The 121,896-nt window shown below is 42.2% G+C and overlaps 3 protein-coding genes across 11 annotated transcripts in view; all 3 read right to left on the reverse strand.

Moving 5' to 3' along the window:
- Positions 1-13,531, reverse strand: part of LOC118110071 (hepatocyte growth factor) — an 18,387-nt gene extending 4,856 nt beyond the window's left edge. The window contains exons 1-12 of the mRNA XM_035157652.2: positions 13,379-13,531; positions 11,488-11,647; positions 11,112-11,224; positions 10,409-10,523; positions 8,545-8,693; positions 6,965-7,085; positions 5,818-5,936; positions 3,310-3,475; positions 3,080-3,213; positions 2,180-2,273; positions 876-1,006; positions 146-175 (exon numbers count right to left, since the gene is read on the reverse strand). Of these exons, the coding sequence (XP_035013543.1) occupies positions 146-175; positions 876-1,006; positions 2,180-2,273; positions 3,080-3,213; positions 3,310-3,475; positions 5,818-5,936; positions 6,965-7,085; positions 8,545-8,693; positions 10,409-10,523; positions 11,112-11,224; positions 11,488-11,647; positions 13,379-13,427 (1,381 nt within the window). The 5' untranslated portion in view covers positions 13,428-13,531. The remainder of the gene's footprint in view (positions 1-145; positions 176-875; positions 1,007-2,179; positions 2,274-3,079; positions 3,214-3,309; positions 3,476-5,817; positions 5,937-6,964; positions 7,086-8,544; positions 8,694-10,408; positions 10,524-11,111; positions 11,225-11,487; positions 11,648-13,378) is intronic.
- Positions 13,532-22,831: 9,300 nt separating this feature from the next.
- Positions 22,832-85,193, reverse strand: LOC118109924 (voltage-dependent calcium channel subunit alpha-2/delta-1). Of its 3 annotated transcripts, XM_047339957.1 has the most exons (41): positions 85,021-85,193; positions 78,885-78,966; positions 78,562-78,678; positions 61,923-61,982; positions 61,197-61,232; positions 60,149-60,278; positions 55,272-55,403; positions 53,714-53,783; positions 53,279-53,329; positions 52,970-53,069; positions 48,821-48,979; positions 47,700-47,804; positions 46,954-47,032; positions 46,666-46,715; positions 46,464-46,553; positions 46,058-46,132; positions 45,661-45,741; positions 44,910-44,984; positions 43,689-43,748; positions 41,162-41,218; positions 40,810-40,881; positions 40,074-40,135; positions 39,607-39,683; positions 37,330-37,338; positions 36,868-36,928; positions 36,305-36,396; positions 35,309-35,390; positions 34,809-34,871; positions 34,117-34,220; positions 33,486-33,575; positions 33,313-33,380; positions 32,872-32,910; positions 31,643-31,714; positions 29,760-29,912; positions 29,342-29,394; positions 28,906-28,961; positions 28,637-28,766; positions 27,766-27,878; positions 26,908-26,990; positions 26,503-26,582; positions 22,832-24,901 (listed from the first exon to the last, which is right to left on the reverse strand). In XM_047339957.1, exons 1-41 carry the CDS (start codon positions 85,107-85,109, stop codon positions 24,865-24,867), a joined length of 3,294 nt encoding a protein of 1,097 aa, XP_047195913.1. In that variant the 5' UTR covers positions 85,110-85,193; the 3' UTR covers positions 22,832-24,864. The 3 variants fall into 3 exon arrangements, with proteins under 3 accessions (XP_047195913.1, XP_047195915.1, XP_047195914.1); XM_047339958.1 differs by lacking the exon at positions 43,689-43,748 and having other exon boundaries at positions 24,767-24,901; positions 26,432-26,582; positions 41,162-41,233; positions 85,021-85,192; XM_047339959.1 differs by lacking the exons at positions 26,503-26,582; positions 43,689-43,748 and having other exon boundaries at positions 41,162-41,233; positions 85,021-85,192.
- Positions 85,194-88,404: 3,211 nt separating this feature from the next.
- pclob (piccolo presynaptic cytomatrix protein b) lies at positions 88,405-121,632 on the reverse strand. Of its 7 annotated transcripts, XM_047339963.1 has the most exons (26): positions 120,761-121,621; positions 113,667-120,408; positions 111,640-113,207; positions 111,184-111,449; positions 109,978-110,806; positions 108,667-109,717; positions 106,768-106,836; positions 106,426-106,452; positions 104,739-104,827; positions 104,550-104,625; positions 104,316-104,441; positions 102,760-102,868; positions 102,479-102,546; positions 102,138-102,376; positions 101,292-101,339; positions 101,067-101,197; positions 100,092-100,118; positions 99,553-99,646; positions 98,536-98,607; positions 98,022-98,310; positions 97,458-97,652; positions 95,182-95,323; positions 95,037-95,095; positions 93,414-93,551; positions 93,146-93,291; positions 88,405-91,724 (listed from the first exon to the last, which is right to left on the reverse strand). In XM_047339963.1, exons 1-26 carry the CDS (start codon positions 121,586-121,588, stop codon positions 91,581-91,583), a joined length of 13,572 nt encoding a protein of 4,523 aa, XP_047195919.1. In that variant the 5' UTR covers positions 121,589-121,621; the 3' UTR covers positions 88,405-91,580. The 7 variants fall into 7 exon arrangements, with proteins under 7 accessions (XP_047195919.1, XP_035012529.2, XP_047195920.1 ...); XM_035156638.2 differs by lacking the exon at positions 106,768-106,836; XM_047339964.1 differs by lacking the exon at positions 100,092-100,118.
- Between the last annotated feature and the right edge of the window lie 264 nt (positions 121,633-121,896).

Below are 121,896 nucleotides of genomic sequence, written 5' to 3' on the forward strand. Positions count from 1 at the left end.
CCGCATCATGTATCATAATAGCTGCACATAAAAAGGACTTCATCAGGTTCTGAAAATACGACTCTTCTTGCCTCGGAGGCGATCGAATAGCAGCTGAGCAGACACAGACAGACGGAGACGGACAGAGACAGACGGAGACACTCACCCAGTGGAATGGTGTTCTGTGAACCAACACCTGCAGGGAAAGGAGACGAGACAAACAAGGTAGTATTAAGTGATACAAGATAAGAGGCGACCCCACACACAGGTGTACAGTTCACAGTAGAAGTAGCCGCAGCCACAAGGGCCAGGGTCATGTCACTGTCTTTTTCCAAAATCCGAGGACTTTGATTGAATGTAACACACAAAAAGTATTTCACACATTTCAAATTCAAGATCAACAGGTTTTTCAAATTGATTTTCAAATGGATGGAGGCTAATACATTTATTGTCATGTAAAGTATCAGTCACTATTCATAAACACTGTTTTTAAAAGATTTGATAGATTTTTATTAGCCAAATGCACCGTGCTTACCTGCATAATTTTATCTAAACACAATACCACAAATACATTAACAAAGACATGGTCATGTTGCTTTTGAGTCCATGTGGGAATGGTTAGAAGAAGAACCCTCCCCTGTCCTCCTGATGAGTTGTGAATCTCCTCTGACGCACACTGACCTGCAAGTGTAGACAGATCTACACACTGCGAACAAAGCACGTGTGTGTGTAAGTGAGGCAGACAACCAGACAGAGCAAGCAAATCTCCTGTAGCTCAGTCGGAGATCCGGGAGTGTGGCAAATTTTCAATTTTGCACGGACTTACAGATTGTTTCCCCTTACAGTGTGTATGCAATTGTGTGCGCCTGCACGAAGACACATGCACATCCACTTACATGGGTTTACAGTGCAGTAGTCCCAGGGTATGGCAGAGTTGTTGGTATAACACCAGGGGCCGTGTTTGTCTTTATCAGGATTTCTGCAGTGGTTTCCCTCCAGGCCAGACATCAGCATGTCCCTCTCACCGCTGGACAAACACAAAAGATCCAATAAGTAATCTTTCATCAACATTCATTAGGCCCTAAGGACGATTTCAAAACAAAAGGAAGTTTTTTTTATCATTCAGCTGTGGATGAAAGTAATAAGAATTTACCAGTGATTTACAACCATAGCTGCGCAGAGTTAGCCAGATAGGATCTGGACAGTCAGACTACACAGCTGTGTAGGCTCTGCAAAGGGATTACTCACTGAGACAGAATGCACCCACCTACACTCACATACCTAATGCATGCTTGTGTAGACATATCCCACACATGAGTTTTATTCTCCGAAGAATTTTGAAACCACAAACAGAATTCTTTCCCACGCTAAATTCCTGAGCTGATAAGGTGGAGAATTGTAAGAGAAAAGGGAGACACAGGAGAGGGGATGCTGGGTATCAAATCAAAGCAATGCAGAGTTTCAAATCTGTGTTTATACATGCTGTATTTCTAGCAGCTAGCATAACAGCCGGCTCTCAGTCTGACTCCCGAACCCTGACTTCTGACCCTGGGTAGGAGCCAAGCGGCGGAGATGATTGGCTTTGAGGTGTTCTTACGAAGAAGGGGGTTTCGGGTCGAAGGTGAGGAGTGAAGAGAGTATCCCCCAGCCAAGTTATCACTGGGAGTCATTCCTGCGGAGTTAGGTCATCTTCAGGGAAACACTTCTCTGGCCATTAGGAGATGCTGGAGAGGCTACTCACTGCACCCGCAGGAGCTGTTTTGTCCTCGGAGAAAGAAGAGGCCCAACTTGATCTGCTAACAACACTACGACTTAACTGGAGGTCAATAACAGGTCACCTCCCCGCACTAACCACCACATATCATGTTCGCACACATGGTTCTTGAAAACATAAATGCATTCTCCTGCACACTGAGGCTTTCATGGACGAGCCTCTATCACTGAGAGCTAATTTCTCAAGTACTCTTTCTCCTTTTGAAACCCATAAAATTTGCATTTTATGATAATTCTGCTCATTATCAGTGGTTTTCTTTGATGCCACTGATCTCTTTAAAAATCACGATGTTTGCTAGACTCCAGCGGGTCGGTATAATAACTGTGGGGAGTTTTGATCTCTATTTTTAGCAACTTGTTCTTGTCTGCAGTTTATCGATTGTGTAGATCTGTTTTGTACATTGTGGTTTGGGAAAGTTGCCTGTACCTGTTGCTGTGGTCGGTCCAAGGAGCACAGGGCAGGTTTGATCTAGTCCTCGACAGCTCTCCCTGGTAAGTCTCTCCAAAACCTTCGTAGCAGACTAGATTTGGACGAAAGAGAGGAAATAAAACTAGACATACAAACAACTTTAAACAGGAAACAAGAGGCAAGAGTCAGAATTGCCAAGCTTATGTAAAACTGCAAAACCCTAACCCAAATCTGCAAACAGTTATTGTGCATTTTTCCTACGTTGTGCAAAAAATCTGTTAAAATCGGACGAATCAAAACAACTCCTAAATTCTTAGCTACTTTGGTTTTCTTTGGATCTAAAGCTGGGAAAGCAAAGTCATCCACAATGATATCTTAGAAAAACATGGGCCATAAATAAGGTTTTGAAGCTGTCTGTCACCCTACATCTCATACGGGAATGCATTCAACCCTCAAGGGTAGACCACAATACAGCCTCAGAGAGGGTTTAAAATCCCAATGCAAGGCCACGCCATGTCAAAGAAATACCCCATAGATCCCTTGGGAAATTTGAATTTGCGTACACGGCCATACATCTACATCTTTTACTTTCAAATCTCTTGCTACAATCCTGTCCAGCACAAATTCTTCCACTCCATCTTTCACTGTCCAGTGAGACCTGATGATCCTGAGCTGCTGTCAGGGTTCGTTTATGTGAGGCGCGGTGGTCCGTCCTTCCCACAGTACTATAGGGCAACAGTTTTCCCCAGGGACGGAGTAAACGGGGCTACTAAATAATATGTGTGGTTACAGGGTCTCATGTGAACTCAATGGTCCACAAACTTTGAAAATGCAGAATATTGTTTGGCTTCTGACGTAGAGCAAACCAACTCTCCCCTCGCTGTTCTGAGTGTTGGATAAAACTGTTGAGTCACTCACCACTGACACGGTTTGTCTGGGTGCCACACTGAGGGATGTTGGTGCAGGACATTGTGCGGACTCTTGGGTCCGTAGTGAAGCACCAGGGGGATTCTTGGCCATCTGGATTGCGACAGTAGTTTTCTCTCAAGTCCCTGGAAAACACAGAGAAAGTCTAGGTTATTAACTGAAGATTTAAGTGCATGCAGGTGGGTGAGTTGGCGGTTGTCTTGTGTGAGTGTCTGACTCACTTGCAGGGGTAGGCTTGAGGAAAGAATGTGTGGTTATGGGGATGCTGGGAGTCCCAGCGTTGGCAGGTTAGTCCGGTGGGTGTCATGTCCACTGTCCCCTTATAACCCCGCCCTCTGCCCTGGTAACACTCGGTTGTGTCCACCCTATTACTTTCAGGGGGGGTTTCTGTGATAGAGAAAAAACACATTAAGGGGTTAGTTAGGTTGGTCAAGGGAGCGCGCAACACGTGGGACACAGTCAATCATCTTTTTCCAACAACCCAAGCTTACATAGTTTTATCGGGTAATATAAAACAATAAAGTATATAATAGTAGTTAAGACTTCTGTGGTGTTATAGTTGCAGCATGAAATACTAAGACACATTTTATAATGTCAAAAGACAATTAATGCTGCAGCCAACTGAGAGAATATTTTACGATTATTGAAACCTGCTATTATTGAAATAGCCAAGCTATCTAATGACTTATTTCCTACAGCACACTCAAATCTCGATCAGCCTAATAAATACTGGGGAACACACTGAACAAGTGGTATCCTATAATTACAGTCAACTGTTTCAGGCAACCCCAAATTTTCACATCAGGATACAATTTCACATGTGACCGAACCAAAGTAGAAAGTCAGGCCTCCTAATTTATCCGGTGATTTTCACAGAAGAGGCAAAGCAATGCTGAAAAAATAAAAAATTTAGAGTTGAGTCAACTCCAACTTGAACTTTATAAGAGTGAGGCGAACTTGGGTGAACTGTGGCATTGCACTGAAAGCTTGATGCACTACATTGCAGCTTATAAATCAGCACTCGTGGTCTTATTTCTCCGCCCCTATCAAGATTGTTTAAAATGATTGTTCTCACTCACACATGTGATGCCGCAGCCCTGATTCCAGTCATAGCAACCGCACAATGCAGGATTTTATCTGTCAGCACCAAATGTTTCACAGTGTAACAAGTTGCTCGGAGCAGGAGTGACAGCGAAATCAATTGGGGTCAAAACTTCCGGTGTGTGTGTGTTTAATCAGATTGTTGCACATGCACACAGTTATATAGAATAATAAATAGTAAATGATTTAGCGCTCAGGAAATATTCAGTGCCTTTGACGTGAGGAATGGCTGAAAAGCCTCGATGTCTTGGCCACCTGCTTTCCCCCAGAACAGCGTCCTTTATGAGTTTGGATTAGAACGACCTACAGTATGATGCAGCTGGAAATATTATCTGCTTGACTTTTCACTGCTCATTATACAGAAGTTACGTAAGTCCATTAATCTGAACATTGTGCATGATTGCATCAGACAATGTGTAAAGATGCACATCCTCGAAACTATAAAACAGATGTTTTCAGACTATGCAGTGAATCTAAACATAGATATGCACTGTTTGTGACAGTAAACAGTAAACAGGAGGCCTTGACAAAAAAACACTTTGTCTCTCTGTCTCTTGCCCTCTCCCACCCGCCTTGTTTTGATTAAGGCGAACTGGGTCGTAAACATAGACTGTTCCCAACAAACTCCGATATCAGACAGTGAGAGATGGAGGGAGAGACAGAGAGAGATGGAGAGAGAGCAGAGGGAGAGACAGAGAGAGACGGAGAGAGAGCAGAGGGAGAGACAGAGAGAGACGGAGAGAGAGCAGAGGGAGAGACAGAGAGAGAGCAGAGGGAGAGACAGAGAGAGCAGAGGTTGGAGATGGTTTTTAGAGAGGGGGAAAAAAGCAGGGTTTGGGGAGGGCCGTGAATCACTGGGTCCACATGGAGGAGTGCCATCTAGTAAACATGCTGCCAGGGCTGCTGATGATTCTAGCAGGCAAACAGGCAACTCGCAGACTCAGGAGAAAGAAGCTGATCCCTGCAATAACACCACTGCTCCCCCCCCCCTCTCTCTCTCTCTTGCTGTTTTATGTTCTTCAGAACCACAGTGGCTGTCTCAGCAACTTGTTCCTGATGACATGGTCAACAAAGAGCATGCACTGATCTGTTGGTTTACTGCGAGAGCAGGGACACGACAAAACTCAGGCACACATGCCCAGCTCCAACACATCAATCACACGCGAGTGTAGGAGGTGTAATGAAAGCAATCTGCTTGTAGTGTGTATGACCCCCGCGTGGTGTCGGTGGGTGTAATAGGAAGTTAATGTGGAGCCGTAACTGAGCCCTGCGCCGTTTGACCACCACACGTAAGAGCTGGCATAGAACAATAAACAGCAGGTCAGTGGTGCAGCGGTAAAATAAACAATCTGTCTGTTAGAGAAGACATAACAGAGAGCCAGCGCTAAGAGGGGGAACTACGTTTGTCTGAGTGTGTGTGTGAGTGTGTATTTGTGTGCATTCAATGGTATCGGCCAATGAGAGGAAGAGGAGTGGTAAAATGAAAGGTACAGGAAGTTGTAAATTTTGGTGCGGTCAATCATGCTTCATGGGCCCGTACCGAAACCCGAACACACCCACACAGACAAGCGCTTATCGTGCGTGAGAAATGCTAATGCGTTCAACCACACACAAACAAACATGCTTACCACAAACTTTGATGTCGCAGTACTCCCAGGGTGTGTTAGGGTCTGTGGTAAAGCACCAGGGTCTGTGGCGTCCGTCTGGGTTCCTGCAGTAGTTATCATCCAGGCCCTCGTTGGGGTGCCTAACACAAAACATACAGTATAATATAACCTCAGGGTAAATATGAAAAAAAAGCTATATAAAAGTAAGAGGATTGCAGAAAATGGTATTTTTGCAGCCCATAGCACGGCTCTTTACAAAACAGTGGTACAAAATAGTAATTGTTACATCATTCTTAAGGCCCAGAGGTAGCTGAAAAAGATGTTTCCATCTGAATCCGTATGAGAAGCGAGTACAAGCGGAGAGACAATTCCCCATTGTACGCAAACTGAAGCATTAATAAGACTCCTATCTGTGAATCTGCGCAGAGATTGGGGGAAGCGAGGAGGAAAATGAGCTACACCGCTGCAGGTGTTCTTCGACAGTAAGTCATCCCCGAGTCCCACATCCCTCCAGGCCTGCAGCCTCCAGGTATGCGCAGTATCAGGCTGAGGGACACTCTCATTACATTAGCGCTATGAGCAGTCAGGGACCTCGTTTACACAAACACTGGGATGATTAAGGATGTGTTAACGAGTCCCCCACTAATCCAGACCACCTGCCATCCCACAAGCTGGAACAGTCACGCCACAGATGCACACAGCCGGCGCACCACACACACGGAAAGAGTACGTAAGGAATACGAATACAGCCGATAATATATGGCCTCCCTAAAATAGGTACGGGCTTATCTCATGGCTGGACACGAGTCAGTTCTATAATCTACTGAGAGCTTAAAGGAATTTGGGCCAATTAATACAGAGTGAAGATTTTTCCCAGCATAACACGGCTAAAAAGACCAAATTACACACTGGATTCTGATGGCAATCTCTCAGGGAAACACACACTGTCTGACTCCAAATCACTTAATCTCCAGACTTAGTGCACCACAACCACATGAAAATATTACATCAAGTACTCTCGTAGTGTTTCAGTGTTCCGTTACATGAATCCATGTGTGTGGGCTTAAGTGTGATTGAGCCGGCACAACTCACGGTGATGCAGAGTGATTCTATGCTGGTGTGTGTGTGTGTGTGTGTGTGTGTGTGTGTGTGTGTTAGAGTGTGTCACCTCTTGGGGTGGTACAGGTGTTGGTGTGGTTCCTCCAGGTCCCAGCGCTGGCATTCCCTTCCACTCTCTGTGTGGTCCATGGGCCCTCTGTAATCTTCCCCATTACAGCTCATGCACTCCACTGTGGAGCAATGACACACACACACACACACACACACACACACACACACACACACACACACACACACACACACACACACACAGAGAGAGAGAGAGAGAGAGAGAGAGAGAAACAAACAGTTTAGAGAAACACTATCAACAGTAAGGGGTTTGCTTTCCCCAGGCAATACTCTGAGCACAGAATAAAAATAAATGTAGCTTTTAATTTAATACATTTTACTTCACGATTTTCTGCCCCCAAATAGTTTTGAAACATGTTGCAATAAAAGCCTCCATATGTAAATGATAGATCTCCAGGTTCAGACTTTATAGACACATACACTTGTGTATATAACTTATAGAGGTACATGTTATATGTCGCACTAATGAAGGCAAGGCTTTCTTTGATGTAAAAGCACCATTTGTTCCATGGTGAGTAGTACACACCGTCTAGTTTAAACAACGGAGAGCACGCAGATTAGAAACAGATGTCTATGAGTCCACTGCTGTCATGACAGAGCACATTTAGTTCCACTGGCCTGTGTGTGTGTGTGTGTGTTTGCGCAGCACGCCATGTTTTCATGTCTTTGTGTGTGTTTCCCATTAGGACCAGCTAATTTTTGGAGAAACCCTTCCAGTAATTTTCTCCTGAATGAAAGCAGGCACTCTATCAAAATCAAAAGTCATTATCTGTGCTGTACAACTTGCGATAACCCTGGTGGGACACCATATGTGAGCCGGAGAGCAAGAAGGATTCCCTCCCTGTCTTATCGAACTGCAGCCCGGTTCCTCATTAACGTGATACAGTGTCATACATGCGGAGGAAACAGCCCCTCTGACAGGATGAATCCCCAGGGATTAGATAACAGAGGTCATTATCATCCCTTATTCAGGAAGACATCAGTGCCTGACAGAGGTATTTTGTGCTTTAACATATACGCTGAAACACTGATGAGACCTTTTCCTTTTCTATCATCACAACCGGATGAATATCTAAGTTTTATTTATAAAAACTCATAACTTGAACTCAGCTGCTTTCCTTCTGTGTGCACCACAGGGACATGAAACCGCTCACAATTTATATATTGGATGTGACGGAGGGATTAATATCATTTTACATTCCAACACCAGCCTATAGGTTCAAACCATTTAAAAAAAACCTGGACATGATGGAATGAGAGAGGACAGGGTAAACTGAACCACACACCTGGAAATGGCTGCAGCTGGCCTCCTGTGCACCCTCACACACACACACACACACACACACACACACACACACAGCTGTAGAGCGGAGCACTGTTAGGGCCAGCGTTGCTCAGTCCAAGGTATTACGTGATTGCCTAATTTGCTGCAGCTCATTTCAAACTATCAAGCCTCAATTGGTGAGGCAATTTGCAACCAAATGCGATATCTTAAGATGAATGTGGGCTCACATGTATACAGACATGCTTTGCATGTGTGTGTCTGTGTGTGGAGCCTACCCTGTGAGCACTGTGGTATGCCACACTCCTGGTATCTGAGGTGTCGTCGGGGGTCCGTGGTGAAGCACCATGGGCCGACGCTGGAGTTGTCTGGGTTGCGGCAGTAGTTTTCTCTGAGGTCCTTCTTCCTGAACCTCTTGGACATGAATCTGTCAGGAGCAGAGGGGCAGTCACACAAACAGACACATGTACCAAAACCAGTTGCCAGATATTTTCTTTTCTCTTTTTCAAACAGCCATGGGCACTTTTTTGTTTTTATGAAAGAATGACAAAACCTTTCTTCAATTATGAAGGAGTTTGAACCTGAAGGCTGAAGCCTGCCTGTTGATATTACTGGTGGGAAATTAACAAGTGGAAAAGTAATGGATGGCAATGTTAAAAGATCAAACCTTCAACGACATGAGGTTGTGAGTGAAAGAAAACACGTGTAATATGTAGAAGCAATGTTAGTTCTTCACGTGACGGGTTCTGAATACAATGTAAACACACTGACAAATGACTCACTTCTACATCAGGCAAGCATATGGCTGTGGTCAGCAGTCGTGATGATTTATATAATGTCATCTTTGAGTCAGCAGTGTTTTCCACATGATGATGAAAAGATAAAAAATTGATGTGAGCTTTTCAGTGGATTTAGTAATGACAGGGACAGAAATGAAAAAACCTTAGCAGGGCAATCAAAAAGAGGAGAAACCCTTCACTGATAAAAATGCAATTTGTCCTGTGTGTGTGTGTGTGTGTGTGTGTGTGTGTGTGTGTGTGTGTGTGTGTGTGTGTGTGTCAGTCAAAGTTTCCCATGACTGGGAGTTGACTGATAAGACATACAAAGTGCCTGGGTTTAATTACCTGAACTACAGAGACGTTAATAGCGGTCTGACAAAGCAGGTTCACTGGAGGTACAACCGTACCCTGCCCTCTTTGAATCATCTGCTGCAGCGACAACTCACTACAAAGCTTTGCAAAGTCATTTAATACCTCTGAGGGGAGTGGAGAATGAAGGAGGTAGCATGTGTGTGTGTGTGTGTGTGTGTGTGTGTACAAGGTTTTCTAATAGTTATAAATATGTGTAACATGATAAACTTTACTTTAGTTCTGTTTTCTCCAACATTTTCCTACATTGACACAACTTAAGGACTGCAAACATAGCAACAAGTCCCCCTAAAAGATGCATGTAAAAGAAAAAAATCCCTTCAATTTAATTAAATGTGTGTTATTAATCATTTGTGTCATATTCACGTTTCAGAAACCATGATGAGAATATTTTCACTTACTACAACAAGTAGTAGTAGACTGAATATAAAGTACTGCTTTGGACATTTCTGCAAGGGTAATACAGTTATTTAGTCACTTACCAGGCTGTTCCTAAAGATCAGTAATAATTTCACTATCATAATAATTTAGAAGGCATTGCTTTACTTATGGTTTTAAACTCCAGCTCATTGGTTCTTGTCTGTTAGGAGCAGCACCGTATCAGAGAGTCTAAATGTGTATTGAAAAATGAGCTTAATCTGGGGTGTGCACCTACAGAGTTTAACCACAGGCTGCAAATTAGATATGATTCTAATCCCAGTAACACACATACACATACACACGCACACAATTGTGCACGCACACGCCTTGAAAAACAGTAGGGACGCGGCAGGAAATGATCTGTGACTCTGTAAAGTGTTACAATGAGGTCAGTTCTGATGAACGACCGTTCTCAGGAGCCTAATCAACCCTTAATATATCATACTCATTTACACATACAAACACGTACAGACTAGCCTCCGGCTACTATAGCTAATTGCATCTCTCACAGTCCAACACTAACAGTGAGGAGTAGCTTTGACACGATTTTGTTTGACGTTGTCGAGAGTCTTACTTGTGTTCATGAGGAACAGGAGAGGCCCAGGCCTGGCACAGGATCCCACTCACTGTCACTGACCTCGGACCCCTGTAGTTCTGACCTGTACCCACAACGCAATCTCTGACATAGTCTGGAAGAGAGACAGAAAGAGAGAGGATGAGGAGCGGACTGACAGACTGAAGTAAACTACAAGAAAGACATGAGGAGCCAACAACCAGAGAGCGAGGTCGTGCACACAGAGCCAGTGTGGCCAGTGATGAGGAAAACAGACCGACAGAGATGTTCACACTGAGCTGAACAAGGACAGGACAATGCCAAAAGCCAAATCTGTTTTCTTAATCTTCTGCAAAACATTTGGATCAAGCAAACTAGGCTGCACAGCTTGCATGTTCTGTGCTGTGGTCAGTCCTGAGTCAAGTGGGGCGGGGGGGTTTCCATCATTTACACAAACAGCTTAATGACAGAAAATGAACCATAATGTGCTGGGACACAATAAACACGACAATGGTCCTTCCCTTCCTCGTGTTCCTCTGGAGGAATGCAAACTATACAAAGCTAAATCCCTCTAAAGAAAATAGTTATAAAACTCGATGACCTTCTGGATTTTAAAGCCACATTGAGTACTTATACTGAAACAGTGTTGCTGATTAGAAGTGAACGGTTCGACATTGCATTGGTATCAGGTGGTAGAGAGTCAAGGTGGAACAGTGGAGGGCACCTTTCTTTTGATAGAGTTGGTAGTTGAAGTCCTGTTGGCTCTGAGCTCCTGGTGCGTTCCTATCAAATGACAGCCACTGGCATTTCCTGTTTTTATGATCATAGAGGAATGCTCTGGAGAATAAGGAGGCAGAGAGAAAGGGGAAGGGTGAAATACTTAATGGTTACTTTCCTTAACTACGAAGCAAAAACTAAGACAAGGCAATTAAAACTGTCGCATGTGTATGCAAAGCACTTTGGGAGCCTGCTAGACAGGACAGACAGCAATGAATTACACCTTTAATGAGCATAATTAGGCAAACATGAGGAGCCACCACTTTGCTCACATTGCACTACAGTAAGCAGATGAAAGGGCGATGTCATGAGGGCAGACGTACCTGCAGGTGAAGGGCAGTCTTTTGTTGCGGCTGCAGGATCGAGCACACCTGGCCATGCTCAGCTTCCTGCTTTTGGTCAAGTGGGAGGCATCAGGAGACACCAGGCCCAACCGGATACCCTCAGTCTTCTGATAGTCCTGGAGCGCATTTCGCCTGCCCTCTGATACACAGTTACATAACATGTCCTCTCAGCAGTGTTTATTTAACAATTATGCATTTAGCTGACACTTATCTGCACAGAGCATGAAGCAGAGCCCGCCCAATTTATTGGTTGACTGACAATAGTGTTCGGCGATGTGAGCCTGTAAAACTTTTTTTTTTTACAGAATAAACAATGCATTTCGGTCCATATTTTCTCAAGTCAAGTTCTATAAATGTGCATGTGTTTGTGCTTTCTTTTTACTTTTAGTTATTTAGAAGATTATTTTTGATTTAACTGTAAAATTGTATGCCTCTATTATAATTTCTTTGTCATAAGGGTTTGATAACGACATCTTAGGAATTATTAGCATATTTCTATTGGAAGATGTAGTGGTATCGACATTTTTTTGCCCCCAATTGACCCCGGACCCTTAAAAATATTGACCATACTCTGGTATAGATTATAAATATGCATTATTCAAAAGCCCATTAGACAGAAGACAAGCTGGAAACTATGACAGTGTAATAACTCACTGTGACGTCAAGGTTCATGTTTCTGGCACCAACAATACACACATACGCCTCATCATGGCAACAAGCATGTCTGCCAACTTGATGGTTTTGTTTATTTAATTAGTTTTATCATTGTTTTATTCGATATTAAAGACTCACTGTAGCAAACCGGTCCCTGTGGACTGGGAGACACTGAGGATGATCAGCTAATGAGGCCACACTGAGAACACCGGGCAACAGCACTACAATGTGTGAATTAGTCTGATTTAACTGCTATTACTGTAGAGGACCTAATGGGACACACAGTCATTTATCACTGCTCCTCATGAAGCCAAGGTGGGCACACACACACACACACACACACACACACACACACACACACACACACACACACACACACACACTGGCACACAATCACTGGTGGCTTTGCCTCAGTCGTTGGTGCACTCCAGTCAATTGAAGAGCTCTCATCCAAACAGAACAACTCAAGCTGTCGATGGTCAGAAGTTGCCGTCGTGCACGTGCATCTCAGAGTCGATGTGTCAGATTCAGTGTCTGGGTGTTTTGGTGGATGTGGTGAGCACCGTGAGAGTCACCGAGGACCACATGCCGGCATCAGAGTATGTGACCCATCCTCAACTTGACTTCACCGGCTCATCAGTTTCTCTGCCTCAGTGCCTGTGGTGCGCAATGAGCCGGGGAATCGCACCGGGTGACTGGCGCACTAATCTGATAGTAAAGTGGGTCATTCTGTGGAGCAGCGGGTTAGATGTAGTCACTTTATCGAACTGGTTCATCTGAAGGTCCAGCGGGGTGACCCACAGTAGTAATGCGTCCATCTGCGGTGAACTGCGCGGAGTTGCGATTACGCGCTCTGGATCATCAGCGATGGCAACCGCGTCGTTTTCATATCTGATTATTTTATCTTGTAGCAATGATCAGTCTGAGCTCTTCTGGCTGTTGTTTGAATATACGAATCTTAAATTGGATCCTGTCAGAAATATAAATAGTCACAAACTGTAAAGACTTAACAGTGCAGAGTTGTTGTAAAGTATCACACGCAACAGAGGATGATTTAGTTAGAACACAGTAGAATAGAAGTAGCTTTTATTTCTATGAAACCCTCAGTTTGACAGTCTGCTGAGCGCACGGTGCGTTCAGACGTCAGTTCCAGTCCGCGGTGACGCACGCCAGGCAGCGAATCTCGCGGTTGTAAAATAGTTTTGTCCAAACTTACCAGAACAAGAAACGAGGACGAGCCCGAGAACGATCTTGTAAATCCACATCCCCGCGTCACACCTCAAACAGCTTCGGGAACAAACTGGGAAATGTTGCTTCTCACTGCGCAGCGCTGTCGGACCGCAACCAGGAGATGTTGCTTCCACCACTGCACAGATGATGCGTCTCCTCTCTAAGTACTTCCTCGCCTCCCTCCCTCCCTCCCTCCCTGTCTCTGCGGGTGTATGACTTTATCTCTCTCTCTCTCTCTCTCTCTCTCTCTCTCTTTCTTTTATCTGAGTGTATGTTTCTCTCCTTCAGCCTCACTCCTCCTCAGTTTCCAGTGTTTTGTTTTTTTTGCTTGTAAAGTTGCAAACACAATATCACCAAAGCTTCAATAGCAATGCTGAATATATCTATATTGTATTTGTATTAATTCATTGTATTCCTATTCATTCACACCCCATAGACAAAACTTATATTGTGAGAATATTATTGTGGAACTTGTGGTTCTTTATTCCTCTTTTTTAAATATCATTCCCTCTGATACAGCTTCTAGATGACATATAATCACAAAATTGTGTTATTATTGCCTATGACTGTTATTATGGCAATAGGTAAAAACATTGCGTGCAAGATGAAGGCCTGCTACTTAAGCGGAGATTTATTGCATAAAGATGTTCAAAGCATTCCCATCTTGTGCAACATATTCTGTCGGGAACTTACAGGAAAGTTCGTCTTGATTAAAAACAATGACTGTTAGATTAAAAAAATATCTCAAAACACAATAAGGACAATACACATACACTTCAAATCACATCTGACTGACATTCATATAGGTTATATGTCCCTGTGGGGAAATTATAGATGAATACTAATGTTTATAGATTCATCAGATTCTGTGTCCTCTCTTCATCCATCAGCTTCCCACTCACTCATCTACTGGCAGCCACTTGTCAGTGATGGGAAACTCAGTAGAGATGTGAAAGAAGGGGGGGGGGGTGTTGTTTATGATACTTTCCTTCTTCCCCCTGTGTTAGATAAGGACTGGAGTTACTGGTGTGTGTTTGTGTGTGTGTGTCCCAGTCCGTCTCCTGAGTGCCATCCCTATTTGCAGCGATGACAGCATGAGATAGGAGACATGACACTGGAGCTGACCGTAGCTTTTTCCCCTAAACATCACCTCTGATGTGTCGGCCACACGGCAGCACTCCTGTCCTCCAGTGACCGGTGATGGGCGCACGTTAAATACCAATCAGAGTGCAGATTGAGATTCACTGCGAGGAGTGGATTCACATTTTTTTCCTTAAACTAAATACCATGTGCACAAAACAAAACAGAGATGTGATGGATGAACATGTAGGAGGAGGCAGTCACCATCTTCTCTCTGCCTCAATGAGTAATGCTCCTGCAGCTTCCTGACAGGACCACAGAGTCATACACAATTATAAACAATCAGCCATGAGTCAGATACTTTCACTGGAGCGCAGCACTAATCTCCTCGTCTCTTCTTCTTTCCCTACCTTGCATGCAACAAATCCACATATACAGTCTCCTGAAGGCACTCACACTTCTTTTCTGTCTTTTCCACACGCACGCTCACAAACCCGCATGCTCGCACATAATGAGCAGCAGATGACTGGGTGACCTTCACCAGTTTGAGCGCGCCACAAAAAGCCCTCATCGCCACAATCTCATTACTGACTCTCCGAGCAAGAATCCAGTGGGTGTTTCTGAGAGCGACGGCTTCTGCCTAGACGACAGAAATGAGAGAGAGAGACGCAGTTGCCCACTGGCTCGCTCACATGAGGGCTGTCACCATTCGAGAGTCCTCACATCTGTGCCTGGTTATACCAGAAACTTCATATCTTCATACGGCTGGTAATAGAGGCAGGAAGTCCAGCAAGCGATGGAGATGATATGGAGGATGAATGAGTTGATACACAGAGCGAGGGCAGATGAAGAGCAAAAGTGAGAAAAGGGGGGGATTTACTGTAGCAGGGATGTACAATACAGACCAGTGTATTCAAGGCTGCTCTGTTTGGGTGTATTAATAGACTTCCTGCAGATTTGTTTGGAAGTTGCAATGTGTGAGTCCTGTGTTGTATACCGTTATCCCTCCGTGCATGTGCGTGTACATGCGCGCATACATGCATAATATGTGCAAATCTTCAGCTGCAAGATATTAGTTGAGCTTCATTGTGACCTCTGCTGTTCCAGCCTCTCGTCCAGATTTCGTCCAATGACCTTATGCACCAGAGATGGAGTGAAAGGGAAAATGGAAAGAAGAGGTGATGGGAACAGGGGACATGATGAGAGGGATGAGGAAAATGGATTATGACTCAGCGTGGGACTACAGGGCAGAGGTGGCTCAGGTATTTCCCAGTGATGAGAATAGAAAACATCTTTCAGACCAATTTTCAGGAAACTTCCAAACAGAAACGTTACATGATTGAGGTTTTTTTGTAGTGATAAAATCTCCTGAATAGACCTGACATCCACTGAGGCAACCCAGACACACCACTGATACCCCCCACTGAGTGTGTTGGGTTCAGTGATGACAGTGGCGTGGATAGATGCTGTAAACACAGATACTGTGTCAAAAGATCCTGCTTTAAACAAACACACACTTCCTGTTGTCGGTACATGCGGTTGCACTCGTAATTGAGATCTGGTGACAGTTACAAGTTACACAAATAAACCGCACATACGCACAATCTGTCCGCGCAAACAATAAAAAAATTGGCTTCTCGGATAAACGTTGTGTAAAACCGGACTTTGTGTTCGTCATTGCAGTCCTGCATGTGTTCTGCCATGGAGTCATTTCAGATTCACACTAAAAGAAAGCAGGAGAGTTGGCAGGAGACAGAAATGCAAGAGAGGAGATTTAACACATTGTTTCATTATCATGCACGTTAGCAGACCGAGACACCAACACATCACCGAAATAACTTCAAAGAGGATCAAAGGATCTTAACAGACAGAAGCCGCTCAATGTACTTTTGATTTTCCTCTCAGATAATTCCATTCCTAATAGCCAACAACTGGTTTTGACATTGCCAATAACATAATGACTTAATGGCACTTACGCACTCACAGAAAGTACAGAACAAAGTTTTATGGATGAGTCATACGCCTATTTGAAGGGTGGATTTAATTATATGTTTAATAAATGCAAAGTAGTGCAGTCATTACCACTATTTATTTAATCAAATCACTCTTGATTAATTTGATTTATTACAACTAACTCAGTATGAAAGAAAACAAATTATTTAATGTGACCCTATATATTGAACTTATGTAATAAAACTACATTGGAATTTAATCTGTAACTGAAATACAGAGTCACTGTTTTAGTAATTTTTTTAGTGTGATTTGACTGTTTTGTCAACGGCGGCCTTGATAAATCAAAAAATAGCACAACAACAAATCACAACATACAATGGCATTAACTTCTGATGGATGGACCCACTGTCAGTCTTCTTAACTAAAAGGAAATGCTAACAAAACCAGATTTTGTGATTGGATGTTGTGCTTTTTATTCAACATTGGGTTTTTTTCAGGGTCACTATGTATCAGCAACCTTTTTAAAACTCAACTATAAATATAAAAATGATCTTATAGTATATGTTGAGAGATACCGAACCTCAAAAATCACCTCACGTTTACAGAACAGGTCCAGTTCAGTGCACGGTCCTCAATCAGCCTTTTGTCTGTCCCTCCTCCTGTGTTTATGGGTGTTGATGTGAACATTTGAGACAGAGCGTTGGAACAATTCATGGCCTGGTTAGTTTGTATATCCACACAAACCATAACTGTTTAAATGACATATCCTTCTGCAAACACATCTTTGACGGTGGATGTCAGTCACTCAGAAGTGCACAACACTCAAACCAGCTGGATAATACACACAAATAGGTCATGTTTACATACCCAACCTTTATTGTAACTGGGGACTATTATGTGCTATTGTCTTGCTTTTAGATACAATTCTCTATTTCTGAAGCAGCCTTCCTGAACCCCATGGTATACAGTCATGCTTATAGTTTCCTCTGAGACCTGTTAATTACAGGTTAAGATTTATGACTCAAAATAAAATGTGTCATTAATCACTCACAACCTGCAATTTGGCCTCAGCTGAAACATTTTGTAACTACAAAAGAAAACTTACATGGCCACAAAAACCAAACAGTGCTCCAGGACAAGGGGAAAGGGGAAAGCAGGTCTTAGAATAGTGCCTCAACCTGTGTTTCCTCATTTCTCACACATCTGCTAACAGTCAACTCATGTTGTCTGCTGCTCACTGCTAATTTAACCCCGCATGACTCACAAAGAAGTGGAGACGCACAGGGGAGGGAGGGGAGTCGGCAAAATTAAAGAACGGAGGGAGTGAGAAAAAAGCTGCTCTGGGGCGGCAGGTACATTTCATCCCACATGTGTCTGTGTCAGACCTCATACGTGTAATTAACGCGTTGATGGTGAACATAGCGCAGGGCAGGCTTGACTGCATGCCGCCCCGGTCTTCTGAGCCCACCTGAGCGATTCTCCAGACGTGCGTGCAGGTAATTTGAAGCATGAACACACACAAAGCCATGCATGCAAACAGCAGACACACAGACACACACACACAGACGTGCTCTGTGAGGTCTTTAGGAGACAGCTGCAAAAGTTTTACCACGCCCCTCTTAGAAAAGTTGCGAGTGGAACAACAGTCACCAAAGTCTTTACAACCAGGTGACCTTACTTTACTTTTCACCCTCTCTCGTCCAATTGTCTTGTATCACTAGGAGGTTTTATCACTTATTACTTCTACCAAGGAAGTATTAATAGATACATACATTTTCACACAAAATATACTGAACAGATTTCCACGAAACTTGGTTGAAGGTTGGGACATCATGGGCTGAAAAAGAACCCTGTCAAATTTGGAAATTTTCACCAATATCCAAGGGAAACATCATTCATGTTTAGGGGACTGACATCTATGAGAGTGTGCAAATAAAAATACAGATCTAGGGAATTTTAATGTGGTTTCATCACAGGACTGTTGGGGGTTGGCGGAGGTTTATGTGCTCTACTGAGGGCCATTTACGATTCCCCAGTTTTGTAAAAAGATACTTGTTTCTAGCCTGGTTATCGCCTTTAAAAAAAAACAATATATATAGTTGCCTCTATTAATATTGAAAAATAATGTATTAATATTCTATAAATCAGTATTAAACCATAAGAAACCACAGCATTTGAGTCACCAGGGCACCAAACCTCTTTTTAGCTGGTGTGTATCCTCCTCCAGCACAACTCTATCTTTTTAGCCAGCAATTTAATTTACCAGATTGATTATTGTAGATGAAAAACCTTGTATTTATAATGTAATAATAATTGGTGCTGCAGCTGTATATCAGGTTCATTATGAAACTACTTTATGAGCAATTAAACCTGTGATCATTAATGGATGATATACTTGTTTCCCTTTTCCAGAATTTAAGTGGACAATATAACTGTACTTTGGCAGTGGGAGGAATTCTTGAGTAAATACAAATACAAAAAGTGACTTCGCAATTTATTTTTAAATACTTTTTACAATAAAGTGATTCTAGCAACTGATCGTAAATGTTCTATAATTTAATAACCAACAATTTATCAAACATCAGTCATCTATTATTTACAGAATCTAAACCCTCTATAAGGTATCAAACTAGAAGTTTGCACCCTGACGTCTCTGATGCAGTATGTTTAATGTTCCCATGTGAAGTTTTTAATGCAATGTACAATTTAAATAGATTTATTTACCAAATTTTCTTATATTTATTTCATCTAAATGTTAAACTCACATTCCCTGAAGTGTACTTCTTCCTCACCACTGGCAGGACTATGTTTCTTACCAACTCCAACGATTAATCAATAGACAAACTAGAAACCAGAGGCTGGAACGTCCTTGTGCACAATACAAACAAAAGGGATTCAGTCATAAAACACTGCTCCACTCCACAGAGTATCATTAAAACAACTTAGTTCCAATGTAATTCACAGGTATGTGAGATATTTTATAAAGAGACTGAACAAAAATACCCGACTCTATGAGAATGACAGGGACTTTTTAACCTTGGCGAATTTGAATACCACCCACAAATCCTCATGTTACCAGTTGATGTATGTTAGGCCTCACTCCAGTGATGGAGAAAATCCACAAATCAACCGCAGTGTGGGCTGGAATAACGTGTGTCCCGTTGAGACTGTTCACCTGGACCCAGTTTTCCAGCATCATGCCTGCCAATGACACTAAACGCACATGCACACACACACACACACACACACATACACACAGACACACTTACCAACTGCGTGAAGAGGAGAGACAAAAACCAAGGTAGTGAGAACAGACAAGTGTGTGGTCATGTTTATAGGTTTGGAGAAGCCTGTGGCATTTCCTGATAACCCGTGCCAAATGTGTATTCCTTCCAACCCCCAGTTTGTGTCACACACCCACCCCTCCCCTCCCCTCTCTCTCTCTTACTCTCTAACCATTTAGCAAATCCATGTGAAGGTTTTCTTTGGCACTCTTTGGTGCCAGATTGGGTGTGAGATTGTAAGAAAAGGTGCCAGGAAGTGAGAACAATAACAGAGGAACTATTTGAAGCCTATTTAGAAACCTCTTCTGTGAGTAATAGCTCAATTGACACTATCAGTGTTTTCCTTTTGTGGCCATCCAAGCTTGGGGTAAAATAGTTTGCCACATATACAGGCAAACACACAGTAGATGTACCCAAACAGTCAGTACACAGTCAATGCAGAGAAGGGGGTCGGTTTATCTTTTTTTACTGGATGTCAGAGCTCCAATACTGAACCTCAGTGACCCAGTGCCTCCCCCCCACGGCCTGCTGCATTTTATGGTGACGGAAAACGGTGACCTCGCTGTCGCAACTTACGGTAACTTTTTTGTTTTCTTATTGATAGAAAAAAGACAAATGGTGCCAATTATAAATGCTGCTGCTAATGTAAACCACATTCTAGTTTCCAGATTCAGGGAAGTTTACTCAGACTTGGGTTGATTGCCCTGAGAGTGTCATGAACCCAGAGGCTGCTGAGAGTGTTGGGGCTAATTTTAGAGCTAATGGTAGAATCAAAGTGTCATTGAGATCCAATACCGCTCTGAAAATAGCTTTCACTGGAGAAATTTGACGTAAATGGACGTCATAGCACTATCAAATAGATGTCAGTGAACTTCAGAGGGGTTTACTAACGCTGATCCCTGCAGATTCAGTCACGGGTCAAGTTGTTGATGCAGCATCAATCCCATGTGTCACTTCCTGCAATTAGTGGAACAAGACCAAAAAAGCCACACTCAGACATTAACTTTACCACCAATGAGTCATATACAGTTCCAGCATGAGGGTTAAGGACTGGGTGAAATGCTCGCCCTTGGGGAACATAACACTAATGGTGTTTTGCAGAAATAGCTGTATAGGTCCAGCAGTTCAATAGAAAAGCTACTGGTGAAGAAAAACATCTGCGTTTAAAAGAGGCTCTTTGGCAATGATGTTTAATAAAAAAATACCTGTCATTCAAATTACAAAGCTTCATTTGTGTCTGTCATCGTTGTGTTTGACATCAAAACAATACCAGAACAGCTGCATCAGCATCTGGAGAAAAAAGAACCAATCTGAAGTCTTTATCTGAGAAAAGTTTTACACAAATCCCCAATTCAACCCAATTATTTAAACCATAGATTTGGATGCAGAAACAATGCTGACATGCCCAAAAGATTTATATAAGATTACATTCCTACTTTCAGTACATCTGTGTGTGCACGCATCTGCTGCCCTGCCAATTTGGCAAGTCAAAGTTAAACAATAAGAAAATTACAGGAAAAATATGGATGTTGAACCAACAGATTAGGTAATAGTTTCAATGTTCAATTAAATTTCTCTGTCCAAATGAAAGTGGTTTAAATACCATGATAAAATATAGATTTTCAGCCAGTGCTCAGAGACACATGCTTTTACTGCAAACCCACGGTTTGATTCTGGCCTTTATTTCCATGTCTTCCCCTCTAACTGTTGACTGTCAACTGTCTGATATAGGAACAATAAGAGCAGAGAATAGAAAATGGAAGTAGTTGCATGTGCTGAATTGACTCAGTTAAGCCGTAATTAGCACCGTCACCGAGATGTCAGAAATGAACTTGTAAGTTGTCATAATGACTGATGCTTAGAGCAACAGAAATAGGGAAGAGTGGAGTTCTTTCTCTTATTGTGGTTTCTTCAAGTATTCCAAGTAAATTAAAAAGAGCTGTAGAACTTGTCCCTGCGTTTTCCTGCGTCTGTAACTTCTTAAGCCAGGCATGCTAAAGGCTATGACCTCGTCCCCATTTACAAGAGTCTCCTGTTACAACCTCCCCTCTAGATTATCGCCATATAGCACTCATACAAAGACCTCCCAGTCCGACACATCTCCAAGAAAAACAAACGTCTTTATGCTCTCCACCCCAAACTGTGGCCATATTGTTTCTTAGATTACCATCAGATAAACACAAATACTACCAAGTCAAGCGCACATTATGTACAACCACTCTGAAAATCTGGCGTTAGCATCTGGCTTTCCAATGGCTGCTCTGGGCATGAGATGGCAGAGCTGTCTGTGTCGATCAGGCCTCCAGAGGCGTCAACAGATTAGAAACATAGGGATCCTCAGGTCCTGGGTCTGAACTCACAGGGACACACTGTGCCGCGCCGTCATGTCGTCATTCATGCAGTTAATTGCAGTTCATTCGGAGGGAGCTTCAGTTGTCTTTCTGAATCATGTGAAAAATGCACGTGTTTGTGTGTAACAGTTCGAACTCCACCATGGAGGACGAGGAAGTCCGCAAACAGGAAATAACTCGGTCATGGATTTGTTTTTATAGAGAGCAATTAAGTATTCTACTGGGAGCCCGTTTCTGCTGTACATTAATGTTTGTGTGTACTGAATGCACTCATGTCAGTCCAGTGGGTTTAAGACTGCAATAAATTGTTTAGAATAACATCATTAGAAATATGAATTTGACATTATATAAAGTAGGCAATAGATAATAAAAAAATAGCAATTTCAGTTCAAAGGTCCATCTTTGGAGTTCAGGCAAAATAATATAAAATCACATTGCATTAAAATATACTAAGACATAATGTAAGAATAGAATAAGAGGCATAAACCTTTGTTATACCTTCTTAATAATGGTGGTGCACTGGCGGCACCAGCAGCTACACCCCATAGTACTACTACTCATAGCAGATTTAGCCTGATTGAATTTAAGGGGACTGTGAGGCCTTGGTCTATTGAGTGCAATTTGCAGATATATTTGAGAATCACCCCCGGTTCTACTTTTTATAAACACAATGAGTTTTTATATCTCTCTGCAGGAGCGATGATGTGTTTGTTCTGCTCCCTCTGGAGTCACCTGGTCCAACGTGTGATAAAAATGAAGCACCTCAGGTCATAACAATACAACACTTTTATTGTGAATATATTGTATTTGCACAATAATCAACACCGTATTATAAACATTTTTCTTTTCTTTCCATTTTATCTTTTATACAGTAAATAGTATTAGTGTACAAATGTATACAAAATTCAGGCTAGTCAAGTTCCACAAAAGAGTAATTCATGTACAGTATTAAAGCACAATCAGATATCGGAGGGACACGCACATGCCTGCACATAGACACGGGATCCCCGGGGTAAAACACAAGTCAACACGCGACTTTGATAGACAGGCATAACCTGACCACTCCATGCCAGCAGGTCGCCGTGGAGGCGAGGTGGAGAGAACTCAACTTTAACGTGTAAAATTGCAAAAAGAAACGGAAAAAAGTAGAACACTTGTGTGTGATCTTTGTGACTCGTGGTGAGGTAAGGCTATATGCAGAATTACTACTGGCAGTAGTGTTTTGTTAAAAGTTCTCTCCAGCACGCCCTGATGCTGACGGGGGCATGGACGGCGTTCAAACACAGAACAAGCTCATCCCATGACATTGCAGCGTTTCGACACTGAGCACTTCAGCATCTGCTTCACAGCACTTATAGAGCAACACAAAGAAGAAACAAGCATACGGGGGGGGGAGTGAGGAGAGGAGAAGAAAGAAACAGTCGTTTTGATATGCTGATCTCATTCACAAGTCATCTTGGCTCCTGAGTCTGGTGATCCGGAAAGGGAACAGAAACAGGACTAATAAAGAAGAAGTGAGGGAACGCGAGCTCAGGTCTGGTTTAGGTTTGTTTTGAGCGAGGAGAGAAAATGACCTTCTTCTTACATAATCACTATCACTGGTTGTTTCTACTGTTGTCATACATTGGAATAACTGAAGCAGATTGGACCCATTTCACCATGTCTAACTCCAAGAGCTACACTCTGCTATAGTGCAGCAAGCATCAGCATAGAAGCATATCATGATAAGAATACATCTCTGGTGCGTTGCTTCATTCAAACAACAACACTTCTTGAGTTACTGTTTAGGCACTGGGAATCTGATGCATCAAATTGGAGACAACCAAAGCTGTCAGACCAAGAACGAACACACGTGAAATTGTGATTTCCTAATAGATTTCAATTCACGTGGGCGATCTATCTATCTATCTATCTATCTATCTGTCTATTCAGCTAACATTCAGACTTGAATACTGGCATACACCCACATCTGAGTAATCCCTTAAAATAGACTGGCCTGCAGATTCTCTGTAGTATGTTTGTGTTTATCTGTGGTCCTTGTGGAGCTTTGGTGTCAGAGTACCGGTGTTGTCTTTAGCTCTGTACTGAGCACATGCTGCTACAATACAACACCTAGCTATAGTCACAAAATGCTTGTTGATTTGGAAAACAAAAGAAAATTAAATACATAAATACTTCGGTACAGTACATTTCAAAATCACTCGAACGAAAAGGGATATTCTTCATACTGTCATTGCACGGGTTTGTCGAAATAAACAATCATTACAGCATAAGGATTCGTACGCAGTAGATATAATAAGCAACGAACAATACTGACAACTACACAAATCAATGCTGTCAGTGAACATACAGTCTTTGAATGGTATTTAGTTGGCATAGTGGGACAACGCTTCACCCTCCACCAAATAAATCAAGAGAAACTAATGAGGCAGAATTAAAGGGTTTGGTTAGCTCTTACTCTTGCACCATAGGAGAGTATTAAGGAATATATCATGGACATGAGTGCAGCTGAGCACAGTAGATGTGTCTCTGTTTTTGAAACTCATGAGGAAATGAATGAGCACCCTTTGGCATTGTCAAATGAAAAATGCTGTTATTGGTCGTCAGAAAAAAAAGAAAGTATTCTGCATATATCCTGGATGGCTTGAATGGAGTGTCCTCTTGTGACATGAGATTTTGATCAATGTGTGCGTAGATTAATGTGTGTGTGTGTGTGCATGTGTGTAGGGGTCATGAGTGTCGTAAAGACGTGAAGAGCCACAGAAGCAGCAGTTGGAGCCCGAGCATTGGCCAGTGACACGGGCTTAGGCAGGTCCCTCCTCCGCACTCAGAATCATCCTCCTGTTGGACAAATCAGTTGTCAATCAGTCGATTGATCGATGAATCAGATGAATCAGATAAATAACTTCTCCTACAAACAGTAGCTCTACCCCAACACCATCACCCCTTCTGCTGCTAACATAAATAAGGGGTTCAAGATAATTTTATATTGTAGAGTCCTATATTATATAAATAATAACCGGATATAGTTTGACATTTTAGGCAATAGAGCTTAACACAAAGACTGAAAGCTCTCTGGAGTAAAAAAAGCATATTTTCCACATTGAGGAATTAATTTTAAATGCTCTTGTAGTTTAAAAGGTGTTCCAGACCACATTCTGCTTTCTGTGCATATCCGTGTCTGTGTGTGTCTGTGTGTGTGTGTGTGTTTGTCCTCATACACCTGGCTATGACAGTGAGGGACTCGTGTCTGATGGGAGTATTCAGGATATCCATGCTTGACAAAGGCCGAGGAGAAACGAGCTGGGAGTCGTCTGTACGAAAAAGGAAAGCCATTTGAAGCTTCCTCTGTTTACTCCAGTGACAGAATGGACTGGCCTGGACACGAAGAGCTGAGCTCAAAGTAATCGGACGCATGGAAAGAGAAAAAAGAGACACTGCCTTCTTTTTCTCTGTTCATCTACTTCCTCTGCCATTCCTACCCTTCCTTTAGCTTCCCACCGCAGCGTAAACACGCAGGCACATGACCTAGTGGCATGTTATGTATGTGATCTACGCCTTCACAGCACAATCAAAGGCTGAGTCCACGGAGATATGGGAAATATTTGTTCTAAATATTTAGACGGTGTAAATCGTTCAAAGTTGGGTAGTAATTTGAATTTAATCTCATTAATGATTCATGCACTGTGCTCCTTAACTGATTTATCTATTTAAAATTCCCATTAGATCTTCTTTGATGCTGTATATTAAGTGTTAATGTTGCATTGCGATCCCTAAAACACTCAAAGGTAACTCGGAATGTGCTTTCCTATTTCTGCACTGTGTTTATTAGGGCTAAATATAATGGGAGTTTATATATATATTTAGTTTTGTGCTGGTATTATTTGAGTGGTTCTGGAGATGGTGCTATTATTGAAATACTTTAACACATTTAACTGCCAAGATTCAATCTGCTCTCCATCTGTTGGGGTGTAAAAACAGACAAAGAAAAAATAAATAGATAAATAAAAATAAATAAATAAAACATGCCAATAGAATAAAAGATGTAGCATTCTGTTAGGAGCATGAGCATGCAACAAAGAAATACATCCAAGTATTTGTTTTACTTATTATAGTGGGTCGTTAATGGTCAATGCTACAGAAAATATACTGTAATATATATGTAATGAGTAAATGTCACTAAATATCAATGTGATTTTGAGAGTTATTTAAGTTTTACGTGAATGCAGGAAGCTTGAATGGTTATGAAATAGTTGAAATGGATAAAGATCCAACTATTAAATGTTACATACTTCTATAATAGATATATATAAGTATATAAGTTGACATGATATCAAACCAACTGTAAGCATTGACTTATCACTGATTCACCTTTGCCAACAGCTCAGGTTAGAGGTTAGAGTCAGGGCAGAATAAGCGGTGAAGCTCCTACAGACACCAACCCTGAACTGAGCAGCAGAAACAAGACGGGCGGTGCGGAGCTCAAGGCAGAACCTCTGCTGATTGGACACAAGGGCTCATCCTACCAGACCAGAGCCGCAGCCATTGGGATGCAGAACAAGAGTGACAGATCATGAGCAAAAGGATCATAAAAATCAATTGAACAAAACAAACAATGCATGCAGGAAACAAAACAGTAGATACAATTAAACGAATAAATCAAATCATCAGATATGGATCAGGGTGGAAGAGCAGGCAGTGGAACAAAGCTCTGAATCAACGACAGAAAGCCTCAGTGCTGATTAAATCCAGGCCGAAAGGGACAGAGGCCAACTGGGAAACCTCAGGAAAAGAGATGTTTCCAACAATATTCTCCATGAGAAGGCACATGTGTGGTTGTTCCTTACATTTTCATTGTTGTCAAAACACGCATCTGGCCCTTTGCGGTATCTCGGGTTCTGAGCCAGCTCGCATGGATCTGGACCTTCGGCTGAACCCACATTCTCAGGAAAATGGGATTTACCATCAGCAGTGCATATTTCACACATTTCACAACAACAGTCAAATGACACACAGACTTTGAATCAGTTCCCACTCCTCCACCTCGGCTAAATGTATGCAGATTTATAGTTTTCCAGATATTATACGGTGTTGTATAAACATAAGAGAGACAGTCATAGAAACACTTAATAAACACTTACTGCTATGCATGTTGCATTATGTGGTCAATCGGCATATATCTTTATACCTTTAAGCCATGTCAAATGTCTTTATATATATCCCGCGTGCTACAGCAGCATATGGACGTAGTGGTGTATTACTAACTGGAGTCCCCCTGCTGTGACCCCATGTCGACCTCCGATGATGACACCTTTACTGTTACACCAGCAGGAAGCTTCACTCAATCCACATCTGTCAAACAGATATCCTGAATATATATACACACATTGTACATACACACAAACACACGCCTGCTCTTAACCTTAATTCAACCTGATGGCAGCACGCAGCCCGGATGAATTTAAACAAAGAAATTTAATCTGGGAGTAACCTGAGCCCGGCTTTCATATGCCGTGCATCTGGTTTACTGTTCACCCGTGAACATTCAGGAGGGACCTACTGCAAAGTAGTTGACCGTAGGTGTGTGTCCTTGTATTGAGAGTTTAAAGCTCTGCTGTCATATGGGGTGATGGATGGAGGGGCTGGAGAGAAGAAGAGAAGTGTAACTCTGTGTTGTTTTTTTTACGAGCTGAGTGAAAGGATACAAGGTTGTTCAGCCTGTCGTAGCGGCCTGGGGTCACATGACAAACATGTCGCCTTGGCATCAGTGATCAGGAACACCAGGTTGGTGTTTGGCAACTTCTCACCACGATACATCCTGGAGAGCCACACACACACAGATATACATATGACAAATATATAGTCTGTATTCATAAAGTAATATACCTGTACATGCAGCTCCAGTTGACATCCAATATATATATTCCCCACAGAAGATTACATTTACATACAGAGTAAACACTACCCAGTGTACATGTGCAGGTGTGCGGTGGGGCACAGTTGTATACACATTCGTACCTCTTCCCTGCTCCTAGGATTGTTTTTTTATGGTAGCCATGAAAGTTTCTGTGTCTGCGGTCGTTAACATTGGGGAGTAAAGCACCGGACACGTGGGACTCATAATACCTGGTAATTACAGCCATATTTAACCCCCTCAGACAGCACAAATTGACACAAGAAAGGAGGTCAGAGCAAAGTAAATGTGCAGTGGTCCGTGAACGTGTGTATTTGTGAGTTTGAAGTGCAGCCAGAGAGAGAGAGAGAAACGGAAGAAAAGCAGATAAAAGAGCTTTGGTGCCTCCCTCTGCAATTCCGGTCACTGACAGATCAAGGTAATCTGTGGCTGATCAGAACCCATCAGAAAACAGCTGCCAGAAAACAGGCTGGAAAACAAGAGGAGAGGCCAGGAAACTAACACTGCTGGGGCCATCCCCACAGACCATTAAACAGGAGGATGTTCAGGAAGAAGAGACAGTAAGAGATGGAAACTCTTTAAACAATGCATTCACCACCCGAGTGGACAGCACCACTGAGATGAAGCACACACTGTACACACGTGCAGAAACATGCACTTACCTGGAGCAGTTTCCACAGTCCAGGACACCTGAGTAGGATCGTTCATCGTTGTCAAAAAAGTACTGAGTCTGCTCCGTGATACAGCTTTCCTTAAACATGGCGTCTGATATTTCTTCCTCTGCTGACTCCACTGAAAATGAGAGACAGATTCAATACAGACAAGGAAGGGAAGGATTACTAACAATGTGTGAGGGGATTACGAACACTGTTTTCTTCTCAAAATGAGGCTGATGGTTGTGTTTTACTCAGTCACAGCTTTTATTGCTCACCTGCTTCCAGAAGGTTGGGGAAAATCAGCCCATAGATGAGCTGCTGGAGTATCGACCTGGACCCAGCAAATGAAAAAACTAAAATGAGTCATGCATGAGTCAACACACCATCTTTAACTTATTTGAGTTTAGCAACCAAACACTTTATAATAATAGCCTCACATCTGTCTAAGGCTGGAATCTCTTCTTGGGAATAATTGATCATTAGATTCCGAAAGTTATATTGCAGTTGGACAGACACACAGGTGGTGATGCATGTTGAATGTTGTGTAACTGCCCTTGTGCGACTCTAACCGGGCGGCCAACTTCATCCCTCAACAACATACAAGCAAATGCAAACTCCTACTCTAATGCACTAACGCACTCCCACCCACAAACACAAAAAAAATGAAAGAACCAAAAGGCAGCAGGAGACAGGCAGAACGTGAGCGCTCACCAGGCAGCGGTGGAGGCCCACCACCCGACACTGAGCAGGTCTGCAATGGTAGGCTGGCGAGGCACAGGAGAAGAAAGTCATGGAGAGTAAATTCCAAGATAAAACCGACAGGAAAGGTACAAAAATCATGAAACTTTTGTTTATTTTATGTATAAAATCATCAGCAGATCATAAATAAATCACGATCTCTCTTTCGGGTCATATCCCATCCCTTGACAAAATTTTATGGAAATCAGTAGTTAGTTTTTGCGTAATCCTTCTAACTAACAAACGAGACAAGAACATAACCTCGTTGGCGGAGGTATTTACAATATTACAAACTTCAAGAGGTAATAGTTTTCTATCAACGTTTTTTTGTCCCCGCCAAAGTAAAAGCTGGGTTATTCTATGCATAAATGTGTAAATGTGAGTGTCTAACCACATAGACGGAGCGGGGTCCTGCTGCAGCCTTGCTGTCCTTCTCTGGGTCGCAGACCGACTGGTAGTCATAGGTCTTGTTAAAGGAGTAAAGGGACGTGTTGACCAGGTTGATCATCAGCACCGGGTCCACCTCGCCAAAGAACTGACCTATCTACATGAGTTAATGCACAAATCAGAAAACCAGTCAATAAAGGCAATGTAAGAGTCTGCTTGTACAAAATAAATGCATCTTTGTCTTAGCCACCACCATCACCATAGCACGTAGGAAATTTGCATGTACACGTCAATCGGGACGAGCCCAGGGAGTTGTTTTTCGACAGCCTGCCATGCTTATGTCATAGCGTGTGCCGCTGCCTTGACCTTTCACCCTTAGATCAATTAGATTAGGTGGCGCGTGGGTTCAACAGTGTCCCCGTGTGTTGATGTGATGTTGCTGTCAGTGTGACAGCCGGGTTTTCAGCTCACTGAACCGTGACGCCAGGTTAAAGGTGAAGCAGCGTAAGATAGAAGGAAGATTGCAAATAAAAGTCTTATGATGACAATCAGATCAGGTCACTTCTCAGTTTCAGAAGCAGCTTCGGACCAGGATGAGCAATCTGGTGTTTGTGGAAGCAGTTTTTGACAGGATTAACTAATTTACAAAATATATAAGATGGAATTAATCACTTTTTAATCACTTTTTCAAACTGCAACAAGACAAGCTTTTGAAAAGATGCGTTGGATTGGATATATTACAACTGTGCGACCATTGTTTTGTATAATGCAACATTCTGTCTTTTGCTTTACTTGTTTTATTTTACATCCATTTTCTCTTTGTAAAGTAGTTTGTAATGAGTGACATGAGGCACACCGCCTTTCTTAAGTTCTATTTGGTAAGTACCGCTTTCTGTTTTTGTATGTTATATTTAAGTTTTATTTTTTGGTATCCATAATTTATGTATCTTACTGGTCCTTATGTGCGCTGTACTTTTTGTTTTGTTTCTATATTAATATTTCTTGCAACAACCGAGTCTGACTAAAGCCTCAGATGTATTTAGTTTTCACCGTGAGTCCTATAAGATTGTTGTTTATATTCACTGTGAAAAACTCAACAAAAAGGTTTCGTGACTTGATGACCTGATAAAAGCACAGGGCTGTGATCTTTTAGCTGTAGGTAAAATATAATAATATATAACTGTTGTTATACAATGGCATAAAGGCAGCCAAATATTTTGCATGATCCCCATTGGACACAAAACGTATAACAGGATGTGAAAACGCGATAGGACGGGGCTTATTCTAAAGTTTGAAGAGCATAAACTCTATGCCAGACAATGGGACTGTTGGAATGGATCAAAGGGAACAGATGTCCTTTCTTCACTGACATGAAATGTTGCAAAACCCTCCGTATATCCTACCTCTGACACACAGGGGCCTCCAGCAGCCTGAAAAAGTGGAGGCAACACAGCCTCGCTGACTTCTCGGATACACAGGGGACTCAGCTCACTACAGCTTCCATGACTGACTAAAACCCATCAGAACCTTCCCTTTGATCGTCCTCCAGTGGCTAGCGCTTTACTTTACTGGGGAAATGGATGTTCTGTCGTCCTACAGGAGCTTTCAAACCGTTCTGCGCTAACAGGCCATTCTCATAATTTAGCCGAGCCATGAGCCCTTTATTTGACCTGTATATAAGATTGATGGATTCCTGTGACAAAGGTAAGACGATCCAGAGGTGGAGAAATGCGAGAAATATGAATGTTGGCAAAGTCTTGATTTTGACTTAATGTTTTATTGACTGATGATTTACCCATTACTGCTATCAGTGATGGTTCAGAGAAAAAGATAAGTGGTGCGTACATGGCTATGATGAGATAAAGAGAGGGGCTGATGGTTGCTCACCAGAGAGATGTACTCATCCTGATTGGACATGAGAAGAAATCCTCCATCGTCCAGGATCACACAGTCCACATGCTGCAGGGGAAAAAGATGAAGACTTTAAAAATCCTACGGATGCAAGTGGTCATGACGAAGTGGAAACTGAAAATCAGATTTTTTTAGAGGAATGTATCAGTCTCATTATCTAAAAGTCATAAATTGTAGACTCATACAGGTCATAAGTTTATTCCATTGGCAGAGACTTATTTTATGTGTCACAGTAGGCAGAGGGGATTTTCCACAAACCAGCAGATTGGTTGTTGATCCCCGGTTCACCCAGTCTGCAAGGGTAAGCCCAAGTCCTTGTACAGGACACTGGACTCTAAACTGCCCCTGAGAGCTGCTCTGTCGCAGTGTGAGGGATGTGTCACAAAAAAGTGCTGCTGTGTGAATGTGACTTGCAGTGTAAGAGCACGGTCACACATACACGAATGAAGCAGTGATGAACCTTCCCCCCCGTTCACTTCTACTCTGTGCAAGCCAGGGGGCCAATAAAACGATCGCTTACTGTGGTGAAGCAAATCTGCAGCTTGGCTTTGCGTGGAGTTCAATTTTGGTGAACTTGACTAGTCACAGCCTTAAACAACAGCAGCGACGTGGTTTGTGGTTGACCCCACTTGGCCGTCATTGGTTGTAATTTTCATTGTGAGCAAATGAGACCCTGAAATTAGCTGTGTGGGACCAGTTGCTGCTGGTACTTAATGACAAACTGCTCCACTAAAGATATGCTCCCTGACTGGTAGTGAGTCAGGAGACTGGCAGTGAACATACGTAAACTGAAAATGTATCAATAACGAACTACAGAACAACACAACTGATTTCTGTGTGCATCACATCCTGCACCGCACACATTCAGAAAGCAACAATTTGTATTTCACTTTGCAAGGCGATTATAAATTGTAATTGCATTCGTGTATTTGTGATGGTGATCCTTAAGTGCTTTGAGTGGCCATTAAGACTAGATAAGTGTATACAAAAACAGTCCATTTAGCAATATTGTAAAAAGAGATAATAATCAAACTTAAATAAGAATTACACTGCAGGCAAAAAACTTATCACAACTTTTCTTATCCTTTAATGCAATATGAAAGTCCTAATCAAAGCTGTTAGCGTAGCATAGCGAATGGGGATGATAAACATGTTCAAAGCAAAAGATGAAAATGGATTAGTTCCAATGAGCTGTATTTCTGTACCTTGTCATTCTTCAGACAGCCACAGATTTCATCCTTGCACTAGGAGGTAGAAAATAAAAAGTTAACCATTGGTGGAGCGAGATTTTTCTCAATCATTGGCCGTCAAGGAGCCACAACTTACACAGAGGAGCCAATTATACGTCCAAAACCCATCTCCTGATTCCACGTTTCTATTCTTGTTAACTTTGAGTAAAGCTACACATCATTGAACATACTTTGAAAATTGTTGCTTGTTCAAGCACATTGTGTTTTTCAAAGATGCTTGGAAATTAAAAAGAAAAACTTAATATATTGTCATATATATTGTTAGTAGTGTAAGTGAGTGAAAAAAAACACTACTGACAGGACAGACCAATGTCATGTAGCCAAGACTAATACTCTACGTGGCTAAAGGTGTCAGAGATTATACAACACAAATAACCTTTATTAAAACAAACTTACATTCAGTTTCAGAGTAGCATTCATGAAAGAGTTCATCCAGAAGGAGATATTGAGTTTCACTCCGACCACTGCAGAACCAAGCACAAAACAGACAGAGGGATGAATGAGCCGTTGGATCTTTTCATTTGTGTCGCACCACAAGAGACACTCGGTCTGGTATCAGCCAAACGGACCTGCTGGTTTGAGTGTGACTTTGTCGATGGTGAGGTCCACTGCTTTGCTCACGAGAATACATGGCTCAGAAACAGGCTCTCTTCCCTCCGCTGCAGTTCAGACAGGACACACAAAGGAAGAGAAACAGCAATCATGGCAATTTGTCTGAAGTTATGTTGAAAAGGACATGAAGAGAACGAGCAGCACAGTTGGAATTCAGCCAAATTGGTCTCATCTATTTCGGGAAATTCTGCACATTTTTAGCTGCTTGTAAGTTATGCCCGTGGAGTGGAGAGTCTGTCAGGCCGATACATGTGTTAATCCAGTCAAGTGTGGCTATGGCTGCGCTACACTGACATTTGCCTGTCCTGGTGTGTTAGAGAGATCAGTGCAGATAGCAGGAAGAATACGGGGCGGGAGGGGAGGGGTGGGCAGGGATGAGTGCTGAAAGACACAGCGGGAAGAGATGAAGGATTAAAGAGAGTGATATCAGAGGCCTGAGAGTGTGATCTCTGCCAGCAGGGTTGGGATGACGTCCAAAGGCAGGAGAGAGCAGGATAGGCTCGGTGCCAGACCACACTGAGGATCATCGTGCACGGAAACGTGTGCACACATACACATCCTTTGACCCCTTTCAAAAAAAAAACTTACTGTTGAAAGCTGGAGCTGTGAAAATATAAATTTCATTGTCCAGGGTCCTTTTGTAGAAACTGGACTCGTAGGTCTCATGATTCTCGCTCCACTCTTCCGCAGCACTGGAAACATTAATATAGACACATAATGTTATATATGGACAGTTATATGCATTAAACACAAGAGTGAATGTGTTTGATCTATCTGAACCTTTTATATTTTAATCTGCAGCCAAATGTCAGTCATCGAAGACAGTGCAGCTGATATATGACAAGGGCATGATCCATTAAAAGCAATAACTATTTCATTTTTTTTTTATTGTCAGGAGGAATACACATTCATCTTCTGCTGGAATGTTATATTCTGGCAAAGCGGAGGCCCCCAAATATAGTTCAGACTCAAGCAGCTGAGAGGAAATTGAGGAAAATGAGCTGCGTTTGGCTGCTGGATTTGTGGATTTGACCCACGTTCCGTCGGGGCCTGGCAAGCTCCGGGATTTCAGCTGAAAGTGTCTAATCCTCCTTGTTCTGGAAAGTAACCCAGTGGAGCAGGTGAGTAAATGAGCCAAAAGTGCTAAACCTAAGAGTATTACAGTCGGTGTCCGTTTTCATCTCGCATCACGGAGACATTTGGACAAAAGTGGCTGTGCTATTTCAAAACGCGGGAGCTAATTCGAGAAGCGAAAGCTGAGAGGCGGGAGAGGAGAGTACCTTCGTGGGTAGACCCGCGTGATTCCTCCATCTGTGGCTACAAACCTGGCGACAATCCCATCCCTGAGCGCGAGGGAAAAACAACAGCCAATCAAACATCAAAGTGAATCACGCAGATGCAAAATTCGCCCCAAAGAGTCGCCCATCTCTACATCCCCTAATGTTTAACAGATACCCTGTGTGCATTGTGTGCAAAGAGGCAAACCATGAGCGGGAAGACAGATGTAATAATTGTACTTTCTTTGCATGTCTTGGCAGAGCTCAGTGTGTTTGGGTGTGATATGCATTTTGTGCTTTTGCTTTCATCGCGTTTCACTCGTTAGACGTGATCGAATCACCCAGAGCAGAAACGAATGAAAGAAAACTGGCTCAGTTATGAAATAAGCATCGGCTCTGGTCGTATAGGTAAAGTACAATGCTACAGAGTGAAACAATGTGTTAATGAAGTCTGAGAACTACTCTTTGCATTGCAGAGATGAGCAGAAAGGATTCACACTTACACACTCTGCTCATTCCAAAGTTGAACCAGTTCAGCCGTCAGACCTGCGTCCAGGATCAGTCGACTCACGAGGGACACGTTACCTGAAAGACAAATTTTACAACACCACAATGACGGTGCTTGATAGAGAAATATGGTAATGGGAGCAATGGTAGCCTGTTGTTTAAAATATGGACAGGGCCAAAATGAAAAAACCAAATGATGTGCTTTTGGCTTGCAGAGGGATTTCTGCAGTAAATCTGTTCAATGGCCAACAGTGAGAATAATGGGAAGACTAGTGATTAAGTGAATGAAGGTGAAAGTCCGGCTCTGAGAAAGAGCAGGTGTGTTTAACCAAATCCTCTCCTCAGACACATGAGGGGGGAAAATGATATTGTCAAGAAATCATAAAGTGGGGAGAGGTGTCTTTGTCGGTTCTCGACTTTGTGAAGAACTGGCTGTTGTAGATTTAGAAGAGAGGTGATAACAGCGTATTGAATTAAATAGAAAAGTACTTTGAGGAGAATGATATGTGCGTGTTAAGTTCAAAGTAGTTCCAACACATCGTCTATATTGAGCACTGTTTTAAATCATCTCCATAACTCCATAACTTTTCATGAAGACTCAACATACTGCACAGGCTGTAGCAAGAAAAGCATTAACGCCTGAGTATAAGACTTGACCTTGGGTTAAAACGGATCAAGGATACCTCAATCCATTAGCTTGATGACGGTGGTGAGCCATACTAGGCGTGGGATCCATTAGATGATGATGAATCAGACATTGTGAGTCACTGTGTAGCATGACAGCCTCAGGCTTCTTGGAAACCCAGTCGATGTGGCTGATGTCACTGTGCTTATAGACAACACTAATCTAATAAGCAGAGTCACGCTTTGACCTTCAGCTGTTGACCATTGTGAGATCAGGGTGGAATTCTACCAAGACGGTCAATAAAACGTATCAGGCACGAGTACATACTCAAAAACTTCCACTCTTATTTCTGCACAACATGACTCACATGCTTCTGGAGGGGTTCTTTCGATGAACTGGTTGAAGTCGAGGAGAAACTGGGTGTTGTTGAGTGACAACTTCAGCTCTTTGCAGTACTCCCTGAAAAAAACATTATCGATCGGTTTCAATCCATGCCCCCAGATAGCATCTGGACTTCTTGTGGGCTGGAAAAAATGCAATGTGAACCTAAAACAGCTAATGTGGCCCACGTTTGTTGTGGGTGTGTTAGTTTTTTGGCAAACTTGCGGTGCTCTGAGGCAAAGTGTAATCCTGATGTTAACCCTGAAGTGGCCCATGTGGTAAATGGTGAATACGGCCCAAATAGCACAAAACTAATTTGGGCCACCTTTGGCACCTTTGGTTGACATGTGGTATTGCTATAGCTTACTAGTGGCCCAGATCTGACAGTGGGCTGCCCAAGTGCCATTGCTCCTGGCAGTAAATGGGTCAGATGGCAGTGTGACTGTATGACTGTGTGGCCCAGAACTATGTTGCTGTGTGGGATCTTATTCATTCTCAGCGTTAGGTCATAATGAAAGGGGGTTGTACAGTAGAGTAAGGGTCACTCACCTCGGAGCGATGTAGGTGTGACCAAATTCATCAAACCTATCCAGCTGCATCGTCTCCATAGCTTTTGGAAACACAGAAACATCTGGTTCAGGCTTATAATTGACAGAACTGTGAAGTATCCCATATTTATATCACCACAGTAGGTAGATCACAGTGAGTGCAATAAAGATTATTCTCGATTTATGAACTGATACAAGAAATCCCACTGGTATTCATGCTGTGAGATTTTTTTAGTCCAGACTCACTTGACAATTCAATGGTCATATCAAATTTTAAAGAAAATGCAGCGTGATACATGTAGTGCACATACTCTATCTTAATGCCCCCCCCCCATACATGCATACACATGCACGGACACATACAATATTGGCCAGATATGAGGTGATGGATGAATGTAGAGAGAGTGGATGGAGGTGCAGCGGGGGGGGGGCATGAGAGAATAACTGACTGAGAAATACTTGCCTCCTTGCCCTGTTGTGACCCCAGGGAGAGCGAGATGAGGGGAGGAGAAAAGTGGAGGGGGGGGGGAGACAAAGGATGATAAAAATCCATTCATCATGTTAGAAGTGATGTCATACCTCGGAAAATCTGCTGAAACTCATGAATACTTCTCACAACTTGTAATAAGATACTAATCTGCAGTGGAAACTCAATATATCTAAAAGACAAACTTTAAATACAAAGAAAGATGGAGTGCACTTTCTAGGAACATGGAAAATGAAATGATAAGTAGGGGGCTATATTAAGACAACAACATGTAAACATAGAGTAGTAATAAAAGGAAATTACTTCAGTCAATGCGTTGTCTGCCCTGGCTCTGGATTTCATTTAAAATACTGTCTGGTAATTCTTATCTCGTAAATGACATGACAGGCACCAATGGCCATCATTCACTGCTCTCTTAAACTGAAGACAGTTTGGACTTGGCCTTTAAAATATATGAAGTCGTGCGGCGCAGTCTGCAAAAACAATTACTGAGCACTGAGCTTCCTCGGGGTCATGGAAATCTGGTGCAGGATGAAACAATGTCCTCCACATAAAACATAACAGGCAGATTCATTGTCCTTCTGACACTAAAGACTAAGCGGGGTGTCGATAAGTCCAATTGCTTTCCACACCATACTCTTGCTCTCTATTTTTTGCTCTTTAATTCTCTGTCACCGTCTCTCGACAACCCCCAGTATCAGGTCATTTATTCAACAAGTGCTGTACTTTAACTGTATGGGTGAGAAAAAAAAACAACCTCTAAGTTCATCCATCACACCTTTGGCTGAGGAACCTCCCTCATGTATTAGCAGGACAGGTGGCTGCAGGAAGCACCTACTGCAGGGAAGTGGTAAGATGGATCGAGGTAGAGGTGGTCTGGCTCCAGCCTGAAACTCTACACGGCTGTACAGAGAACTTTAGAGTCCCCAAATCCCTATCGGAGCGGTCTGTGGCAGCAAGGCATGGTGTGTTACTTTCTTTAACAGGCCTGTAAACGTTCTGACAGCCTTTATGGCACAGTGACAGACTCGTTATGGCAGAGAGGGAGTGATGCACGGGCCGGAGCGCTCAGTCACAATCTCATCTGCTGGAATAACTCCGCCATTAGGAGTTTATGCTTTGTGGCGTCACATCAAAGTTATGAAAAATTCACTAAAGCCAGATGGCTCTGTGCTGAATCCTGTGTTTTTCTACTAATTACAGCCCTTGATCAAAGCATCCATCCGGACTTCTATAAAGGGATCATTAGCATTCATGCTCCACTGTCGTCCATCACTAAATACTTTGTGAAATACAACCATGCAAGCAAGTAAAGTAAGTAAAGTAAAAAATATGCTTATGCAGGAGAACAATTAGTACTTGCCCCAAGTAGAAGCTGTAAAATCCCGCGTAGAGGCAGCAGAGAAAGGAAAATGTGGCATCAGACAATGCAAAAAAAGATAGAAATTGTGACAGTTGCATGCACAGCTCAGTGTGGGTGTATATCATTGAGTTTTATCCTTGTGATTTATGAGAAAATATTAGTTGTGTTTTGAGCTGTTAGGAGAAGCACCCACGGTGAATCATTCAGCGAGACAGCCTTGAGAGCGCAAAAAAATAAAGTAAGCTGAAGTAAAAGAGAAAAACGGAGGGAGGGGAGAGAGATGTTCGGAGAAATAAAGAGAACGAGGTGAGGACAGATTTACAGATTAGATAAAGAGACAGAGAAAAGCAAAGACCCTGACACAGAGAGAAAAAAAAATCCAAAAGTTAAGTCTGTCTGTTTCCCCTGAAGATGAGCCTGAGGACAAGGAATTATAGAGACAGAATTACTGGAATTTACTGAAAAAGAGTGGAGGAGAAGATAAGAGACGTTTGGTACTGTAGGCGAGGCGATAACGAGCGGGGAGAGGAGGTGAGGGAGGTTTCGTCTTGTCCTGAGCCAGGAGGAGGGCCAGTCGACGGGAGTGAAGAAGAAGAGGAGAGCGAAATGTGGACAAGATCAAAAGAGCCAGTGCTTTGGGCTGGGTGGAGGGGCATGTGGATGAGTTTGTGTGGGAGTGAGGGGCCGACTGACCAGCGGGTTACACTACAAAAGACAAGCACAGTGGGGATCCGCTGATCTGAGCAGCGAACACAAAGGAGTGGCTCCAGCGAGGAGCAAGAAATACAAAGCAAGTGGAGACACTCAAGTGCACAACCCAAAGACTGTAGCTGAGATACTGTAGCTGCACGTGTAGGAAAAATAAAATCTGATTGATGTGTTATACTCACACATAGCTTCTTTCATGTCTTCCCCTAGTTTAGCTTGAATGAAGTGTTCACTGTATTTAGGCAGGGCGAGAGCCAGGCTGCAGAAGAGACAAACAGTCAGAGTGATGATGATGATGCTGATGATGATGATGCTGAAGATGATGATGGCATTTTATGGAAGTTATTATTTGCAGGACATTCAATATCTTCCAAAATGTTGTGTGAAGCACTTTTAAAAAGTGATTATATTGTATTTCTAGAAAAGATGCACATCCAAAGTCCATGATTGAAATGCAAAAACAAGTTCTTACTGTTAATGTTTTTCCTGTTAACCAAACACAGTCTGATGTTAGAAACAAGAGAGCGACCCCTGTTGGTTCAAACTGTGTCCTCCATCAGCAGCAGTGCTCTAGCTAGTGACAGTGGGTCGTCCTCAGTCAAACAGCCGAGTGAAGTATTACAACATATTACAGACTTGGCTCACTCACCTGTAATCTGTTCCATTGACTGGTGCCCATGTGTAGGTCCGGATTCCTCTATCTATGTATCTCTGCCAGAGATAATAAATCACACAAGAACTGGCATTCAGAACTGATTTGTATTTCTAATGCCATGTCATTTTTTTGTATCATTTATTTTTAAAAGCCCAAACATGATCAGTATTTATTAACATGTTTAGATTTTTATTTTCGATTGAACAAAAACAACCCAAAACATGATCCATATATATATTTTTTATTTTAATTTTATTTCTATTCATTTTTTATTCATTTTCAAAAGTAGAAAATATGTGAAAATCTGAAAAGTTTCATGTGTGTTTTCGTTAGTGGATGGTATTCTATTGTCAAGGCAAAAGGAGCTTAATTACAAACAGCAGTGACCCGTTCTTCTTGTAGCAGGGATCAAGGTAACTTTAAATGTGCACAAACACATAATGCTGGTGGAAAGAATAAGGTTTACATGTTTTAGATGTAGGTTTATTGATGTAATTTTGGTTAAGTAAAAAAAAACAATAACCTTAATCTGATAATTAACATAGGTTGACAAATTGGCAAAAACATTCCATTGTAGTTACAACACTATCTTTATAGTGTCCCCTTTACCTTATATAATTAATAAAATGTTGCATTAAACATACATATTGATGTCAGCCACAGTTTGTGATAGGAAACCAATAAAAGATGAAACACTTATAAAGTTCCCCAGCAGCGTATTTTCTCTTACCTCATCCTGAGTTTTAACCAGAGTATCAATGGTGCGTTCGCCTATCTCCCCGTCGATCATCATTTTCCTGATCTACAGGGAGAGTCGGAGACAAAGACAGTTTACTTTCAGTCACACTGGATCTGATTCACAGAGTATCAGCTGATTTGACAACATTCTGTGTCATCACTTCATCCTAACAAGTTAGGGACACTGAGTAAATCAATAGCAGAGACTGGACATGAAGGCTTTATTGGGAGACATGAGACATCTGGTACCTGTATACCTGCCTGATGTGTATCTTGTGTGTGTGTATGTGTGTGTGTGTGTGTGTGTGCTGGTATGAAGAATTCCATATATTTGCATGCTCTACCTCCACTTTGATGTCATTTTCAAGCTCGGCATCCAGAAGGTCAAGAGTTACAGGTTCCTGGAATTTAGGATTCTGTAGAAAGGGAAACACATGACACGACTTAATACGACTACACGCAAACAAATCAAATGACACATGATAGGATTGATGCCAAAGAAAGAACCCTTTGCTTAAGGCTTATCACGAGCCAAGTTTGACTGGAGGCAAAGTTTATGATGTAATAATAACCCACATTCAGATCACTCCATCGAAAGCGTGCTGAGCTGATACAGTAAAATATAAAATGCAGTGGACCATTTTACTCTTGTTATTCAGCGATGGGTTTTTATCATGGCAATCAGCCACAGAGAGCAATTTCCCTCTACGACTTACTAATGCCATTGCATAAAATAACGTATCGTGGACATCCATTATTTGAGCAACAGTGTTCTTTTGTGTTCAATACCTGGAGCAGTGCCAGTTATTTTCCTCTACATGTGAATCTAATCAAATCCCAGGTGTACAGAATACAGCGGGTACCACATGGCAGCTTTTTGACAACATATCTGTGACACCAGACACAGCCGATTTGGATTTGATACAAAGTGACACTGCACCCTATTAATGTCCCCTCTTAAAAACCCTATACGTCTGAGTGGCTTTATGGTGGTATAAAAGGGTAGCAGTAATCTAGTGCCTCTCTATAAAACAGCAGTACATGGAATCTGATACCGGTCTGTCCTCGAAATGTGGGGTGATGCGATGAGAACATAGTGTGGGTTACTTTCAAGAATGTATTTTGTTGCAGGTTTACGGAATACATGCCCTTAAACGTTGTTTTTATTCCGTTAGATTACTGAAAGTGAGTATTTTAAACACTTAAATGTTTAAATTGTGACTCTGGATGTGCTAAGTAGACTGAAGTGAGGAGTCACTCTCATCGTGATGTGTAGTCTGGCAAAGAGGATGAAGAGACTTTTTCTTTTCCTTTACCCTTCATTTCCACAGCATTATGTTACAGTAAAAAAACAGTAAACAAGAAAGAAATATGTGAATTTAGAGTTCCAAAGAACATTTGCACTTTGTTGGCTTGCCAATAATCCTCCTGAACTAAAAATAGCACCAGAGAAGTTTACACCCTCTGATTTCCTAAAGCTCGCAAGGAAGCCGGCACACAAACTAAAAGGTTGCACTTCTCAAAGTTTCCAGACATGTTGGTACAGTGTGACGTTATGTATATACATTATTATCAGTAATTGGCCAAACCTCCCATGTGTAGTAAATTAGTTTGCCCCCCCGGCTAAACTAACAGGCAGATCTGCAGTCAGCTAGCAATTTGACTGAAAAGGTAGCTATACGTATCCGACTCTAACAGCACAAGTACTTCTACATTTCAGAATTAGTTAAGAAAGAAAATACTCCTTTTATATGATCTACTGATTTTGGAAATTACTGTCAATTAAAAGTGTAACTACTTACAATTATTAATATTTTCTATTCTAAATATTATGTTACAAAATTACTTGTATTCTGCTGCTCCCCAACACTGCTAGTATTTTATCACAGTATCTCTAGACTTTTGATTTCATTTTAAAAGGAAGCTAGAGCGTTAACTAGATGAAGTGTGAATCATTACAGTGCACGAGTGGAGTTCCTTACATTTGGTGGTAAGTGAAATGAAATGGAGCAGCAAAGGAAGACGATGAAGATGATGCATGTCAACAAGAAAATGAGAAGAGAAAGAATGAGAGATCAAGCGATGCGGGGCTGACACAGAATGAAACATCAAACACACACAGGCAACACGGCAGGAAACGGGAACACTGGATGGTGTGAATGGAAAAGTGAAAGAGATCAAATAAGAAATATGGAGTGAGAAAAGAAGAGCAACAAGACTGAGAAGACAGGATGAGAGGGTAAAAAGAGAGACTTGTCAACAAGAGATCCGATGAGGTGAGCTGAAGTGTGAGATCAAAATAAAAACAATACTGCAACAGGGGTGTGTGTGTGTGTGTGTGTGTGTGTGTGTGTGTGTGAGAGAGAAATGAAAGGGAAATGTTCAAATTGCTCAAGGTCACCATCAGCATTCACAAATTCTGATTCACTAAGACAGCGAGTGATTGACTCTTACACACAACAGCTGGTGGTGGTGGGTGAGTGTTTTTGTGCGTGTGTGTGTGTGTGTGTGTGTGTGTGATTGCATAAAAGTGCCAAATACTATCCTCAAATGTTTAAGACCATTAGGAATGACATCCAGGTAAAACCTATGGAGGTGTCTATAGGTGACAAACAAATCACCAGTGTATCTCCCTTAATTTATTTTAGTATGAAACTTGCCACAATATTTTCCAACACAAACACAAATACAAAATTCACACACATGAGAAGTTCATCCACAGCCGCTGCAAAAAGTGCTGCTGCTGCTGCTCTACTGCTTCTATATCTACAATGATAAGAAAAGCTATGGGGAGACGATACAGAAAATTCCACACTGCTACGTTTAGGGACCACTAATTCAATGCACAGCACTATACCTCTACTATCTCACCTCATGAAAAGTGACAGCATACTTATCATTGAGCCTGAGCTTCCTGTTTCCAATCCTTTTCTGGGAAAAGATTCATAGTGATGCATTTTAAAGTCTACAAATGTTTCACACTGCTGTGGGAAATTATCAAAGCCTATTATCACAAACACAGCACTTATCACTTGTCTACTATCTCTAGAGTAATTTTTGTTTTTTTCTCCAGAGAGAGAACTAGTAGCATATTTTCATACACTACTAGTTCTGAACCAAGATCTGAACCTAAACTTGATTAACTGCGCTTTGAGAAGAGTGGTGGATTCTCTTGATTGATCACATCGTGGAGGGTTGTGAAATGATGGATGGCATGTGAGTGTGTGTGTCTCCAGGGATCCAGTGTTTCAGATTGAGGGAGGTGCCCGCCTCTGAAAATCATGACCCCCTCAGTCCTGGCCAGCACATGGCCACGGAGCGGCCTGTCAGAGCTTGCATTGCCTCGGGCTGAAGGCAGTGAGAGGGATTTACTGAGGGGTGAGTTGGAAAAGCTCTCATGGGGGTCATGGCTAATTTCTTACATCTTAATACCTGCCCGTGGCTAGTTGTCCCGCTGCATTCATATGAGGAGTTAGATGACTCAGGGGGCTTGTGGTAGTTCAACACAGGCGATACGAAGTCAGTAAAGTGGCAATTTCTATATTTCAAACTTTAATGTTGCTATTAATACTGTTGAAATCATTTAATTGCTTGAAGGTGAGCCAGACGTCTCGTACAAGTTACCCTGAATAAGTGAGAAAATACCAACAGCAGTGCCATGATATATTCTCATAGTGGAGTCAATGAATTTAGATGGGGTGTACTATTTTCACTTTAAAACACATTATCTCCACTATATGCCACAGTGGCTCTTTTCATCCTTCATTCTTAAACATATATGCCTTTCTGTTGCCAAGTCTGCATATCCTTCATATCTATTTTACCCTGCATGGTAATGAGTGACCTTCTAGCTGACGTCTGAGGACTGATGATATCAGGTCCTGCTCGAACTTGGTAATGGTTTCCCTTTATGAAGACTGATAAGGTGACAGCACATAGAAAAGTTTGAAAGGAGCCCGCACCATCTGCTGGCCTGCGTGCTATTCATTAAGTCCAAGCAGTTGTTGTGTAACCATGTGGAATAGTCAGAATATTATATAATGTTTCGAGACATTGCCACACAAAGTGATGCATCGGGCCGGCTGCCATTACCTTCGGCTGGAGGTTGGGGTGCAGCAGGACGTATCCATTGGGGTCAATGGCAAAGTAGTATCCATTTGGACCAATCTGATAACAACAGATGAACAGAGGAGAGGGAAATTCAAACTTTGTGTCCAAATAAACCACATGATGCTTGTTCATGAACTGTGCTGTACTGACAGCTGGAATAACAGACAATAAAGTGGCTGTAATACATCACAAGGACATTTTCAAGGTTGATTTAAAAAAAGGTGTTATAAAAAAAGAACAACACATTGCACGGCATCGCATCGAGATTGAAAAGTTCTATCTCATGTGATCATCTGGCTCTTCTCTTTGAGCTGTTCCATAAAGCAGAACCAGAAACATACAGTGACACTGCTGCTTTCAGCCGTTGCTCTTGGAGTCACTGTAGCAGCCCTTCAGAGGATCTGAGAGGAGCAGGAACATGTGGATACTTTTAAACTAAAATTAGAAACCCAGCTGTTTAGTCAGGATTTTATGTGGTGTTTCATATCTGTGTGGTTTTATTATTTATATTTATTTGTTTATCACTATTATCTACTTTTATCTGCTTTGTGTTCCTAACATTTCTAAATCTCTAAATCTGAATTAGTTTTTAACATTCCTATGTTTTGTCGGTCGCTTATATATCATTGCATCGGATTTGTTTGAAAGGTGCTATATTAGTTAAGTTCGATGTTGTCACAAGACAAGTGTTGTTTTTTGCGTGCTTGTTCTCACACATGGATGTAAAACTCACAGTGAAGCGTGGCGTGAGTTTCTTGATGTCATCCAGAGACACGTCGATCCCCATCACACCGAGAATCAATTGGTTCTGGTGCTAAGAGAATGGGAGAAAAAGACTGATGAAAAACTTGTTATCAGGTCGGCTGACTCCACCCACAATGTGTGTGTCTCAGAAGGTAGAGTGGGTTGTCCACTGAACAGAAATAAGGAGATTCTCCCCCGTTCTCCCACGTTCCGTGTGTCCTTGGGCAAGATACTGAACCCCAACTTAATCCTGACAGCTGTGCCGGCCGTGTGGGAGTAGTGTGAGATAGAGAAAGTGCTGCACACGGATGAAATGAGTGTGTGTGTGAATGGACGAGTGTTCATCAAGATTAGAAGAGCGCTGTGTAAAAAACAGACCACTGTACCTCGCCATGCCTTTCATCTACGGTCATGGTTCTATTGAAGACAGGGAGTGTTCCCGTGATGACCAGACCCAGTTCCTGATGGAGATAAAAGCAAACACACGACTCCTCAACTCGGGAAAGTTATCACGTTAAAACAAAAAACAATATTTCCGCGTCATTCAGCTGTGAAATATATACGAGGGGTGATTGATAAGTTTGCGGCCAAAGGAGATGAGTACTACAGCTCTGGTTACGTGTTCAGCACTTCAACTCTTTGAGAGACATTGCAAAAAAGTTTCAAGTTAATCATATTTAAATTTAATATTCATGGTGTTTCTGTTTCGCCCAATTGAAAATGATGGGGTCAGCCTTTGTGTAGATCGTGAATTTACAATCACCCCTCGGGACTTAAACAGTGATGTCATACCAGGGCATCAAGGTACACATTGGTCCACTGGATCTGTTTGGCCTGCTTGTCTGCCAGAACCATGGGTCGCCCCAGGACATCCAGGTACTCCTACATTTGACAAACAGCAGCATTGTATTTCCCAGATTAAGGTTTCTGTGCAGACAGAATGAAACCGTTAAATTATGAATGAGGAAATGAATAAATCATCTGCTAAACGCACCTGCGTGTTTATTCTGATGGCTCCGATGGACGGAATCTCATAGAAGTAACCTGGAAAAATGATGAGACAAAAAGCTTCTAGAACGCAACGGATAACCAGTACGCATCGAGGAAATGGGAAGAAACGATGCAGGATATATATTTGTAGTGTCGACCGCTGCATCACGAGTGTCAGGTGTATCATTAGACACATATTAAACTCATTTGAAATAATTAACGGAACATAATCTAATTCTCAGGCTGTCACTAATTGACAATAACACTCACTGATGTGTAGTGTGAACTGTACCTTTGTTGGAACAAGCCATCCACTGAATGGGTCCTTTGTCATAGTTGTGTTGTCCGACTGAGAAGGTGAAGATCCTCACCTGGAGCACGAGATTCAATTCAACAACATTACCTCTTACTACAGTAAAATATATACAGAGAGAAAATAGAATAACTGATGTGTGATTTTCTAAACATTTTTCCTCATTTACCTTAAATTTTAGTTGTTTGATGATTATTTTATCCTTATACAATTTCTAATACCATATTCAACAGACAAATTATGATATAATCACAGTCTTATGCATCATTCACTTCTGATTAACAATAATTCATATTGAATCAGTCACAAATAAAATGTCTCAGATATTTTAAGTCGGAAATGAATGCTTACATTTTCCTTAATGTGGACTTTTAATATTCTGTCATTGTTTTCTGAAGTGTGTGTGACATTATCATATTGTCTACCTGGTGCATGTGCACATTTGAGTGTGCTCATGTGCATCTGTGTATGTGTGTGTGTGTGTGTGTGTGTGTGTGTCAGCAGGTCTTTGTTTTACACAATATGCAGAAAGCCTCGTCTGCCTCTTGCATAAAGTTTTGGGTACAGAGGATGTGCGCACGGATGTTTCAACCCAATGGGAGCTCAAAAAGGCTGAGTCTCATAAAAACTACAATGGAGCGCATCCACATAGATAAAAGCAAACAATTCACACTGCAGTTTATGTCCGTTGTGTGTGTGTGTCTGTGTGTGTGTGATCTTCATACCTTTTTGTCAGCATTGTATTTCTCCAGTATGGCCTGAGCTCTCTCCTCTCCTCCATCAGTAAACAGCATGATGATCTTGTTGCAGTTTGCTCTGCTCACATTTTTCTAGTCGGAGGAAATACACATTGATATTATGACCACTGTGCCATTCATTATTGCCCAGTAACCACATGGCACAAGGCGCATACTTTCAGTCTTTTTACACACTGGCTTATGTACTGTTTTGATTTTCTCCTTTAACTTTTATTGATACTTTACTTGATGGGTATATAATGAGGTATCTCAAAAAGCGAAATGCAATATTCCCTTAAAAAGAGCATATGCATAATCCCCAGTGGATGAATCCTGGTTGTTTTGTTGAGCTCCACAACTTTCCTCTCTGGTGGAGGCAGATGTTCCACTCGCCCTGAGTCGAAATCTGCTCGAGATTTGTTCCTGTTGAAAGGAATTGTTTTTCATCTGCTGCCAGATGCTACTTAGGAACTGTTGGGTTCTAATTGTAAGGTCTCAACCGTACTTTATGAAGTGCCTTGAGATAATGCATGTTTTGATTTTGGTGTATACAAATCAAATTGAATATAATTATTCCATTGGCAGTTGAAAATTAAAGTAAACAATAGAGACAGTCATTCAGCTTCTTGAATACATTTACTCTCGCAAAGATAAAATCTTTTATTTTCGAAGATCCTTTCATATCATGCCACTCTTGTTTGTTCAAAAAGAATGTGAACATTGCAGCATCATGGAAACATTAGCAGGGCTTCAGACCAGACAGTTTCTATGCAACATATCTAACCTACTGTGTCACTTATATCATCTAAAAGATCAGGTTTTGAGTTGATTACACATTTATATATCGGCAGTTTGGGTTATATTACTCAATTTTATGATAATTCTTATTCAGACTGGTCATTCATCTGTAACATCTTATATCTTTTTCAATGTGTGGACTGTTGAGTCGAGATAACGCATTCAACCAGCAGATGGCAGTGAAAGACAATACTCCGAAAATATGGAGGCATCACAAGTGACATGCGTTCAAAAAGCTCCTGCTGCACGTTCACACTTCCACAAAACAATGTGTTCTCTCATTTGAAAAACAGGAAACTTTAAAATCTCACCACAGACAGCTGCTCAAAAGCAAACTCGAAGCCTTTGGTGTAGTTGGTTATTCCTTTAGCTGTGATGTTCTGCACGGCGTCCTTCAGCAGCTTCTTGTTCCTCACGTTGGCCTGAACCAGGTGATCGAAACACGCCGTCTTCTTCACCCTGGTGTTGAACTGGGAGCAGAGGCGAAAGACATTTAATCAGACGACTACAACATGTATACATATCTAACAAATGATATAAATGCGGCACATGCACAAGCACACACACACGAAGCACTCCCACCTGGCCTCGGCTGTTATTAGGCAGTGGTAAACAGACACATTCATCAAACCCCACTAATTGCTTCACATCCTTGGAGCTCAACGATTTGGTACCCATGGAAACAAGATTCCGCTAAATAAGAACGAGGTTAGGCAGCAACACCATCTTTTTTTTTTTTTAAAGGTGAGACCTCCTCATTTCCCCCACAGCACACATATGCACACTCACACACACACACAACCGACACACACTCCACCAAGCATTGATCAGCAACACTGAGCTGTGCTCCAAGTCAAACTGACGGTCCATATTTTCCCTGTTGTTAAGTATCTGAACTGAAAGTTTAAATTTGGCCTGAAATGAACAGAAAGCACATTGTTTAAAGTGCTCACAATGACAATAAGTGCAAATGACAGAATACATAATATTACAGACAATGTTATATAATAAGAGTGTGTGAAGGACACTGGACAGCAGTGTAGTAAAGAAGCACATCTATTGCGGTGCAGAACTCTTCTAAAACAATGCTGCACCTCATCGATCTCAGCTAATCAATGTGTCTCTGTGAGACGGCCAGTGGGGAGGCTGGAAACACTGATGTGCACAGACAAGCGGCGAGGCAAAAAGAGCCCTCGCCATTTGTGAGCGTGGGTGCGTATGTGTGTTTTCAATGAGCCCGGCAGCCTTGAAGTTCCTTTTAGATTGACGGTAATAGACAAACACATCTCTATTGAACTGAAAGGCATTATCAGGACGGCTGCGGTTGGACAAAAAAGACTGAATCGAGGCGGCTGCCAAGGCACAACCAAACAAACACATATGTGCACCACATGCACACGCGCAGATTTAATGGAAGCTCACACAATTGCCCGTGTAGACCAGACGGGGTCTTTTAACACATATTCTATTAAAAGGAGAAGAGAGGAAGGTGAGGTGGAGATGTGGGAGGGTGAGGAGCAGAAAGTGCGAGGAGAGGACAGAAAAAGAGAGGTGGGGGGGGGGGTGTGAAGACTTGATTTATAAGCAGGACAATGAGAAGGTGTATCTCATAAAGGAAATAATGAGCTCTCAGGCATGTGACACAACATTACTATTTTTGTAGATAAGCCCCTTATGACAACAAAGTGAAAAGAAAAACATACTGTAATTACTTAAAAAAACACATGATTGCTTTGTAAGATAGAGTCATTGGCCTCGCACACAAATCTACTCCAAATTCCACTGTTCCCCTGTGATCCTATTACAACAGCTTTTATATCTGTGTGTGTGTGTGATGGTCCAGGCCTTGGGAATGGATTAGCGATGACACAAGAGAGAAGGCTAATCTTCAAGCCCTAATCCCACTGGACTCTCTGCCACTCTTGTTTGGTGCTCAGGCCTCGCCAACCACACCGACGCCGGCTAACAGGGCCGACACCGGCTAACGGGGCTGAACAGGCTGGATAACAGTGACGGCAGCTCAGCGAGGTGCCAGGTCGAGGAAGAAGCAAGAACACGAGTGAGAAAAAAAAAAGAAAAAGGATGAGGATAGAGCGGGAAAGCACGAGCAGACAGGAACAGACATCAGCATTCTTCAGAACCGCCACAGCTGTTGAGGAAGTTTGCGTGAGCATCTTCCGTGACCAAATGCCAACTAAGTCCCAGGGCTACTGTTAATGAGGAGGGATTTATGGGTAATATCAGAGATTAATGATTTAGTGTCAGGTTGCAACACCCTCAGGGCCAGACATAGGGCGCTGTGTGTGTGTGTGTGTGTGTGTGTGTGTGTGTGAGAGAGTCAATGACAGAAGAAGGAAACAGATAGGGATAGACGGTGAGAGAGAGAAAGAATAATGAGTTTTGGTGGAGGAGGAACAAATTGACTGCCACTGATTTATAGTTTGCTGACTGATAGATTGAGTGGTGGAATGAAGGTAATTAAAGCTTCAATCCCATTTAATATAACGTGTTATTGTTTTTCTTATTTTTTATAGGTAGGTGATTATTACACTGTCTTCATCAGGTTACTTTGCTGACATCTGACAATGAGGAAATGTCAAGATGGAGAAAGAAATATCAGCGATCACAGGATCATACAGACTGTAAACAAACCACCAGGTTAACCAAATATAAATGAAGTCAAGAGTGAATATTAAAAGTACGACTCTAACAATATCTATTATAAACATGCATCACATTTTATGGACTTTTCTGATAAATTCTGCACCTCTGTTTACACACAGCTGTACGAGCACATTGGTTCCTCGGGTTATTATTTTTACTTCCACAAAGGAGGTTTTCATCTGCGTTTGTTTGTTTGTTCGTTTGTTGTTTGTTTGTTGTTTGTTTGTACCAATTTCAAATAAATTTTGTGGAGGGGTGGGCGCATGACCCGAGGAAGAACATGTTCAATTTCGTTGTGAGGGTGCGGATCCACGAATGTGTTTTGTAATTGATTTCTCCAAGAATAATTTATAGATCTTCATGAAAAATAATATGCCCATTTGGGGGTTTTCTACACTGCTGAACATCATTGATGTCTCTTTGTTCACAGACTTTAGAAAAGACTTTTGTTGAAACCAATCCAGACTAAAACTGTAACAAAACTCCTTAGTTTTAACACTGAAATCCAGTGATTCTCTGCATCCTTCTCACAACACTACACATTACAAGCATCACACTGTGTCAGATGAGGAGGAGGAAAACAATTCGAACAAACCAAAATGGTCAAAATTTTGTTAAACTTCATTCTTTTAACTAATCCCTCTCAGTCTGTCTGGCGCGCACACACACACACACACACACACACACACACAATGAGCTCCCAGATAATTGCACATCTTTGCAGAATCCCAAGTCCACCGTGAAACAGAGTAAATTGCGTCCAAGACAAAAGGGTCCCCGGGGACAGGAAACGGAGTCCGGATGACAGGCTTTGTGCAGAGAGAACGAAGACAGCTCCAGACTCTCTATAAAGACCCATCTCAATAAACACCTCCACAGGCAACCAGCCACGCATCACACCATCCTCCTGATTGGTTCTCTCTCTGAGCTCTTTCTGTAATCACACGTGCGCACGGCCTGGAATAGATGGTCAGAAAATGAAAAAGTGGAGAAATGGTGGGGGTGATGGAAGTGATTGGTGGGTGAGAAAAGTCAAAATGAAGGGGAAAGAAAGTGGGAGCGGTGAAAAGAGGAAAGTTGCAGCGTTGTGTATAGATGAGTAGAGGCACACAATGTACAGGGAGATCTTTCATTGACACTAAGAGACGAATGGAGGTGTGTGGTGAAACACTGAGAGGAATTGCACGACTGGGTGATGAAAGTACAAAGTGATGGAAAGATCAAGAGGGTGATGAATGAGTCACACACTTTAATTCCTTTAGGAGCAGTGGGAGTGTACACACACACACACACACACACACACACACACACACACACACACACACACACACACACACACACACACACACACACACACACACACACACACACACACACACACACACACACACACACCAACATGGGTTAGGGGGTGAGGTGGGGACATGTTGTGTTTTAATCTTGAACACCAAATAGAGCAGTGGGTATTTCATTAAAAGGTCTGTTTCAGGGTGGCCAGACCTGAGAGAAATCCATATTTCATTACTTGTCATCCATCTCTCTGTCTCTCTCTAGTGTGTGTGTGTGTTTGTGTGTGGGCACGTGTGCAGCATCTTAGTGTGTGTGTGTGTACGTGCCCTAATTTAAATTAATCTTGATATACATGAATGGGCATATAAAGGCACAAGCCCATTCATGCGCACATTGTGAATCTGTCAATCACGCTGTCCCATTTCTCAGTGTGCATCAGGCTCCCCGCCGCCTCACACACACAGATCAGCCGGAGCTCAGCAAGCGGACGGTTTATTAATACTCACATAAACTACGTTGACGTAGTCGTCGTCAGACAGGGTCTCCAGCATCTCGCTGACCGAGGTCCTGATCAGTTTGAGAGTCAAGCCAGACACACTACCGCTCCTGCGAGAAAAAAAATAAAACACACAACAGTTCCTCACTGCAATCTGTCTCCTCTGCTCCTCTCCTGTGAGAATTAACTTGGTGTAATTAGAAATGCGTCCGCCTTGGGAAATACATCACATTATCTGGCAAATCCAGAAAGGCACGCATTATAATCATGGAAATCATTACTGAAGGTTATGGATCAATGAGGTTAGAAATGAACTCACGCATCGACGAGGATTAGCATATCTTTGGGGGAAGCGGCTCCTTGGATGTACCTGGATGGACGTTAATGAATGAATAGACAAGCTGAACTGAGACTCCCACTCAACAACACGGCGCAACATAAATATGCTGGAGGCCAATGATTTACACACTGAGATCTCCAAATATGATTTATACACTTTGAAACAGGTTTATTACAGCTGTAGGACTGGGAGAAATCTTTGAATGTTAAGTCCTCATTAAACATCAGAATAATGTGTATAATTTAAATCATATAGTCATAATGCAATTCCAAAACAGTATTGGATTATTGACCAGCTACACAAAACTAAATAATTATATTTATTCACCTGAATACATAGGCTTTGTAATCTTAGGACTACATACGGACACTCAGGATATATCTATAGGATCTGTATGTGTGGCAGTTTTCTTACCATGGCCTCCTGCGGACGTCATACAGGTCAATTTTACTGGGGGTTTTACGAGCATCCATCCACGGAGAAGCTTTAGCAGGATATAAAAATGTGTGTTTATTATGATGGCTTAATAATTAAAGGTAATAAAACATTAATCTGGATTTCCCACACATCTGCCTGTCAGACCAAGGTTGAATATTAGTGTCATATTCCGCTCAGCAGCAGGGACTCGCTGTCAGTCACTGTGCGGATAACAAACTGACACATTCTGGGATGGAATAAAAAAAACACATCCTCACATTTCTGCCATATTAACGGTTCACTTGTTGGATAAAAATCACCATTTACTTCACAACATGTTTTATGCCAGCTGATATTGTTTGTGGAGAGATAAACTCAGATACTTCCATAATGTATTCATCGAGATGCAAAGCACAGAGCAGTGGTTTCACGTGCTTTGACAATGATCAGTTGCTTTCTATCAGCAGGCAGTCAGCGAGGGGAACCATGAAAACAAACCAGTAGGAAGCTGTGTGACTGCCTGTCATGCATGCTAACAGTTAAAAAAAGGAAACAAAGAGGGATAAATTCAGGGCTAATGATAGTTCATGAATATTAGACATAAACTTTTACCATAAAGCTATAGAGTCAATGATGAAAGGAATCTCATGAATAGAAATGGCTCAGAAGTGAAAACGCTTACAATAGAGAGCAGCACTACACTGATGCAGTTAAAGATAATGTGATGGTATCTATACGGCACCAAATATAACATCTGAGTAAATTGAGCAATAGAGATAATTGATTGAGCTTATTTGTCCAGTGATGTCTGGACAAAGAAAACTGAATATAGTCCCCTAGCTGCTTTATCTTATTCACCAAATAATAATGAGCCCTAATTTGATAATGACGAACACAAACAATATGACGTGATCAGACAGGACTTAGCCCTGGTGGATTCTAATGGATATTCAACTATTAATCGATTTTAAAAACTTGGGAGACAACAGACATGATCACAGATTTAACAGTTTTTAACATTCTAATCGTCAGAACGCACACACCGGACAATTTGACCCCACACGTAAGATTTGAGATCTCAAACATGACTTCAGAAGAAAAGCAAACATGGAGGAGGATTGACGTTGTCAGAAAGCTGTACTTGCATGTGATGTGTTTTGCAGCGAAAAACAAAAAAAGATTAAAAAAAATGTTGATGAATTAATGGCTGAAACAGCAGAATAAGCCTGGTTTACACATTTTATTGTGCAAGCTGGAGGTTTAAATATGCTGAAGGCCAATGCTTTACACACTGAGATCTCAAAATATGATTCATACACTTTGAAACAGATTTATTACAGAGTTAGGACTGGGAGAAATCTTTGAAATTACTAGTAAAATGTGTTTGATATTAAAATTCGAGATCCGGGAGGCACCAACACAATTGGTAGCATTTGGATTCTCAGCCGATTTTTGGAAGAAGCAAATCGGGTCAAAAATCCACCCATTTACCCTCTATGTGCAAAAAGCCCTTAGAAAGTGAAATATGAATGTTTTTTTTGGTTGTCTTTTTTACCTGGGAAGTAGCGAGCCAGGCCTGTAGCGCTACCAAACACCTGCCAGAGGAGTGTTGGGTCATCCTCTCTGTTCTTTCTAAACACGTCCTCCAGGGCCTCCGTCCAGTTCAGCTCATTCAGCACAATGGTGGCTGGAAATCCGCACGGATACAAACACAAGAAAAACACATGTGTGAAGTGACGACACACTAGAAAGACTGAACTGGGACAGACTCGCACAAAGTGTTATGTTAATCAAATCTGTACAAGTCTCCAATGTGTAATTATGAGTGCATGGCAGTTCGGGTAAACAGGGCATTGTACACTGTCAAAGGCATGTGGACATCCCAGATTAACACAATCATTAAGATTCACACAAGCGCCCACTCAGTGTCGGCCCGCTCGCTCAGCAGGACACATGAGCAAATATTAGAGCAGCCAGTGTCGATATTTAGCAACAAATACTCAGAAGCAGTATTCTGGCAAGTACCTGGTTTGACAAAAATGAGATAAAAAAAAAAAAAAACTTGAAACCCCACAAACCGCTGTGTGTGTGTGTGTTTGTGTTTGTGTGTGTATGAGTGCATGTGTGTGATTGATAGTGTGTTGGGAGAGGCATTGGACATTATGGATGTAATGACACAGCACCCAGACAGCTCAGAGCCACTTAACGCTCACTGTGATGGATGAAGATACAGCTGCCCCAACTCTATCTTTGCAGTCTGCTCTTCCTTTACACTTAGTTTCATTTCATCTTTTCCCATTCTGTATACTAATCTACTGAGCATATGCTTTCATTAGACTGCGTGTGTGTGTGTGTGTGTGTGTGTCTTCATAATGTGCATGTAGCAGCGCGTGTGTGAGATAGATTGGTATCCTGTATTGAGTGTGACGTGGCTCATTGATGTGCAAAGCAAACACCGTTCATTTGCATGCATCCCTCCAGAGGGGAAAGTTAATGAAGCTTCAGTTGCCAGGAGTGCATGTGTTTTTATTAGAGAAAGTGAGAACATGCACTATGTGTGTGTGTGTGTGTGTGTGTGTGTGTGTGTGTGCACAGTAATGTATTTGCCTCATTAAGTGTACAATTTTAACGGGAAAGAGGGAAAAAAAACACCAAAGGCCTTGTTAACCAACGGAAAAATTACAAACTGATTTCTGAGTGAAGACCGATGAAGTGTGTAGATAGATGGCGGCCTACACACAGCTACATATTTAGATACACACACAACGTCTACACATCATGTGTACAACATAGAGCGGTAAACAAACATGCCAAAAACATCTAACCCTGTAGGAATATGGTTTTTTGTGCCCCTGAGTTAGTCATAATATTTTATAAGCTAAACTCCAGTGCTGCTTCATAAGAGATACAGCATCCTCCAGTCGACCATATTGCCACTGACACTAATGAATTCCCAGGCTGCACTCAGCATAGCTTTGATGCCACAATATATATCTACACCCAGTGATGACTTCATCTCGTTGCGATATCACGGGTGCAAATTCACTAACATATAAGACACACATAATTCTGAACATTAAAAAGGAAATGATTTAGGCTGCCCTGAAAAATGGACCTTCTATCTTCTTCTAACAATTATCTTTGATTTTTTTATCTTACAAGCTCCTTAAAGGTGCTAATGTAGCAAAAGGACTCATCCATAGTTCCACAGAAGTTCCAGATCAAAATTTGTGAGACATGGTTTGGTTCGTACCTCCGTTTTTTTTATTTTTTGTGCTCTTTTTTGTGTCATGATATACTGTAGATAATATTTTGTGAATGTTACATATTATTTACAGCTGTCCCTAACTTTAACCAGAGTAATAATTTCATCATTTACATGTCATACAATGAAAATTGTGAAATAAAAATGTTGACAACCCAACAGGCTTCAGGTACAGTGTGGTATAGGGAGCTAGCACTTCTGAATTGAACCATTTTCTATCTCTCTCCCTGTATCTCATGGACCGTGTCCTTCACTGGACCAACAGATGTGGCTTTTGTTGTGATCCCTCTGTCCTCTGATTCCTTTCCTATGCTCCTCTCACACACATGCGACGTGCTGCTGCGTATAGACGCTGATTTCATAAACTTGCCTTCCACTTCACCTAGAAAACCCAATTTTCTCCAGCTGAGCAAAGGCTATTCCTGGAACATTTATAGGGTGGAGATCAAATTGAAGAGCTGAAACCTCAATAACGTATGAATCCCTCGTCTCTATTTTCACCAGACATATAAAATTCATACTCCTGCATGTGTGTCCATATGCGACAAAATGCACATATGAGCTTGTGCACACTCAAACACCCCACGCACATGTTCTTGCTATTCATGTTGGCAGCACATTCATTTTACACCAGCACTATATGGACACTCTTAACCTCTACTCCAATGCTATGGCCCAGGGGTCTCCAATATGTCACTTACCCTGTTTTAGAGTAACTCACCCATAGGTGCAGAGAATATGTTTTGTACAGACCATGGGTGCATAGCAAAACACCACATGCAGCAAATCATGTAACTGTTGTCAGTCCAACAAGTTGCACTGCTGTCAATTTCATTTGAGATCAGGTTTGCTGTGTGTGATTGTACTTTAAGCAGCTATTTGGATAATGTAATAAAAATGTCACATATGAAAAATATTCCCTCTGGGCTACAACATGAGCCTCCTTTTTCATATGGAAAATTAAGAAGCCCAGTTGTTTGTACCACTGAATGAACGGACAACCACCAGTGGATTATGTGGATACTGAAGAAAAAACAAACCTTTGAGCCAGAGTTAGCTATAGAGCTCATTTGCATCAGGATAATATAAAAGCCAATAATTTGCAATACAACAATACAATCTACAGCAAATACATGACCTAATTTACAAACAATCACATATAAAATATAAAACAACATATACATGACATAGTCTTCATGTTAGAAAATAGCTCCAACGTTCAGTGATCACATGACTCATTTGAATCACAAATCCTGGAGTTATAAGCAGATTTATAAACTATTTATTTGTTAACAAAACCCGAAATAATTATATAATTGGATATCTTGAGACAGACTGAATCAACAATATGTGACTCATGTCTGTTTGTTCAGGTTCGACTAAATTGTGATTCAGATTTTTTAGTTGACAGTGATGATGTTTTGGTATAAATAAGGAGATTTGGATATTGATATTTGTGGTTAAACACAAAAAAACCTGTCTTATTAAAATGTTTTGGTTTCAGTTTGAGTGTTTTTTCACAATATGAGAACAAGAGTAACCAGTAATATAAGAAAGTAGTAACTTTAACTCACTTTTGTTTTGTGTAAAAAGTATACAAATGTTTGGAGACCCCTGCTCTAGCCAAACTAGTTTTAACCTAAGTCTTTAAACCTTTAGGACCCTCAGACTGGGTCTCCATTATGGCCATTCATCACAACATGAGTGTGTAGTTTTGGGTTCTCACACACATACACACACACATAGTTCCTGTCGACTTGCTTACATCAGACTTCAGCCCTGGATAGTTTCTAGCAGCTCAGTATAAATGCATCCTCCAATAAACAGCATCCTTGAAAGAAAGGGAGTGTGAGGACTCATGGCACGCAGCCCAGATGATGGCCAGAGAGAAAAAATGACAGAGTTAGGAGTTCAAAAGCATGCTAATAAACCAGGCTTGCACTTGTGCGGATAAAAAACCCGAAAATAGCATGTGCCCGGCCCAGTCCCTCACTCCTGGCCCTGTGTGTGGGGTCAATGGAGATGTGAGGTGCGTAACCTTGGGGCCAGACGGTTCCCCAGCAGGCTGAGAGCCGTGCTGAGGGGCTCACTCAATTCTGCTGTCCCTCCTAGCCACTGCTGACTCATCACCTCCCACTGCCCGCTAATTAAGGGATATTTAAACACATGTACACAGACGTACAGAAAGCCAGTCTCACACAGACACAGGAAAATAAAGACACAAACGCAAGCTAAGCCGTGGCAGTGCAGCCTGGTGGTTGAACAAACCATCCTGCAACTGGTCTCCTGTTCATACTCGTTCATTTTGATCTGTCCATGTAAGTCACACTGTGATAAGAGCATCACCTGAGTGCTTACAATGTAAAGAGAAAAAAAGAAAAAGGAGACTGTTCGTATATAATGTATAATTCAAACCACAGTTGAGATATTCACCAGACCATCCTTAAGTCATTGACATTCAACTGCCGCTGTGCGAATGTCAGAGGGACTCGGGAGAATCAAATTATGCTGAACCACTCAAGGTAAATGTCACCACATGATGATGACATGGTCAGAAATGTACTTTTATAAAAACAGGGCAAATGTTTTATTATATTCAAACATATAATGTCACACATTCTGCTTCATAACAGTGAGGGAGTTCTACATTTAGCTAACAGAGGCAAAGGAAAACAGCACAGCCATCTTGTCTGATGCTGTATAAAGTGCTACACATAAGTACAAATCTGTGTGTGTTCACTATTATGTGAAGAAATGTCTACTATTGTGCTCTTGGAAGAAGTAGAATACACGACTATGAATATATATATAGTTAAGTAAAGTGTATTTTATGTGAGATGAACATTCACGAACATAAACTCATTATCAAGGAGGGTGGAGGTTTGAGACTCACTGTATATCAGTCCATTTCATTATGTGACCCTCTGTTCATCTAGGACACACGGCTTTGCCAGGATACAGGAGAGGACGGGAAAAAGACCTTATTATCCTCTTTCCCTTTTTCTTTTAAACCCACATTTAGCTGTGAGCACATTTGCTAAAGGCTCAATCCGTAAACAACATTTTGTCATGTCTTGGTGTGTCAGTTGTATCCATGGTTACCACCAGGGTTGGTGTGCATGCATGAGTGTGTGTGTGTGTGTGTGTGCATGAGTGTGTGTACTCACATCCATCATAGATGTCAGTGGGGATGTGGACAGCCGTGTGGTTGTGATCAGTCAAACGCCTAAATGACGCGTCCTCTTTAAAGTCTGGTCGAAGCCGGTATTTTTTTCCCTCCGTCTCATTTGCATCCAGCTGAGGGAGGAAAAAGAAAACATCAAGACGCAGACACTAATGCTGACGGTAGTTTTAAGATATCAGACGGAGCATCTTTCTTCTATCTGCTGAAGCATCATGGCACTCATGACAGGCCTGACTCAGTCCTTCATCAACTCCAGTCTGACGTAATAATGTCTTCGCTGCAAGTTTTCACGCCCTCCCAACTTGTTTTTGAAAATATAGCATCATCAACAATACATCCTGCTTTTTTTCCCCTCTTTTTTTGTCATGTTCATTTGGGAGGAGGCAGCCACATTGTCCGTGCACCTTGTAGAAATTTATAACTCCTACTGTCGACGCACCAATTTACATCAGAAACAGCAGTACAGATGTAGGAGATGGATGAAGAAAAGCATGATGAGATATGGAGGAAAGAATGCACGGTAGGGAGGGGGGTGCAGGAGTGGAGATGGAGCGAGGGAGGAAAAAAGCACGAGGGGGGGAGGGAGAGAGAGAGTGTGAACAGTTACTTCCTAATAAAGCAGCGGTGTAGCCAGCTCATACATCTCATCTGTCAATTAGAGCAGAACATGGCGGAAACCTCTTCACCTGAGAGAGGCTGGGAAGAGGGATGACGAAGAGGAGGCTGCATGGGAAGAAAAGCCTGGAGAAGAGGCAGAAAAAAGCGGGAGGGGCTGCAGTAAAAGGCCGGAGCAATGATAGAAACCGAGAGTGAGAAAAAATAAATAAAAAAGACATGAATGTGGTGAATAGAAGGAGAAAAAAGGGAGGACGTGATGAGGAAGGATGACGAGGTGAAATCGAGGACAAGGGGGACAAGGGTTCGCGGCGCAAACATATTACTGGACCATGTCCGAGTGTGACCTATGTGTTTGCGGCGGCTTAAATGGAAGGAGAGCAAATAGGCAAAAGGAGGAAGGGAAGCACACTCACATTGTCCTTTGAGTTGTAGTAGGAGATTTCATCATCCTGCAAAGGAAGTCGCACACAAGCACAAACATGACTTTGTGGCTGCTCCAGGGCGTCGCACACGTAATCACGAGAATGCTTAATCCATTTCTAAACACTTCTTAATTTTGTTGGCAGGCAACTCCATTAGTTAATTCTCCAGTTTTATGTTAATGAGGACACTGGTCTGTGCTGCCAGTGGAATGAATACTGTATGAGTTAAATTGAATGTGTGGAGTGTTCCTCTTTTAAAGTCGGTGCCTGTGCGCCTCCAGCCATTTGCAATGCTCCGGGGTAGAATTTCCCTGCCATTGAGGAAGCAATATAGTAATTGACTGCTTGGATGCATATATAACTGTCTCTGCGACTGCGAGTATTCTTTTTCCTGACCACCCCTTTCCTCCCCTTTTCAATTGTCTGCCACTGTGGTTCTTAGAAAGCAGCGCATGTGTCATCTGTAATGAGAAGCCTGATGTGGTGGATTAACCGATGGAGCTATAAGCACTGCAATAACACACCGATGCAAAGATATTAAAGCGACACAGGCAATAATTTATGATCAGTAAATCTAGAATACGTGCGATGTTTCTGTGTCTGTGCATCTCCCTGTGTTTTACCAACATACAGTAAATAAAACACACAAATACAACTTATACATATAGGTATTCAAGTGCAGAAGCATGTGTCTGTGTTTCTGTGTCCTTCCGTTACCTCGAACTCGTCTTTCCACGTATGATCCACCTGGAATTGCTCAGCAGCCGCGGCCAATTTCTGTGGAGTGAAATATGACAGGGATTTGGATTTGAAACTCCACAAGGTATGTGTCCTTCACTGCATCGGTCTATTTATAGAAAACCCGAGCAAACGAAAAGTATGTTAAAAGGCACGATGGAGACTTTCCCAATGATGGTGATGTCACCCGCAGAGCTCAAACTACAGCGCTACCGTGGTCTTACAGCACTGCCCGCTGAAGGCCACGCCACTGAGCCACTGTGTCAAAATGAAAAGGTTGGAGAGTGTGTGTGAGTGAGAGAGAGAGAGAGAGAGAGAGAGAGAGAGAGAGAGAGAGAGAGAGAGAGAGAGAGTGAGAGTGAAAGTGAGTGAGAGAGGAATTAAGAGGAAAAGGAGGGTCAACAGTGTAAGAAATGGAAGATCATTGAATAAAGAGCAAATGGATTACCAACTGAGAGGCTGTCAATCAAATTGGATCCTACTAAATAACAAGAGGATATACGCGTAATTAACTTCACCTCACACACACACACACACACACACAACACACAGGAAACTGTATGAAAAAGAGACTAGAGTTAAGAATAGTTACTGCAATAGAAAATATCTTACCCAGTACAGGCAATAAAAAGAGCAAAGAACAAAGTAAACTGCACATATTCACCAGAACAAATGTCACCTCTGTATATTTATAATACTGAAACATTATTTGAGAATGAACTAGAATGGCACTAGAGCGTTTTCTAAGACCCAACAGTCTTCCTATGAAACCACATGTAAATTCACCAGATATGGATTTTTATTTGCACCAATATGCGCACGCACACACACACACACACACACACACACACACACACCTCCTAAACATGCCTGATCTTCTTCATCAAGATCCATGAAAAGCGCCCAAGCTCAAAATATTAAAGAAAGTAAAAAAAAATATCCTGGATCTGCTCCCTGATCCAGATCTTAATTCAAAACATATATCCCAATTTAATGGCTTCAGTCTTGAGTCAGGGTTAGGGTACTTACTTCCTGCTCGGCCTATCACGATATTTACGTTATCGTTCGATATATGGACATGACCACGATCATATTTGCCGACATTGATATTGCTTGTTTGTTTAGCAAAAAAGTGTAGGATCACGTCACCGCCCAATTATCAGAGAGTTAATTCATCCATCTTTTCTACAGCCGCACCCACAATCAGTCAATAATCCAATCACAATCCCAGACCACAGTCCTGCGTATTCTGAACCGCCACACGGAAGTGACTAGCAGGCTGCAGAGCAATGAGTCTAGGGGTTGGAGAGGATCGGCTAAGTCACCTCATCTTTGAATTCAGTCAGGGGGAAATCATCTGATGGATTGTTTATTCCCTGTGGAGTTCTCTTGGAGCTGCCAGCCTTGGCGGAATTAGAGGCAGACGCTGTTTACCGGAGTGACTGATGTTTATTTTCCTGAATTATTTCAGAAGATCCACAGTAAAACCTGGAGCGGACTTGTTTTTATTGTGTTTATTTTTGCCTTCATTTAACTGGATTGAACTGAATTGTGTTTTTTTTCTTGTGAGGTAGACTTAAAACATTCTACATACAGGGATTGAACCCTGGACGCTGAGTCTGGGGCACAAAAAGGTCTTAAAATGACAATATATCGTCCAAGATAAGTTGTTATCGTGAGAGGCCTACTTCCTGCTCAAAGTTTCACCTCTATTGGCAGGTGCATTAGATGGAAACTGTGAACAGCGTAGAGAAGCAAAAACAAAACAAACACGCCTGCACAACTGTGTATCTGTTCACTGAGGTGGATCCACACTGATGGAACTTTAGCCTGGCCCTGGCCTCCCCCTGCTCACACTCTACTGGGTAATGACAACCCAGAGGAGGAGCGGATCGCCCTTAAACACACTCACCTGTCTCACACACCGACTTTCCACACAGCAGCAAAGTTACCACAGCTTCAGAGGAACTCCACCGCAGTGAGTTATTATGGAGGCAGTTAGAAATCACGAAGATAAAGTGTATTTATAGCTAAATGTCATTCTCACATCCATCTGTTGGACAGTGAGACGAGAGAAGCACGACATCAGGCGTTCTGTGAGCAATAACTGGATTAGATGCTTACAGTATAAAGTTTGTAATCGTGCGCCCTCACTGAGTGTGGGTGTGAATGTGGATGTGCGCGACCATGTGTCCGCTGTCGGCAATGGTTCCCTCCCTGTTCCACAGTCCCGTCCCTTTGGCCTCCAGCTCTGGGCTCGGTTCCAGACCCGTCTCCACCTCCTCTGCACTGGCTGTCAGCAGCTAAATATACACCCCCACTCCAGCCATAAACACACACTCACACACAGCATAGCGACCAGGAGATTATTACGCACCACGTTTACTGTGAGCAAAAATAATATGTACTTACACGTCATCAGAATCATTTCCATTTACAAACAGAAAAAAGGGCTTGACGCTGATTTTGGCTTTCAAAGACACCGACTGTGTTGAATGTATTTCAATGATTTTATCCGGAGATTTACATCTATTACCATAATTTACATAGTTGGTCTTTTATGTGTAAACATTTAATTACCGCCATCAAGGAGGTTATGTTTTCAAGCAATTTACACCTAAGACATGACGCATGGAATCAGGAAGAGCCCATCGAATTTGGGGCACATCCACTTGGTTCAGTTTTAGGACGAGGCTCTGAGCGCCCTTCTAGATTTACGGGCAATCCGAAAGAAGGCCCGATCAGAGTCTCGACATATTTGCAACAAAACCTTGCAAGACTGCTTCACCAATGTTTTACGGTGTTTTCAGACATTTTTAACCAAAGAATACGTAAGAAAAAACCCAGGTTGAACTGGGTGGCTGTGTAAAATCCCATTAGATTCTTATTAATAATTAAATCCAGTGACACCTCGATGCACCCACCACGCTGTGAGAGCTTTCCAAACAGAACCTTGGTGCTTCGTTGGTATTTTCATTCCATAGTGGTTACACGGAGAAAAAGAATAGATAAGATTTAAGACTGTAATAATGCGACACTCAAGGGAGAGTGGGGGCAACAGTTCATATCCATGCTGCAAAGGCCAACTGCGCGAGGTCTTGTCATTAAGCTCATGTCAAATGTCTCAAGAACATCACAAGACATTAACGTCACACGTTGAGATAAGTAAGTTATAAATCCTGACGATCTCTCGTGAAATATCTTTAATATGTTAAGTGCATATATAGGCTATAAACATGTATAGTATAATATGAACACAAATGCATGCAGAGGTACACACATAAACAGCAGCGATGGAACATATGGATATCTATTACAATTAGCTCCTCTCCTCTCATCCGGGATCACTCTCTCGGCCTGATGTTGTATTTGATGTGATGCACGCGTGTTAGCAACAGCTGCTCCATACTTTATACCTCATACGTCATCGTTTGTGTGACACAAATGGAGAATGGGACCATAGTATTTTGTGTCAAAATACCTCAACCTTACAGTATATGCACACACACACACACACACACACACACACACACACACACACACACACACACACACACACACACACACACACACACACACACACACACACACACACACACACACACACACACACACACACACACCTCCTAAGAGAGCAGACAGGGTTGTTAAAAATTCATGACAGAGCTTTGACAAGGCCCCTTTCCCTTCTGGGAGATATGGGGGAGGTGAGGAGAAGTGTGTGAGGAAAGATACCTAATTACCCATCTCTCGTTCCTCTGTATCCCTCCCTCTCTATCTCTCTCTCTGTCTAACACATACACACGGGGAGGTTATCAGATTACCCGAAGAAAGCGATGGCACAGTCAAATCCCCTTTCCAGAGCCGGGATTTGACGAGACCGCTCCCCGAGTGACGGTTCATCGGTGCATCACAGAGCGGCTGCAAGTTGCCCTCCTGCCAGTTGATTAGAAGCCAGCGTTGCTCCGTTGAAACACAAATTTAACACTACAACGGTTCTCTTAATGGGAGGGTAAGATTGGGTGATATCCAATTTCTTATATTGTTAAACCCTCTCCAAATATTCCCTCGGGATACAGTTTTACCGTCTGGTTCAAAGAAAATCACACATTTTCATGTTCATTTTGTCGATTTTATATGAAGCAGTGATGTGATTTTCTTGTTTGAAGCATTTTGAGCTGCACTTCTTGTAAGAAAGGTGCTATAAAAAATATAGTTGATTAATCTTTATATGAATAATTCCACAGTTGACAAATATGATACATGTTCTAGTTTTAATCTCTGGACAACATCAGAATATGGAATGACATGGCACATATATTAAACAAATCTAATATTTGAGTTCAAATATTGTGCATATAGCAACTTATAGTTTGCCATGTGTTTTTATCCGTCCACCTGATAAGGTTGATGCTCAATTACGATGCTTCTAAGTCGAGGATATTTCTTTGATTACATTGTTCACAATAAGTTCTGCCGTCACTTTCACAGCATCTTATACCCAACAGAAAGTGGTGCTGCCACACTGAAGACATTTGTTGCATGACGGTAATAAAACAGACACCATTGCTATTATCAAATATACCCAGTATTATCTTATTACCGCCCAACCCTATGGCAGAGCATAACACACTCCCCATTGCATGCTTGATCTAACCACTCATTAGTCCACCTCTCACTTACATAGATACCTCCAGCTACACACAATAATAAGCCCACTCTATCACTGGGTGACCACTGGATACCTAAAGAGAGCCCCCTCTCCCCTGCAGCCCTAATGGGGAAACGAGTCGTCGTGGAGACTGGGAATTGCCTTTATAGGGAAGTGGAGTGGTTTAAGGAATGAGGTGCTTCAGAAAAGGGGAGCAGAAATTTGTTAAGAGTCATGAAATCTAAAGCTGGCAGGCAAAACCCCTCAATACCATCCACAGGCAGCATTTCTCTTACAACTTGCTGAGCCATATCTTAATCCCAGCTGAACATAAAAACGGTCAAATGATGACCGCAACAACAGCTGTGCCCATCAATACTCCCAGAGCCAAACAGGACACATAATATAGTATTTCTCATTCCGTGCACCTTCCGCCCTCCATGCACATTGATGTATGAGCTCATTATGCACAGAAACGTTCGGAGTGTCCCACCTGCAAACCTACAGAGACCCTGCTCTACTCTCACCAGTCTTAGTTGTCATACTGCCGGGGCAACACACCATGCATTTAGTGGGAAAGAGGAGCACAGCTTAAAGGATAGACAGCGAAGATGAGACAGGCTCTGCTAAACCTCACAGAGCTTCCCAGACTCTTTCTGTGTGGATATATATATATATATATTTATATAAATGTGTGTGTGTGCATGTGCATGTGTGTCTCCACACGCCTGAAATCAATGGGCCATTCAGAGCACACTGTCTTCTCACCCAGACAACAATGTAATACTCACAAGAGTGGTAACAGTCTGAAAGATCATTAACACCCACATCCAGTCTTATCCCTCTCTTCCTAGCTTCTGACAGGATGCCCACATCAATGAACACTGGCCGTCTATTCATCAGAATGAGTCCAAACTCAAAGGGATGGTAAAGTTAAAAAAATGGGGGTGGCATGAAGGGTCAGTATGAGAGGCAGAAAACAGATGACTGAAAAGATAACAGAAAAAGACTTAGATGATGAGTAGCTGTATTGAAAGGAAAGGATAGTCCAAAGAGGGAAAAAACATATTCAGGCTCAGCATGATCCCAGTCTCATTAAAAAAGTAGCTTATGAAAAGGAACAGTAGGGCGATGGAGAGAGATATATTTATATATCCTGTGTGCATGTCTGATGAATACATTAGGTTCGAGCGTGTATATAAACAAGAATAACATAAGTAAACTTTTGGACTAGAGACTGGAAATGTAGAACCGGGGAGACAGACAGACATAGTCGAACAAAGAGGAGTGATACAAAAGGGCACAGAAAGGTTAAGAGAAGAGTCAGTGAGTGAAAGGAGGGGCTACGATAAGAGAGATCAGAAGAGATAAAGAAAGGGTGATTTCAAATTTCAGGTTGAAGGAGAACTGTGGCAAAAGGCCAAGAGCTGCACAAGGGGGTGTTACGGTGCTTTGGAGGAGGCAGGATTAAAAAAGGGAATCATCTGGGCTGAAGGAGGAGGAGGGAAGGGAATCACTCCTATGTTCCCATGGTCCAACATTCCCAATATTAATATGGCACAGAATGGAAACATGACTTAGAGTCCTGTGTTCCCAGGGTGCTATGTTCCCCCAGTGCTATATACAGACTGGTGACATAATGGAGCTAAAACAAGCTGCTGGACATTTGTGCTGGAACTATTTAAATGCCCTTTGGCATTGATTCTACAAGTCTCTGGAACTCTAGAGCAACATTCTCCCTAAAGATTTCCCCTCATTTGGTGATTTGATGACAAGCACATTGGTCTTAAATCTTCCATTGTTATTGTATTGGGTTAAATGAGCATAAGATCCACACTATTCTAAAAGAGACTCCCATTAAGGTGGAAGAATGTCATCATAGGATAAAGATGATGATATCTATGAAATATTTCAACCTAAAACAGGTCGAATTTGACCTGAACATAATGGGAAGGTTTATGTGCGTTAACAGAATAATGACTTGAGGAACATAGGATGCTGGGAGCACGGTTTCTGTTAAGAATCATACGTTCCCGGAGGGGGAGATGTGTGGAGGCATAAAGAGCGTGTGACAGAGCCAAAGAGCAGAAGTATCTGCAGCAGTAGGAGCCCAGGGGAGAGCCGTGCTGCTCCACATGGTTTCTCTCAGAGGCCAAACCCTCCAATGAGAACGGTACATCTACAGCTGCTCCCCGTCTCATCCCCTCTCTTTGACTCTCCCGCTCTCATGCGTGTATTTTGGAGATGTGTGCGTCTCCTGCTGTTCACACATTTTCTGTTGTGTGTCAGCAGATCAAACTTCACAGGGAATCTTTGTTTAAAAGACTGAAACACTGAGAACTTCTTCTGTTAAGTATGAATACATAGTGATCCTTTTCTTGAAAGGTATTCTTATATATTGACTTTTATATTGTTATAACAAAGTTTGCAAAGCTAGGATGTAAAAATTCCAATAATCTCCCTTCTGCGACCTCTGTGTTTGGTCTCCTGAGGGAAATATCTTATTATTTAGTAGCTAACTACTTTACTTTGTTCACCAGATCTCGTAAGGTGCTAGGTCGTCATGCTTGGAGAAGCTTTAAGTAAATCATAAATACGTATATTTGGCGAGAGGTGGATTAGGACAGGTCACCAGCATAATGCAGGGATGACATTCATAGCCAAACAACCATTTATACTCACATTTACAATTCACATTGTGGTTAAGAAACACCATCTCAAACTGGTGTTTGGCCGAAGCCACTAATTATCTTGTCACATGTCGATTACTGTAATTTGACAAAATATCACAATATTGTCTGAAAAATGCAAATTGTCCCATTCTATTAGTGTCGAATATCATTATTAGATATTTAAAATATACAGAAAAGGTATTTAAATGTTTAAATGTAACCAATACAGTATGTATTTTATTCTCCATGAATGCATTGACATATTCCCTGTCCTATAAGTCTTGTTAGAATTCCCCATCTGCACTGCTCGCTCCCAATCTCTCTCTCTTTCTGTCTAACACACACACACACACAGGAATGGCAACACACAGACGGAGACACATGCAGACACCTCTTGTCTGTTTAGTATGATCAGCACAGAGCGGAGATGGGAGGTTGAGTAACATCTGCTCGGGAGACCGAAACATCTCTGATCGTATCATAGCCACTGCTCATTACTGCCTTATACGTTGGCGCACACACACACACACACACACACACACACACACACACACACACACACACACACACACACACACACACACACACACACACACACACACACACACACACACACACACACACACACACACACACACACACACACACACACATCATAAAGTCACATCTTGTGCTCCTTATTATAGCACTGTGACAGCAGGCAACAGATTAATAAAAATATGGTCCAACACCTGGGCTACAAAGACTCTATTAAACACATGCACGAATAACACATGAAACACTTAACATACACCTCTGAAGAAGAGGAATTGACAACTTGGGTGTTGAGCATCACATATTGAGCATTAAAGACAATAACAACAGTTGTTTTGGTGGTTACAGTTTGAAATAAAGGGAACGTTTTCTGTCAAGAACATAAGTTAATTTGGAAAAACCCTGCAAATATGGTTACTCTCTAGTACGACGGAGTATTAGTGCTACTGAAAGAAAAAACAAAAATCTAAAACTGTGTGAAGTCGTAATATTACCAGAATAAAGCTGTAATCTCAGGAGAATAAAGTCTTAATTTTAAGAGATAAAAGTCGTAATTTTACAACAATAAAGTTCAACTATTACGAGAAAAACTAGCTAAATTTATTAAAATTAAATATTATAAAATATAATATACAGTGGGGCAAAAAAGTATTTAGTCAGCCACCAATTGTGCAAGTTCTCCCACTTAAAAAGATGAGAGAGGCCTGTAATTTTCATCATAGGTATACCTCAACTATGAGAGACCAAATGAGAAAAAAAAATCCAGGAAATCACATTGTAGGATTTTTAAAGAATTTATTTGCAAATTATGGTGGAAAATAAGTATTTGGTCAATAACAAAAGTTCATCTCAATCCCCCCATCTCACTGGCTAGGCCACTCCAGGACCTTGAAATGCTTCTTACGAAGCCACTCCTTTGTTGCCCGGGCGGTGTGTTTGGGATCATTGTCATGCTGAAAGACCCAGCCACGTTTCATCTTCAATGCCCTTGCTGATGGAAGGAGGTTTTCACTCAAAATCTCACGATACATGGCCCCATTCATTCTTTCCTTTACACGGATCAGTTGTCCTGGTCCCCTTGCAGAAAAACAGCCCCAAAGCATGATGTTTCCACCCCCATGCTTCACAGTAGGTATGGTGTTCTTTGGATGCAACTCGGCATTCTTTCTCCTCCAAACACGACGAGTTGAGTTTTTACCAAAAAGTTCTATTTTGGTTTCATCTGACCATATGACATTCTCCCAATCCTCTTCTGGATCATCCAAATGCTCTCTAGCAAACTTCAGACGGGCCTGGACATGTACTGGCTTAAGCAGGGGGACACGTCTGGCACTGCAGGATTTGAGTCCCTGGCGGCGTAGTGTTACTGATGGTAGCCTTTGTTACTTTGGTCCCAGCTCTCTGCAGGTCATTCACTAGGTCCCCCCGTGTGGTTCTGGGATTTTTGTTCACCGTTCTTGTGATCATTTTGACCCCACGGGGGGAGATCTTGCGTGGAGCCCCAGATCGAGGGAGATTATCAGTGGTCTTGTATGTCTTCCATTTTCTAATAATTGCTCCCACAGTTGATTTCTTCACACCAAGCTGCTTACCTATTGCAGATTCAGTCTTCCCAGCCTGGTGCAGGTCTACAATTTAGTTTCTGGTGTCCTTTGACAGCTCTTTGGTCTTGGCCATAGTGGAGTTTGGATTGTGACTGTTTGAGGTTGTGGACAGGTGTCTTTTATACTGATAACGAGTTCAAACAGGTGCCATTCATACAGGTAACGAGTGGAGGACAGAGGAGCCTCTTGAAGAAGTTACAGGTCTGTGAGAGCCACAAATCTTGCTTGTTTGTAGGTGACCAAATACTTATTTTACCGAGGAATTTACCAATTAATTCATTAAAAATCCTACAATGTGATTTCCTGGATTCTTTCCCCCCATTCTGTCTCTCATAGTTGAAGTGTACCTATGATGAAAATTACAGGCATCTCTCATCTTTTTAAGTGGGAGAACTTGCACAATTGGTGGCTGACTAAATACTTTTTTGCCCCACTGTATATCAAATATAATTTCTTCGCTATTATCAAAATATGACATTTTTCTCATTAAGTTACAACTTTACTTTTGCAATATTACGACTTTCTTCTCAAGAAAGACTTCATTCTCGTAATATTATGACATTATTCTCTAAATCTTGTTTTCACTTTGGCCCAAATGAACTATAGAGATGGAAACTGCCACATACAATCTTGTGTTGTTTACATGGAAACACAATCAGCTAGCTGTCACTGCAAGGTGACATCATGAATGGAAATGCCTTGCTGCAAAGAATAGAAACATAGTAATAATAAAAAACAGTTAAGCTCCCTTAAACCGGAGCTGTTTACATGAAAGGTTTGATGGAGCTGGGGAATCAGCTCATGTTGTTAGTGAAAATGAAGGTTGAACATCTAGTATTAATATTAAGTGTGATCAATTTGTCAATATTAAAAATGCTTAAAAGGTGGCATTGGCATCATCTGTTATAGCTACAAATTTAATAGAAGATTTAATTGCACCTATTACTGACAACTGTTGTTTCAGAACACCTTTCGTGTGATAACCCCTTGGATGGGGAATCCAGGAAGATGATGCTCGTAAACATTTTTACATGCTGCGGTTTAATAAGGCTTGCTGCACAATATCATGGCTTGATCCGTGTGTCGGATACATGTGCTTTACAAGCTACCACTGAATAGACCATATGCCTTACTGGGAATGATGAGACCTTGAATCTACCTCAGTAAAGTGACAATGACAGAATCAAGAACACGAGGTATACAGACACTCTTTTTTAGATTATAGAAATTCTCAGTTGTTGCCTTGAGAGATGCAACTTATAAAAAGTGTATTATGAACAAAGAGTGTCTATGTCACTACTGAGAAATACCCTATAGTGGCAACTGAATGGTAAATGGATATATAGCGCTTTTCAATTGGACCACTCAGAGCACTTTACGGTAAGAAAGAGCCAAGAAAAAGGCTTCAGTGTGTTGCTCAAGGACACATGGGCACACTGGTGGAGCTGCATATTGAACCAGAAACCTTACGATCACTAGATAAACACTCCTGAGACTCCTACCTCCTGAGACTGTGGTTGTGATTGACAGTGCTTCCACATAAATTGTTGAAATTGACGAAATGACAGAAATGACAGAAATCGAACATGGATTTTCTTTTACTAAATGCATCACGTAGAGCTGGAGAGCTTCAATGGATGTATTTTGTATTTAGCCATATAATGTAGTGAGTGTTTGGAACAAGATGATTTCATGTAGAACCGAGCAATGAATTCTGAAAGTAGTAACTGCCAAAGTCTGTGAGGCTGACGCTATTTGATCATTCTAATAATTGCTGTATTTTTTATTTTCATACAGAGATGATTTCATCCATTAAAATGTTCTTACTTCATATAATAAAACATCATGAGCACTCACTCATCATTTCAGTATTTTTTAATAATGGATGTAAGTTGCATCATGACGCAATCATGATGCCAGCACTGAAAACAGAGGACACACACACACACACACACACACACACACACACACACACACACACTTTTCCTGAGAGACTTACCATTATCCTTTCACACCACATGCTGAGCCACGACCATTAACCCAAAACTAAACCTGACAACCGACCAAAAGAAAAACAAAATATCGTTTCTTCCGAATGGGGACACTTTTGTCTGCAATTGGAAAAGCTGTCCCCACTTGACTAGATTTAGTCTGAAAGTTGTCCCTGAAGGTAGCCTATAACACACACACACACACACACACACACACACACACACACACACACACACACACACACACACACACACACACACACACACACACACACACACACACACACACACACACACACAAAAATAGAGTCGTGGGCCACCTGTGTCCAGTAGACTTTTAGTGGTGTTGGCTGAGGTATTACTCTAAGTAATGTTGTTGCCCAGCTCATTAGTCACTGAGCTCTTCACCTCAGACTGGAACTGCACACACACAACACAAAGTGTACACACACAAAACACACAGAGGGGTGTGTAAGAGCCAGTGTGTGAATGTCTGTCTTCAGAGTTTTATCAGTTTGCCTTTTGCCTTAACAGTTCCACAGCATCAATAATTAGGTTTCTAATTACAGTGTTAGCAGACAGCAAGGCAGAGAGAGAGCAGGCCTGGGAGGGGGAGGGAGGGAGGGAGGGAAATACTTGGATCTGGCTTCGGGCACCACACTTTCAATATATGGTCAACTACTTGTGACAAACATTTTCAGATCTCTCTCCCCCGCTCTTGCTCTCTCCCTCTTGCTCTCCCCTTCTTTTCTCCATCAAACATTAAATCTCTTCACCCCCGCTCCATGCCTTTTTTAGGAGTAAAGTACATATGTCTATATTAGCGTATGTTATTTGACTATGGATGTACAATGTCTACTGTCACTTCCTATTCCTGTTCTCCAACAATGGAAACTTAAGTCAGTCTAATAAAAACTAGAATATAGACAAAGGGCCTCTGGAAAACAACAGTATGTGATCTGAGTTGACAGATAGAAATGTGATCGGAGAATCAGTGAGGACAGGACACTCGGGGAAATGGGCTCTGTTGTAGGAAAGTAAAATATGATACTCATATACTATATGTGTGTAATAAAACACAAGTGTATATGTAAATTAACGGAGCAATAAATGACAAAGCAACTCTTTTATCATAATTGGACCAAAATACCTGTCGTTACTTTTTCACAGAAATAAACTTCTATCTACAAAATCAACACATTTCTCTCTGTCTGTATATGAAACTCATATCTCGAGAACCATTTAATTGATTGCCTTCATACTTGATGTGTGTATTGTCAAGTGCCAAAAGAGGTGCTGAGTCGATTCTGGTGCAATCCCGAGACGCGATACGTTCAATATTAATAAACAGGTGACAGGCGCTCTAGCAGCGGTGGAGACTATTCCACATCAGCGATCACGATAACAACGGGTACATGGAAACAGCGCAATCACAGCAATGGCAAAGGCAACTGATTGTCCATTTCGGGCTTCTGGGTACTGAGTCGAGCTTCACCAAACTTTGGATAAACAGGTGAACAACCCTTTGTGCAGCAGCGGTGGCATGGCATTATGGATCCAGCGGCCGGTCTTTACTTGCCGCAGCTCAGTTGCTGCAGGTCCCTTTTGCTGTTTCAGAAAGAAAGCTCCAACCAGCATCACCACAGGCCAAGCAAACAACCCATTCCAGACAAGCTAATTTACAACACACACTGCTCTATAGTAAATAAAAAAAGAAGGCAGCTCAACCTGAGAGGGGAACAGGGGAAGAGGCTGAAGCCCTTGTAGCCGCTTTGTGGGCACTTCTCCCAGTAGTTGCTTATGTTTGTGTGTGAGTGTTCCCCATTGAGATCAAGCCTCGCTTTACATTGTAAAACCTTTGATAAAGCGATCTCTCCCAACAGTGTGATGCCTAGTACTGGTTAATAATGCATGCTACACTCTGCTGCACACTTATTTAAGGGAGCGAGCATAGACACACACGCGTGTCACACACCTGTGGCTGGGTAAACTGTGGCCTTTCAAAGGTCATCCATCACACAGAGTAGGAGATCACGACGGGGGGGAGATGAGAGAGAGGATGGAGATGAGAGAGAGGATGGAGCTTTTGAAGGCAGTTGACAACTGAGTGGTGTCTTGGGCTGTGGCCAATTAAATTGACATTGAGAATCACTCCAAGCCTCATGTCGAAGGCAATGAACAAGCATGGCGAGCAAAAATAAGCTTAAAGTAAAACCTTCTCTGCTGGTAAGTATGTAAACATACAGGTTCTGATTTGCATTTGGGTTCCAGCTCCCCCACGACCCCTTAAAGGATAAGTGGCATTTGCATTTCCTCTCACTGTGGTTTAGTCTAGAAGCTCTAGAAAGACACGGTGCAACAAATCTTTTACCTTCTGAGTTCTCGCACCTCGTCTCATCTGCTCTCATTTCACCATCCATGTGAACGCATCTATCCTTTGCTCATCTGTCCATCAATGCACACATCCATCATGTTCGTGCGTTCTTCCCTCCTTTCATATCCTCCATTCCTCCATTCATCTCCCCGTACATACATTTCAGGACAGAGGATCCAATATCAGCGTGCCCTGAGGTTACTCGTGGGAGAGGATGAGACGCAAAGACGCAATAAACGGTGAGAAGTGATCGATGTCCGGAGGTGGGATGGACTGTCAGCATCAGGCCAGCTGACCCCCCCACCCACCACCTAAAGCATTAACACCCACATACAAACACACACTAACAAAACCTGACCTCACAGCTAACTCTTTCTCCTATCACTTTGCACTGGGGCCCTTTTTTATCCTCGCTGCTCAAGCATCTCATGGCACCAGTGTTCGGAAAAATGATAAGGACACCAGGGTGTTTACTTAACGTACAAAAGACAGACACTTGGCAGGAGATGTGTTTATGAACATTCATAAATACTCCCCCTCCATTCCTAATAAGACAACAATAACGAGACCTTATAAAGTCAAGAGTAAGGGGTGCTGTGACTGAACTCCCTTTGAATCCATAAAAACAGTTCAGTCGGCTATTATAAATGAGCTTCTCTGACCCATTTATGTAATAAAAAAAAAGAGGAAGAGGAGGGAAGAGAGAACCTCCCCAGGGTCAAAGCTCTCATCATCACACACAAAACAAGGATCTCAGTCCCTGCTCTCTACTCATGTAGTGTAAAGGCTTCAGTTGTTTTTGCATAGGAGGTATTTCATCTATATAATGCTATTACAGTTATAAGTGAGTAGATCACCTCACCACTTATATATTGTTGCTGTTGCATGATAGTTTGTGACAATGTAAAAGCCTCCAGTGGGTTGTTGACTGATTTTAACTAACTCCACACCTGTTCCTACAAGAAACATTACAGTGTTTTGATTGTGTCTTCTCGATTTAAAGGACAATGTCAACCAAACTCACACCAATCAATGTCAGGTTCGATGAAGCAGATGGACCCAGAGTTTAACAAAAAGTGTATTTTTAATGGCAATGTCCAACAGAAAAATAAGAATAAACGCAGGAATCTCAAAAAGGTAAAAACTGAAAAACACAGAGCACACGGGGGAAGCTTACAAGAGATGCAGAGGACGGGAGACAAGGGATACAAAAAGCACAGGAGATTACGACAGGACATAACGACAGGCATTTAGACAACGAACCGACAAGGAGAAGCACAGAGGCTTATATACACACACAGGGAAGGCAGGGGTAATTGAACACAGGTGTAACACATGAGGACTGGTGCAGACAATCACAAAGACAGGAAGTGAAGAAAGAAAACACACTAGGAGCAGGGCCTACAAAATAAAACAGGAAACAGAACACGGAGTGGGAAAACCAGAGACACAGAAACAACAACACATACAAACATAAACACAAGGATATACATGAAAGACGAGGAGGTACTAATAAACTGAAAACACTCTTATAAAGAGGCGGAAACTAAACACTGAAAAGACGACACCATGACAGACACACTTGGAAAAATATAATTATGGTTCAATGTGGCCTCAAGGGGGATAATATATATGATTTATACCCCAAATTAGCTTTGGTCATTCTTATGATGTCTGCTCATATGAACTTTAAAGATTTAATCAAGTGAACCTCATGCTATGTATGTGAATGTAGCAAATATTCTTACATTTGGGGTTGTAAATGTCTCTAATTGTAAATTATAAAAATACACGCAATACATTTTAAGTGCACATTTAATCTTAGTACTAAGTACTTCTTCTTCTCACCAACACTAAACTATAAAGCTGTCTTCAGACATGAACTCCATAATTGGTTCCCAACATTCTCCAGAGATCGCCTTGAACGCACTAAGAATGCAGCAGGAGTTTGTCTGAGTCAGACACGTTCACAACAACAGGAAAATCTAGCCTGCATATAGATCATGCAGGAGGAAGGAGATATATATTCTTATCTCATTGTGTTTCCAAGTTGACATCTTCATTGGCTTTTTCATCCTGAGATATTTATTTTTATATTCTTTTAGTTTTTTTTGTGTTTTGCATCATCAACGTTCCAACTCTCTTGCTTTGGATTCTCCAGATAATTGGTTCACTCAGACATTATCCGGATTCGAACCAGGAGGCTGGCAGGGAGAACTCAGGGGGGTGTCTGCAGCAACTGACACAGACATTTGCGTTCTCACACACAGCCCCTCTGGTTAATTTGAGATTATCCGGAGTTAAGTGCATGTCTGAAAGCAGGTTAAGATGTATTGTACTCTGCAGCTAAAGCCCTCAGTGTCTGGATTGTGGTTCAATCGAATGTCCTTAGTTGAAGTCAAACCTTAAACAATAGTGATTCCTGTGGAAAGTATTATTTTCTTGGGGTTCACCATTGCCAGCTGAACAACACAGTCCATAGAGCAAAATCAAGTTATAAACAACATGTCAGCAGAGATTCTCATGTAAGTCAAGAGTATAAATCATTCCCATTTCAATATTGGGGATGCTGTATAATCAGGATTAAATGTCAACATGTCACAGACACCTACAGCACTTTATTACGTCTTCAGAGTTTTCCCCACATACACTTTGGTTATTGAATATACAGACTCAAGTCCATGACACGAACGGATGGAAAAACTTCTCTCTGTCGTACTAAATATCTCTTCCTGCTCAACTTTCAGACCAACAAAGTGACAGCTGGTTCCTCTGAGTGGGATGAGTCCTACCTTCAAGGCAGCAGACCTCTTCCGCAGCAGCTGCTCAATGTTCCTGGCTGCTCTGGCCACCAGCTCCTCTGCGTCGTTTTGCTCCACAGAGTACAGGTGCTGGTTTCTCAGAAAAATCTAGACAGACACATGGAGGAGAGATGGTGTGAATAACACATGCACGTGATTTGTGTTGTACATCCTTAGTCAAAATAATTGTTTTGAAAAACAATTACAAATTAATGACTTTAAAAAGGAGCAGTCCAATTCCCAGTCCAACTGCATGTTTAAACCAGTGTTGAATTTGGATTATGCATGCGTGTCTATGGTTGAGGTGTTTCTACCTGTGTGAGGCTCATCCCGCCTGTGGCCGTGTCTGCCAGGGTCACGAGCTCCTTCTGCATCTGATCCACCCATTCTTTAATCCTACGGGACAAAGCAATGCACACGATGAATCAGATGCAAGCAGACGACACATCGCAGACATTTCACATTGTAATTAGACTGTCAATCAACCTTTCTCACGTCTACCTTCTAACAAGGACCGTCCAGCTGCACGGCTTCAAAACAAACAGGGCCAAAGGGAATCGCTCTAATAGGTCAGGAAAAGTGTCAACCAATCACACGCGCATCACCGGGAACAAATACAATGCCATCTAATCCAACACGTGTCACCGGGTGTCAACCAATACGATTACTTTGTGAGAGTTCAAGCGTGATGTCAACCAATCACACGGGTGTCAGCCGGCGCTGTGGCCGGAGATGGCGATGTGAGTGGACAGGTGAGAGGCAGGAGGTGGCCTGGACTGGTGTACTGCTCTGTGTATCAAAGAGCTCCGGGGACATGAGGGCCAGCCTGCTGGTGCACACATTGGATTATACCTCCCTTTCATCCTCGTCCAATCATCTTGTCAAAGCACAGTAAGCTCACATGCATTATAATATACTGACGTAGTCCATCCCTCCTTGAACACAGTGGCAGTGGATGGAGATAAGGTAGGAGAGGAGAATGACAAAGACCTAACACCGCGTGCATTAAGTGACACCCTGAATAATCTGACTAATAAGTGGGGGTTCACCTGGTATGAGGCTTGCAGTAACAAAATACTTGTGTGCATGTCGGTGCATAAATTCCCCATATAGTCTGCATCCGTGCACACACATACACACAGACACAGAGGCGGTCACATTAATATTGCATGAGAATAATAACAGGTTCGTATGGGATACAGATACTGCTCTGTATTCACAATAACACAGACCCAGCCATGACCTCCCCCTAATGGCGGAGAGAAAAATTATAGTCCCACAAACACACAGTGGAATAAACAGACACGTATACCCAGAAAATGTTCCCGACAAGTGCAGCAGTGAAATGAAAGTCTGGCAAGTTGCAGTATTTGTGCAAAACATCTCCTCTGATGCTCAACGCGGCTGAGGGAGTTGGTAAAATGCAAACAAAAAGAGGGCGGTACGGAAGATCAAGAAGACGGTAAAGAAATGGGAAATGTGCATCAGGGACACAAAATCCACAGTGGATGAGGTGAATTCAAAGTAAGAACACTAGCGAAGAAAGATGAGACACTTTGCACGAGAGAGAGACAGAGAGAGAATACCAGAGGGCATATAACACAGTTTGAAACTGTTTAGGAAAAAAAAGAGAGTTTGTGGGGTTTGGGTCAGGCTCCATTCAGCTGCTGTCCCATAATTCCAAAAAGCCAGATGCTTTAGAGATTGTGGAAAACACCGCTGACTGAGGCTTGCTAGAACTTTTGGGCTTTTTGAAACAAATTTACATAGATCTCAGATTGGTTTAGTCACCAGTCCTATAGGTAGACTCCTTGTTAAGCTGCCAACCAATGCAAAAGGATCAGTAGAACCAGAGGACTGGAGCTGGCCACTGGGCAAATCACAACCTTTAATGAAGCATGAGATCTGCTTTTCGGTCTTATTATCCAGTTCTAGAACATTTGAGAAACACTAGCGGAGAATATTGCCCGATGATAAAGTACTTTTAACACTGGTACTGACAGAGCGTAATGTGTTAGAGTCGTATTTGTACTGTGCACTCATGATCACAATTAAGTTTATTTTTCTAATATGTTTCATATCATATTTTATACCTTAGGCTTACTCTGTCTGCTTTTGCTTTTCAGTTGGCTTACATACTCTATGTGTAAATTCTATGCGTACATTTGAGAGCAACACACCCAGTCAGATTCCCAGTATGTGAACATATTTGGCAGATAAATCACAGTCTTTATAAGCATTGCTACACGGTGACATAATGAGAAACTGCTTCTCCTCTTTTGTCCTCGTCTCACCTCTCGTTCACTCTCTTCTCCCATCTTGTCTTTATCTGCTCTCTGTCCAACCCTTGTCCCCAAATCTACTAACAGCTGATTGTATGGGATTTTAGCCTGAAGCATTGACAAGTCAATGAGCGTGTGTGTGTGTGTGTGTGTGTGTGTGTGTGTGTGTGTGTGTGTGTGTGTGTGTGTGTGCGTGTGCGTGTGCGTGTTCCAGGGACTTGCTTGACATTCAGAGAAGCAGAGGGCCATCTCTCCTGAGTTCAGCTTCTGTGAAATCTACGGCTATCAGTGTAAATCTCTATAACAAAAACTCCCAGGTGCTGACAAATGGATGAGTCAACCCAGACGGTGCATGTGTGCATGTCCAATCTGGATGACATGGACTTTTCTTCAGTGCACTTTCCCCTTTTTTCCCAAAATATATTTGGGACATTTTGTCAAAGCCCTTAGTGAAGGGTCTCATCTGCAGATTTATAACTCAGCCTCTTTCTCACATGTTATTGAATCTCTTGTGTGTTTATTAACTTTGTTATAGCCGAGTTTAGTCTTTCACATATGAAGAGCACAGCAGGTGATTGTCTGGGTTTGACTAGTTCACAACAACACAAGAAGTGTCTGGAACATTTAGACGAGGGGTGGAGCCTGGATAGAGCACGGAGGAGGGAGGACATAATGTATAAATCTGCCATGTATAGTCACATGCTTTCTTTTAAGCCACATTCTAAACCAGCATCGCCACTTATCGTTAAAACCGCCCAATCTCGTTGTTCTTCTACGTGCATGGTATCTCTTCTTCACCCTGAAATATTTGTGTTCTTTTTGTCTTGTATTGGCTCACTCTGAAATGTCCTCACATTTTACAAAGGGGGCTTGAAGGACTTGTTCTGGAAAATGTTTGCAGCCCTTTGAAATATTTTCAGGAAAACGTCTGGACTTCAAAGCATGTCTGAAAACATCTTATATTTGTGTGTGAGCACAAATATCAAACACTGAGTCAAATATTGCTCTAAAGTGCTCACCTGCTTCATTTCATACAGTAAATTTGTTTACTAAATAGTCATTAAACAACCAGATGTAAAGTATTATCCAAGGACATGGAAAATCAATGAAGTCCTCATCATTAAATCACGCGTTGCCAAACATCCTTTGAGGTCCCGACCTGGTTTAATGGCAACGCTTCATAAATACCATGAGGTGAGTCCTGCTGTCGGTCTGCTGTGGTTGATGTACGTTAAGTTGCATCACCACCTGAAATCGTGACTCACGCTGCTCATTTTAGCTCTTTTTAAATTGAGGGCAGTGCTTGTTATCTCACCATCTGCCACACTGTGTTTCACACGTTTATATTGTAAACTCGTATCAATGACTAAAATAACAATTGTGATGATTCGGACACTTTATAGTTATGAAGTCAATGTTGCTGTGCTGAAGCAGCAAAATCTTTCTGCTCTGGTTGCTAGGCTTTGATTACTGCAGCCTCTGGTACTACACTGGATAATTAACACACACACACACACACACACATACAAATGGCAACTGGGTCAGACACTGCCCTACATTGTTTTTCAGACACAGGAAGAGCAAATGAGAGCAAAACAGAAAGACAGGCGGAGAGACGATACAAGAACGAAAGAGAAAGAAAAAATACAGATGTGGTTGTGGTATCATTACTGTGGAACTCAACAAAGTAATGAGCTGGCCCACAGTGTGCACCTCGATGGGAGGCTGCGTTAAACTGGTTTAATTACAGAGGCAGAGACAGACGTGGTCCAGTCTGGGCAGGATGGGGCATGGAAACACCAACAGTGATGCACCCAAACAACTCATGGAGCTCCGCTTAAAGCTCCGTTGTTTTCATTAATGCCCAAGTGGCCAATTCCATCCCTTTCCAGTGTGGCTGAAGTTCTGAAAAGTGCCTTGATGTGAAGAGGATGGTTTCTTGTTTTATCATATGAACTGAAGTCATACACAAAGTTTAGTGCCCTGAGTATTAACGGGTTCAGTAGATATTTAGGGCGTTGTCACAAAGGAAAGTCTGGACCATAGTCCGAATGAAAGTTCTTGTCTTTGTTACAGTGTTTACATTTAAGTCAGTTTTGTTTTCAGGTTTCCATCTAGGGAGCACACCACAGAATGTTTTATGATCTGCTTACGTCCTGTCATCATCACCTACGTGGGCTGCATGCGTTTGATGTCCATTCCAGTCCAGTGTATTTGCTAACTTTTTTGAATAAAGTGCAGAGAAAAAAAATATGTTTCTGTTTGAGTGAATGAATGAACCGGTTCACTCCCTTAATTTCTATGCCATTATAATATCATAAGTTATTACTACCAGCACAATGAACGTCCTTGTCGTTTAAACATTTCGTCGGAAGTGTAATCTACAAGTAGTCCTATGAGCCGCTTCTGCTTTTTTTTCCTTATTTTATTGTGTGATGCTGTCTCAACTCCCTGCAACTGGTCAGAAATTTCAAACTATCCAATTTCCTACTGCAATCTAACACAGCCAAGTTTGATCCAGACCAAGACCACCTCTTCTGTCCGTTGGTCCAGCCCGCGGTCCGAGGAACCTGTTATTTTGGTTCTCTCTGAAAAGTCCCGAGGTCCAGACCAAACAAGGTAGACACCAAAACCTTTACATGATCAGTACTTTTCTCAATTGATCTGATCAGTTTATGTGTCGGGTCATTATGTTAAAAGACCAATCAATGTATGTACACTGCTTTTAGTTCTAAGGAATATATCTTGTTTTTTTTTAAATTGTAAGATGATGATCCAGGCGATAGATTTCCTTCTGCCAAGGACTGAAAGTAAGAGCCCTCCACAACCTGTCTACGTCTAATGGAAATTGAATTTAGCAACCAAACCAAAACCAAGAAAGGACATGGAAATATGAAGATAGTGATGTTGAATGGATAATGAAATTAATGTAATGAAATGAAATGAAATGAATGGTCACCAAACACAAAGCAGGCTGCCTCTATGAACACTTTTCGACTTGTATAATTTATTTTTGAATGTATTTGTATTTTGTATGGAGCACCTTAAGAACTGGCTTTTCAAACGTATTCACTCACACCCTATATACTTACTCACTCATTCACAAATCGACAATGAGCATCCAGCAGATTTGGTAGGAGGGGGCTGCACAAATACAGATGTTATTTGCCATCACTAATTGTGCGTTGACCAAAGGGCAGAGAACATACACACAGTATTTCCTGCAACCGAATATGCAGCGGTGGTTCTTTGATGACTTTTTGCATTAAAGTATCAGTATATGTTTCTATAACTCTTGACTACTGTATAATACTGAGCAGTATTTAGAATATTTCCGTGATATGCTTGCAAAAGATATTGGAAAGGTCTGACTGTTGATTATATTTAGGTTTTGTCCAATGAACAAATTTCAATTTGAGTAAAAATCCGGTAAAATTACTTACAGGTATGTAGAGTGAAAATGTGACAGCATGCAGACTTAGTAGAATGAATAAATGTGACTTTTCGCTGTTTTACTGCCTCTTTGGTCAGGTCTCATATGCATTTTAAGAGATGGTAAAATAAATAAATGAATAACATGTATGTACTAGTTATTAGTCATTGACACCAATATTAATAAATGGTGCAAAAACCTGCTAATATTGTTTTCTATAAATTGGTTTATAACATTCACTAGGCTAAATATGTTCTGATGCTGTCCATGCTTAAATATAGTTTCATACACAACATGTAGATTTTCCATCAGTGACACATGCATACAGCCTAAACTGAAAATAGATTTACACAGAGTGGAGTGGCTGTGTTGGTAGAACTTTTTTGTTTTCATTTTGCCTGAAGGAGAAGGAGCAGGTGCGGTCACTCCAACTCCTCCACAACTTCACGGTGGCCACATTCGTCCCCCGGTGACAAGCTGCTGATCGTCGGCGACCAACATGAACCAGCGGCTGGAGGCGAGGCGGCCACAGAGGAGCTGGAACACCGCCTCACCCCTGCACGCGTCCGCCCCTGGACGACCACCACCGGTGCATGAATGAAGCCTGCACCGCCCAGCTCTCACTCACACCCCCCGTGCGTGCACGTACCTCGCAGCCCGTGCACAGAGAGTGGCTCATTAATTGAAAACACTCTGAACGACTGCGAACATCAAATATCAGGATCGGTTACTTACATGAGCTGTGTCGGAAACTGCGATGCCAGACAGCCGCCCTGCCACACCAGGACCAGGAACACCCAGGCTGGCACCCTGCAGGTATCCATTGCAAAAAAAAAAAAAAATTGGAAGCTGGGGGGAAATTCCCCGACGCACGTCAACACCAAATGTGATCCAGTCCCCTCCTGCAGCCGGTGGATGGGAGAGGTGGTGAGCAGGAGCAGGAGCAGGAGCAGCAGGAGGAGCAGCAGGAGCAAGAGCAGGAGTAGCGTGAGTGGCAGACTGTCGCTCCCCCACAGATTAACCAACCCTGACACCTCTAATCTGATCACCGGCCATCCAGCGCCACAACAGGTAGTGGATCGCTCGCTCTCTCTCTCTCTCCTCTCTCTCTCTCTCTCTGTCACACACTCACACCCTCTCTCCCTCCCTCCCTCTCTCTCTCTCTTTCTCTCTCCCTCTCTATCTGTCACACACACTCACTCTCTCTCTCTCTCTCTCTCTCTCTCTCTCTCTCTCTCTCTGTCACACACTCACACACCCTCTCCCTCCCTCCCTCTCTCTTCTCTCTCTCCCTCTCTCTCTGTCCACACACACACACTCTCTCTCTCTCTCTCTCTCTCTCTCTCTCTCTCTCTCTCTCTCTCTCTCACACACACACACACACCGTTGTCTCCCCTCCTTTTCAATCCAGAGAAAAAGCATCACATATGCTCCTCCAATCTTGTCATGGAGACTTCTGTCTTTGTGCTCCACTCTTTACTGCTCTTATTGCAGTTAAGACTGTCTATATGCTCTGGTCTGAATGGTATAGTAATGCAAAATATTGCATTAAAAATGTGTTCTCTTTATATATAAAGACTATATAAACCCCCTCCCTCCTGGTCAGCATTCCATATTGGGAGCAACAAATTGTTCTTTACCTCCTTATATAATAAAACAAAATAAAATAAATCCTCCTGCTCCAAGGAGGGTCCACAGTCTGACAGGCACCAGGAACACATGCGCTGTGAATGCAGATGCACGTTTTGCTCTTTAAAATGCCAACCTTGCAATCCCTAAACAAACCTCAAGGGGGTAATTTCCACACCTTGATGGCACAATCTTTGCCAGTCACTATCAGCCATGCTGGTAACATGAGTGGCAGCAATCAGAGCAACGGTTGGTGGATCACTGAGTGACAGATGTTCATATTGATTTCACACACAGCCCATCGTGTAGAACCTTACGAGAAAAGTACAGTTAAAAGCCCGATGAATCACAGGGCCGTCCATCACACAGACGACCTGTTTTATAAGATCGCTCTGTGTCGAGCACCCTTAGATGACGAACTTACACAATATATGAATTATATATGTTTATATATATTTAAAATGAAATACATACAAGCTCCCACTGCAGAATATGAAATCACAGTTTCTGTCATCATTTTAAATGAAGATAACACCGTGTGTGTGTGTGTGTGTGTGTGTGTGTGTGTGTGTGTGTGTGTGTGTGTGTGTGTGTGTGTGTGTGTGTGTGTGTGTGTGTGTGTGTGTAATTCGGACCTGAAGGGAGGGCCAGGCAACACAAGCAGGATGCTTGGGGATTTGGTTATCAATCGTTGCCTGGCAACCACACACCATCTCGCGTGTCCCCCTCCACCTCTCTTTGTCTCTCCCATCCCCAGCTCCCCCCCTCCTCTCACTGCACTGCACTGTGGCTAACCCCCCCCCCCTTAGTTTTTCCACCATCCCCATCTCTTTACTCGGCGCCGCATCACTCTGTCCACGTTCTTTCTCGCCACACACCTTCCTCACACTCATTTCCCCACCAGCAGACGAACAGACGCACCTGCTGATGGGATGGAGAAAAGTAAGTGAATGGTGAGAACTAAAGAGGAGGCTCGGAGTGGAGGAGCATAATAGCAAAGAGCAGGGTGGAGAGGATGGAGAGGTGGAGGCCTCCTCTGCAAATTTCCCCATTCAGTAGTTTTTTTATTAAAAGGGAACATCTCATGCTACAAAAGGACGAGCTGTCAGACTAATGACTGCGCTGCTAGAAATAGACATTGGTAAAAGAGTAGAATAAAAAACAATAGTGAGGCAGTGTATGTTTGTCTAAAGCCTGAGACACATGGCCAAACCAATATTACATAGTGAACCTTGGTTTGTCGTATGTTCCTGCATATTTTCTTGTGTAAGTTACCAAACAATGTAAACATAATTATTTTTAAACATCTGAATGTATCCTAAATGAATAATCACACCATATCCTGTGTAGCTATTAGGCTATAATATTGTCGTCCTGTCTGCAGAAGTGAAATCCACCTGTAGACCTCATTGGTAATGTGTAGTAATGTGTAAAACCACCACTTGTTATAGAGCAATTATATCGTTCAGTTTAAATTTAGGTTATTTGATAGATGATACTGCCACCTAGTGGTAATGCATTAAAATCACAAGATCTGCTCGATTAAAAAACGATATTGTTCAAATCAAATCAATGATTATTACCAGTGATTCTTTCTTTGGCTGCTTTGCTTGACTTTTAAACTCCTTCTTGCTGATTTTACTATTTCAGTTCTATTAAAGCTGATAACACAGAAGTGTTTGTGTCAAAATTATTGTAGGATATTTCTATCAGTATATCTGAATGAGAAGGCCACATATTAATTATTATTATTTGAGTTTTTTAAATGGTCTAATACCATCCACTTCTTAAAGAACAAGGGGAATCTTCTCTACAACAGCCAAGCTGCTCAAACTCAGATAATTATCCTGAGTCAATGCTGCCTCACAGTGGCCATGTCTCATATCACAGCTAAATAAGGCATCAAATGCATACAATTTCCAACCTACAACTATATAGAGGAAATCTGTGACATGTTAGTAATGAAGTAAATATTTTGATTTTAAAATCAATCAAATTAAAATCAAACTTTGTAAAAGCACATATTGTCAAGATTTTTTCAATAACCAGATAGACATGTTAATGTTGAGGATAATTTCATTAAACAAGGTAGAGAAAAAAGTGGCCAATTACAATAAATGAAAATAATCTTCAATAATGTTCTGAACCACAGATTGCCATCCCTGTTCATAAATCCATGCTCTCCGATGATTTATCATTGATTTGAGGAGCAAGAAAGCATCAGGAAGCAGAGAAAATATATGAGCTCCACTTGCCTTTGATTATGATAAAATATTCAAATAATATAAGATAAAATAATAATACAATTTTACGTAAAAAATAAAAAAGGTTTTCTTACTTTATAAATGTTCTCTACCAATACAACCACAGTGAATCACTTTGGCACCACCTAGTGACAGGATCAAGAACACTCTGTTGCTATTCTTGCAATGACGAGTCAAAATGTCAGAAACAAACCAAGCTCACATCCACATGTGTAATATAGCTCTTCTTAATATTTATTCTTTAGACTCGGGGTGGGGGGGGGGGGAAACAGCTGATTTTTTTTACAGCACATTTTGCATAATATCTCAACACATCCTGTGTACAACCACAAAACCATAACATTAGATTCTTTGTTTTTACACTGAAGTGAGCATAATTCTTTACAGTCAGCATACAGATAAATCTATACATATTCTGTCTCTTTTAAACATAATCTGTAGGCAAAATATACTGACAAACCATCAACAAAACATGCAACATCCAAAACATAAAGTCTCAGATAACTATTGAAGTTGAGTTGATATTTTTTTTTTCCCCCTTTGTGTTGTTTCAGCCGTTTACAGGACGTGGTTGCACAGACAGCCATTGGTTGACAGCACATGTTTTTGATTACACAGTCAACTCCCCTTACACAACTATAGACACGCATTGCTGTACAATTATTAAGTCTTTTGTGATTTTCTTTTTTTTTCCCGACACTCACATGCTCAAACTTTGGACAATATAAACATTCAATCTTTGTAGAAAATAAACACTTTATGTACACATGTCACATTCACACCCCTCAGGACAACAGCAAATGGATGGATTCACAATTACAGGCAACATCTGATCTGAACAAACAAACAGCATTTAGCTCGAGGAACGTCTAATGGAACACGAGGGGCTAAACAGTCATGACTGAGCACTGAGGGAATATGTATTTTCTTTTTTACTGTACTTTGTACATCGACTGTTCTGACTACAAGCGTGATGTGGGGACTTCTCCCCAGTTTGTGCATCGTGTATAGGAACCCCAACATGTTTGCGTATTTTTCTTTTGCCACGTGGATAAAAAATGGACACCACAATATTCTCTGCCACCACATACTCCACGATTCTGTTCATTTCAGTGCAGAAACACAAAACACATAATCTTGCATGTCATGACAGTTCAAAACGAAACAAGAAAAATAAACAATATTTAATAATAAAGTGCACAAGCTCCATGTAGATATTAACAGCGGTTAACATCAATATATATTAAAATCAGTTAAAAAAATTATACATTTACTTTGTATTCAATATTTTCTCTCAGTGATGTATAAATTAAAGTTATTTTCTATAGACATATTTTTAAGACTTAATGTTTACAGGTAAATCATTTAATTCCAAAACAGAAATGCATTCAAACACATCTATGTTGCATAGAAGTACTTCAAAAGAACTAGTGAGTCTGGAAATAAAAATCTGAAGGTTGGCACAGCAAAATAATCATCTGAAAAATCCACCTTGTTCCCTTCCATACTAAATCCTCTTTGTGTTTTCCTTTGCTGAGAGATTCAAGTGACATTCTGTTCCAAGTGTATTTATTGTTTCCTTTTTTTTTATATTTAATTCTAAAAAAAATTGCATAAGCCCTGTGATATGCCTAAATACACCGACAAAGGTTCACTTGATTTCATTCTGCAGCTATGGTGGCAAATCATTTGAAAATGAATACACAGGTCACTTGCTCAAACATTAGCACTGCGACGTGGCCCCACGTTTTCTCTCCCGACTCGATATGACTGAACCCCAGCAGGCCTGAGTGAGCGTTTTGGTCACAGGCAGTGAAAGAGGCTGGTTCACTGACACAAAACAGTACAGTGAGTTTTACAGCACAGCCAGACACACAGAGGAACCTTGACATTTGACTGATAAGAACAATTTTTCTTAATTATTTTTTTTTTTGGGGGGGGGGGACTCAGACCAGGGTGTTTTACTAATGCACGAAAAAAGCAGAGCTGTCAAACCGACAGTTGCAGGTCGATGCATGGTTTTGACACAACGTGTGTGAATCACATGTCCATTCCAACAGTGTGATCACAGCTACACAGAAAGAAATATTTAGCATACTCTGAGCACAACAACAGCCTGAAAGTAAAACGCTGCACACATGACAGCGGATGATGTGATAAATCCTCGTCATCCTCAACAGTTGGTTTGGAACATTCAACACAACGTGCTTTGGGCTTCAGAGCACAACAAGCGATTTGTTTTGTTGTGATTCTAAACTGCCCCGCACGGTAACATGCCAGTGAAATGGCAACATGTCGATGGATGTTGACCTTGACCGTTATTTTTAAATCTATCGCAGCCCTGCTGAAGATCTAGTGGTGCATCAGTGTGATCACAGGACCGAAGGAGCCATTTACTCACATAGGTCCACATTCACATGGCAGTCTACACGACTGCATACGCCATCGACTAAAGTAGCCTAGTGGATTGTCAGTGCGCCACCCACGGCCTCAATCTAGATCATAGATAGAGAGATCATAAGTGTATATCTAATCATATATAACCTTCTGACATTCTATATTATATGTATATCGTATTTTGATATATTCTAAATCTGATATCTTTGTATACTACATAAACATCACACTGTACAATGTGATTCTCTGATATGTTCTGTAATCGGCATGTGTGATATCTACATCTGAAGTGCTGTACATGTTTATCTTCATCCCGCAACGAAAGTCAGCTGTTTGACTCAGTTCTACGTAAAGGCTTTGTTGTTTTAGTTTTTTCTTATTTTTCATAAAACTGACTATCATACAAACACTAAGCATTCCTCCATCATTACATTACGTCACAAGCATCATGTGGGCAGTACAACGATGAATGTCACAGGACAAAACACGAAGCTCATTCAGGTGAAATTCAACTTTTAAATCATGTCCCCCCTCTGATAGATATGTTCGTTCAGTGGCACAGCACCAAAACAACCGTGTCTAATGTGGATCATGGGGTTGGAACTATGGTGGGAAAGACATCACTGCTCTCAAAAGCCATATTGCTGTTGAGTCTGTTTCAGTGCCTGATGTGGCATTTGCACGTTTGCATCCTACGAGCAAAGCCCACAACTGGCCGAGACTTGACATGGGAAGAGGTGGACGTGTGCTGGCAGTGTTGGACTGATTCAATTCTTATGGTATTAGCACATTATTCACTTCTTCTTTTAACGTATCAACTGAGGAATTACATCAAATTGTTTGTTTTTTTATTTCCTCTTCCTGAACACTTTTTTTTTTTGCCTCATCCATTTTTTGTCAAAATTGGACCTGTGACATGGGCTTCACCTTTCGTTGAGCTGCTACCCCTTCTTCTTCTTCTTCTTCTTCTTCTTCTTCTTCTTCTTCTTGTTGTTGCTGTGGTGCTCAGGGGTTGGTCAGAGTGGAGCTGACGAACAGTTTGTGCCAGCTGACCGCTCTCTTTCTCATGTCCGCCTTGTCCAGCCAGATGTAGGCTTCTCCTATCAGCGTCTTCTTCATGAACTTCCCGCCGTTGGACACCAGGAAAAGCTGGAAAAACATCGGAGAGAGGAACACATTCGTCATTCTGCTGCTTTCTAATCACTGTTTTAAGTGTTGTTGTTAGTGCCAGCCCCTTCTAATATGCACTTGTAAAAGCATGTTATTCCCAATGAGTAATTCAAACTCTGATTTACTGATCGATTTATTGAACCCATCGAAAAAGAAACAAACAAGTTTAACCTCTGAATTATGACAAATAGATATGTTTTTGTGTCGTCCAAGGAGCTTACCTTTATATTGGTTTTGTTTGTCTTTTAGTTAAACAAAAACTACTGGTCGGATTACCATGAAACTTGGTGGAAGGATGCCATACGGTAGAAACAATTACATTCTGGTGCAGATCTGTATCAGGGGCGAATCAGACTTTCTTTAACGTTGCAGGTTTTTTTATGTTTTCACCAATTTCCCAGGGAATAATTATTGGGTTTTGATGAAGACAAGCAGGCATATTTAGGGGACTGATATCTCTGTTTGTGTACAGTTTGGTGCAGCTTGATTTGATTTAAGGTGACTGGAAACTATTCTAGTTCTGTTCTAGAATGGCACTCAGTAGAGAGCATACCTCAGCCAAGGCCCACCAGTCCCCTTAAAACACCACATTTAAATTCACTAGATTTTTCTTTGGATCTGTACCGATCTTCACACACTCATATCGGTCCCCTAAACATGCCTGATTCTTTTCATCAAGTTCTATGAATTATTCATTGAGAAATCAACAAAAACACCCAATCTCCTAAGGTTAAAAAAGTGAAAAGAAAATCCTGGATCCCCCCCTTATCTGGATCCACATCAAAATGTTATAACTTCTTTCCTGACCCATCCTGCATCCTTCCACTCAGTTTCGTGGTAATCCGTCCAGTAGTTTTGGGGTTATCCTGCTAACTAACACACACACTGATACAACGAAAGCAGGATATCCTTGGTGGAGATAATGTGACAGACAGAAACTTGTTAATGTTACAAAATGCATCTTCCATTTAACATTGACCGTAAAAGATTCTCAGCAAGCATGAGAATGTTTTATCCTTGGAGAAGTCACTACCGAGCTACTTTTAGATGCTCAAATCCTGCAGCCCCACAGTTGGGGGTAAATCTCCCTGCTGCTTCCCGAGGCTGCGGACCGGTTTATAAATGTACGCTAATCAGCGTTAATACTTGTTATGGGAGATGTTACAAGCTTCCAATGTAGCACTGCACTGAGCTGTTTTGAAGGTTGTTTCTGTCGACAGTTACTTTCTACGATAATTAGGCCAATCAGTAGATTATAACAGCAGAAAATATATCACAAAAATAAATGTAATGTGATGAAAGTGGGGCATTATGAAACATTATGTTCGACACATCTGGACGGAGCCACAGTTCACAACATCTGTGTGTTCACGTCTGTCTGGTGTGGGTGTGTGTTGTACCTGAATGGCGTGTCCGGTTGGGTTCAGGGGGAACCTGAAGGTCTCGTTGAAAGACGGCTCCCGGTCATGTCGACAAACTCGGGTCTTCTTCTTGATGATCCTCTTCTGAGTGGCCACATTCACCACATACAGCTTCACGTACAGGTCTGAGGGAAATTACAAGATCATTAGACAAATGATGAATATGGATTGATGAATGAAACACAAAATCACAAACACACACACACAGTATAATCGCACACACACACACACACTTATATGTTCTGACCTGGTAGGTGATCTGCGCTTTTGAACTTGTACGTGATGTTTCTGCATTGAAGGATTTCCAAAACCAGCTGGTCTCCCTCTGGCTTCACCTCCTTCTTGAGAGCGACCTTGATCTCCCCTATTACTTGTGTTTTACCAGCTACACAACAACGAAAGAGACATAAGGGGATCAGCTCCTCAGCCTGCAGTGCGTGACTTCGGCCACTAGGGGTCGCTCAAGAAAAACAATACAAACAGAACAAGTTTGATGACGTCGTGAAGCAGCGTGGGATCGTGGGAGTTGTTGTCTTCGCCACCGTTGACGATGGAAATCCACCGGACGTGACGTGACCCACGGATCAGGTGATGAATGAAAACGTTATTCACGTCACGCAGCTAAGCGGTGAATAATACGACCCACCACAGTGACCAATGCAAACAGTGGGAGGGAAACACAGCTGACAAGCTAACAAGCTAACAGGCTAGCAGTGTGTTTTTCTTCTTCTTCTCTAGTATATTTTAAGCTTTATTCTTGCACTGTTTTCATTTTATTTTAAATACACTTACATCTGCTGAATTACAGGCTATGTTAGTATAATGCACACCTTTGTATAGCTTCAGTTATTTATCTTTAAATCTGTATTTATATTACGTATCAGTACTCAGGCTCTGATACCTGTTTTGCCGTACTCTTCTCCTCTTCCCTTAGATTTCCAATCATCTATACTTAGTTATCTTATATCTGTATTGTCAATATCTCCATTAGCCCATCCTTCTTTACAGTGACAGCTTTTCTGGTGGCTGGCCCTTCTTCTCCCTGCAGATTAAGTCTACTTTTTATTATATTATGTTCTTGTGTTTGCTACTGGATGCCTAAATTTCCCTCGGGATCAATAAAGTATCTCTCTGTATATATATAATATATTTACATTAAAGTTGGAGATTTCTATATATAATGCAGGGCTCAGGGTTTATACTTGTACCATGTACCACGCACAGGCAGGATTCTACAGTTCCACAGAAAAGCGTATACTTGCAGTGTCACTGACGCTTATTTGAATTATTTAACAATTATGCATCACTTAACCTGGGCTCACTGCAGAGTAAAACCAGGTCAGAGAACATCTCTGCAGTGTCACTGCCATGTGCTCCTATTGATATTTAAGTGAAAGGGTTCTGCTGAGACAGGGTCGGGGTAAAACGTGTTAAAAGAGGCTTCAGGGCTCCATGGAAATGACCTCCTCACCCTCATCTGTGAAACAGCTGTCAGGCTACGGCCTAAAATGACCTTGGGCTCTTTGTTACAAATTGAAACTAGAGATGGAAGAGAGGCATCATGACACCTGAGCTACATGAAACGTAGATATAGTTATGACAGCGGGTCGGATAGTGTGACACCCACTTCTCCACTATCCAGAGCACGCATTAAGTCATTATGCCGGCTGAATATTGTTAATTGACAATAAGCTCTTGACTCCACAATTTAATAGTGTCATTATAGAAACATGGTTTAGGGGTGGTTAAACAAGTGGTTCAAATAGTGTCGTTATTCAAAATATCCAGCAGGTGGAGACCTACAACCAAGGAAGAAAACAGTACATTTTCTGTCATAGCCTCAAGAACACAGGTCATTTCTCGAACTTGCCTTCATTTTCTGGGGTTCCCAGCTGGTTTTTGTCGGTGCCGTTGGGAACAGTCTTACCACTGTGAGGAAAAAAACAAAATTATGAGCAATGCTTTATTCGTCAGACACCATCTTTGTGCTTAAAATCTGCCACAAATGGTCTTACATGCGTGGCACTTGGAAAATGGCACTGTCAACTCCAGTGCCCGCTCCCTCTTCCCCGTCCAGACCTCCGTAGGCGTCTCCTATGAGACTCGGGGCAGACAGCACCACTGACCCTGAGACATCACCCAGCCGGTGTCCTGGTCCTGAGGGTGGCAAGAACAAGCGTGCAGGTGAAGATATCTATCTATCTTTCTATCTATGTATCTATGTATCTGTCTATCTGTCTTTCTGTCTATCAGTCTATCTATCTATCTATCTATCTATCTATCTATCTATCTGTCTATCTGTCTATCCGTCTATTTACAGGAAATTGTTTGCCCATGAACACAGTACAACTCCACTGACACAGCTTTTGCCACACATGCATGCGTGTCCAGCAGACATCCTGAAACACTGGAGACTCGCAGCTATCACTCACTCCCTGACAGTGACGCTGTGACTGAGCATCACATAACAGCGTATCCCGGGAGGAACAGCTCATCATATGACAGTTTGTCCTTGAAATCATCAGTAGGGTGCATAACCTCCGTTAACACTCAGCAAATCCCTTCACTACAAATAAATGAAGGTCACAGAGTTTAATTCACATATGAAAATGGACTGAGAGTCAGATAATATCAATGTTCTTTCATAGACTTAATTATTTGGTCTTGGCTCCTGGCTGCCATTGAGCTATGCTCATTCTATACAGTATGGAAGAGCTGGATTCGTTCAGGGCATATGTGAAATGTTTCTGTCTAGACTGGGTGGATACATTCTTTGCCTTTCACGTTGTGCTACACCTATATGTGCTTTATAATGATGACTAATGGTAGTTACATTATGTTTGAAATAAAATATGTGACTCAGAGGCAATAGCTGGGAATTCAGTTCCCAAAGTCATTAAAGCACAATCATGTCTGACAAAAGTAACCACAGAAATGTGCACTTGCATATGCACACGAGTACATTCACAGACACACAAACATGAAAATCATTGAATGAGAGACACCTGGATTCATTTGTTACTTCAGTTATTTACACATTTACTTATATGAACTTCATTTTGTTTCCTATTTATGTTTCTTTAGTTTTATTGCATTAAAGTTAATACAGTAGGATTAATAATATTTATTTATCCTATGTTGTCTCACCTTCCCTTGACACTTCTGTTCCGCTCATGGATAGCTGACCGCTTTACTCTCATTGGCCGGTGAGTGCAGAGTGAGCCTCCATGGTGACTTTTGAACCTCTCGATGTTTCTGTGTTTCCTGGTTTGACTGGTTCAGTCTCTCATTTGAGTCCCCTTTTGTTTTAGGTGGCAGGAATGGAAAAGGACTAGGGTAGGGGTGGGGAGTCTGTGTGCCATACCTGTCTGTGTCTGAGCATGTTTTATTTTTTTTACTTCATCCATATGGCGCACACACACAGACAGACAGCAGCGCCACAAAGTCCTCGGTGGCCAGGGAGCAGTAGCCAGGGGAGCTGCAGCTGCATGCTTAAAAAGCTCTCACACTGGGCTAACTTATCTCAGAAAGGGAAGACAACATAACTCTCCATTTTGAGGGCATCACACTAAAGACTGTGCATAAACATGAATGGGTGTTGTTAATTAAATCATTTCGCTATGGTATTTGACGTGAGGGATTGCCATCCCAGCTTGGTTTCTATACTGGGGTTGGAGATCTCCACACTGGGGGTGTGCAGAAACCATATGCTTGGGACTGGCACATGCACACAACATGACACAGTGGGGTCTGAGGCTCTAAATTTGGAGCTAATGCAATACATGTATTACTTTTTTAAATAAATCTTTGCAGTGTTAATAACTTGCAGCAATATATCAACATAATGTGCTACTTGATATAACAAAAGATGTAGAGAACACATTAGACAGATGGATAATGTCAAATACTGTATTTGGAAAAGCTATTTAGTTCACTGAATGTTTTATAAGTATTATATTTTATATTAAAAGATAATTAAAGATTAAAAGATTGAATAAAAAAAGATTTATACAGAAATTTAGTTTTTGATATACAATACCTCAGTTTTTATCATTTTCCATATGTCTTGGATTTTGTTTAGTGACTATACTTTTAAGATTAATCTAATTTGCAGGAGGCTGAATTAAACTTAATTTGAGGTCAGAGGAAAAAGAAAGAGCTGAAGGTAAAAAATGAGGTGATCACACAGCAGTTCAGGTTTTCATCAAACAATCTCAACAGAACTTGCATGCTGAGGAAAAAAGAGGAAGCATGTCCCAGGAAGTGTATCATGGGTAGGGGCAGAATTTACTTGGTTGCAGGCGGGACTGTTGGACGGCGGCCTCAGCGGCAGCGATGGCTATCCCAGCGTCCTCAAGGTGGGCCTGAGTGACGCTGCTCTTGCTTTGGCTTCGGGATGGGCCGTGGGAGCGCAGTTGGCCATCAGAGGATGACTTGGAGCTGCTCGGGCTGCTGTGTGACTTCTCCAAAGGGATCATCTGCATGTCTGCAGGAAAGAGAAATGGATGTTTACGAATGACAAGAAGATAAGTGGAAACGGAGGGTGAAAATAAGCATGGTTTCTTAAATGCGCCTTCAATTTTCTGCTCCACTGAAGCCCAGATTGTACCATAAAGCAACTGGAGTGTAATTATAGTTGTCAAGACATTATTAGCATTTTGGTTTCTATAGTAACAGCCTCTATTTCTATGAAAACTGATTGACCACATTTTAAATCACAGCTTTTGTCACAATTGGGAACCTGTCAATGTTAAAATATCAAACTAGTCATATAGAATATACAGATTAATGGAAAATTATTGAAACTAAGGATGAATATGAGGCTAGAACAGATACATGTGGTGTGTCATTTTACCCTTAGCTGGATCGGGAAAAAGTCCATGACTTCTGCTCTTGATTACAGAGTTTTTAGGTGAATCATGAATCTCATCTCCCAGTCCTTGAACCTGTCCCATAACATGCCCAGACCCCAACACAGGTCCTGACATGTGTCCTTGGCCCTGTCCCTGACCAGACCCAGACCCGGGTGGGCCTTGAGCGGCATGGTGGGCTCTGTTGTGCTCAATGCTCTCACTCTGCTCCATCAGGGGCAGCCAGCGAGGAGTGTTGTCCAGCTGGGTAGTGTTCGACAAGTCAATCAACACCTGAGACACAATAAGCGAAAAGAAAGGAATAGAGAGAAAAGAAAATAAGATGAGAAATGAGAACAGTTTTACAAAACAGTAGCAATGCTCAATGTATTTAGCATTGAAGGCAGTCTGAAGAAAAGCTGGTCAACGGAACAAAACAGTGGGAACCTTTTGTCCTGGTTAAACACAAAATGTATTTGACAGCTTCTGTGTCCTGATTCAAATTCCAAAAGAACTTACCTCTCCAAGGAAGTCATTGGAGGAGGTTCTGTCATAGTCCCACACTGTCACCTCCAGTGTCTTTTTCTTTAACTGGATAGAAAGAATGAAAGAGGTGTTAGGGGCACATATTGTGATGAGGGATCTCATGTGAAGATGAGTGAGTCAGAGAAGTGTTTGTGTGTGTGCTTGTGTTTGTGTGCATGTGGGTGGAGGAGAGAAAAGAGTTTGGGCACACTTTACATGCAGTAAGAATGAATGCGAACCTCGGAGGGTCATTTATTTTAATGAGCAAAGATACGAGAGGTTACTTTTGAAAGTGTGTGTGTATCCCAGTGAATGTGTAGCATATGTGTGTGTAGTATTGGAAGTGGGCGAATGAGTGACGCAGCAGCCTTTCTGAGATCGGCAGTGAGACGTGATTAAAACAAGGCAGCCCCAGAGGAGCTCACAAAACCACTGGCTTCACAGGCCTCCTTTCTATGACCACTAAAGCTACACCGCATCTGCACTCATCCCTCACAGCTGTAATTACTGTCTGGGTTGTGTCTCAGTCGCGAGCGGCACATGCTCCTCGCAAACACAGACATCCGAGAACGGAGCACGCGCCCGAACACGCGTTAACACCCAAGCTGAGAGGCGAGCTCACGGGGGGCATGATTACCAAGTTTCTGCGACTCTCCTCTTTTCAAATGACTCGCAGTTAGGCTTTCTGAGTGGAGGGTGTGTGGGAGCAGAAATGATGGTCGTTAAGTTGAATCTTGGGAGTGCTGAGAAGAGGTTGCACTGGGATACTGATAAACAGCCCCGGGGACAAGGCATGAGGACTGAATCCTAATAAGAGTATAAGGCATCCACTTTTCCCTTAAGTGACCTGTAGCGCATACAGTAACTACACAAACAAGACACAGCGAATGCCTGTGTGTGTGTGTGTGTGTGTGTGTGTGTGTGTGTGTGTGTGTGTGTGTGTGTGTGTGTGTGTGTGTGTGTGTGTGTGGGGTGGGTGGGTGGGTGTGTTAATGTTATTCTGCACGGTACCTGCTCCAAATGAATGTTCTTGTAGATGACAGTCTGGTTCCATTCAGGGTTCATTGTCTTCTGGGCATACTTGGTCCTTCTCTTGTTTTCAGCACTGATAAGTCGGGACATTCAGAATGATTGTCAGCATGAAATTAAAATTTCTCTTCCTTGCATGACCCCACGGTAAAACATCACCAAACTGTGATATGCTGAATAAATGTGGACTGAAGAGATGTTTGTAAAATGGTCCTCGTGTTTGTGTGGAGACGTCAGAAACTAATTTAGATGTAAAAACATTTTTGCATTGTCAGTTTTGACTAAGATACAGAATCACAAATCACTTCAGAGACTGGAGAGCTAAACGTGAGAGGCATGGAGAGAAAAAGGAATTATAGAAGTGTTCTTAAACACCATGAAGTAGAGCAGACAGTTGGACAAACAACAAAGGCCACAACGAAAGGGTGGAAAACCACTTTGGAGACGTGGAGTAATTTACACAAAGAAAAAAAGAAAAAAACGTAACACCAACTAAAAGCAAAAGATCAGCACCACACTACCTTGCATTCTGGACAACCATGACTTGGCTGAGGGAGTCCAGAAGAGGAAGAGGAGGGCAGATATCACAAACAAGAAAAGCAAAAACACAAAAAACTGTCAGAGAAGCCCAAGGAGCTCAAAGTAAAGGCAGTAGAGGATAGAGATCTGAGGCAATCAATATTCTACAGGGTGTATCAGTGTTTTCGTGCCAGAGCGATGCATGTGACGCAAGACTCCCGAAAAAACCCTCACAAAGATTACACTTGGCTCATGGGTGATTTAATAATTCACTATTCTGAACTGCTGTTGGGATACATGGTTGTGCACTTCGCTGCTGGAGTCAGATAAATACATTACGAAAATATTCCTCACATGAAACCAGAACAAATGTGCTCTCCTACAGAGCTTTAATTTCTAACTTACAGTGGGGGTAGAGGGGGGGGGGTGTATAATCGCATAAACAGGTCTGATGGAGTCATTATCTAAGAGCAGATACTGTTACACAGGAAGATAAAGGTTGTATCGATCTCTTCTCTGGCTCGTCACAGGCTCTCGTGAAGCAAGACAGCGATGAGAGTAGGAAGCCAGGGACCTTCTAAAGGGGGAAAGTACTTCCTTAAGTCCAAAGTGCACAGAATATGAAGAGCTTGTGACTCCAGCACAGTGTATGTTTGCACACACGTAGTCTATGACCTGGTAATCTGACGCATTGTAACGTAGCAGTATGGTATCTCCTGTCCTAGCTATGTGTAAGGTGGAAAAACACCCATCCATCGATTTGCAAAGACAAATCACACTAATAATGACTGCCTCATATCATGTCCTGTCTCATTCTCTCATAAGAGCTCAAGTAGTTAGTAGTCGTGGTTTCACACAGCACAGTCGATACGAAGTCAGAAAGAAATAGGGGGAGAGTAAACAAGACAGACACAGAAGCAGAAAGGCAGGGACACGGACCAGACATTACCGAGAACTCAAACACACTGAGAACTCACCCTCTTCCCGGTAAGAGGTAGACCTTGACGAAAGGGTCAGAGTAGCCGTCGTTGTCCCTCGGGGCTAAGTTTCTAGCCTGCAGGACGTGTACGATCAGGTTTCCTAGGTTCCTGTCATAGTTGATCTGGAGCTGAAGGGTAAAAGAGCGAGGTGGAGGCGGCGTGAGAAAGACCAGAGTCTTGAGTTTGTTGCAGTTGAATTTTCCTTTTGTGCTTTTCTTTTACCTGAATTTCTCCAGTGATGGGGTGAGGCATCGTCATCACCTCAGCTGGCTGAAAGGGGAAAGGATAAAAGGGGGGCGAGGGGCAAGTAGTAGTTAAAAAACTGATTGGATTAGTTCCAGAGACAAAGTTGACGGACCCGACTTGACCACCGAAGAAATGTTCATGATGGACTTCAGCCATTACCCTGGGAATTGGTTGCAGTGTATTGGACTTTCTTAAAATGTATATATCATATTGTCAGCTACAAGATGAATGGGTTGCAGAGTAGAGATTTCACATTGGATCTATGAGTCTCAGGAGAGAAAAGTCCTCCAGTGAAGTTTTAGAGGGTTAATCTATTATTTGAGCTACTTAACCATTAATAGAAGAAAAAAACTTATAGGCCTAATGCAACTTCTTTTTGTATTTTTTAAGAATCAAGCATTTAAAAATGTGCTCATAATATATTTCCCTTTGCTGTATGAAAGTGCATTCCATGTGTAAAAGGCCCCTAAAGCCAGGGTCACACACTGTACCACACTGTTTTCTTGATCTATTGTAATTGGCCTGTCACTCTCTGATGAACACAGTCACACCATTTGACCTTCACATGCAACTTCCTCTTTGTAGTGTTACGTGATGTAATACTAATGGAATCTCAGCAGCCAAGGACCATGACGGATCACACCAGGTTCCTCTGCAGGCTGATACAGACCCTTGCCATTATTCATTCACACTCATACTGTACACAAAATATCGGGCCCTGACATAGCTGTACACTACTTCTAAATATGTATTTTTTGCAGTAACTGAACTCTTCGCTACTAAAGAGTCTGAGATGAGCCAACAGCATCGAGCATCCATTACCTTGTGTCGCTGTTTTTTGTTTATGGCGGGGGACGCGGGCTGGCCAGGGCTCGGCACACCACTGGAGGCAGCCGATCCAGTCCCCGAGTGGAGGAGGGCGGACCGCTCCAGTGCAGACAGGACCCCTAAACTCCCGGTCAAAACCCCTGTTCCTGCCAAACCAGGACCCTGCTGCTGCGACACCTTTTGCAGCTCTGCAGCCAACTGGTTAGGATCCACCCCAGGGGAACGCTGCCCACCTTATGAGACAAATGTGTACAGTGATGCGCATTGTGTTCATGTGAAGTAGGTACACGGATACATGCATGCATGCAGACAGAACAACAAAACCTTGTACATACCAGCCTTAAGCTGGACATGGTGCTCCAGGGCTTGTGGGTGCTCGGGGTCAGACAGCATATTAAGGTCACTGTTTGGATCCATAGAGGAAATTTGTAATGGAATATAAACCAGTGTATATTTAGCAGTAATCAGTCATTGAGTGATATTTGTCAGACGAAGGGGTGTGGAATGAGTAGCGAGAGAGAGGAGGAGGGGGGGGGGGTGCAGAGTCACCATATTGCGACTAAACATGTAAGAGTTTCAGTGGGATGGAGGGATAATGATGACAGATGTAACTCACAGTCTCACGCAGAGCTCCGCCTCTGCACATGGCTGGCCCATGATGCACTGCACTTCTTCGTAAGTCTTCCCCATCAGAGGGACTCCGTTCCACTCCAGCACCTGCATTCCTGTGGTGTGATGAAGGCAGATTCAGAGACAGAATTCCCAGACAATATGTTATCGCCTGTGGGCATATGCATCTCACCACATCTCTAAATATGAAACATGATTAGTTCTAGTGCAGCCTATGTAATGCTTCAATTTATTGTACAGCCAGGGGAAAACATTAATTATTGAATTTTTCTATTCAGGTTTTTTGTTGATTTTGATGTTATATCATTGCACACACACACACACACAGCACTGCAAACAGTATATAATATACACACAAATCAGTGCACAGCAAACTCAGACCTCCACTGCAATGCCAGAGCTGCACGCGGCCTCACTTACACAACTGAAACCTGGTCCTCAGATTAGACCTCTGCTTCTGAGGCAACTCACAGGCTGCTGTGACAATAAAGGCTTGAGTTAGTATCTCCATTCCCTTCTGCACGAGCCAGCGCACATGCTCTCACCGTATAATTCACCATATCCTCCCCCCACGTTATTTGTCTTTGCACCTGAAGGCATGTTCCGCCGCCATTTTCTCTCAGAGAAACATAAACATCACATTTGCACAGTTGCATTTCAACGTACGCTATAAAATAAATGTTAATGGCTTCACCACTGTTATTATTTCTTCATCGCATCTTATAATATCAAAAAGAACCCGGTCTAACCTTGGCTGTCCCAGTATTAAGAAAAATGAATTACAAGAGTCTCAAATATACATAAGCTGATCTGTCCTTCAACCCCCTCCTTTAAGGCAAAGTCATGGCTGTCCCCATGGTGGAAATGCCACTGAAGAAAGAGTCTAGAACCAATTTTGTCCTAAAAATATCTTTAAACTGTTGGAATTACCATTAACGTCCCATTCCTTCTCTAGAGATCAACCATTTGGTAATTCTAACAACTTCAAATAAGAATTGAATGGGGATTTTCAAAGGATTATTGTCGTCTGTGTGTGTTTGACTATGCGGAGGCCTGCTTTTTGTGTGTTTGTGTGTAATGATGCTAAATATAGCCTAATGACTAACACAGCCCAGTGCTGTGGAGGCGGAGTTGACAGGCTTTTTTCCCTGTGTTTGGATGTAAGAGGGAATGAGACATGACAGACCACAACACAGCGGGCTACAGCCGCCTTGCACATCTCCATCTGGAAATCATTGATTCATGCAGAGACTGTAACTGGAGGCATTCGCTGCTGCTCGTATTAATGACACTTAAAATGTTAGCTTTTACACCAATAATGTCTCAGGCCTTAGACATCATCTGTCTTACTTTGTACAGTCTCACACCAAGCAAACTCAAATGAATGCATTTCCTATACCAGTGTATTCGTTCTTGTGGAATGATGGAAATGTGTCATGTTTTCTTACAATTCCAAACTATTTCATTACATAGTTGAAAGTTGTAAAGTATAAAAATAATAAAGATTTCCTTTATGAACTCCTTTCCTTATTCTTCTCTTACCTTCTACAACCTTTCCTGTTTGTTCTGCCACACCACCAGGGACGACCTTGGCAACGTAGGCTCCGATCTCTCCTCTGCCCCCAGGAATGTCCTTTCCACCCACTACACGAATTCCGAGTCCATTCCCTGAGGGGAAAATAAACAAACCAAATCCCAATCAGTAAAACAAGGATTTCAAAGGATTGTGTTGATAAGCTTTGCAGGATATGTGTTTGCTCTTTGTTTGCCGTATACCTGACACACTGGTGTCCTGCAGGTCTCTCTTAAGCGTGACGCAAGTGTGAGGGTAGGCATAAGGGACCAGTGTCATCTGAGAGAGATATTAAAAATTTAAAGAATGCAGTACATTGGTTCCCCATAGGTTTTCATGTTTTCAGGAAGGAAAGAAAATCGTATAAAGCGGAATGCTAGCTTGGATCTCACCTGTCTTCTGTCTGACATGCTTCCACTTGGCAGATGCCCTTCTATCGGCTTGTCAAACCAGTCTGTGTCCTCTCTCCTCAGGTGGTAGGCTAGGCAGGGAGAGGTAGTGGTTAAAACCATGTCCACACAATCGCACACCTTCTATATCCCTGATAGCTTGATACATTTCTGCTTTAAACGTGTTAATAGCTACTTGGGCAGAGATCAATCTTGTAATCATCCTTTGGAAATGTGTCATGTTTGTCACACATGCATCCCTGGTTGCTTGAAGGGAGAACGATCTCTGATCTGTCCCATCAGGACACCTGATGAGTGAAATCAAAGGAGTATAAACTCTGCTTCCCCCCTATTAATATCGTCTGTGGGATTAAATGATCTCTGTAAACACTGAAGTCATTTTCAGGAGCATTTAAAGTATGCCATGCTTTTGATACCATGCAGTGCTCCGTGCTCTGGTCGTGAGGGCTTTTCTGTCCACGTTTTCATAGCTGCTGTGTATGAAACATTGTTGGTGAAAGAGGCCCTAGGATATTTAATAATATAAGTCAAAACACTGCAGTTGGAATTGTCCCATTATGTGTTTTTACTCAATAATTGTAATGCTTATCATAATAAACATCATTTATTTGGACTTATTTGTTCCGTATTATTTCTTAATACGATACTCTGAGGGTGCGGTATAAGTCTACCTCCTACTTTAACTTATGGCATAGGATCGATAACCATATAACTGTCAAATTTACTCTGTATTTATGTACTGGAAGTGCAGTGTAACATGGCACCTCACAAAGCTCATCATACAGACAATCTAATACCTTTTTAACAATGATATGTAACATCTAATAGATTTTGTACCCTCATTGTTGCAAAGCTCAGAACATTTGCAGTTCGTGACCCTGCTGTCTTAATAAGTCAGGCTGGTTGGAAATATTCTACATTAGATATATGAGTAATCACTTTAGTGTTCAATGCAGTACTTTGTCACTAAGGATAGAATGTGCACAGGTCTGCTGAATGTCTCTTTGAATTATCAGTGATCTAATCTCCCCAAGAAGATGCACCAATAATGAGGAAGAGAAATGGCCTGATGACCATTTATTCTGAAGGTAAATGTTGCCTCTTACCCACGTGTCTTAGATATAGAGATTAGAACACAATTATCAGTTCTTGTCAGTGTTAGACTTTTCTGATCTAGAATCAGTCAACAGTGGCAGAGTGAACCTGTAGAATTTGTAAAATAGGTCTAACATGTATGCACTCAAAAGCACATGTATATCATTTTATGATATATTTTTTGTGGGAACACTTATACATGATCACACAATATACACATGGTTTTCTGAAACAGTGCATGAACATGAATACTGGGAATGGGTCTGATGTGCTTACAGAACCATGTGCAGTCATTCCAGAATGATGTATAAATCAAATCACTACAACACAATATATGACACATAAAAGATATCTAGTGCCATTAAGATGGGATTCATTCCAGAATGGATTGGACATGTCAACTACTAGAGATCTGCTAAATGACATGTATTGTATACAACTGAGATGTGGGTCATTCCAGAATGAGTCTGGTTTTACAAAATCAACCAGGGAGGTGGATCATTGAGAACCATGATATGCGGCATGGAGGCATACAGTCTCTGTACAACTACATGGGAATCGAATGCTGTCTCACCTTCTATATTCCAGTTTGGGCCTCCAGCTGGGATACAAAGTTGTATATATGTTTTTTTCAAAATGCGTAAACATTAAGGTAATTCATCTAAACAAACTACAGGAACTGTTGCTAAGACTACTGTATAGTGTGTATACTTCAGCCCATGCACTGAAAGCAGTCAATGTAAGATGCATGCTTGAAATACTGAGTAAAGTCTGACATTATTAGCCTGTCAGACAGTTTACAAATTTAAGCAAAAGCATTTTGACATATAAAACATGTAAAATACACTTGAGTTATTAAGCCATCTATCAATTCATGTAAGACTGAGCCAAGTCTTAGTACTATAAAATACTCTACCGTGTCTGATACTTTCATGAAAGATTCTGGCATCATCTCTGTTCAGAGCCAGCATGGACTCACTTAGTGCTGTAATCAAGGCAGATGGACACTTTTAGGTGTTGTCAGGACAAATGCCACCTTATCAACAATTTAAGTATACTGATTGTTAAATGGTCCAGAACTTGATTTTAACATATTTATTACTGCTATGCATTGTAGTACTTATCTGAAAATCAATGCAGATGACAATTAAGCAACTAAAATGATCCCATTGGCCTTAATATTTAATTTTGTGCAGCGTCTAACTTTACGAGTTTCTACCAAATGGAGGTAGAATATCTAAATTAACCATAAAACATATCAACTACTTTTTCATATTTCATACTGATCTACCGAAAGGGAATTATATAACCTAATGGAACACTGCCAATCCCACTCTAACGAATGTAGAGATAATACATGTCAATATTTTCAGTCAAACACTAGGGGACATGGACATCTCACGTGGCAATGAGACATCCACAGCAACAATCAACAAGCAAAAAACATTCACTTTATTAAGACGGAAATGGAAAAACATGAATTGCACAACATGCAAGGATGCAAAATTGGGTACAGATAGAAAATTAAAGACACATAGAAACAGACAAATAGTTAACACAACATAAATGAGACAATAATTTGGTGTCTAATGTATTTCTTTCACAGATCACATATAGCTGCATGAAAGTCCTTTAAAAATAGAGTTGACATACAAATATTTCTCCTAATTGAATTGCTCTTAAATTGGTATCTGTGTCACTGACTTGATCAGCGAGAATCAACTACACAAAGGGAAATGCCATGAAAAATACTTAAGTACATCCATGATTCAGCAGTTACCTGTCAAGTTACTGCTACTAGTTGCTCTTCAGTATAGCTGACAGGGTGCCGTAGACCAGTAAGAACATGTCTTTTTGAGGCAATGATCTAACAAAGACACTGTTTCGCTCTGCAGATTGGTGGTGGGGGTTGGATAAAAAGAAAGCGAGGATCCCTAGACACTCCTTGTCATCATGTAAAAATCTTTTTTTGCAGCTCCGACAAGTTCCAGGTGGTCTCCAAAGCATCCCAGACATTCTAAATGCCATTAACCAAACATTTTGAAACATGTTCAGTAGATTGCATGTATAGGTCATTTTTAGGCTGATTTAAGTTAATGAGGCACTTCACATATGAGGTGATGTTTGAATATTACATTGTTATTTAACAGTAACCTACAAATTGCAAATATAGGGCTTTTTTCTAAACACGAAGCACATATCTTTGTAGTTCTATTTAGAAAAAAGAATCCAGCTCCTTCTACCCCTGCCAATAGGCTTTTCTCATGTCATTATACACCACAATCTCTCATAACATAAATATTTATGCAGTATTTTATTTATACTACAACTGTGGATGTATTCTCTGTACATGTTCACTGTAGATACTTTGCTCAGAGGTACAATAAAATATGTTGCTCTCACTAGGAATAAGGCAGCTGTAATATGGAGAATATGTATGAATATGTTCAAGGCCATACAGTTTGTGCATAGCAAATTTAGTACCACTGGGCTTTGAGTAACTGTGAAGGAGTAAAGCCAATGAGGAATTAAAAGAGAAAGCATGCTGATGAAATCATAGAGCAGAAATGGATATAACTGATTAGTGACATACATAAACTCAGGCCAGGAGTATTATGTACCGGTGAGCATGCAAACAAATAATGTGACATTCAGGGAAATACAGTTACAGACAACCAACAACAACTTGATGGTGCGCTGATAATAAAGGATGAACCAGTTAATGCAAAACGTCGGTGAGACCACTAAGCATTAGCATGCATGACAAGCAAGTCCACACAGTCGAGTTGCTGCAACAGTCTGAGGCTCCATTTACCTTCGCTGTCAGACATGGCACCTTGCAAGTCATCCATGATGAATGCAATGTCTCGATCATAGCCACGCGTTCGAGATTCCTCCCTCATATGTTGCTGTACCTCTGGCAGGGAATGGCTAGACCCAAATTGGTCCCTGGAGTCAGCAGAGATGGGAGGGAGAGGTCCAGCTGAGGCTCTAGCCATGCCCATAGGCTGCCCCACTGGGCTCAGAGGGCTCTCTTCCTCAGAGTTCTGAGCCACAATGGGGATGCGGCCCCGGCTTTGGCTGATAGGTAAACTAGTTGGCTTTACTCTGGCCACCCCAGGGGCAAATGCTGCATCCAAGACCTCTCCCTCTGTTTTAAGTCTAAGTGAGGAGCTGGATAGGTCCCGTTTAATAGATAGATCCAAGCCATAGACAGAAGAGGGCCGAGAGGAGGGGCGAGATGAAGGTCGGGAACGACTGCCACTTGGGTAGGTGCCATCATCCTGGACAGTGGCTCTGATAGGTGATCCCAATCCAAGGGACTGCCCAAGATTAAGAGAACCAGCTAGGTTGGCCCCGAGAGAGGAGCCCAAGTATTTTTGCTGCTCAGACAAGTTCTTTCTTAGCCCAAATGTAATCTCATCCTGAAGCAACCTAGCCCTAGCTGCTAGATTGCTAACAGAGGAGGCTCCAGACCCCATGTAGTTGCCATAGTCAGGCTCCAGGTCCCTACTCTCCTGAATTGGGGAGAATTTTGTGATCGCTTTAGGGTCTATTAGGGCCTTTTTGTTCTTCATCTGTTTTTGGTAAAGCACTGCTGCTGGTAGTTGCTTCGCAGCCTGTTTTTCAAGGGTGAGCCTGCCAATGCTATATTTCTCTCCTTTAGGAAAGCTGCGAAAACTGCCATCACTGGGGAGATACTGGGGTAGTCCCAAACCTGTTAAATGTTCTAGCCCCTCAGTTCCTCGCCGGAACTCTTGCTTGATTTGCTGCTTCAGTAGTTTAAGTTCATAGGGCTCTTCCATAGTGTCATCTTCTCCTTTACCATAACCTTGAAGACGAGATGAGCCTAAAAACTCTGCCACCTAAAAAAAAACAAAACAATAGATATAGCACATATTTAGTGTTATCGATGCAGAAATTTTTATTAAAGTCACAAGATAACAGGAGTCCTTCAAGATTGTTATATTACCTCCAAAATAATTGATCGATGACTTAAGTCATTGTGTCTTCATTTGTTCAGAATTCTTTTTCAGTGTCTGTAATTTTTTTATTTTCAGTAACATATGCATATACATGAAGAGGAAGGTAAAAATTATGGTTGCTGTAACAGCATAGTATTTACCTCTGCTGTGCGTCTGACTTCTGCTGCTCTTAGTAGTCTGTCTGCCTTGGACAACTCCTTATCAGGCAGGTTGAATCCCGAACCCATGCCGGTGTTGCTCAGCCCGGTTGAAGACTTGGTGAGCTCCCCTATGTCGTCTATCAAAACATAGTTCCTGGCATTGTGGTGGTCAATATCAGCATAGAAAGAATCAGCAGAAATACTAGACATGGGACTAGAGGCCATGCTCCTCTCCTCTATCCCTAGCCTCAAGTCCAAGTTGCCATACTTGCCCCCCAGGTGAGCCACTCCATAGCCACTTTCTGTGGAGGTTGGTACAATGAGCAGAGGTTGGCTGCGTATTACTTCATAGTTAGTATTGATCTTAGGCTCTAAATCTGACAAAGTGGTTTGTCGCTGCTTTCCCTGCTGCAAGAGCAGAGCATGTTGGTAACTATTTGACTGAGCCTGGGCATGGGAGAGGGTTAGAGTTGGGTAAGGAGACACCTGTTGATGGTAGAGGGACTGCTGCTGGTATAGGTTCTGTTGGGTATAGGGACTGGTGGTTTGGGTCTGGGGAACATACTGGGCATAGTGGGAGTAGGGACTAGTTAGTGTGTTGTACTGGGAATCAGCTTCTGTCTGTGGGGGGATGAATTGGTCAAACTCAGATTGGGGAGCGGTCCGTGGTCTCTCCAGGCCATCACCCCTACTCTCTCTGATGTTGCTAACCTCACTGTCTGACATGTAATCTCTTTCCTCTGCCACCCCCTGGAGATAGGCCCTCTCTCTCTTCTCTCTCTCCTTCAGCAAGGCATCCTTACGTCTGTTGATACCCATCTCCAGGTACCTGATGGGCAAAAAAAGATATATATCTTTTTACACTTTAAGCACCGACCATACTATTAACATTACAAACAAAGAGACAAATAATGTTCCAGTTTCTCACACATTAGTACCTTTTACTATGTGTGAATGTGGAGAGGTCTCACTGAGTGATGTCAAGGCAGCCTTTTAGACCATAAGCTATCAAGGTGAGAGGGGAATCATGCAGATGCATTAGGAATAATGATTGCAGGAGAGGGATGAATGCAATTATATTGGTTATAATAATGTAATGGCATAATAATTAGTTACTAACATTATTTGCTATTTTATTAAAGTCCCAGGGTCTGAACAATGGCAACAACCAAAGAGTGTATTGATGTTAAAGATGCAGCATCTCACCGAAGCTTGGCATCAATCTCTTTTTCCTCTTCATCCAGCTCAGCCTGTTTTTTGCGTAGTTTAGAGGATTCTCTTTCCACCAGATCGAGCTCCTTGTCAATGTCCTGCAGGATCTTTGCCCGAGCCATTGTTGTGCTGCGGGCAAGACGACGACGTGCAGAGTTGCTGCTGTAGCCTGACCTTCCTGTCAAAGAGTCATCCTCAGGAGGGGGGTCTGGCAGTGTCCGTTTTACTTTCTTTCCTGTGCCAGAGGGAGAGCCTCGTCCCTAAAACATCAAAACAAGTAAATCTGACCGTCACTGAATAATACTTTACACACTACAGAATTCCTTTAAATTGCATTTCACAGCATACTTTCCTTTAATTTTTGTATTTAAACCATTTTCAGCATGCTTAAAAAATTGGTACACAAATCATTGTAATCAGTAAGGATGTTTATATTCTGCTTTGACTTACAGTATAGCTGTCTGCATTGTATCCACTCATCCTGTCCTCCCTGGTGGGACTCAGGGATATAGGATCAGATAGAGACTTTTGAGCAGTCTTTAATATCCGAGGGCCAGAGGAAAATCTGGTTGGGTCAGCAGTTAGCATTCTCTGCCCTCCAAGTGACTTTTCTGGGGACAACGGGGAGACTGCAGTATAGAAGATTTTAGTCTTAGTGGGAACATCCGTTGTTAGGTGTGTGCTGTATCCCACCTCAATAGGTATGTGCCTTCTATCTGAGTCTGTCTGACAGCTAAGACTGCCACCTCTCTGAGAGTTTTCGGGAGCTGAGATATGCTTAATAATTTCCACCTTCGTCTCCATCTTCACATTGGGTCGTTTGATTGTTCCAGAGTGGTCAGTCTGGACAGATATCTCCGCCACTGTCTGGATAGCAATGCTAGCGACCTTAGAGCCATGTTTCCCTTCACTGCTATGTTTTCGAGAGCGCCGTCGTGCTTTTGTGGGGGCTTCCCATTCATCTTGGTCTTCATCATCAGTCTGAGCTGAGCTGTCAACATTTCTCTTATTCTTTTTTCTCCTTCCCACAGGCTGCTTTTCTGCTGAGTCTTCGTCATCTGTCTGCACTCCACTATCAATTATTTTTTTCCCTGTGTCATGGTCAGCTTGCAGCTTATTTCCTAAACTAATATGGTCCTGGCTTTCCTCTAACTGTGCTGTAATTGATGGAGTTGTAGACTCGTCTTTGACAGGCCAGTACTGACCACCGTCCCCTACTCCTGCATATTTAGCATCAAGGATGTTTCCTGTGGTACCAGTGCTACTGTAGTGCTCATCTAGCTGGCGTTGGAGTTGAATTTGGAGTTGTTGGATTTGCTGCAGCTGCTCTTTCTGTTGGACATACGTCTCCTGCTGGGCCACCATGTGAGCATGGTGCTCTTCCTCTTGCTGCAGGAGAAGCTGCTGTTTCAGAGCCTGAAGTTCCTCAAGCTCCCTTTGGACCATAAGCTGTTCCTGCTCACGGTAACGCTGGATCTCCTGTCTTTCCCACTCTAGCTCCTCAGCAAGACACAGTTGCTTAAGTTTCTCTAGCTCTAGAAACTCCCTCTCCATCTGATACTGGGCCATCTTGGTGTTGTCTAAGCCAGGGAATATTGGGGAAGAAGCCAAGGCATCCAGAGAGGCAGCAATTGCTTCCAGAGTGGTGTCAGAGTACATTTCTGGATAGCCTGTTATAATGTCAGCTAAAGCTGTGGGTAGAAGCTCCTTAGGTAGGCCTGTGTCATAAGGAATGATCTGTCCTGGGTCTGTAGTGGGAATTAAGCCATATGGATATGGCACTGACTGGTTTTGGACTGTTGATGTAGGTGTAAAGGTGGTGCTAAACACGGAGCCTGGTTGAGTTGTAATTGCATACGTGGATGGAACCGGGGCAGAGACTGAGGAGTAAACGATTCCATCTGAGGTTCTTAGAGCACTATTAACACCGAAAGCAGCTGCAGGGATCTGGGAGTATGGATCAGAAGTCATCCCAGGGTAGACTCCAGTAGTTTTGTGAGTGAAGTCTAGAGCTTTACCTGCCATAATAAGTCCAGAGATATAGATTTTAATTTAGCAAGTACATTATACAAACATAGTGTTCTTTATGTCTGAAGCTGAAGGTCATGCAGCATTGATTAAAAAGAATTCCATTGCACATGCATATCTGCAGTCATTTTGGCTAGCAAGATGCAAAGCCAAAATATTGAGGGAGAACACGCAGGCACACACATGCATCTGTATAAAGAGAAAAGAAAAAAAGAAAAACAAGCGAGAATGAGAACATGCATATCAAACAGCAAAGCAAGTTTTTAAGGAAAGCATGCATTCATATGGAAAACAGCCACACATATCTTCAGTAAGCAAAGTCTCGAGCTGTAACACTATAGGCAAAGACACTTTGTACATAAAAGTTTAAAATCGATTAAATTAATCAAATGCAAACACCAAATGTAAACGGAGCATGGCAACATGCATAAATACCCAAAAATACTCACCAGGAGAAAGTTTAGCAGCAGTGAGGTCTATAGCCCCATCCGAAGGTCCACTGAGATAGTCATAGTCGTTCTTGGAATCATGGGAGAAGAGTCCTGCCTCTGTCAGGTTGGTCTCAGACATTGACGCTTTTATACCATTCATGCCTTTGATACCATAAATTCCAGCATTGTCATATTGGTAGTGGTCATCTCTGTAACCAAAACGATTGTCAGGCTGGGTTATAACCGGTGGCAGTGTTCTGCAGCTTCCTGTAAATGGTAGCTTGTAAATAACATCACAGCATACACTCCTCCGACTAGCTGTGAGGTCGACTGGAGTCCCATCATCTTCTACAACAGTGGTCACCACTCCTGGGCTTGTGCCAGACAAAGCTACCATAGCTCTCACTGGTCTGTAGTTTGACAGATCCATTGCCCCTGTAGCTTCTAGGGAAAGCACAGGACCTCCATTGCTGATGGGAGCTGGGGTTGAAGTCAGTGGCTGTTTGACTTCTGAAGATACAAGTGCTCCAAAAGAAAGATTAATGGGAATGTCCTGAGCTCTAAATGCTACTGCACTGACCAAGGGCTGAGAATTCACAGGTCTGTATACAATCTGTGCAAGTGGTTCAAATGGTTTGCAAGTGGTGAGAGGCAGAGGTAATGATGTCACAGGGCCCTGCAAATCAAGAGGTTTCTCTGCTGGAGTGTTGTTATATGAGGCAATAGTTGCTGTGCATGTGACTATTGTGATGCTGTCAGTGACAACCGACAATGTGGTTGCAGGGGTGATGACTGAACTAAGATTTACTATCTCAGGCTGCACTGCTGTGATTTGTCGCCCACTAGAGTCACTTGAGAAAGACTGTCGACGTGACTCAGGTTGTGACAGGTCCATGCCTTGTTCCGTCATCCTTAGGCCAACCTTCATAGTGCGTAAATCGATAACATCACCAGGATATATTATCTTCCCATTCTGTTTTGGCAGAGATTGGACTTTAGCTATGTCTGGCTGTATAGTGATTGCTACACTGGGTGGAGGGACCTGTGGAAGTCTTTCATGGACAACAGAGACAGTCATCCTCTGGACCTCAGTCGTGACCACCTGAGTGACCAGGCTGGGCAGGCTTTCAGGGGGTTGACCTGAAGTTGAAATTGAAGACGAATACATGTGACTCATACTTGACACCACCTTTTCTGGTCCACGAATCTCTTGGCTCTCAATAGACTCTTGCTGAATTTTAGTTATGGTGACTGGGGTCCCAGACACACCCTGTGGAATGTCCTGTACATTGGGCAATGAGGTTCTCCTGCTGTATACATCAGTGATTATCTCCAGAGGCTGATCATATTTCGATAAATAAGTTAACACTTGTGGATGTTGTTCTGTAGAAGGAATGGATTCTCTCCTGTAGGGAACCTGAACACCATAAACATCAATGGGAATATCTTTTTCAGCTGGCATGTTTACTACCTGTGCCAATGTTAGTGGTTGCTGCATTGTTATGGATTCTCTCCTGCTGGCAGCAAAGGCCTCAGTTGTAACCACCTGGGTGGGGATATCATATTCCACAGGATAGGGAAATATCTCACTTGATGTGTGTAGTGGCTGCACCGTGGATGATATAGATGTCCTCCTCCTACTTGTGGTTTCCTCTGTTGTAATAACTCCAACTGGCACAGTTGATGGTATTGAAGCTCTGCATACATCAACATTCTTTGTTATAATTTCTGTGGGTGTCTCACGTTCAGGCTGCATTGCAATGACCTCCAGTGGTGGCATTGAATGTGAAATGACTGAGGATGTAATTGCTCCATAGACCTGTGGTATAACAGGGTGGTATACTTCTGGCTGGACTGTCATTTGTTGGACTTCCATCAAAAGAGGTGATTGTGTTAGTTCAGGGACTGTGGGAATCATAATTCTATCAACTGTGGTTAATGGAATTAACTTAGTTACTTCAGGTGTCGGGATGACTTCAGCTGTTACATGTTGAGTTTGTGGTACTGGATATGCTGTTGTTGGTATTCTAATAGCAGAATCCATTGTAATAACCTCAGTGAGGAAATGTGTAGGAACAGTGACCACATCTGCTTCAAGCTGTGGTAGCTGCATATATAGGTGCTCTGTCACTATGGGTAGCATGTGTAAAGGCTGAACAATTTGTGGTACTGATGTGAGTTCAGCAATTGTGTGAGTATCTGCTGGAAATATTTGGTCTGTCACTGTTTCAACAACCGCAAGTTGATCTTCAGCAGGAATTTGCTGACTCACTCCAGGTATCAATGATCTTATAAGGCCCTCAGTGACAATGAGATCAGTAGGCATATCCTGTGGCATTTCTATTTGAGTTTCAACTTGTGAATAAAGAAACGTTGTGGGCAGTACAGCTGGTCTATCTTGGAGAACCATTGTATCCAAAGGTAGCACAGGCTGCAGTGGTACAACAATAACCTCTTTCAGTGGCTGTGGTTGCACAGGTACAGTTGGTAGTGGGGCCTGTGGAACTGGTGTTTCATTTGAAATATGTGGAGGAGCTGTTGTGACCTGAGCAACAGATGGTATAGACTGTGCTCTTGCTGTACCTTGGACTGTTAGTGGTTGAATAACAACCTTTGGCTCCGGGGGCATTGTGATGACTTCAGATGTGGTTTTAGGTGGTGGTGGTGGCTGGGTAATTGATTGTTGTTGTTGTTGCACATAGGGTTTCTTGATTGGAAGAGGTACACTATGTACCTGAATGGATGTCACCTGATCTGATGACACTGTGATGACATCAGCCACAGATGGTTGTATTACAGAAGATACAGAGTCTTCCTTGGTTTGCTCTTTACCATTCACAACCTCAGAGATTGTGACCCCCTCTAGTGACACAGTTAGTGATGCGGGTATTGGAGGTGGATGCCTTACAGTGGGGATGGAGGTTCTTTTCACTGTAGCCTGTGCTGAGAATGCCTCAGTAGGTGTTTTCTGCTCTGAAGGTGTGGTTTGTACCCCTGACACTCTTGCAGCTGGAGTGGACCCTCGTCTTATAGGTGCCTGGACCGTTATACTCTCTGTCGGTGAGCCAGGCTCAGATGGAAGTGTTATCACCACATAGGTTTGCAAACATTTGGCATATCTAGGAGACAGAGGTGACTTGGGAGACGTCGCACCAAACTTAGAATCCACAGGTCGTGTTAGGCTAAGTGACAGAGCATTTGGAGGTTGTTTGGTCCTGGGCAGTGTTGCGGCTTTATGGGCTACAGGAGGAGGTGGCTTGACACTTTCTCCTGGCTTGTGGCTGAAAACCAATCCAGCTGGAATTGATATAGGCTTAGGTGGTATGGGTGGGGGAGGCTTGGCAGCTTGACCATGACCAGTTGTAACAGAAACATGTGGTCCTGGTGTTGTGCTTTGCCATACAATTGATACTGGAGTGGGAACTGGTGGCTTTGGATAAACAGTTGGCTTGGGTGATGTAGGAGGAGGTGTATCTGCTACATGTATTTCTACTGTGTCTATAGCTGTGGTTCCTACCACAGGTTTAGGTGGAAGTGGTGGAGCTGAAGCTACTGGCACAGATGACAGATAAGTGGATGGTGAGGCTGAAACTTGGTCTGTGGCTATTTGAGTACTCTTTGGCAGAGAAGCAGTTGAAGTCATTGACCCTGTACTCGCTATATTTTGTGGGGTTCGTCCAAACAGAGATTTGTTTTCCCCACTGGGCACTATGAAGACTACATGCCCTTGCCTGGTTGGTGTCACTATATGAGGTACATCCACACTATCTGATTGTATATCTTCCATTCTTGGTTGTATATCCACAACTACAGACCGCATAGGCTGGCCAGCTACTGTGGTTTCCATAGCTATGGTAGTGGTCACCGCAGGTGTGACACGCTGAACAGTCTTTACAAGTGGCAGTTCTGTGTTAGGTTCCGGTAATGACACTGAGGTAGACCGAGGGGGTGGAGGTGGTGGGACCTTCTTTTTGACAATAGCAGTTGATGCCGGAGCAGATCCAGGCAACTGGGCTGTTTGAGTTAGAGCTGGGATGACCATTGGGCTCATTGATGGTACAGCTGATTGTACAGGGACTGAGTGTACCACTTTGGCTTGGGCTTGAGCAGGGGTTGTTACAAGGGCTGAAACTGGTAGTGGAGTCCGTGGAGAGATTGGAGATGTAGTCGAAACTAGGTCAGGCATCTGGACAATGACTGGCCCAGGGCATGAGGCCAGAGTGACAGAACCAGACACAACATGAGCTGAAGCTGGAGTAGAGAATGTCACAGGTGTGGATGTAACTAGGGCTGTTGGTCTAGCTGAGACAACAACAGGTGCTGGACTTGGTGCTGAAGTCTGTATGACAGCTGGCGCCTCCATCGGCAACTGAGATGGAGATGAAACTAAGTCTGGCATTTGGACCACAACAGGTACAGGGGACATCTCCACTGGGATTTGAGTTGGTAATACAGTTGTAGAAGGCTTAACTTGAACTGCTGCAGTTGTTTGAGCTTTGGATGGATCAGATACCACATCTGGTATTGTAACTATTGAGTCCCCACTAGACGGTACTGCTCCAATTGTGGCAGGCGATGGTGGCGAGACCTCTGCAGGTGATTGTGTGACAAATGAAGTTGGAGGTGTTGGCGTAGACAGTGGAGTTGAATCTGATGAAAGAGGCGTTTGAGCTTGGAATGGGGATGAAGAAGTAGCATTAGAAACCAAACTAGAATCTGGAGTGGCTGGTGAAGTTGCAGGTGACGCTGGTGATACGGGGGAAGGTGTACTGGTGAGTTCAGGGGCTGATATTGGAGTTGGAATAGGTTTTGGCTCTGGAATTTCACAGACCACACATATAGGCTCAAAATCAGTGGTTTCAGACAAAGTTGGACTCATCGACGGATCTTCTTTAGTCTCAGAGTCATCACTGGGGGTAATGTCAGAGGAAATGCCGACACCATATTCATCTGCAAGACTGTCATCCTCTTCCTCCCCAGATGAACACTGAGTAATCTTGAGGTCTGGTATGGGGAACAATGATTTTCTGAGTGCAGGATCTTGAGGAACCATAGGCCTAACAAAACCTATCGACACACTTGGAGTACTGGGAACAAAAGTCATGTCAGTGCGCTTAGGAGGTTCAGTGGGGCGGGGTGGAGCTGGCCGTTTCTTTTTCTTTGTTGTTAATTCATTGGAAGTTTCAGTGCCTGTAATAGGAATATCAATTTGCTCAGTGAGGAATGTTTCCTCCATAGGCATAGTTACCACACAGGTCTCAGCAACTGATGGAGGCCCAGAGACTGAAGCCCCCGTAGGAGAACATTCCATGGCAGTCTGGGCCTGCTGAAACTCTTGCTCTATCATCATCAATTCTCTTTTTTTCTGCATCATCTCCTCATAAACCTCTTCTGGTGACCTTAGCTTTTTGTTCCATTCAAAGCCAGTATTCTGTGTGGGTTCTTCCTCTTGAGATTCACTCAACTTAATATCAGGCTCCTCTACTAAGGATTCATAAAGATAGTCCTCAATTGCCATTCCTCCATAGAGTGGCTCAATATCAGGAGGACTCTCTCCTGGTATCGTCTTCTGAATAATTTCCTCATATGCTTCTTCAGCACTCTTCAAAAATTTTGAAAAACCCTCACTCTCTTCAAATGGATCAGTGGGAGTGTATGGTATCACTGTCGGGGAAGGCTTACGTCCTCGCTGTACAGCTTGTCGAGCCTCTGCTTCTGATTCTATGCTGGCATAGTACTCAGAGCTAGATGGTCTATTGGTGGAGGAAACATCTTCAGTTGGAGACAGTGGCTGACCATGTGCTCTAAGTTCATCTTTATCTTTTCCAAACTTCTCTTCTTCAGACGAGTCTTCAATAGTTGAGAGAAGCTGGGTTGGTTGCCTGTGCTTACCTTTTCGATGTCGTTTGTCCCCACTGACTTTCCTGTGACTGGGGCTGCTATCACTGTCCTCTTCAAGTGATGAGGCTGATGTAGGTGAAGATCCAGGAGTGAAGCTAGATACCTGAACACTAGAGGATCCCTTTGACAGAGATTCCGTGATGCTCTCTACTTCTTCATCAGTGCTTTGTCTCTGTCTCATGACAGCCATGGCTTTCGTGAAAGTAGTGCTGGGCAGTGTTTCAGGAACATCTTGAGCAGTTGCAGTGTCAGTTTTTGGGAGAGCTATTTTCCTTGCTGAGTTGTCTTCATTGTCTATGCTTCCTTCTCTCAGCAGTGGTTTGGTTGTCACTGTAGTGTTATCAAGCTCTGCTTCATTGTCAACTCCCTCATTTGCCAAATCATTTCCTTTCTCATTGTCTGAAAGAGACATTTCCTCTTCATCACCCATACCCATTATCTGCTTGCGGATGAACTCTTCATCATCATCAGAGGAATCAGGGCTTTCAGTTTTGATATCCTCACTGCTGGATGAAACATGTGTCACCTTTAGCCTCCTCCTTTGGAACCTATTTGAGGGTGATGGTGTGAGGTCACTTTCACTGCTCTCATTGATTGCTTGGAAACTTAGACGCCTTCTTTCAGCTTTAACTTCTTTATTTACTGGCATGGATGGTTCTGTATTTTTATCATTTTCCCTTATGTCACTAACCACCTGCTCATCCGTTAATTCCTGTAATATAGGTAGAATCTGGGGTTGATCGTCATCATGCTCCTCTTCTTTAGATTTGGGCTTTGTAGCCATTGCAGGGAGAACCTGTCCAGTCGTTAGGGAAACGTTTCTTTCTGTCATTGGCTCTTTTTTGGTCTCATCTTGGTCCTAGAAAAAAGAATACAATTTAAAATAAATACATTAAATAACTAAACTTTATGGGACAAACACTACCAACAATTTTATGATAAGCATTTTATTAGGAGTAATTCCGAAAAATTGTGTAATGCAAGCAATGGAAGATGCAAATGTTCATCACATGGTGCATTTTAGTTTTTCTCCAACAGCAGTCCTCCATAATGTTAGAGAAAATGATTTTCTTTTCAAGAGGACACTGATATTTAATCTTTATGCAGACTGTATTAAATAATTGCTCTCCATATTATATATATATATTTGCTAAAAATATATATTGGATAATTTATCAATAATTGTTTTTATAAAGATGACCTATACTTACTTTAATAATGATGCTCTTTGTAGATACTGGTGTCGTCTCTGGAGTTGAAGTGACAACAATCTTTTCAGCCAACGTATTAGCCATTTTCTTGATGTCTGCCTCTGTCACTGGTTCTGCCTCCAATACCAACTGTGTTTCTTGTGCTGTGTCTGGTTCCACCTCAATTTGCTGAACAGATTTGGTTGGTTCTGTCTGTTTGACATCATCATCAGGCTTTTCTTCCTTAATAATTGTCTCTGGAGCAGAAAGAGGGGTTGACTTTACTTCAGTAACTGGAACTCCAGGCAGAGCATCCTCAGCAGCAAGAGGGGAGGTGGAAACAGCTGTAGCCTCTGTCACTGGGGGTAAGAAAGCTGTAGCAATAACTGCATCAATTTTGACTTTTGGAATATCAGGTTCAGACTTTTCAGATATGGGAATTTCCATCCCACTGAACTCCTTTTTCACTTCATTTTCTTTAGTTTCCAGAGTTTTGGGGATATCTGCATTTGGCACATCAGCCTTTTCTTGTACATCTGTCTTTATCAGAGTAGCCATAGTAGGTTCTGCTTTGAATAATACTGGAGGCTGTTTTTCTTCTGTAACAGGTGAACCTTTTGCTGCTGTGGGAATGACTGTGGTCTTGTGCTCGGTTTGAGTGAGAGCTGCTGTAGGTGTTGTTTCCATCTTGACTGAAGTAGGATCCATCTTTGGGCTTGGGACCGGTACTGCCTTGATGGGGGCAGGTTTGGCCTGTGATTCTGTGGCTGCAGGTGTCGGCTCTGCCTTTTTGATCGCAGGTGTGGCCTGGGTCTCTGGCTTCGCAGATGCAGGTGAAGGCTGGGGCATTTTTCCTGAGTCTCCAAGTTGTCCCGACAAAGCCCTTTGAGTCTGGCAGTTCAGACACAGCCATTCCCTCTGCAATAATACAAACACACCATGTGATTAGGTAACAATCTTACCAAGATCAACATTAATCACCTTTCAAAAATTTGCAGTTTTTGACCTGTGTTATATTGCATATAAAATTAACTTTCAGTTATATTTGGTTGATGCTAAATCACCATTTTGCCAGTTTTATTATTAGATCTCATTCCAAAAATGCCAAGAGGGTATTTCATGAAGAAAGAAAGTCATTAAATCAACCTAACTTATAG

The sequence above is a fragment of the Hippoglossus stenolepis genome, chromosome 5 (genome assembly GCF_022539355.2).
Source record: "Hippoglossus stenolepis isolate QCI-W04-F060 chromosome 5, HSTE1.2, whole genome shotgun sequence".
In the NCBI taxonomy this organism is placed as follows: domain Eukaryota; kingdom Metazoa; phylum Chordata; class Actinopteri; order Pleuronectiformes; family Pleuronectidae; genus Hippoglossus; species Hippoglossus stenolepis.

Bases quoted from the DNA above. Each gene is read 5' to 3' on its own strand.
- LOC118109924 (XM_047339957.1), bottom strand. From the start codon at position 85,109: ATGGATACCTGCAGGGTGCCAGCCTGGGTGTTCCTGGTCCTGGTGTGG. The intron at 29,395-29,759 runs GTTAGACACTCA...GTGCCTCGCCAG, and splicing joins GACCCCGCTCCGTCTATGTG to CCTACCATTGCAGACCTGCT. The intron at 28,962-29,341 runs GTGAGCGCTCAC...TGCTGGGTCCAG, and splicing joins TGGGCCTCCACCGCTGCCTG to GTCGATACTCCAGCAGCTCA.
- pclob (XM_047339963.1), bottom strand. From the start codon at position 121,588: ATGCCCCAGCCTTCACCTGCATCTGCGAAGCCAGAGACCCAGGCCACA. The intron at 102,377-102,478 runs GTATGTACAAGG...TTGTCTCATAAG, and splicing joins CCATGTCCAGCTTAAGGCTG to GTGGGCAGCGTTCCCCTGGG. The intron at 98,608-99,552 runs GTACCGTGCAGA...CTTTCTATCCAG, and splicing joins AGAACATTCATTTGGAGCAG to TTAAAGAAAAAGACACTGGA.